The 144179-nt window shown below is 44.5% G+C and overlaps 4 protein-coding genes across 9 annotated transcripts in view; 1 reads left to right on the top strand and 3 right to left on the bottom strand.

The window, feature by feature from the left end:
- Positions 1–15288, top strand: part of TSTD2 (thiosulfate sulfurtransferase like domain containing 2) — a 17545-nt gene extending 2257 nt beyond the window's left edge. The window contains exons 4-9 of the mRNA XM_042882787.1: positions 3037–3162; positions 5456–5561; positions 7827–7945; positions 8571–8729; positions 9644–9782; positions 10678–15288. Coding sequence (XP_042738721.1) covers positions 3037–3162; positions 5456–5561; positions 7827–7945; positions 8571–8729; positions 9644–9782; positions 10678–10937 — 909 coding nt within the window. The 3' untranslated portion in view covers positions 10938–15288. The remainder of the gene's footprint in view (positions 1–3036; positions 3163–5455; positions 5562–7826; positions 7946–8570; positions 8730–9643; positions 9783–10677) is intronic.
- Positions 15289–15588: 300 nt separating this feature from the next.
- TMOD1 (tropomodulin 1) lies at positions 15589–31022 on the bottom strand. Of its 4 annotated transcripts, none has more exons than XM_042882791.1 (10): positions 31004–31022; positions 30521–30684; positions 28497–28653; positions 26377–26496; positions 24938–25027; positions 23647–23777; positions 22024–22131; positions 21388–21531; positions 20171–20315; positions 15589–17103 (listed from the first exon to the last, which is right to left on the bottom strand). In XM_042882791.1, exons 2-10 carry the CDS (start codon positions 30638–30640, stop codon positions 17039–17041), a joined length of 1080 nt encoding a protein of 359 aa, XP_042738725.1. In that variant the 5' UTR covers positions 30641–30684; positions 31004–31022; the 3' UTR covers positions 15589–17038. The 4 variants fall into 4 exon arrangements, with proteins under 4 accessions (XP_042738725.1, XP_042738724.1, XP_042738722.1 ...); XM_042882790.1 differs by having other exon boundaries at positions 30929–31008; XM_042882788.1 differs by lacking the exon at positions 31004–31022 and adding an exon at positions 30860–30949.
- Positions 31023–35846: 4824 nt separating this feature from the next.
- Positions 35847–74296, bottom strand: TDRD7 (tudor domain containing 7). 3 transcript variants are annotated; one of them, XM_042882895.1, is made up of 17 exons: positions 74160–74296; positions 71975–72196; positions 64295–64436; positions 63428–63641; positions 60148–60233; positions 58805–59022; positions 48610–49193; positions 45744–45927; positions 45120–45231; positions 44125–44327; positions 43850–43984; positions 42145–42228; positions 41883–42017; positions 40925–41035; positions 38963–39450; positions 38414–38574; positions 35847–36347 (listed from the first exon to the last, which is right to left on the bottom strand). In XM_042882895.1, the coding sequence occupies exons 2-17, from the start codon at positions 72179–72181 to the stop codon at positions 36127–36129; spliced, it is 3285 nt and encodes a 1094-aa protein (XP_042738829.1). In that variant the 5' UTR covers positions 72182–72196; positions 74160–74296; the 3' UTR covers positions 35847–36126. The 3 variants fall into 3 exon arrangements, with proteins under 3 accessions (XP_042738829.1, XP_042738830.1, XP_042738831.1); XM_042882896.1 differs by having other exon boundaries at positions 74174–74296; XM_042882897.1 differs by lacking the exons at positions 64295–64436; positions 71975–72196; positions 74160–74296 and adding an exon at positions 62302–62475 and having other exon boundaries at positions 63428–63512.
- A 5762-nt stretch (positions 74297–80058) lies between these two features.
- DGKQ (diacylglycerol kinase theta) lies at positions 80059–141745 on the bottom strand. The gene is made up of 22 exons (XM_042882881.1): positions 141671–141745; positions 133400–133499; positions 128966–129051; positions 128129–128254; positions 126541–126694; positions 123539–123607; positions 115286–115386; positions 113774–113997; positions 112845–112935; positions 110741–110795; positions 108823–108884; positions 108418–108568; positions 107531–107569; positions 105794–105909; positions 98846–98997; positions 97426–97574; positions 96232–96413; positions 94748–94848; positions 90313–90459; positions 89174–89285; positions 87979–88131; positions 80059–86847 (listed from the first exon to the last, which is right to left on the bottom strand). The coding sequence occupies exons 1-22, from the start codon at positions 141737–141739 to the stop codon at positions 86797–86799; spliced, it is 2490 nt and encodes an 829-aa protein (XP_042738815.1). The 5' UTR covers positions 141740–141745; the 3' UTR covers positions 80059–86796.
- Positions 141746–144179: the final 2434 nt, after the last annotated feature.

Here is a 144179-nt window from a genome sequence, read left to right as displayed (position 1 = left end):
AGTGTTTTACACCACAAGGTGCTAGACTGTTACAGTTTTGTTAAGAAAGGCATCCTGGCTCTGTAAAGTATCATTTAGAACACAAGTGCAGCACGGCATGCCCAGAAGGCCAAGCTGGACATGCAGCACACAGAGATTGGGGTCTGCTGGGTGTGTCACTACCAGGTGCAGTGGTTAGGGTCATGGCACCAAGCTGTAAATCGGACTTGTTGAGAATGAGAGCAACTACTGGCAGCTTTGGTCACACCACCCCATAGCAGTGCTTGTTCTTGCATGGTATCTTTGTTTACTTTGAATCATGAGAACAACTTTTCCGTGTTGTGAGAACAGCCTTTCGCATAATGTGAGCGGATACGAGCTGAAGGGCAGGAGGCTTGCATAAATGTAAGCTCAAGTACAAAATGTGGAGGCTGTGAAACTTGTGGTCAAGTGAAGATAAGGAAGTAGAATAGAGGTGTCCTGTTGTTGAAGGTAAGATGGCAAAACAGATGCCTCAGCTCAGTGTAACATCATTCACAACCTGTGTGGTCTACCTTCCCTTAAAAAATGTACAGCAAGAATGACTATTTGGCTTCATCTCACGGCCACCAGAGGTGTTAATTACTTATTGGAATTTTGTAGAATCATAGAATGGCCTGGATTGAAAAGGCCTAGCTGTAAGCAGGGTCACCAACCAGCAGCCCAGGCTGCCCAGAGCCACATCCAGCCTGGCCTTGAATGCCTGCAGGGATGGGGCATCCACAGCCTCCTTGGGCAACCTGTGCCAGTGCCTCACCACCGTCTGGGTGAAAAACTTCCTCCTCATATCCAACCTAAACCTCCCCCGTCTCAGTTAAAAACCATTCCCCCTTGTCCTGTCACCATCCACCCTCACCAGCAGCCATTCCCCCTGCCGTTTATACACTCCCTTCAAGGACTAATTCTGGGCTCAAAAGCTGGTGTTCCCAAGGGAGGTAGACTTTTTCCGAGAGGGTAACTCAGAGCAGGCCACTACTTTGATATTTGACTTGTCTTCCTGAAGACTTTTCTTTCTATGCCAATAGTAGGAGACCAGCCTCTGCGCCCTAAGATATGCCATATTAGGTTCAAGTGCATTACTGCTGCTGGCAGTAAAAGAGATATCTTTTTAATTTGTTTGGATGTCTACAGTGAATATCTGCCCCATTTACTCATCTTTAGATATTATTTTTTCTTCTTTTTTTCTGTCTAATGTCTCCTGTGTTATTTGTTTGTTTTCTTATTTTTAGTCCTTTACTTCCTGGTATGGATTTTTTTTTTTTTTAATTGTGAATGTTCATGTCAGTTCTTTGTGTCTTAGCTGCATAGAAATTATTGTGTGAACAGTGTGTGTGCTGTTGTGCAGGATGGACTGTAACATCAAAGCATTGGGTTTTTAATCTTACCAAAGATCCTATTTTTCTTCTTTCTGTGCTTCTTATTTTTTTCTATTTCTGGGAACAGGAATTTCTCAGGGTATTCTAACTGAGCTAACAGATTTGCATCCTGTCTAGTGTTTTTCTCAGAGCTGGTGCTGTTTAAAGCAGGATGGACTCAGCACTCTACATTCTACAGACCCAACCTTCCTTGCTCAGAAGGAATGAAAAGAGGGCATCTTCCTTATTCTACATCTGCAGAGTCTAGGGGTGAAATGTCCTGATGTACTGACTTCTTTTCTTTGGCTCAGTATCTTGTCTGGTGGTTGGATAGGGGAGGAGGAAGGTGCCCCCTTTTTTTCCCCTTTCCAAATTGGTTCAGCAGTTGCCTTTTCAAATGCTTTTTTTCCCTCTCTTGTATTCAGTCTTTTTTTTTTTAACTCCACCTCAGAAGTTTTCGTTTGTGTCAGTGGTGTAGGTAAAATGACTCACGCTGACATTTAGTGTTGCCTGCTGTATTGTACATTCTCACATTTTTCTTTCAGCTATCTGAGTTGTTGAGCACAATCCCACTGCTCTTCCTGAAGCAGAATTTCAGTAGGAATTTGAATGCTGACTGCAGTATTTGCTTGTTAATCACAGAATCACTCAGGTTGGAAAAGACCTTAAAGATCATCGAGTTCAGCCACAACCCAACCATGCTACCCAAACTCTGACAGCCCTCTGCTAAATCCTGTCCCTGAGCACCACATGCAAACGGTTTTTAAACACAGCCAGGGATGGTGACTCAACCACCTCCCTGGGCAGCCCATTGCAGTGCTCAACAACCCTTGCTGTAAAGAACTTTCTCCTGATATCCAACCTAAACTTACCCTGGTGCAACTTGAGGCCGTTTCCCCTCGTCCTGTCAGCTGTCAGCAGTGAGCAGAGACCAGCCCTGCTCTGCTGTGAGCACCTTTCAGGTTTTGGAAGAGAGCAATGAGGTCTCCCCTCAGCCTCCTTTTCCCCAGACCAAACAGCCCCAGTTCCTTCAGTCTCTCCTCACAGGCCACATTCTCCAAGCCCTTCACAGCCTTGTTGCCCTTCTCTGGACCTGCTGCAGCACCTCAGTGTCCTTTCTGTGCTGAGGTGCCCAAAACTGAACCCAGCACTCGAGGTGAAGCCACACCAATGTCAAGTACAGGGCAGGATGAGTTCCCCAGTCCTGCTCACCGCTCCATTCCTGATCCAAGGCAGAATGCCACTGGCCTTCTTGGCCACCTGGGCTCACTGCTGGCTCATATGCAGCCCATCAGCACACCAAGGTCCCTTTCCATCGGGCAGCTTTCCAGCCACTCCTCCTCAAACCCGTAGGGTTGCCTGGGAGAACCCTACCAGTTAACCAGTTGTCATTTCTCTGTTTATTGCTCAAACTCACCTCTGTCAGTTTTTTGAAACAGCTTGAAAGCAGTTACTATTTTTTTCATTCCAGTTTTTGTTTTACTGTGTTTTATTTTCCCGCTCAACTTCACTGTAATCATCTTTGTCTCCTTCCCTGCCTCATTAATCTCTTTTCCAAGCCTACTTCTGTGCTTTTCATCACCGAATCTTATTTTGCTCATTTTCACCACAGTCTGTTTCTGCTGGTACTAAGCTATAGGCCTGTTCTTCTCTTGCCTTCTAGGTACGAGTTGCTTCAGAAGGAATTAATGGAACAGTTGGTGGAAGCAAAGTAGCTACCAATCTCTACATTGAAGTTATGCTTGCTCAGCCTCTCTTCAAAGACATTTTGTGTCGAGATGATTTCAAGGTATGAAAAACTTACTTTCTGCATAGGCATTGTTAATGCAGGACATATTTAAGAAATGGGCACACTGGTTCTTAATAGTATAGTTGATGGGAAAAATTCTGCTCAAACAGGCTTGCTCAATTATCTTTATTTCCCCAGAAAATAGACAGAGGAGAGTCTTTGGCTTTCTTCATTCAAATAAAGGGAGAGTCTGCTAGGGGCATTTCCCCTTAGGTCTCAAATTGTCAACAGCCTCCTTTATATTCCTATCTCCTGACTGTATGATCCCTCTTCCTTTCCTTTGTCTGAAGTCCTTGGAGGTTTTAGATTTCCCTGTCTGCCAAATATGTGTTTCCCCTGATATATAATCCCTCCCCCTTTGTATCATGCATCACAAGTGTAATGAACTCCAACTTAATGCTGCTCAGGGTGGAGAATTTAGTATTAATTAGCCTATTAAGCCTGCGCAGTAAGTCCAAAGTTCATAAGTTCAAGTTGTTGATCAACCTTTGTAACTTAAGCTGTGTTTGGTGAGAGTTTACAAATAAGTACAGACATGAAGCAGAGAGGAATGTGCAAGCTTCCATGCAACTTGCATGCGAGAACAGCTGGTCCACAAGACTCTTTTCTCTCAATACTTCAATGGCTCAGTAGCAGTTCTGCTCTCTCTGTGCTGACCTAAGATAGGTGTTCCTAAACTTTGTTTAGAAATCTGCTGGTGCAAACAGCAGTAGCAGTTACTGTAAGCAGTGATGGCATCAGTTGCAAAGTCTTGTGGGCTGTACACAAGTGAAGGAGGGAATATGGTTGTGTTCTTCTGCAAGCATTTACTCTCATTTGAATGTCAAAACCTGGGCATCACAATCCATGCAAAGAATTCTCATGGTCCTTACCCGCTGCTTCAGGTGTTGTGCAGGCTTTGCTGTCCTTACAGGTGCTGTGTCAATTCTGTGAATTGGATGTTTTGTAGGGAAAAAAGGCAATATATCTATACATGTATGGGCAGAGTCAAGTTTTTCATCCTTACTGCACTTAGTGCATAACTCTACTTAAGCCTGAACATATATGCTGATTACTGTCTTCAGATGATAGTGGCAGCTGTGTGCACCATATGGCTTTTTGGTGGGCTTTTGCTAACCCTTCACTGCATGTTTTTTTTTCTGAGGGCGAGAAAAGCTGCTTTTGTTTTTACTACTGTTTTCTTTTTCACACAATTTTACTTGCAGGGAGTACCATTTTGTTCCTCGTAAATAACTATTGAAAAGTGTTAGTGAGACTTGTGACTCAGATCCCACATAGAACTACAGTGCTGATTCAGTCTTAGCACTTTGTGTATTGAGTTTGTATGAAACACAGAGGTAAACCTGACCTGTTACTGTGCAGTTGCAAAAACAAAATATAGGTGGAATTTTACATTGGAAAAGTTTGCAGTCCTGCATGACCTTTCCAGGCACCAGCACTCATGCATTAGCCCACAGTGGTCTTTTCTGTGCCCTAGTTGCTCTGCATGTCAAGTGAGTGAGTGTTTCAAGTTCCTGTGCCAAGAAGATGGGAACGAATGAGTGAGTGTTGGGCTTGTGGCTGTGAAAATACTCAGTGGCCACTGTAGTTGCTGCAAACTGATTTCTGTGAGAACTGGCAAAGTGCTGCACTTTCATCAGTGTGTTTGTATGTTTCTAAACCATATTTGAGGCTTGTTCCTACATTTTGATCCTGTCCTCTGCAGAGGGTTGCCTACCAGAAAGCGTTTGCCATGACCTCCAAAGGTTGAGTATGGCAGGGGGAACAGTCTGTAATTTTGAAGACTTGCACCTGGCTTACCTTCCACATGTCTTTTTCAGTACTGAACCACTGCAGTTCCCTTTGCATATGACAGGAGGCATGCCCATGCTTGCTGTGGGGGTCAGAGGATCAGAAGAGATCTGCAGGCCCAGATGCATCAAAATGGTCTGTCACAATAAGAGATTATTTATTTACCATGTCTGCCAGGGTCAGTAAGCTGGGTCATGGCCTTGACCTTCTCATCATAGATGTTAGCAATGCTGTTTCTAATTAAGAAAGAACAGCTTTCTCAGCCTTACCACTGCTTGCTGACACCTGCCAGATGGGGCCTGACACACATGCTGGGTGGTCACTGGGACTTGACTGCTGGTGGTGGAACTGATCCCTAGCCCTCCGGATTTTGGCATGTTCTTTCTCTCAGCCACTGAGACATTTTCAAGTTCTAGTGCGATGTACAAACTAAAATGAGTGGATATTTTTGATCTTCACACCTGGAAACTGTAATGCATTATTCCTGTGTTTTATTTCCTAGAGTAGTGCAGGAGGAGCTCACTGTTTCCCGGATCTTCGAGTTGGAGTATTCAAAGAAATTGTACCACTGGGCATTGATCCTAAAGAAGTCTCTTACAAAGAAACTGGTAAGTCGATTTTGTGAAAAATAAGAGGATCTCACCCAGGTGAGAGGTAAATGAGAATAAGGTATCTGCATAAAGAATCACTTCTTTTTGCCTAGTGGCCAGGATGCATGAAAAAAAAAAAATACAGAAATTGATTTCTTACTAGTAGTCAAAATTCATGGTATAGGGAATTTGCTGGCCCAGATTTTGGTTTCCTGAGTGTTTGGCTGCTTCAAAGAGCCTAGAATTAACAGCTTTTTTTTTTGTAGCAAACTCTAACAGTTCAAAGGACATCAAGCAGTTACCTTGTTTTGGGAAGGTAAGAACTTCATTCTTTCGTCAGGGAGTGTCACTGAACGCCTGCTAAAGTCAGTGTAGACTGAGATTAGGGGTAGGACATAGGAAGGATGCTCAATTCCTGAGTACATTTATTCAGAATATTTTGTAGGTGCTTGTGACTGCTTAGAATTGATAGGTGTGAAGAGCTCCAGTGCTTTTATTGTCATTAGCACGTAGTCCTTTGGATCCAGTGGATTCTCTTGCTGTGGATGCAAAGACCTGCATTTAACTTTTTTTTTTTCTAGAAAGTGCTAGAATCCTGCAGGAGCTCACTCTTGAGTGTATGTATCTTTCCTCATTCGGTACTGTTGATCTGCCCTTCTTTGTGTTGAAGTTAGCAGCCACACTCCTGTCTGTTCACAGCACAGCAGAAAGAGCTTCTGAATCAGATCCATGACAGCTCCTGACACAAACAGCATTTGTTTTCTGCTTCCTGTAAATGTTTAGCATGGATTAAGACTGGTAAGAGGTAACTTGCTGGGTGTCTACTCTAAGGAGGCTTATGTAGATGGTAATGTGTTGGTAAAATGATTTATATTTAAGATTAAAAGGTCTGGCTAAGAAGTTACTCAACAAGAAGAGCATTCCCTTGAACCAAAAGCTAACAGTCGGTGATTGCTGCATTTCTCCATTTCTGAGCTTCAATAACACTGGATACTTCACCCTGTGGGCTGTGTCAAGAGCCATCTCTCTCTTATTCACCGCTTGATTACTTGCAATTGTGGCAGTTTAACAAGCTACTGAGGGAGCCTTTCTTGGGAGCCCTTATTAACAGTTATTTGTTTGGAAAGCATCCCTCCCAGGCATGGATACCTGGCTTTGTTAGCACTGGAGTGATTGTTTTTCCTCACCCCGTACTTTTTTTTTCTGAAATGGTGCATTGTTTCAGTTTCTGCACTCACATCACAGACAACAAGGGAGCAGAGGGGGCAGCTGCTGGCCAAACTTCCTCTCATTTGATAAAGCTCCTCTGATCAGTCCTAAATTGTGTTACTATGCATGTAACAGTGTGCAGAGCACTAAAAATACCAATTAGCAGAGCAAGTTTGGACTTGTTTTTCCACCAGTATTTCTTGTTGGTGGCAAATTTCTGCAGCATCTTCCTGTGACTTCCCCTCTTTCCAGTGTTTTTCTGCCGTTTTGGCAGGGTTTTTTTGTGTGTTTGTTCGTTTTTTCCCCGTTTCTAGACAGTTTACAGGGTGGGTAGGAGGCTTTTCATGTTCTGACACCATGTTTGTACTTCTCTTTTTTTAATTTTTTTTTTTTTTTTTAACTTCTATTTAACAGTATTTTGTGAAAATGGTTTCCATCACCTTAATGATTTGCTTGTAGGGTTATTTTTCTATATATCTTTTTTTAAATATATTTTTTTAATTTTTTTTATATAAGGGGTTTTAGTGAATGAGGCTTTTTGTATTCCAGTAAATTGAGAGTTCTGAGTTCTGAGAAACCTGAAAGCAAAGGAACTGTAAATCCAGGTTACGCTTACATTAGTTTTCAATTTTGATCAACAGAGGTGAATTTCAGGTAAAATGTTGCTTCTCTGTAAGGTTCAGCACATCTAAATGCAATGAAAGATGAGCCAAGTGAAAGGAAACATATTTTCTTATTTCTTTAGAGTTCTAAGAGTTGCTAGGGGGATGTAACAAACGCCGTACAGACAGGAAAGTATCTGCTGCTTTTTCTCTCATGTGGAACAGAAATAACTGGTTTCTTTGGAAAGTACTGCAATTGGAAACTGAGCATGGATGAGCTTGTCTGGATGAGTTGAAATGATAACTTTTTAAATTGTCACAGAAAAATTTCTGTTTCAGCTTTTAGTTGGAAATCCAAGGAGACTCTGAATCAGGGAGATCATATATAATATTATATAATATTATATTGTGGTTCTGATTCTCAAAACTTTGTGTTTTGTTTTTTTTTTTTTTCTTCCTCTTTACTCTGAAGGAATCCATTTAACCCCTCAGGAATTTCACAGAGAAGTAGAACATTATCTGTCTCAGTCCAGTCAAGGACAAAGTGATACCATCTTGCTGGATTGTAGGAACTTCTATGAAAGTAAAATAGTAAGTGTTTGCTTGCTTCTTGCAGTGTGTTACAGATGCTGCAGGGAAGCAGTCCACATCTGGGGGATGTAACTTTGCTGGGGAGGACTGATCACATGTGACAAGCTCAGCTTCGCAGTGATGGTTAGGTACAGGCAGTGGAACTCCTAGAATGGAGCCTGCCTGGCAGGGTGCTTAAACATCTTGGAGTGTGGAAAAGACAAAGTGGTTCGTAGAACATGAGTACAGAATATTGGACAGTGTGAACTAAAATTGGTATAATTTGTAAGGATGTTTTCCTTGTCCCATATCTCACAAATGGGGTTGTCCCACTTTTTGTATTCCATTTTCCTGCTCTTCTGCACTGTTACACAAGTAGTTCATCCTCTCTCTGACAGTTGCGTTCTGATTAGATTCCTCGTTTATGCTTGAATGAGAAGAAACATATACAGAGTTTTGTTAAAGATTTTAACAGCTATTTCGATGCATAAACGCAGTTGAGGAGCATCCTGGAGTAGGTGCAGTGTTGGGAGTGTGCAGTGACCTGGTTGATCTGTCCCAAAATTAGTTATTTCCTCTAGTCTGAGACACAGACCTTACCATGTAAGAGAGTTCATATTCACATACCTAGCTGATGTTGTTTCAGGGACACTTCCAGGGCTGTCTAGCTCCAGATATCAGGAAGTTCAGCTATTTTCCCAGCTACATTGATGAAAACCTGAAGCTGTTCAAAAACAAGCGTGTCCTGATGTACTGCACAGGAGGCATTCGTTGTGAAAGAGGCTCTGCTTACCTGCGGAGCAAGGTGAGATACCATTCTGAGTGTGGGAGGGTTGAGGAGTTGAGACTGCTTCAAGGGTGCCTGTCATTTATTTTGCTGGTAAATGCTTACAAATATAAACTGCTCAGTGTGGGGAAATGTTTGTCTCACATCTGCTTCATGGTGCCTGTCCAGGACACGGGCTTTACATTGCATCTCAGCACAGTGTGCTACAGTTGCAGGAGTGAAAATAGTAACCTATTTTGTGAGAAAAGGTATATACTTAGAAGTGCCTTGGCCATTTTAGTGGTCTTTTAGGGGAGTTTGAGAGCATTCTTTAGTGTTTCTGCAAGCTCTTTCTAGCTCTATCTTGTTGCAGCACAGCTTGAGTGTTTCACTGTGGTGCAAGTCAGCTTGTCAGTGATTTTTCCAGTGCAGTGGAGTTGGATCCGCACTATTCTGTTTGTGCCTTCCATCCCACTGTTGTCCTGGGTCCCATTCCTGTATAGAGCAAGAGAACAGAGCACAGGCGTGTAGTCCAGACGTGTAAACCTTGATTCTTTCTCTGCTGCACCACTGTGAACGTTGAGAAGTTCTGTTTCTGTCAACAACTCACTACACAAAACCAAAATGAGCAGTGTTTACAGAGGTTCAAGTGTTTGACATGTGGGGCAGCAAAGCTCCCTCAGCCAATATAGTTTCCAGCCTTCTTTCCTTTGTTTTTTTTTTTGAGTACACTATGAAGCATACATTTTGAATTATGTCAACAAGCCAGCATTGTGAGAGCTGCCCTGTGGCACCAACTAGATTTTTTGGGCACTTGTGGTGCTATCTGAGGGTCACTGAGAAACTGCTTATTTTCAGTGAACCCCTAATGTCTTCAGATCTGCTTTTGGAACTCTGGCATAGGCCCACTGCTACTGTCTGCTTCAGCATTTCTGCTATTGTGCTTTGAACAGGCAGTGTGCAAAGAGGTCTACCAGCTAAAAGGTGGAATTCATAAGTACTTGGAGGAATTTCCAGATGGCTTCTACAGGGGAAAGTTGTTTGTATTTGATGATCGTTATGCCATTTGTTCCAATGAAGATGTCATCTCAGGTAAGACTGGATAACAGAAGTGCAGAAGGCTGAGAAGTTATTGCAGTGGATTCCACTGAGATGTCTAGAACATGGGGAGCTGGACGTGTCTGTGTGTTCCATCTTCATTCTCTTTGATCTCTCAGTACGGCCACTTTTCATTATGATAATCAACTCTGTGGTTTTACTCTGTGATTTTATGATTCTGAACAGTTTCTTAATCTGGGCAGTAAAATGAAGCATCATGCAGAGCTGCTGTTAAGTGGAGGTGTCAAACAGAAGTGTCGTTACCTGCTTGTTTCCCACATGATCAGACTACGGTTGGCCAAGTGATGGAAGCATTAGAGTTCTGCTGGTCTCAGTTCAGCTGGTCTGTATTCCAGTGATCTCAGAGAACATCGGCATAGTCTGATGGGTGCTGGGAAAGTGGTAGCACTTAGTTGTTTCCATGCTTGGATGAAGCCTTCTGTAGCTTGCAGAATTTCAGTGATTTCCACTTGATGAAGTTACTAAGAATTTCACTTAGTCTTCTGGCTGTGGTCACTCTTCAGCTATTTCAAATGAAATACCTGTTGCTGTCTTCTCAGTTGCCAGGTACTCGTTTGCCAAGAAAACAGAGGAAACCTGGCTTTAGCTTTCCTTTAGGAAGCAGTGCTGCAGTCATATGTCTGATCACGTCTGATCTGAACTAGAGGAAGCAACAGCTTTTTCCTTGTCGTAGGGTGACTCTTTTTACATTAAAATCAGAAGTTTAAAAATGAAGTATGTTTTTAGAAAATAAAACAAAGGTGGGGAGACAGTACATAGCCACTTAAATGGGATTTCAGCCTCCCGATGCCACAGAAAACTTTCTGCATAAGGGTCAGATGGAGCAATGTGGGTCATAATGTGTTTGGTTTTTTTTTCCTCCTTGCAGCATGCAGATACTGTGGGACGCTGTGGGACCAGTATAAACTCTGTTCCAGCCAGCACTGCCGGCAGCTTGTCCTGACGTGTCTGAGTTGTCGCAAGAAAGGTCTCACAGCTTGCTGTCCTCTTTGTCAAGAGAAAGAGCTTCAGGCGACCTCAGGGGCTCCAGGACAGGCACTAAAGGAGGAATGTGAATGCACAAAGAGGCGGCCAAGGGTACCCATTGAACATATCTCACAAGGGACACGGGGCACAGGAGAAGATTAAGCTGTTTCATTAGCCGATCTGACACTCACGCTTATTTGAAGGGCTTCTAAAACCAAATCTCTATCTGTTACTCAACTGGATTACTAAGAAATCACAAGTCTTTTAGCTTGGAAAGTCTTGTTTATAACTCACTTTGATATCCTGAAAAAAAGTGCTTTACCTGAACATGTACACCGGAGTGTACAATCTATTACTAGTGCTACTGGATTCCTCTCCCTGCCTAGTCTTGTAGCCAGGCCTCTACCATGGGGATTTTGCAGCAGAGGTTGTGTGATGGGACACAGCTGCTCACAATTTGAAACAAACTGAAGGGACAAAAAAAAAAAAATCCACTCTTCTTCTTCCATGATGGTGGATCTTTCTGACCTCTCCATTAATTATGTATTTGCTGTAATAGACAGTGCAAGCATTATGAAGACTGCAGATTTATGAGTATCTGGCTAAATCGCCAGATTAGAGTTGAAGGTATTTTCCACATACATACCCATCTGCACCTACCTCTTGCTTTACAGTAGTGAGAAGCAAAGGGTAGTGACATGAAGTCACAGATTTAATCCAGCATAAAAGCTTGAAGGCAGAGTAAGGATCCCTGTCACAACTGCAGCAAAGGCAGAGGACATGCATTGCTCATAGGTACTGTCTGCCCAGCTGTACTTGCTTATGAAGTGTGGTATGGCCAGCAGAAGTGATTCTCATTTTGATCCTTTTGTCTGCTGTTTAATCCCTTTGCTTGTGAGTAAGTGAAATATCCACGACTCAGCTCTGCTTGCACTAGAAAGAAATGACAGCTTGAAGCATGTTGCTACTGAGGCACAAAGAGAGGGGAGGACAGAGACTGTCATAATACCAGTTATGGCAGTGGAAGTGGTGGTGATGTGTGTGTGTGTAAATGTCTGAAAAAGCAATAAGATTGTTACCCACGTTAAACAACTCAAGATGTTGGGAGCATTTGTGCTTTGCAAATACAGGTGGAGACAGAACAAGGTTTTGTGTTGAAGTCCCTTCAACCTTTCCTTGTCTTTCTTGTGCTGGTGACCACGGGCCTGGATGCATTACTCCAGATGGGGCCTCGTGAGGGCAGAAGGGAACAGTAACCTCCCTTGCTCTACTGGCCACCTCAATTTTGATGCAGCCAAGGAAACAGTTGGTTTCCTGTGCTGGGTTGGAATTAGATCATCTTTGAGGTCCCTTCCAACCCAGGCTGTTCTATGATCCCCATGGCCCTCTCTGCCTCCAGGTTTAGCCTCTTTAATGAGCTCTCCTGCATCAGTGAGGACCAGATCCAGAAATACTTCACCCACTGCTGGTCTGTGTAATATCTGGACCAGGAAGTTATGCTGAGTACGCTCTAGGAGTCTTGTGGATTGCTTACAACCTGCTGCCTTGTTTTCCCAGCAGACATCCAGGCGGCAGTTGAGGTGCCCCAACTGGATGAGATACTTCGAACACAATGCTTCTTGTAGACGATGTGAGAAGGCCTCATCAAGAGGCTTCCCTTCATCAGAAGCCTGTAGAAGACACCAACCACCAGATGCCCTTTATTGTTCTGGTCTTAAATTTTAACCCCACAAGCTCTCAACTTGTCCATGGTTGTTTTTCAGAGGCAGCTCTTTGCCATCTATCCATTTCTTAACATAGACGGCAACTCCTTCACCCCTCCTTCCCTGCTTACCTCTTCCAAAAAGCTTGTAGCCCTCAATTTTAGTGTTGCACTTGGGTGATTCGTCTCACCACGTGTCTGTGATAGCTATTAAGCCATGGTTTTCTAATTGCACCGTAACTTCCATCCTACTTATTTCCCGTGCCGTGAGCATTGGAGTGGACTTCAGCTTCTTCTCAGATTCCTCTGAGACAAATCTGAGGGGCTGATTACTAGCTCTCCCATGTCACAGGTTGGACATGCCTGATCTATACTTTCTTGCTTTTGATCCTTTTATGCAAGGTCTGCGTGTGGAAATAACCTCTGCTTGTAGAATTCTGTCTAGTGTTTCTGAGAAGTGGCTTAATAACGGGTAATGGTACTTGTGCAGGGGAAGCCACTGCACTTGTGATGCTGGAACGGTTTTCTGCATAGCCCTAAGAAAATCTTCTATTTTAATACATGACTTTAATACTCTCTCTGAGATGAGTGTCAGTGAAGGGCACACAGGCGTATCAGCACCACAGGGTCCAACAGGTACTTCAGCTAGCTCATCAAGAAGAGTGCTCAACCGTGGATGTGAATCTTGAAAATTTCCTTCTAGCCTCTTCACCTGGCGAAAGTACAGCTCTGATCAAAGTATTCAGGTCGTCATAAAGTACAAGCTCTGGAATCCAGTCTGCTGATGCCTTTGTTTACTGCAATCTCCCTTCTGCTGTATCCGCCATACATAAGTGCCAGAAATGTTAGTAAAACTGAGCTATGAATTTGATCTTGCTTACTGGACTGGACAGAGCAAGATCATCTGTCTTGTCAAAGAAAATAATTGAAGGTCTCATCCAAGAGGCCTATAAACAAAGCTGTTGTTTGGATTCTCCTACCCATTTACTCGGGTGGTTGGCATCTTTTCTCCTAAAAAAGGCTATTTTCTTGTCACCTTGGCTATACCTGTTAGTGCCAGCAAAAATCTTCAGCAGAAGCTGGAGCAAGACTCTTGGTTCCCCCTATCTTACCCCCCAAAGCTTAGCTGGCCAGTTCACTTCTGGTGAAGATTGGAATATTAATGGAAAAATATGCAAGTTGTACTTGCAGGACTGATCTAGAGCACTGGTGGAAGTGCTCAACTTGCATACAATACTGGAGATCCTACCTACCTCAGAGTCACCTGTTCTGGTTCTTGCTGCACTAAGGCAGTGGTGGAGAAGGGTTTGAAATGTGCAGACAGAGGTTCCCTCTGCTGCATATAGGTGAGGGGAAGGGTAAAATGCGTGCTTAGTCCCGTGAGCAGGCTTTTTATCCTGTTTTCTGCATTGCTTTTCTGAGATTAATACAGGTAAGGACTTGCTGTGTGCTGGTGGTAACGCCTTAAAGAAGACATGTCAGTTCCAGGGTAGGTCAGTGAGGCAGGATTGGCTGCAGTCACCCAGTGGCTTTCTTCCTTTCTTGCTGGAGAGCTGCTAAGATGAAACAGTGATCCACTTGATCCTAAACGTCTGTGTTTTGTAACTCCACTGCTGCACAACTTGATGCCTTTCCTCGCAAAGCCTGGTGCTTCTCAACACAGCCACATCTCTGCTTCGCAGTGGTTGGCTCACTGATGTTCTCTGACATGCCTCTTCAGCAAAGCAGCTCTGTGACAAAGACCAGCTGAGTTACCAGGGCTGGGCCCATCAGCCTGTGTTTGGACTACATGGGTAATGTGGATGCTAACTCCAGCAGAACAGGAAAGGATGTTTCTTAAAAGGCTTTTGTTGCTGAAGACTAAATGCTGCTGTCACGTCCATGACAGTGCTACCTGCATCTCCTTGCATGTCTGGGTCGCTGGGTACCATAAGGATTTCCCAGGGTAAGGTGTTCATGCAGTTCTGAAGTCACTGGGGCTGATGAGCCTATTCTATGTGTATCTGACTGTATAGCGGAAAGTATTTTCACTGTTGCTGTTGTCATGTGGTTGCTTTGGATCAATTGCTCTTGATAACAGTAGGAGACTTTAATCTCCTAGAGTCCTTTGCAGTCCATATTTGTTGTTCATAAATGCTTTGAGGCACCGGATAAGTCTACGTTGATTCTTCTAATTGATATTTTCCTGCTGTTTCTTGTCCAGAAGCCTTTCCAAGGCATCCAGCAGAAATGCAAGGCCTTCATGTCCAAAACTGTCAGCCTAGCTGGTTAAAGACACACTCAGAGACTCGGGACAGTTAAGAAGCTTTTCTTCAGCTGTTCCAGATTGCAGTTAATGAATGTACTCTTGCTGAGGACAGGGTACACTCATGTTTACTGTTTTTCAGTCCATCAGATTTGGCAGGTGCAGAAAGGTACTTGTCAGCCATCTCACGTTTTGTGGACAAATCCTTGTCTCTTAAAGGAGCTTTGGAGAGATTCATGTCTTCCATCATTTTCTCAAAAAGATCTGTAGCTTCTTTTTCTGATAACGTCATGCAACGTTCGACAACAAGTGCCTGGCAAGTGGAATTTCACTTACGGTACGTTGAGTGTCCATAGGATGCTGAATTAGAGGTTCCTTTTCTCTCACTGCTGATTTCCTGAAGCATGTAATTCTGTCATGCAGCTTAGGTCTGGTCTGGAAGTCATCTTCCAAGGAACACCCACTCCATTTTGTGTTCATCCTGCTAGGGCCCAGAGAGGCTGTGGATGCTCCATCCCTGGAGATCTTCAAGGCCAGGTTGGATGGGGCAGCATGGTCTAGTATTAGATATGGAGGTTGGTGGCTCTGCGTGTGTTGGGGGGGTTGGAGCTTGGTGATCCTTGGGGTCCCTTCCACCCCAAGCCATGCCATCATTCTGTGATCTGAGTAGATGGCTCAGCTGAAACTGTGACTCTGGTTTGATGAATTAGTTGAACTTTTTGCAGCACATATGGTAGAAAGATGTTTTCTGCCAGTTTCTTTTTTATTGTTTAATATCTTCAAGCCATTTTCTTATGTATTATTTTAATTTTATGAAATGGGACTTGCAGGCCTGGGGGGAGGGAGGAAGAAGCTATAGGAACGCATTTTATTTGGCATTGCTGGCACATTTATTAAGCTTTGAAGAACAACAAATTTTCCCACACTGATGGAAGCACAGTGTTTCTCTGCTCTGTTGGCCAGAGCCAAAGTGCATGATGTTTGTGCACAAGCTCTGTAGAAATCTGTGGGGCTTTTGCTGGAGTTATGTGTAGGAGGCTGCAGAACTACTTTTAACAGATCTGTGCAGGTAGGTTACTGTAGGCGAGAACTCTTGCTAGGATGTGTTGTTGTCAGACCAAGAATAAGGCTTTTGCACAGCAATGCTTTTGCCTGGCAAGTCTTCCTATCGGTCGGGATCCTAGCAGGGATGTCGGATGGGATTGTCCTGGGTCCTCTGCTCTGCGTGCCTTGGAGGTGCGTATCCCCAGGGGGAATTACTCCTCTAGGAACAACAGAGAGGCTTCAGGCTGTGCGCAGTCTAAGTTTAGAGTCAGGATATTGATGTTTGTTAGCAGCTTTGTGAGGACACGGTGTTTAGCCTTGCATTTATGCCCATCATATGTTAGGGGTGGCATTAAGCAAAACAATCTGCAGCATAACAAAATTTGATGGACGGGGTCATCTTGATAAAGCAGCAAAGAAAGGGGATTTGACTTGTTTCCAGTGAGAATCTGGACGTGCACTTTTAAAGTCATGAAAATGTGGGGATTAGAAGAGAGGACTCTCATTTACTGATTAGTTTGGCTATTTCAGGCCAAACTCAGGATTTGCATCAGATCCCTAAAAGTGATGTTTTTATTCAAATACACATATGGGGTAGAATGATGCTAAACCATTCTCCAGTGCTCAGTTTTTGAGACTCTTATTTCACAATTGGTGGCCTTAAGTTCTACTTAACTGCATGGCGATGGGGGGGGATCAGTCTTTTCTAAGAAACATGGGGATTCATTTGAGAAGCAGCACCTCTAAGTAACTGACTCGGCAGATGTTGGTTAAAAAAAATACACTTTGCATTTATCTAATTTAGCCATGTTTCTGAATAGTAGAAGTTCTTGTTAAACTAGTTGCTCCTCTACAGCTACTTGAGATCATTTTGGGAAAAAAAATAAAGTATTTTTCTAATACTTCTGTAATTTGTGTGGAAGAGTTGTATCTCTCACTCATCGTACCACATGCTGCCTCCGTGAAACACTGTGCAGAAGGTTTATAGAAAAATGAGGTCCCAGGTCACTGCAGTTACTTTTACACCGGGGTGTACGCTCAGCTGAGGTTGCACAACATCGGCAGGTTACTGGCTTGAATAGTTTCCAGCTCTACAGAAAACATCAACAGTGCTACTGGATAAAACTCTTCAACTACAGCCACTAGTTACTTTAAACTGTTAGTGCATGAAACAGAACCGAGGCACCACAAATAACTCTCTCGAGGCACTTCTTTGCCTTTAGGTTGTCACAGTAGCACAGACCCGCTGGGAATGACCTCCGTGGCTGGCAGCTACACTCCAGTTCTGCACTTGGGAAAAATAGGCCCGTTCAGCTCGGCCAGTCTTCTCTTCCTCACTGAAAAAGAAGAGGAAGAGGAGTCAGCCGTGGCAATGGGGAGATGTGAGTGGCTTCGTCACTGTAAGAAGGACGCTTTCTGTCAGGAAAGATCAATTATAGCATGAGCTTACACATTCCTGCTTTGAGCAGCAGGTATGGCCCTCCTTACAGAGGTTAAGGATAAGGAGAGCAGGCTGAGGTTGCCGTCATGTTCTTACAGTCAGAAACCACTTTCAGCCTTTCTTCCCTTACTCTTCAATTGCAGCTCATGCAGCTGACTTTGTAATCTGACTCTTACGGAAGGCGTGTGATAATGGCTGTTGGGAAGACAACAGATGGAAGTCATAGTTCCTTTTTCTTCTAGTTTCTCCCCATCAAATTGAATATACATACATATATATATATATATATTTTTTTTTTTAAACTAACAACTTGAGTTTTCAGGCCTTTGATCACAATTAAGTTAGTCAAAGCAGCTTCATATCTGCATTTATAGTTGTTTTACTCTGACAGCACCATCCCTGACTTTTCAAGAAATGCATGTGAGGGAAAAACAAACCGAATGAAATAGTATAGAGAGGATGCAGAAGTTAGCTCGTGAGCATGGAACACCTTCACAGCTGGGTCAGATAGGGCATCTTAGAGAGAGAAAATACAGAACCAAGAGTGGGCACCAGTAGCATCAGGTGATGGTAGGCAAGAGCGCTGGAGTGGAGCAGAAACAGCTTTTGCTGACAGGGAGGAAAATAAAATTTTTTCTATACTTATACATCATCCAGGTGTAGGGGTGAGAAGCTATTGCCAGAGACCATCACACCGCTGAATGTGAGCTGCAAACAAGAACCAAGTCAGACACAAATACAGATCTTAATGGTCGGAGGCAAAACGTACAACTGCTACGTGGAAGGCAAAACTGCACATTCCTTCCCTTCAAAGCAGGAACAATTAAAATATTAGATCCGGATCTTCCAGCTGAATATTGCGCATTCAGGCTCGTTAAAAGCCTTGCTCTTGAAGACAGGAAATGGCAAGCCTTTTCTGGAGCAGCTCTCTAGTGAACAGAAATCCAGCAGAAGGCAGAATAAATACACAATGAGCTGTAATAAGTAAGTATTCTGTGTGGTCAGGGAGGAATTGACATGGGTCTACGCTTGGCCATGTTTCCTAAGAGCATGGTACTGCCTGAAGCAAGACTGCTTTGTTATTTAAAGCAAAATGAAAGCCAACAAAACACACTGCATTTATATCTGACAACCACTTAGCATTTGTTGTGCTTTCCAAGCTGAAGTTGACTCAAAAGGATCAGAAGACCCCATGCACGGTAAATCACATGCAGATAAAAATGCAGGGTTCTAGGTTTTCACCATTCCTTCACGACTGCTGTATTTACATCAGGTCTGTCCTCAGGTGCCCCACCTCCTAGCAGGAATCTCCCTAGCTCTAGAGCAGGGCAGACGCTGGCTTTGTCCCTGAGCACTGCACAAACTTCCAAGGAAGGATTTCTCCCATAATGCAAGCCAAACAACAGAATCACAGAATGACAGAATTGTAGGGGTTGGAAGGGACCTCCAGAGATCATCGTGTCCAACCCCCTGCCAAAGCAGTTCCCTACAGCAGGTCGCACAGGTCGGCATCCAGGCAGGTCTTGAACATCTCCAGAGCAGGAGACTCCCCCCCCTCCCTGGCAGCCTGTTCCAGTGCTCCTCACCTCACTGTACAGCAGTTCCTTCGCACATTGGTGCAGAACTTCCTATGCTGCAGTTTCCAGCCGTTTCCCCTTGTCCTGTCTCCACTCACCACTGAAAAGAGTCCGGCCTCGCCATTCTGCCCCCCACACCTCAGATATTTATAGACCTGGATCAGGTCCCCTCTCAGCCTTCTTTTCTCAAGGCTGAACAGACCCAGTTCACTCAGCCTTTCCTCATAGCAGAGATGCTCCAGGCCCTTCACCATCTTGGTGGCCTCCACTGGACTCTTCCCAAGAGCTCCCTGTCTGTTTTGTGCTGGGGAGCCCAGAACTGGACTCAGTGCTCCAGATGAGGCCTCAGCAGGGCAGAGTAGAGGGGGAGGATCACCTCCCTCGACCTGCTGGCCACGCTCTTTGCAATGCACCCCAGGATGCCATTGGCCCTCTTGGCCACAAGGGCACACTGCTGGCTCATGGCCGACCTGTCATCCACCAGGACACCCAGGTCCCTCTCCGCAGAGCTCCCCTCCAGCAGCTCATCCCCCAACCTGTAGTGGTGCACGCAATTATTCCTCCCCAGATGCAAGACTCTACACTTGCTTCTGTTAAACCTCATCCAGTTGATGTTAAACCTCAACCGGCCTGCAAACTTCTGCTTGTCACACCCTGTCACATTCATCACCGCTCGGAAGGGTTTGGTGGTTATGTCTTTAATCACCTCATCTACCCACCTGGGCTGGCAGTTCCAATCTTTATCTGCTGCACAGATATCCAGTGCTCTATGGCAGCCAGTTGCCAGGCAATGGCAACCCTCTGTCACACACATTAGCTTAAAGAGCACTTTTCAGACTTACCCCTGTTTTGCTTCACAAGCAGTTCTGATCACTTCATTGAGGATATTAATAGAACTGAAAGCCACCTCTCCCTAGAAATACTTCCAGTTTGCTTTATGGAGGAGAATGGGCCAAAATCCACCGTGTTCCAAATGCAACTCTATTAATATTTTTCATTTAGTCAAAGTGAAAATGAAACTGGAGGAAGACGAGCAGTTGGCAGCAATCACAAGCACTGCTATATCACGGACATCATTACCAAGGCACATTTACAGCTCTCACTCCTTCCCAACAACATCCACTGTTACGTCCAGAAGCACTCTTATCCATGATTTCAGGCTGCACAGCATCTCCAGGTTAAGAGCACATTCCACTGCCACGCCAAGAGCAACCATCACAGGTCCTGTGGCATTTGGGAACTGGCAGGTGGAGGCTGTTCCTCCTTGAGGATCAAGGAATCGTCGGGCCCCGGGGGAGGTGGTACCTGACCTTCGAGTGAGTGGCCGTCCTCCTCCCACAAGGGATTGCCCACAGCAGCAGCAGGGCTCGCAGCCAGCCCACTCACCTAGGTCATTGTTATTCATCATGGCATTGGATGCGCGGAGCCGGGGACCTTGCTGAGTGAAATGGTACCCAAACTTCAGCAGGGTGGTGTTTTTTTCCAGCATGTTCGCAATTTCCATTTCTACGTTGTTGCCCAAAGGCTGGCTCTTTTGAAAACAGAGAACAGAAAAGAAAGTGAGGACAGGCGTGCTTCCATTCCTGCTGCACAGTGCTGCCGAGTTCCTCTTCTCCACGGCCTTCAGCTGCCACCAGCTGGCCAGGCGATGGACCAGATAGTTCTGCTTCTCCCCTGCTATTGCTACCACCCCTATTAGAGTTCATGTATTTTATTGTCACCGGAAACTTTGTGGACAGCCCATCCATAGGCCAGGTTGGATGGGGCCCTGGGCAGCCTGGTCTGATATGAAATGTGGAGGTTGGTGGCCCTGCATGTGGCAGGGGGTTGGAGATTCATGATCCTTGAGGTCCCTTCCAACCCTGGCCGTTCTGTGAGAAACTTGCACACATTTTTGCCCCCTCTGCCTGGATGCTCCCAGTCACTGTCACACTGCTTAGGCTCAGGTTACATCTGCTGTCTTACTCCTTCCCTTTTGTGGATCTGTTGGTTCATTTGGCTTTTCTGACTTGGAGCTGCTGGGCACCTGCTGGCCTGGTCTGCTACAACCAACTGGTCCAGCTCTTCCAGCAGACACCTTCATGTTCTGCCCAAAGACTGTTTGTTGAACAGACCTGCAGCTAAGAGGTACTTAGGGACCCCTTAATTTTGATCTCATGGTCACCCAACCCAGAGCTCCTCATGGCTCAGTAGCTTTATTTCCACCCCCTACATTTCTGCAGAAGACAAATTTGCTAAGACATCAATACCACTGCGCACTCCACAGCCCTCTTGATCTGTACCTGCTCTTTTCCTGCACCGCAGTAAATATTTCAGTTTTTTCTGATCAACCATTATTAATTAGGCTTCCAGCTGAACTAAATGCTCAGAGCCCAGCATGATGTCGGGCAGGTGCATCACTGCACTCCCAGGGCAGCACTGGGAATGCAGAAACCTGCTTTGTTAAATGCTGAAGGCAGTAGCAGCACAAATGAGGAGCTAAAACCTCCCCAAAATTAAGTGGCAGCAGCAGAAGGCAGTCACCCTCCCCTCTGAGCAGCAGCTTGACTTCCTGCTAGCAGGATGCTGTCATTGACCAGAGCTTCTGCTCGTTTCTGCTTTACCTGGTTGTCGATTCGGAGCTCTATGAGGGATGTGTTACTCTGGAGTGCTTCAACAAGAGCCAGGATGCCAGACCCAGAGATAAAGTTTGACTCCACATTCAGGCTCTTCAGCGTGTTATTGACCTTCAGCATTTCTGCCAGAGCCTGCAGGCAGAAGCAGTTGGCAGGAGCTGGCATGACACGGGCAGGGTCAGAGCGCTCTGGAGCAGCTGGGGTTGGCTCCCCTCTTCCCTGGAGGATACCTGGAAGAGCTGGTATGCTCTATGGTGTCACTGCCACCACAAGGGAGAGTTCTGTGAAGGACGAAGGGAATTCCCTCCGATTCTGAGGGACTCCTTGAACCTGAGGGTGCTGGAGGCCACAGCAATGCCTTGTATGCAGAAATGTTCAGACCCACCCCAAAAAAGGACAGCCCCCGCCTGTGATAACCCTTCTTCTTGTCCATCCCTCTTCCAAAGTCAGCATGGTGGCTTTGGAAAACCTTCCACCTGCCCAAGGTTTCCTCCATGTGACACTACAACCAGACTGCCGCTGGCTGCAAGTGTTGCCCACCTCACTCTGAAAACACCTTGTCCAAGAACAAGCCCTGCTGCAGCTCTACCACGAGTAGCCAACACAGCATGGCACCATACTTACAAAAGCAACAGGATCGTTGCTCCTCGTCCCAACTATGCTGAACTTCTTCACATAAGTGTTAGTCTTCAGTGCTTCAGCACAGGCCTTTAAAGTTGGTATGGGAATATTCTGCGAAAAGGAATGCAGAGGACCAGTGTTAGGTCACAAAAGATATGCAGTACATTTAAACTATATTCCAAAATTCTCACTGAGATCAACTCACTGGGCACCCTGAAGCAATTTAGGAAGGGATTGATAAGTGCTCTTATATATATGCTTGCTATAACTGCATGGCCTAAGGAGTGTGGTAATGTCTCTATCCTGTTTCCCGCCCTGCCTTAGTTTGAAGATGCAGTTTCTTCACTGTTTAATTTAACTCTCCAGCAACTTAGATACACGTGAACTGAGACTCATGGAGACATACATAGCTAGGATGCATAAGCCCACACAGCACCACTCCTATGATTTCCAGATGAATGACACACTGAGCAACATCCAGACTACGTTCCAGAAACTTTCCACCTGTGAGGGCCTGATCCACAAAGATCTGAACTGATTTCCCTCTGGTGCAAACTACAGTCACTTCTGACTGCTACAAAGCAATATAAATGTTGCCATAAAACATTCTTCAGACTAACATTTGCCATGGTAGGTCCCAGAACAGAAAGGAAATCCATGCTGCTTATTCTCAATTCATCCACAGTCAGTAATTTTTGCTTTATGAGTATTTTAGGTACCCCGTTGAGAATTTCCACTGGTTTAACATTTTGAGCTGTAGCATCACGCCGTTGGATCCCTCCATTTGGTGTCATCCATAGTCAAAGCCATTTGCAGTCAGCAGCTTTACCATCACCACCTAGTTTTATAAACTGTCCCCAAACCACACATCTAACACCAGTATCCTTTGTCTTCCTACCAGAACCCAAGGCTGGTGTTCTCCCAGACATTCACGGTCATTAGCCTGAACTGAATATGCAAAAATAAAAACCTTTTCATTACAGAAAGGTGCATACTGCACACACAAGTGCTCATGGCATGCACATTCCTGCCACTTGATCCCATCACGATTTCAGCATGGGCTGGGGGTAGTCAAGTCGAGAAACAGGTAGAATGTACACATAGAATGTACATATACGTTCTATCTGTGTACGTATGTGCCCAGGAGCCACACCAGGAGTGGTGCTGTGCCCTGGCCTGCTTTCTGCAAGAAGTAGAGTCCCAAAGAAGGGACAGGTGGGAGATGGACTGTGTAACACAGTTCTTATTTCCATGGCAAGCATCAAGATTACAAAGCCATTTTCTTCTCACCACTTTGCCTTACAGAAAATTGTCTCTACCTTACCTCTACCAGATGCAGCTGCCTGAACTACTAAAAGAACCCGGGACACTTTAAACCAGATAGGCTGGAGGCAGCTTTCTGCACCTGCCCCCAGTGCAGCTCAGCTCCTTCAGGCACCAGCTCCACATCATTATCCCCACAGCAGGCAGCGATTCCCCTTGACCATAAGGGAAGCACTGGGGTTTCTCATCTGGCCAAGTGCAGGATTATGGTATTGTCCCATGCAGCAAAGCAGGCTTGGTCTTTGCCCTCTGCATAGCAAACGTGTGGTGTCGTTAGAGAGGAGAGCAGGCAGGTGCACATACCATAATATTGTTCAGGTTGACCTCCTCAAGATCAGGGTCGTTGTTCTGTATTCGTTTCAGAGTTTCTTCCACGTCCGTTGAGTTTGGCTCCTCATCAGGAACTGGTTTGTACTTTGTGGGCTTTATCACGCCTGCAAGTGAAAAGCAAGAGAGGGAAAATGTAAACACCCAGAGTAGTGGCATGTCCTCTTTAGGTGCGTTTCTTTTCTCTGAAGAGCAGCACTGGAAGAGAGAAGTATGACCTGAGCAGCAGACATGAGATGAAAGACTGCACAATCACTTACTAGCCTTGCAGACACTCATGTGCATCCAGGGACGCTGCCTGGCACTGGAGACAACCAGTATGGGACGTTTGGTGTCTGCTGCCTTGTGCTCCTGGGGACCAGAGCCAGGTGACAGCAGGCATGCCACCCGCATGGGCTGTGCACTCTTCTGGATGAGGCCAGGGCAGAGGAGTGCTGGTGGGAACAGAGCAACGATGCAGCGGAGGCTGCACCAGCAATCAGATTGCTCTGTCAGTCTCAGCTGGCAGAGGACAGCCCTGTGCATGGCAGGGGGTGGCAAGTGCATGGGCTTTAAGGTCCTTTCCAACCAAAGCCATTCTAGCATACTTGATCCTGCACACTCTTCAAACACCCATCTGAGAGCAGACCCATGTTAAGATGCACAAGGTGAAGGTAAAGAAGAGAGAGCCAGATCAATGCAAGGTGTTCTGTCAGCTAACGCAGCAGCCTCTTCCCAGCAGTTTGCTCTGTGATACCACCACCACCATTCCTCTGAGCAGTTCCTGCCCTCCCCTACTGGTCATGATTTGGAAGGAAAGACTTAGCACAAAGAAATTTTGTTGCCTCCTCTTGCAAGTGATGTGCTTTATTTCTGACATGAAGAAACCATTCTGGCTGGAACGCCTTCCCAGGAGATATCTTTTCTGCTCAGCTTGGACTGGCCTTCCAGCTGACCTCTTCCAAAGAAACTCTGGGAGGAAGCACTTCCACTTATGCATCTCCCCTGGTTGGGGGCAACCACTCCACCCCAAAAGAGCCACATCTCTGGCAAACTGAAGGAGATGGCAGACTGCAAAGGAAACATCACCAACCCAGGGCTGGATAGCTGTAGCAACTGTGCTCCAGCCAAAGAGAGGGCCTTTGCTCACACATGAGCCTGGCACGGGTGGCAGGAGTCCACCGAAAATAAAAACCCAACCCTCAGCCTAAAAATAATTCCCACTTCACCTCTGCATCCAAGCTGGCAGGCAAATGCTGCAGCCTGCAAGGCATGCTGGATCACTTACTGTTAAGTCCTTCTTTGTTCACAATGGTGCTGCTACCCAGTGCCTCGTAGTACTGCTGGTTACTCATCAAGGTGTGCATGCCAAGGATGGCTAGAGATAAAACAAAAGGAGAACAAAATCTGTTGCAGGCTCCAGAGCCAGATGGCTGACATGCTTGTGCAGCCCAAAACAGAGTCAGCAGCACACTCAATTCTCTGTCCAGGCACAGAACAACATATGGAGGTGGGACCGAGCCCCCAGCTGTCACAGACACACAGCAGGGCTCAAATGCCCTCTTGTTCATGGCAGTGCAGCTTGACTCACAGATGGCAGTTCAGCTGAGAATGGCAACTTGGAGTGTTTGTTTTCCCTGCCAGGCACCCAAATGACTAGGAAAAGCCATTTATTTGCAGGCTCAGCACTTGTTGGTCTGAAAACGCAGCCCCTCTACTCACCAGCACCATGAGTATCGAGGCTGCAGGCAGGGAGAGGGTTGGCTATCACAGCCATGCACAGGCATTCAGGCCTGGAGTTTACACCAGCAGGTGACATGGAACTGTCGTGTGGCATTTAGTGTGTCCTGCTCAAAGGCACTCAAACCAAAAGACATCCTCCCACTTCTGCCTTCTCAAACCACCAAAGGCACAGGAACTCCGTCCAAGGCTCGTCAGGAGCCACCCACAGGGACTATCCCACTGGGCTTGCCAAGGACAAGAGCCAATGTATCCTGGCTGACAATGAGCCCTGCAAGATAGGCAGGAGCTTTTTTACAGTCTTAGCAAACTTGGAAAAGCAGCACTGCCAATATTGAGCCTTCAGCACAGCTTGCATCATACCAGTCCTGCTGCAGCTTCAAGCATCTTCTCCCCAGAAGCGCAGAGCTAGGTGCCACAGGCAGTATTTCCCTGTGAAAATAACTGCCTTGGAGATCTGACACTCAGAAAGACAGAGCAGGGCTTTACGCTAGGAGCACCGTGGAAAAGCAAAACAAAGAGAAGCAGGGCTCAGTCAGGGAATGATTATTGAAAGCCCCAGTGCAGAAGTGCATTTCTGAACCAGAGCACGTTGTTACTGCATGGAAGATGTCTCGTTGGTGGGGTTATCCCACCTGCCCCACAGCAAGGAGGACACTGCTGGGTCTGGCTCCAAGGAAGCCGTGCTCGAGAAGAAAGCATGCAGAATTTTGTGAGGCTTGGTGGAGGGAAAGGAGAAACCAACAGGTCACGGATAAGCTCTGCTTCTCCCTGCTCAGAGTTGGTCTGTGCTCCTCATGAATCACATCGGGACGTGGGACTGAAAGTAACTCTAAATATATGTTTCCTTTTTAATAAAGAACAAAATCCTGTCAAAACTGGTGACATTTACACAATCAGCAATGAGCTCAATAGCTGAGCTCCCATGAAAAGAGAGAAAATAGCAGCTAAATAACTCAACCCCCAATTCACATGTAACTGTTTTACCAGCAATGTCACAGAGCTCTGCATCAGAGGCGTTAGCAAGGGCTTCCTCCAGCTCCGGCTCCAGGGTCACACTTTCCAGAACAGGATCCATTGGCTTCTGCTTGGGGATCCAAGCTTTTCCTATAAATGCAAAGTGAGGTCACACTCGGCATAGCTGCAGCACCTGTCCCACAGCTGCAGGGCTGTGTTTTGCTGCTCCTGACAGCGTGCTTCTGTGGGGTAGGAATTGCATGGTGTCAAAGGCAATGGGGACAGGCAGACCTAGGAGAGAGTGACTGTGGAGGAGCAGCAGAGGGGAAGCGTTAGGCTCTGACTGAAGCCCTCATGCTGCCTGGGGGAAGAGGAAAATGGGGACGGGTGGTGGGTGGTGATTTTAGTTTGCTTTTGGATCTCGCTGCTCTTGTCTCTCAGCAGTAGGCAATAAATCACATTGATCTCTGCGCTGCGTCTGTTTGACCCATGGCCGTAATGGGTGAGTGATCTCCCTGCTCTTATCTCAGTCCTTGAGCCTTTTTCCATCACATTTCCCTCCTCCCCCTTGCCCTGCTGAGGAGGGGGAGTAAGAGAGCTTCCCATCAGGTTGCAGCCAGCACAGTCCTAGCTCAGCGTGCCAGAACACCTCCCTGCTGGAGCTGATGTTCTTAGCAGCTGTATCTGCAGCAGCTGAGTGGCGCTTTGTACAGGACCATGGCTCCGACGCACAGCACTCAGAAAGCACAGCCTGACCTGGAAACTTCTTTCAAGGCCGTGTCACCCATCAAACTGCCCTTCTGCTGCCCCAAGGAAAAAAGAGGGCACTCTCCCTTTGCAGCCTTTGGGCTTTGCGCTAGCAGTGGCCATGTGAGACCCTTCCTGTGGTCAGAAGGCTCTGGGAGGGCAGGAGCAGTGGGGCAGGGCCTTAACAGCCCTCCCTTCAAAGCCCAGCGTTGCTGCACAGATAGCAAGTGCAAGGCCTGGCATGCCAGGCAGGGCTATTTTCATCTCCTCTCTGAAACCAGAGCCAGAGACCGGAGGGGAGAAACAAAGATCCTGCTTGCAGGGGTGTACAGGCACAGAGGAGCTAAATTTAGCCCCAGGGAAGGAGCAGCTGCACGGAGGGCTCTCCCGTGGCGAGATGGAGGTTGCAAGAAGCAGGGAAATGGCTCATCTCCTCCCCTGCATCCTTGTCCTCACACGGGGCAAAGCTGCAGGCTGTGTGCACCCCAGGGTGGCAGCAAGGGCCGGGAGCAGCCTGGCAGCTCGCAGACTGCACGTGCTATCAGGTCAGCTGGGCAAGAAATAGTAAACACCAGGCAAGTTCAGCTCTGCCGGCTCCCTTCACTGTAACCACCAGGGTTTAGTTTCAGGAAGCTTGCTCTCTGGGCCCTGCTGTACCACGCCGGTGCTGTGTCTGGCAATGAAGCAGCTCTGTGCTCTGCAGCACAACTAGTGGGGGTAGTAATTAGTGGGCAGCTTCAGGGGAGGCTCACCACGTGTTCATAGAATCATAGAAAGGCCTGCGTTGAAAAGCACCTCAAAGATCACCTGTTTTCAACCCCCCCGCTATGTGCAGGGTCACCAACCACTGGACCAGGCTGCCCGTGTTCACACAGTTGTGTTTTGGTTCCAGCAGAGAACAGCATGCCAACAACTCTTCTGCTGGGGGCAGGACTGTGTGCAGCAAAAGATGGCTGCTGTGAAGCTCCTGGAGCGCAGAGATGAGGACAGACCAGACCACATCCCGTGTCAGGTCACGTTCACAATGCCAGTGGGAGCAGGGAAGTCATTTGGGTAATCAGATGATGGATGGAGGAGAGGAAAGAGGTGAGGCAGAGCAGCACCCTGAGCCAAGGGGATGGTGCTGCTGCAGGGATGGTGCGGGAAGCACAGGCATGCAAGTTGTGGGAGACCAGAAAAGAAGGCTGAGACTGTTATGACATGAAGAAGATCAGAAGGAAACCGTGAGGATCATTACATCTGAGCAGAGCCGTGCTGCTCCTCTGCACCAAGAGGAACTCAAGGTGCAAGGATGGAGCACAAGCGGCAGTGCTGGAAGGCAGGGCAGCAGGAAGAGGGGATAGTCCTGCTGTGCATGCTCTGCAGGCTTCCCACCCGTCCTGCTTCACCATGGATGACCATACCTCTCTTTTCACCAGTGAAAGGCACCAAGTCCTCTCTGTCCTTAATGTCTTTTGCCTGCTGCTCTAGGTGGGCCATGAGTTCTTCCCTTTTGAACGGGCCAGTTGGTGGCTTTTGCGTCTGATCCCTCTGTCGGAGCCCTGCCGGCAGCAATGCATTCTGTGCACAGAAGGGAGGAACACGGATTATCCCTGCAGGCCATGTCCATCATACTCCTGCCCTTCACCTCCCTCCTTGTGCCACATTTCTTCTGCACCATTGCACACTTTGCTTCTCCTCGCACACCAGGCTTCTCTCCATCCTGCCCTGCTGACTCCCATCCCACCGAAGACTTCAGCACGGCATTTCAAACTCCAGCTCCACTGCAAGTTCTCCATGCTGACAAGTGGATGCTTCTCTACAACAGCAACTACCACTTTTTCTCCAGGAGCTCTCAGCCACTCCTCCTGCCCTCTTCCCACACGTTTACTGCCTGCTGCCTTCTAAGCTCAGTGTGTCCTCTCTGTGCCTGCCAGCACGGACATGGAGGTGCAGGCTGTGCATGCCCATGTGGATCATGTCCTCATGTCCCATGAGGATCAGCTCAGGCAAACCCCCCACATCCGTCACGCGGAGGAACAGAGCTGCAGCGCTGTCTTTAGCCACTTGTGACCCTTCACACAACTACAGGCAAGACCTGGCACAGAAGGTCACACCAGAAAGGCTGTGCATGCAGTCCCACTGCAGAATAAAGCCCTGAGAGCCTCAGCCCTCTTTCCAGGCTGCCTTCTCATTATTCAGCTGCATGGGCCACCATGGGAAGTTGCTTTGTGCCTGACACATAAGGAACGTAAGCACCTGCTTATATTTAAATATAGAACAGCCTTAATGCAATAAGTAAGACTGTTCCCAGATTTGGCACTAAGCATGTTCTTTAAAGCTTTGCCGGAGAGAAGTCGCCACTTATTTTTTAAGACATCCAAGGTGATTTTCAACAGGATGCTCATTTTTCTGTGCCCACCTACGTAACTGACTTTAATTTAAACCTATTGCAGTGAAAACCCTGCAAAGAACTAATAGGAAACAATTAGATACATCCAAACCTGGTGCTGATCAGGCACAGCTTCTCAAGCTTTGTGCTTGCCAGGTGAGCCTACCAGCACACATGCATAATCCTGTAAGACAGCCTGACACCCCTTAATTATTCTTCTGTGTTGACACTTGCAATTAAAAATACTGATGATGCAATCAGCACTACCCCTCGCTTCCCCCAGAAACACTGACTGCACATCACAGCAGCAATTTCTCACTCGGCAGTGCCCAGACTGGTGCTGCCATAAGCCAGCAGCCCGCCAGCTGGCTCTGCACCTTGCCTGCCATGGGCACAGGGCAGCTCTGCATCCAGAAGGCTTCGGCTGCTTGGCATTATGATGTCCAGTGCGTGTATTTGTGCAGCTCTTGCCAAAGTCAGGAAGAGATAAAGCAAATGGCCCATCCTGCAGAACTTCAGGGTTTGCTTTTCTGCCTATGTGCAGGGACATATCAACCACCTGTAGTCTGCTCTAAAAACAAAGCCCAGCCCATGAAACCCAAATGTCCCCTCCAAGGTGACTGTGCAGCTTCTGCAGGTTTCCCATGTATCAAGGCAGATCTTCCCAACATACAAGGGTATCAGAACGGTGCGAGAAGCCCAAGCAGCCAATGCCATGCTGCGAAAAGTGGTGCAAAGCAACAACCGTGCAACAACAGGCAAGTTTTCCATCAGTCTGGCCACTAATTGCTGAGCCAGAAATCAATACAGCGCCGTCACACTGAAGTGTGCATGCTGGGAACAGGCAGGGGAACAGCTCAAAACAGAGCCCCATACACAGCCAGTGCTGGCAATGGCACAGCTGCTTCTGCTTCTCTAGGGCCAGCCTCCTCCATCCTTGCACCAAGTGCAGGCTCTGCAAAGGATTCGGTGGCAGAACAGGTCACTAGCACAGCTCATCTGCCCACAGCTACATGGGATTTACCACTGAACAGGTCTCATTTAAAAGCAACTTACATCAGGGTCCAGCTCTTCCAGTTCATTCTCCAACTTCCTGAGCTCCTCCTCTGTGAGGGTTCCGAGGATCTTGTCCTCATCCAGGTCCCGGTATTTCTCTAGCTCCTTTCTGTAAGACATCTTAGAGCAGTCTGGCAAATCTCACTCCTGTGCTGAAGCAGAACCTGAAATGCAAACACAGAGCATAGCACTGCCTGCATGAAACATGACCCGGCAGCCCTGCTGGCGGGGGAGTGCTGGCTATCACAGAGTTGCACAAGATTTATGCTCTAAGCGTGGCTATCTCCAGAGCACAGATTGCTCGGGGCCCCCCTCCCATTTCCACGGTGCTGGACGCACCTTGTCCTGCGGACTCACAGTCTGAGCCAGCTCTGTGGGAACGCTGCACAGCTGCACCCCAGCACCCACCCTTTGGGCAGTGGCAGTGCTCCCTATGGAGCCCCCTGGCCACTTTCTGACTCAGACCTGAAGAAGATACTGAACTTATTTAAAGCAAGTTTTCCTTAGCAGGGCGGTTTCTCTACACAACTCGTAGGGCAGCTGTTGTTCCAGATAGGAGAATTATCTTTAGCTTGGCCACAAAAGGGCACATTAACATGTACGCAGCTCGACGGCAAGCCCTTAAATTTAGAGCTGTCATCTGCTCGGATGCTCGGCCTCCCCTGGCACGGCTGCAGTCCCCACATTCCTGACACTCAGCACCTGGGGCTGGGCAATGATGCCTCACTCCTGGCTGTGCCAGCAGGCAGCTCATCTCCCACCCAGGGCTGCTCTCCCTGGCCCACACCGGGGAGTTATCATTACTGCTTAAGAAACACAAACCGGAGTCAACCAACACCTCTGCCGCTGCTCTTGTGAAGGACTGCAGCCACCCATAAAGCAGGTCTTCCCTGGTTCTGGAACCCACGGACAGCTGCTAACTGCTGCTCACGAGGGACACAAGTGCAGGTGTGCTGTCATGGGGATGCAATGCAGTGTACAAGCATCACACCTGGAGCCAGCATCCCTTCTTGGGCAGACCCGAGGGTGCCTGCTGGTCCTGCAGGGAACCATGCCCGCTCTGGCTGTCTGTACTGCTGCACAGCCAGGAGGCCCACAGAGGTTATTCCCCTCCAGTGAGCACCAGCAGAGCTGCATCTGTATTCTGCGTCCAGTGTGATGCCCGCAGCATAACAGAGGTCTTGGTGAGCTGAAGGGGTACAGAGCAGGGCCGTCAGGATGAGCACGGAGAAGAGCAGAGTGTATGAGGAGAAGATGAGAGACCCAGACATCTTCATCCTGGAGAGGGAAGGTGTTGTGGTTGGTCCTCCAGCTCAGTCCTCCCCCTCCTTGTGCCCTCCAGCCCCTTCACTGTCAGGACAGCACCAGAAGCTGAAACAGCCTTGGCTCTGTGTAGCACTGGTGTGTTGCCAACGCTGCTTTTCTCCCAGAGCTAAAACACAGCATCACATCAGACACTGCAAAGCAAATCAGTGCTGCCTCAGCTGAAATCAGGACAGAAAACAGTGGAGGACTCTCATGCAGTCATCTGCTGTCCAAAAGGAAAGAACTTGCAGGAAAGACAAAACCAGGCTTCTCTGGGAGGTGCCTGGGAGAAGCACAGGGGGCAGCAGGGATGAACAAGAGGAACTCTAAGCGGGGATCTGTGAAAAATTCCTTGCTACAAAGTGATGCAGAACTTAGGCAGGTACCAGAACTGGTGGGACCACCACTCGGGTTTGCAGGGCTCAGCTGGAGAAGGCCCTGGGCAGCCTGACTGAGCATTGGGTCTGCTCAGAGGAGCAAGTTCCAGAGTTGCCTTCCCATCTAACATTTCCATAATTTGGTCTTAGAAGAATTCACAGGACCGTACAGCTGCACAGGTTCCTCCTCCAAAAGCCAGGATGGGAACTGGGCTGCAAGATGTTTCCCTCTTTTGACAAGAATAAAACAACTGTCTTCTACATTCACTTCATCTACCCAGCTGGAGCAAAGTTCTTCCTGCTGTGATTCACATCTGAACTCAGATTCTGGTTCAGTGCAAGCTGGTTTAGCTGCCCTACCCAGCAATACGCTGTTGAGCCACCAAGAGCTCAGTCATGGTTGAAGGTCACCTTGGCTAAGCCACTTGCTTCTGCAGCAGTGTGTAACCCAGCCTCCAGGAGGCTGTCATCCTATCTTGCTTTGCAGCTTTCTTATGTCGAGAAGCATGCGTGCAGCTTGCAGTGTAGCCACGCGTCACAGAACTGTTTAGGTTTGGAAACAACCTTGAAGATCATCAAGTTCAATCATCCCAGTTCTCAACAAAGCAGAGCACACAGTGTTGCGGATGCCACTGCTCAATGAACAGTGTCCATCTTCATCCTGCTGATGGCAGAAACTCAGGTTTCTCCATAAAGATCTGCATTTCCTCTGGGCTGACAAAACCTCTATGGCCAGCAGCTGTTAACATAAGGCACAACATGAAAACTCAAGCTCTCCTTGGTAAGATGTTTGAAAAGCAACATCTGGAAGACATCATTTTGGATCTGCCAAAGCACACCTGTGCCTCCCAGCCCTTCTCTCCCCAGCACGCCCACTGCCTGCAAGCCACGCAGCTCTGCGTCGGCTCTCATTATGCAGCCTTCATTATCAGCACACCGTTAATGCAACACAGCGCAGTGGAGACCAGGCAACACGTGGTGGGGTCAAACTGCCGAATTCCCCTCGCAGCCGCTGTGTGCATGAAAACACAGCGCAGGTAAACACGGACTCCTTTAGGCTCAAGCTGTCACGCATCCGCTGCCTGCTTCTTAATTGCTCGGGTTCTAACGCCCACGAAAAGCGCCGCCTCACACCTGGGTCACAAACAGCACCATCCGCTCAGCTCCCGCTCTGGGACTCCAAGCTTTCCTCGGGAAACTCAGCATCCCGGAGCCGCACGCTCAGCTCCGTCCCCCGCTCCCGCTAACCCCGACGCCGCACTGCACGCAGGACGGAGCGCGGCTTCTGCCCCGCTCCCCGCCCGGGCGGCGCTCCGTGCGGAGCATCGCCGCACGCCGCGCCTCACCGCCCGCATTGCGGGCTCAGCCCGCACACCGCCGCCGCCCCAGGGAGACGCGGAGCAGCGCCGGTTCCCGCAGGCTGTCCGTCTCCGGGGATTCCGGATTTATCCACGCACGGCAACGCCGTTCCTGGCCCCTCGAGGGATGGAGACCGCGCCGCTCCGCGGGGCAGCGGAGCCCGCGGGTCGGGCTGCGAAAGGAACGGGACCCTCCGAGCCCTCCGGAGCGCACGTACCGCGGCACAGCCTGCGGAACCGCCTTCGCCTCCCGCTCCTCCCCGCTCATCTCCCACCTCCCGTCCGACGGCCCGGCCGTCACCCAGCTGCGGTGCTGGGAGCTCCTCCTGCCTCGCCGGGCTCCGGCTCCGCGCACAGCGGACGGTCCATGAGGGCAGCGCGGAGTGCCGGAGCGCGGAGAGCACCATTCAGCGCCGTAAGGCGGGGATTTCTCGCACCCACCTCCAGTCCGGAGGAGAGGACAGCCCCCGCTTCCGCGGATACATCCTACCCATTTTTAGAACCTGCAATGAAACTTGAATTCCAATGAATTTCTAGGCTCCAGGGGGATTCTCTACCGTCTCACCTAAATTCACCTCTCTGCGGCTTAAGGCCTTCTGTGCCTGATTCTCTCTACCTATAAAAGATTTTTCATCCCCAAATCCTTTTATAAGTGTTCTTTCCTCAGCCTTCTCTTCTGCAGGCTAACTCCAAGACCCTCCTTTCAAGCCAGGCCCCCCAGGCTCTTGCCTTCAGGACTCTTTGTAAATTACCCTTACAGAGGCTTTTTGCTCACAGGTGAAATCCCAAAATCATCAGAAGTAACAGCTGCCACAGTTGCTCCTATCCTCCCACACACCTGGCTGCCCACAACCACCATCCTGCCTCAGGGCGCATCTCTGAGCAACATCCTAAAATACCCTTGCACTTAAAAACCCACGTTTTGGAGAAAGCAGTAGGAACATGCTGGTTGGAGCATCCCTAGAGCGTTCAAGGTGCCCTGGAGTAACTGTGCTTGGCCAGAAGGAAAGGGGAAGGTGTCATTCCTCATCTCCACCACAGATTGGTTCCCATAGGAGAAAAAGTAAGAAGTGTAACAATTGAAGTCTCCAAGAGCAGGTTCCCAAAGCACAAGGATGACAGCAAGATTGAATGCAAATGACAGATCAGGCTCCAGGCCAGTGCTCTTATCACAACTGAGTGTTAAGTGCCAAGGAAAGGAGCAGCATCCCTTACCCAGCCTGAGGTGAGAGGCAGTGCAAGAGAGCAAAAAGTGGAGTGACACAAAATGACTTTGAGATCAATACCGTCAACAGCAACTACTGAACAAACAGAAAAAAATTAAGGCATTTTGTTCTCCCTGTCGTGCTCTGGTCAGACCTATTGTTATCAGAACCCTTCAAGCCCAGTTTTTGGGTGCAAAGATGATCGTGGTTCAACCCGGCAGGCAGAGCTGCAGAATTCATCTGTGCAAAAGCAATGAGGCTAAATGAGTACCGTCCTCCCTTCTGAAGGCTGTTTAGATTCCAGAGCAGCCACCAGCCACAAGTGAGAGTGGGGACAAGAAAAGAAGCTCAAAAAGCATCTTCATTCTCCTGAATATCTCCCAGGCTCTTTCCTTTTCTACAAATGCAGCACTGCACATTTCTGAGCCACAGTTCCCTTTCTGCCCATTCTCCCTTACCCACACAGGCAGCATGCTGGCAGCATCTAGGCAACAGGCTGTGAAACACAGTGATGGAAGTACTTGGGGGTGGTACAGACAAGGCCATTCAAGTTTAAAAGTAGACAAATATATATATATGTATATATATATATATATATACACACATACTGTGTTCAGAGGATTAGTAAGCAGTGATCCGTGTGCTGGCAGGACATTCCTTGCTCCAGTTTCCTGGGAGCAGCAGCTGCTCAAAACTTCTCAGAATCATTTCCCATTAAAAGTGAACCATCAAAAAGGAGGAGAAGAAATGCATTGAACTGAAGGGAGCAGGATTCAGAAAACTCCTAACAAACAAGTACTCCAGTTGGGCAGTCCATGACTTCCTGTGAAACTTCCTTGCCCCTAGACTGGCATTTTCAACTATTCATCATCTGAGAAGTTAAGGAAGGGGGAAATCTCACCCATAAAGGCTGTCTTAGGCTTTGAATCACAAGATTCAGAAATACAGAAGGTTGCTTCCTTGTTTCCCACGCGATAAAAATTCTACTAAAAAAAGAGCGAGTACCCAGTAATGGCAAGAATTACATATTAACAGCTATGAGATGAGAAGCCCACCAAAATTAAGGAACAAAATCTCTAGATCAGTTCAGCACTGTTTTATTGATAAATAACTTTTTATTTAGTATTTCCACCCAAACATTCTAGTATTGCAGTAGCAAACAAAGTGCAAAACTTCATAAAGTCAACTGAAGTCAACAGAAAGCAAACTTGTTAAGCAAATCTTTTTCACAGAACACATGTTTTTGAAGTTTATCCCCTTATTCTCTTCAAGGCAATGCAAGAACAGTTAAATTCCTCTTTGAAATCCATTACTTGTTTTATTGCTACAGCAACCGAGCTGCTACATTTCAGAAGTGGCAATTATTCTGCTCCTGAAAGTTCTGCAAGACTCTGAGACACAAAGTCATGAATCCATATGTCGGTGTCTGGAAGAGACGTGTCCACTAAGTAAGTGACTATTCTCCGGTCCCAGGAATTAGTGCTCTCATTAATTGCCTGTATCTGTGCCACCAAGGGCTTCTTCTCCACACGATTCCGAAATATTATCGATGCCTCTTCCGACCACTGCTGGCTTTTCACTCCTAGAACAAAGCAAGACAGGACCTCATTTGTAGGCTATGCCAGTGTGAGCGATGAAGTTTATGAAGAGATGGCGGGGCTTAAAGACTTGAGGAAATTGATATGCAAGTCGTGAAGGCAGCTTCAATCTAAAGCACAAGCACAAGCTTACTCATCTCCCACGCAATTATTAGAGACTAACATTTTCTCTCCTCAGAGCCGAAAGCTGTGGACAGCTTTGCAGAAGTGAAAGGCAAACGCACTAACTCGCTGAGCATTCCAAGAACAGCAGCTGCCACAGATGATCACGGCTTGTTACCTAGACAAAAAGGAAACTAAAAATCCTAACAAAAGAAAGCACTAATTGGTATTCTGACTGAGTCTGCTCAAGCAACAGCCTTCACTTAGACTTTCTCCATCTTAAAGCAGCAACATCTTCTAACAAACCTTCAAATCCCAAACTAGTCCTGCAGACAGAACTGAAGGGAAATGCAAGCTAAATGCCTCACAACTCCTGCTATATATTTTTTTTTAAGGAGGGAATCTGCATCTCACAAAGGCTGCTCTGCTTAGGGGAACTGTAATCCAAGCAGGTTTTTGCATATAGTTGTGATTCACCAAGAGGTGACTCCTGCAGAGCAGGAATTCAGCCTCCTCACATCACTGCTGCTGCACAGCATCTAGACACAACGGGCTGCAAACTCTCTGCATGAATTCCCAAGCAGCAAGTTATGGTATGAGAAACAAAACAGCAAAGTGACAACACACTGCTTTTGCTTTATCAGCAGCTAACAGGACAGAACATCACAAGCACATGAACGCCTTACAAGTACAGTAAAAATGGAAAAAAAGAAAAGAATAGGGCAGCTCAGCTAGCTGCCTGGGATGCTGTGAGGCAAGAACATCCCATGACTTAGAGGCTCTCTTGGCAGGAACCTATACAACCCCAGCACAAAGACACAGCTAGAAGTTAGCTTCACTGCCACACTGACCTCCTACAACCCCAGCCTAGTGGGAACACGTCCAACCTCTTGGCTAGTTCAAAGCAAGGTCACGCTGCAGATCCACAGAAGGCAGCAGCAGAGCACGAACTTCGTGATGCCCAGTCAGTTTGCAACCCTGTGAGCAACCCTGCCAGGTTCTTGGAGCAACCTGGTGTAGTGGGAGGTGTTCCAGCCCATAGCAGGGGGCTGCAAATAGGTCATCTTGATCTTGAACTTCCCTTCCAACCCAAAACATTCTGAGATTCTATGATTTTCAGCAAGCAGATTCTGTAATCCAAGCTTTGTTTAAATCGTAGTGAGCAAACATGGAAATCATCAAGTAAGAAGAGAGATGTCTGAATGCAAAAATGACATAAAATTGGAGAAATAAGGAAGAGAGTGACCAAGTTTTAATTTTTATTTTATTTGTACTTTCTCTATGCCCAACTCTATCAATTACATTACTGTAAGTTTGATGGATGAACATCAATTTCAGGCAACTTCTGCTTCCAGATATGCACTGGGAAACAGTACATATGGCCAAGATGTGGAAGAAATCTTATCCAGAAACTCTGCATGTATTCCCTCACTTTTGTAGACCAGAATAAACTGAACATGAGTTTTTCCCCAACAGATACAGCATAACTTTCACGCTTCATGACCCGTGGTGTTTAAAGACCCCCACAGCACTTGGCCTTTATTTCCCTGTGTACTCTGCCTAAGAGCCACCATAAATATCAAATGACAACCATTTGTGACATTGAAAAGTAGCTGCTGTGAAGGTTTAAACAATGCTTGATTTTATGCATGCTAATTAAGAACACTGAATTAAATGAGTAGTAAAACTGAACCATCTTCTTTACTTATGTAAAGAAGAAAAACAGAGGCTTTTGTTAATGCCACGTTGATGGTAAAGACAAGCTTGTTTGAGCAGGTTTTTGCAAGTATGCATATGCTTACTTTAACAAAAAATAATGCCTCTAGCATTCAGCTTTATTCCTTTTACAGTTCTACATACCTGGTACCCCCACTGATGTAAGACATAACCACACTTCCATCCCCCAGCTCATCCCCCCCCAAAAAAAGAGAAGATGCTGAATACATACCTGCAAGTTGAGCTTTTATAGCCTGGAAAGGAAGCTTCCTGAATTTATCCAGGAGTGGCTGTATTTTATCTATGCTGATAACCTCATGTTTACCATAGTCCAGCACATACACTGACAAAAAGCCTTTTCTAAGAATCCCTTTCACTATCACTCTGTACCACCTAAAAAAGAGGAAAAGAATAAACACAGTTTGTACTGACACGCTGTCAAGGTGCCAAAAACTAACAGGTAACCACAGGATGTTAACACATCTCAAGCTTCCCAGATCTGGTATTACCTGAATACAGAGTCCTTCCAAACACTGTCTGGAAACACGAAGCAATCTCATTTACTGCCCTAATCTCTCAGCTACCATCAGACATCTGCCACCTCATTAACAGCGCAGGACATGAGGCATTTCCCAAAGGAACAGCATTCAGGCCAAGAGTTAAAGAGGAATTCGTGATCCCGCCACTAACTCCAAAACAGCCAGGCATGTTGACTTACCAACATTTAAGGCACAGATAAAAGCCTCCCTTCACAGACTTTGCTTTTAATCGAAGCGCTTACCGATTTTCAATTTTGGCTGCATATAACTTGTTTGTTCCAATGTTCACCGGTCTCTCCTCTGCCATGCTATAGTGCAGGATCATTTCCTCCATCAGGACCTCCAGATTGTGTATCTCTTTCCAAGGCTGGACAATGAAGTGACCTGGGTGGCAGGCTACTGACACATAGACATCCATGAACCCTCCCACCTCTGACAAGGGCAGAGGCGGTGGCATCTCAGTGGCAGACTCTGCACCTCTGGGCTCCGCTGCAGGCTCCAGAGAATCCCTCCTCTCCAGCCTCCCCTGATTTAACTGCAGAGCTGTGTCACCTGTCACTTTGGTGGAGCCGGCCCCCGTGGGGGTGACGCTCAGGAAAACATCTTTCTGATGCTTCCACAAGTCTGCGTTTATAATCCGACGATTGATGCTATGATCCATGTTTGGGAAATCCTCCGGAGCAAACAAGTAGATGTGTGCGATTCCCTTTGAACCATCCTGCTTAACCACCTTTAAAAAGAAGGCGCAGTTTAACTTGCAATTCACAACCACTGAATTCACATCTGAAGACAACATCTTCACACAGAAAAGAAACGGTTCATCGCTTTCTACATGCACAGGAGTATTTTCAGGGTTCTCTCAAATGCACCGATGAAATTTATGGATATTAAGCCACCCACAGCTGCTAAAAGCTGTTATCCTGCTAATGTAAAGCAGACAAAACTGGAGTTGGGTTTTGCTCTGCCCGAGAGGTTCAATCTCAGTGCTGTCTGACACAAATGCACATGACTGCAGTTTTCTGGAAAACATTAGCCACTGCACATAGAGCCAAACAACCAAGTAATGCTAGTAACACTCAGTCCTTCAGAAACCCCTTCCTGTCCCTCTGCTAGATGAAACCTAGTAAATTAAGTACGGAACGAAATGAAGACAGAAAAAGCTTCCACGTTTGGATTGTGTACAGTTTTCAAGCACTAGCATAAAAATATCGTCCTACTTAGCAACGGACATTACTGACAGCAGCTAGCATCACTGACAATAACCACTGAAACTGCAACTTGAGAAAGCTGTAACATTTGTTTACAGATTCTTCTGACGATTTTTCTAGCCTTCTCTACTAACCAGAGCCAGTTAACTGCTACTTACAGGCAGCACACAGGAGACAGGAACAAAAGCTTTCCAAAATTTAAGCACACACCTCTTTTACACTATTGAAACAAGCAAAAAAATATTACCACACTCAAACTATCTTTGAAGAAGATATTTAGAGGAGCCAGCTGCAACACTCACCAGTCCCAGACCATGTGAGTTACGTTTCAATCGTGAGTCCTTGTGTTAAAGGAAGCAAAAATGGACAGGGAAGCTACAAAACATGTTCTCAAACTGTTGCAACAATATATGGACTCAGATTTTTAGGAGGACATCAGCTCTGTTTAGTTTCTAGATAGGAAAAATATTTCCTTCAGAAGGATGTTCTTAGCTAACTGAATGCTGCCAATGGAAAAATACCATCTCAAGTATAACACAAGCTCATAAACAAAATAGTATATGATAATGAAATCACACTGGATTACAAAAACAAACAGACAAAGCAAAAGTGCTTTCCAGGGCCAATACGAAAACATTATCCTCTCTTAAGAGGCATAGAAAGGATTTAAGATTGACAGAACACGTATGTATTTTCTTACCATGAAACAAAGACTGTGTTTATCATCAGTTGATAAGATCACTAACTGCATATCACTGGACTGGCACAGGAAAACTAGAAAAGCCATCAGCTGCTACATTCTTGGGAGGAAAAAGACTTCTAACAAGCCAACTATTCTTATTCTGACTGTGACAGGAACAGGACTTCACACAGCAAATGTAACCAAGAGCTGGCCACAAACTATTAGACATCACAACAGATAAATTCTGATGAATGTTTAAGTTTCAGAGTTACTCACTCTGGATTTCAGGCCACACAGGCATTTCGACTATTTACCTGCATGCTGAATTCAGGATAATCCATTACATTGTCTCTCAGCCACAGCACAGCCTCAGGAGTCCACATGCCAGCGTCAGGAGGCAGATCTGCTAAGCAGCATTTTACAGCCTGAGAAGAGAATTAAGTACACAACAACAGGGAAACTAGTTCATGCATTTCTATTTACAGAGCACTACTTAATACAATTAATACAATACAATACAGATTCAGCAATACGTAGGTTGCTCCAAAAGTAATGCCTCCTATTTATTTCCTTGGAAACTGCAACAGACACGAAGAGCACAATATCACCATTTTACAGAGTAAACTCTCAGCTACAAAACCCTGTTTTTCAACATGGTCACCATCAGTCATGGACAAGAGCGCTCACGCTGCACTCCTAACAGCCTGCAGAGGTGACACACCACCATTGCATCTCTGTGCTCATGTTCACTGTTTGGTCTCCTTAAACATTCACCAAGTGCTGATGAATGTTAATGGGTTCCACTCCTTTACCCCCGCGTGGAGGAATTCAGGTTCCCATCTTTGCACTGTCCACACTTCCACGCCAGGCACCATTCTGTCAGGCTGCCCCTTTGCTGCCATCTGTCACGTGGCAACAACATGGAATGGGATATCAGTGAGGAGGTTCAACCTCAACTGTTGTACCACCAACATTCACCTCTGACAACATGGGCCAAGGTAATGAAACAGGATGTGTTACTTTGCGAGCAGACCTCAGGTGTGACACACAGAAACGTGCAAAACCAGTATCATAACTCACACAAACTAACAGAGCATCCTGCCAGTACGCAGGACTACATCATGACCTATTTTGGGGAGAAGATGCACAATGAAACACACTCCAATGCTGAACACTAGTAACAAAGAAAATTCCTTACATAAGCCTGTAAGAAGCAGCACTAAGACACGGTCAAGAAATCTAGGGCAGGTTAGCTTTAACACATCTTTATACCTGGGGAGGGATTTTGATTACTTCTCTCAGGAACTGTGATGGGATTTCTCTAAGGTCTGATACTTTCACATAAGCAACTGTTCCAGTATCCATGAAGCGAACTCCAAGCGCCCGTCTACTTTGAATTATTGTTATCTGAAATAAGATAGGAAGATGAAATACTGTGAGCAGATTCAAGGAAAGTAAGAAGACAGATTTAGGGGAACAGCAAAAAGTCTTTCCTGTGTAGGAAAACTTCTGCCTTTCTTTGAATACCTCTTACCTCTACTCGTGTCCATTTTCCTTTGCAATGAAACAAGCAGATTTTCCCACAGAAAGGTTGTGACACATTAAACTCAGATGCCTCCTGCAAATTCAAAACCAAAAGTTAAAATGCACAGAACCATCACTAGCACTTAACTAGCTGCTCCAAAAGCCACTCACAGAACAAACAGTTATGGAAAGCAACCACTTAATCTCAAATTGTAAAGCTTTTTTCTAGCCTCAGAAGTATTTCCTATCATGTCAGTAAAGCTTTAATTCTGTATACAGCCCAGGGAAGTGATAGAATTACTACCCCTGGAGAAGTGGCCCTCATGGACACGGCTTAGCAGGCATGGTGGGAATGGCTGATGGCAGGACTTGGTGATCTTAGTGGTCTTTTCCAACCATAATGATTCTATGAATTGCCAGCAAAAATGTGTTTGGAAGCGAAGAATATAAAAACCAGCAACCATTACCTTAATGTTTTGAAAAGCTGCGGAACTGTAACAGCTAAATGAAGAAGTTCCTAACTTTATATATGTATAAAATGTCAAGATGTTTAACGAAACAGATTTACTATTTACTGAAATAAAGCCTCATGGGGCTGATACTTGTTGTGATGACCCTAAGTAAGACATCAAGTCAAATGCTACATTATGAAAAGCAAGAAGAGAACTCCCACTGGACAATCACACACATCTCAGTGTCATTAAGTTCTCAAGACAAGTTGTGGAGTCAAAATGGCTTCTGTCCCTTACAGCAGTGAAAGGCTCTGTACACTCTGTCTAGAAAATCTGACCAGTTGCCTGCCTTTATGTTGCTAAAACTGTCAGTGTACACTCTATACTGCTTCCTGCATTGTTCAGTTTGCTTTAAACTGACTCCTGGTAACTGAAACATATTAAAGTGTTTCCAAATGGAGCGTGCACCACAACAGGAACATTCCTAAAAACATTTTGAAAAGGTGGATTTACAAGAAGTGGTTCTAACTGTGCCTGACTTTTCAAGGATCTGCATTGTATGATTTCAGCTAGATATCAAAAAATTAGATTCTCTTCAGATTTCTTCACTTTGCATAAACCCTCAGATCTAGCAAGGTTTGCTGCATGTCTGCTAAGGGCAGGTAGGATATCAGACTTCTCTGTCATATGTCTGCTTTAAAGCAACTTCATTATTTCAAAGACACCTCCTATACATCAGTTCTGTTTGAAAGGATCCACGTTTAAAAGCTAAGTGTACAGACACGTAGCACACGAGACCAAAGTCAAGCTGAAAAGCACAGACCTTGGTTCTGTTTCAGACAATCCTTCCACTGTCACTTCAAAGCGTGCTGTGAGCTGTTTATACACCTGAACACCAGCATGTAGGTAAAACTTGAGGAAACTTGAGGAAAAAAAGTACAGCAGATCCTCCACAGAATTTTTTTTTGCCCTAATCAAACCAAAGCAGTTTCTACAGGAAGCTTCTCATTATGGGTCACTTCTGTTACTGCTGTAACTACTCAAAGAAATTTAGTAGTAGTTACCGAAGCCACAGGGAGAGAATTTCCAAGAGCATCAACAGACACTCTCACATCTGCAACCCAGAAAATGGCACAGAATTTTTAGCTTTTTTAAACAGACAACACAGATGCCTCAGATACTTGAGCTTTTATAGAAGAAAAGGACTGATAACACCAGAAAAAGGCCACATGATGTGACATATCTCCTCCACTGCACACCTACCTTGTGAAGTAAATAGTCTTCTATCTTCTGCAGGACTTCAGAAAGCTTAGACAAGCCTTCAGATGGCAGCTGACAATACAGGTTTCCATCGGAGAGAATACTGGTTACTCTGACATTCGTATATAGTGTATCTACCTAAGATTTTAATAAGTAAAAAGAAAAAAACAAAACATACACAGTTTGTGAATTTGTGAGTGCTGGTTTTTTTTTGCCCATTAAAAATCTTTGTGGTCAGTGATTTTCAATGAATTAAATAGGAAGCAGGCAGACAGTACCTGCAGGTTCAGTTCAAAAGACTTGTCATACAAAGCCTTCAGACAAGTTGCATTGATGTTGATATCATCTTCTCCAGAAGTGTCATACAGAACAAAGAGAGGAATATCACTCCTTTCCAGTATTTCCACAGCAAATATTTTGCAGTATGTCTGCAATTCTACAGCCTTTACTAGGAGAGGATCATCACAAAATACTTCCAGCCCTGTAAGGCAGAGCACAATTTTTGAATCATTTTATTGAAGGGAAATACAATAATGAGGACTGTTTGAAAGAGGAATCCTTCTAAGAATCAGGAGGCAGTTGGAATGTCCTACTGGACTTCTACTTGCATTCTACTGCCTGCCTCCCTTCTTAGGGCAAAAGCTGTCTTCAAGGGGGAAAAGAAGATCTTCTTCAGAGACAATCAAAGAATCAAGGCAAATGTGTAGACAAAAATGAAGAAATGCATCCGAGTAAAAAAATACACTAAGGGTCATTCTTGTCAATTTCATATATTGAAAACAAAATAAAGCATTCTTAAAAAGTTAGAAATGCCCACTAGTCTTAGGCAGTTAAGTAATTTCCAGCAGGGTCAAGGAAATCTGCCAGTGCTGAGTGGAGAAGGATCACTTTAAAATAAATGAATGAGATCACAGATCATGTTAATTTGCATTTGTGGTAGGAGCAGTTAAGCTTGTACACTATTTCATACAACAGCGGGTGCTCTCTTTAGGCTTGCAGATCCTGAAGGTAATACATCCAAGATAAGTGCAGAAACAACTAAGCTTCATTAGAGAGACACTGGGGTCTTCTGACAAAAAGGTTTCTTTATAGAACCTTTCTTGTCTTTCTGTGCCTACCTGTATCTGCTTGGATTGTTATTTATAGCTATTTACAGACTATTTTATAGCTATTTTGGATGGGTTCTAGTACTCAGAGTAACTACATATTAGCATCAAAACTCCCAGGCATTTCAATCCGTAGGTCTGTAGAATCAACACTGGTTTTCTCTTACCTGCCAGTTTACACTTTGCAACTTGAAATGGAAGTGAGCAGAACTGTTTGTGGAGTTTGTACGTCCTGTTGCTTTCAATAATCTCACTGAAGCCATGGTCAACATAGTACACCTGACAGTGGAAAAAGAAATAAACAATATGCTTTTAAATATATGTTATTGAGTTTATGGAAAATGTATTAAGCTACTGTGTTCTGGGCATCCACTGAACAGGCACATCAATTTTCACTGTGTTACTGCTGTATAACACCACGACTCTCATGTTCATTTCCTTATTTAGACGTTCAGTGTCTTCCAGAAAAGCTTCCCAAAGTTTCTGTAAAGCTATCATCTCCGACAGAATCTCTCCACAGGAGCAGTGCTGGAAGGATTCAGCACACGACCTCAAACTGCATGAACAAAGGTGGTAATTTTAACTTGCAGATGGCCATTTAATTTTGACAATCACACAACTTAAAAGAAACTTTTAAAATGCCCTTAGTTTTTCATTTAATCGAGAACAGAAGCACTTCAGGTTGGAAAAGGAAAGAATGAAGTAACACAGAATGCTTGAAAACTGACTGCATATGGGAGAAACAATTGTTTCAAGCCTTACTATAAATGTCAAAACAAAGAATCACTTGCCTTTAATCTTTTGTCCTCCACAGAAACTATCTGAGCACGGAGCCAGGCTTCTTCAGTGTGCACAGCTACAAGTTGCCCAACGCTTGGACAAGTAATCTGTGATGCACTGGAATTCTTACTATAGTACGCTTTCATTTTATCTTCCATTTGTTCCTGAGCGCCAGAATAATCTTTGCCCACATATCTACAATCATTTCAGTATAAAAGCACCAAACAAACAAACAAAAACAACAAACGAGAGTTAGCATGAAATGTCAAAAAGCTGAATAAAAACCCAAGATCCTCTAAATTAATAGATTAATAAATCATGGATATATCCAAACATATTCTACGCGCATCTGTATCCAAATACAGGGCAACAGGAAAATACTGGCTGACAAAATAGAGCTATTGTTCAGTGCTAAATGCTGCCCAGTGACACAGAATCTAACACGCATCTTTAGAAACAAATCTTACTTGATTATTACAACCACACAGAAGAATTTGACAGTAAGAGCAGGTTATGCGGGATGAAGCACAAAAGAACTGTAGGAGCACCTGAGTTACTCTGTCACTAGCAAATACTACCTTCAGCATGTTTTCACTGTAGACTGTGAGCACAAGGCATCTAAAATACAGCTTTACAGATCCCTGCCAAGCCCCATGCTGTTTACTCTCAGCCATCAGAACAATTCCGAGATCAGGCAGCTGATCTCCAGTTCACACTGAAGCAGTCTGCCACATGAATCCCCCTTAATAACATTCTGAACACACCAGAAACAGATCAGATGCAGCAGCCAGAAGGAAAACTTATTCCTGTATTTGATATGCAACACAAGCAGGTATACAATACTCAAAAGTTTACTTCCTGACATTGGTTCCAGCAGGACATGTAGCTACAGGAGAAGCATTACAGCAGAAAGTTTAATAACGTGCAGAACCTCCTGCCCTGCTACTTTCCAGTAGCAGCTAAGCAGCCTACTGACAAAGATTTTGGCTGCTAAAGACAACTGAAAAAAATATTTTTCATGATTTATAGGAAAGAATATTGGGAAAAAACCTCCAAAAAAAGTGTTACACACAGGTGGCCAGACAAGTCTGCATTCAGCATCACTCTTAGTCTGAACTGGGACTAGTAACATGCCAAGGAAAGCCTGGTCCTTCACTGTGAAAGGAACTGGGGGCGTTATGTTTCCACAGTGAAGCAAACCATGACATTTTCCATTCAAAAACATGAGAGAAACGTATTGATTTTTTCTTGGCATGGCAAAAAATTTTTTCCCTTAAAGTCTACTTGTGACCTGGCCCACAAAGTATGCAGATCTCCCAGCACTCCGCCCTGCACTGAGGACGACGCTGATCAGCAGCAGCTAATGCCCACGTAAAGGTGACAAGTCCAGAAATTTTAATATTTAATACTGTACAAAAACTCTGCTACAAAATTCGGGAATTGCTGCTTCAGAGGAAGTTCAACACAAGCAGATCAGCTCATCAGTGTCACAGCTCAGCCCACGGGACGCAGACTATTCCATTTTATCCCCTACAGCAACGCTCATTCAATGACAGGATTGAGGCAGCTGTCCAGAGCCAGGGTGCAGCTGCAACCAGAGATTCATTACATTTCTCATTCCTGAGACAGACAGAACTAATGCCTCCCAGCCTGAACCGAGTTACTTTCCCTCACCTGGGACAAAAAAACGGAGAGCACTGGAAGGCTGCAAGGTTTCTTATTTCAAGACTGTGTTCTGAAGCAGAACCTTTGAAAAAGGTCACGGGGAAGACCCCCAAAACCAGAGAAATAATACAATCTGGAGAACACTCATCTGCTCACAAAAAACAGAGAGGAAGCGCACTACAGGAACTAGGCCAGCAGCTGAAACAAAGAGGCCAACATTCTCCAACAGGAACTTAAGTCTCCAGTATGGGGATTTCCACAGAACCATCAGCCTTTATGGCTATTACCTCAGAGAACTACACTGACATGAAGAAAGTTCAGTGCTGAGCATGCCAATAAAGTAATGACAGCTAGAGAAGAAGGATGACTAAATTTCAGCCTTAAGGCTAGTGTGCTATTTACAGCCAGAAATGAGGAAATGGATGGCATATGATTAACAAGAGGATCCGTAAGTAAATCACAAGTGCTCCTACTTAGCTCAGCTGTGCTCAAAGGTCCTGGCTAGGATCCACCTCATGAAAGCCAAAACTGTAGAAACTAATGGCAAAAGACAGAGCTACCAATGCACTGTGTTACTTGGCAGCTATGCAATTCAAGTTCTGAAGTGACAAATAAACCTGTTTAATATGAAGCTGAATTTGAAATAAGTTTCAGAATTAATAAACCCCCCAGAAAAAGTTGATCTTTTAAGTTCTAGGAAGATATAAAAAAAGTTTGTTATCCTGATAACGAAGTAAGGAAAGCTTACCATAGCATTTTGTTAAATACTGACACAGAAACTACAATCCACTTCTTACACCATGCTCTGAGGCTATGCTAGTAACCACCAAATCAGGAACCAGAATAGTTTGATGGAAGCTCCTCCATCCCCAAAAGATAAAACTGCAGTATAATCTGAACAAACCCAACTCATAACTAGTTAGAAGCAAGTTAGTTATAAGTGTAAAAAAAAATGCTTTGATAGGTGTTAGAGTAATATCTGAACGCTGCCACATGTCACAGTCAGATTATTTCAAAAAAGCCCTCCAATAGCAAGTCCTACCTGCTTTGACTCTCAGTCAAGCCAATGACAAAATCCATCAGCTCACCAGCATTAAAAAAACCCCGTTTAAACACAACACAACAAACAGTTTAGGTTTAATTGTTAGCATGCATAAATAACAAAGTCCTGCAGACCTGTGCACTATATGGACAAAAAACCCCCAAACTTGCCTAATGATAAGTTCATTAGTGTTGTTTGCTTCTATCACCAAGATGGACACAGGTCCTTCTGATGGTATAATCAAAGGAGGAACAGATGATACACTTTCTGGATAATGGTCCTTGGACTCCTCATGCTGTTGTTCAGCTGCGGCCTTCACACCATCAGGGATCTGGACTTTCTCAGCGACATTCAGATTCTCATCAGTGCAGCTTTGGGTTTTCACATAGAGGATGGCCTTTTGAGGGGCATTAGATACAAAGTCCACTACACATATATCTGAGAGCAACTGCAGATTATTTAGAATGCCTTCTGGAAATTTTCGTTGGTAAGTGTCTTGGTACAATTTGGGAAGTGCATCAGCCCAGAGACCACTGGGATATTTCACCAAGATATTAACAACATCTTGCTTGAAGTCACTACTACATGAAGCAGACTCAGCCTCCACGCTTGTCTTCAACAGTGGGCCTACTTTTGAAGCCGTAACATTCTGAGGTGCCTTGTCTTGCTCTGTATTGCTTTTCACTGCTGGTGGTATTCTTTTAGTAGGATAAAGAATTCCGTATGTCTGATCACCTGTGCATACTTTCTCCACCTTGGGAAACAAAAAGAAGAGTTAATGATGAGCTGCATCTTTAAGCCTAGAGCATTTTGACAATTACGTTTATATGACATGCATTTTATACAGACTTGGAAGTGAGCATCTGCAAGGAGCTAAGCTTAAGGCAATTAGTACAGTCAAATAATTTCTTGCAATGCTTCCTTCTCCAGTTTGGGGGGAATATCAAGTATACATCGCTATAGTAGAGAAGAAATACGAGATCTACTTAGGTGGAAATAAGTCCTGACTGTGCATAGATTTCCTTTTTTCCCCAAGGAGCAGATGATGATGGCACACTCCACAAACTTAAGTGTTTTGCACATTAACCTCCCTTCCTGATCTCTTCCACACAGATAAGCATATTACAACCAAAATTTCCATTTCAGTCCACTAAGGGAAAGAAGATTTGATCGTGTATTTCAGATACTGTCCTGTAGCACCGTAAAAGCAGTCTTGTATTGCATTCAGGGAAAAGCATTTTCTTTAATGAGTTACAAAATTAAGGAGAAAATTTCTGGATTGTAATAAGTTTCATATTAAATTTGATTAAGCCACTTTGCACCATGCCCTCAACCTCCCTTCAGATCCAGATGTTTCACAAGTCCACGTCTCCACTCTGTTTCAGTAATGAGTATCTCACACAGTCCAAGCCACAACCTTGAAAACACCATTTGAAAACTGCAGAAACAAACTCACAATAGCTACACAGCTTCAACCAAGACAACCTAACTTGGAATGTAAAAATGAGGCGATAAAAAGCTATCAGTTGTTTTCATGTTGGTCCTGAAACAAAAGGAACTCCTACAATAAACAACTTGAGCAGCTAGATTATCTGCTACTCTTCAGGCCTAATATTTGCCTTTATTGTGGTATCAACACCAACAGAACTTCATAAGCCTCGCAAAAATAACTTTTTGCTGTTTTGTCTTGGAAACACACGACTGTGAGCATAACAGAGCGACTGAGAAGCTTTAGCTTACACAACAAGAACTGATTGTCTCTCTTTATCAACAGAGACAAGAATTCAGCTCCAATACACCGGGAAAAATGACAAAGATGATGATTACTGTGAAAAGAACCATGCACCTTATCTAAACCCAAGAATTGCATTCTTAGTATTCTTCCTCCCACCCCTCCCCAGCCCCTCAGTTCTGCCCCCTTTACCTCCATACAGCAAGGGGTGAGCAAATGGCTCTGCTGTGCTCAGCTGCCTGATGTGTTAAACCATAACTGTACAAGAGCACTTCATATACTTTCTGTGCACTGCATCTTCCAGACTAGTGCAAAAGCAAGCTGTCACACAGATCTTAGAGACAGGTCTTCTATACACAAGAACAAATCGTATCCAAAAGTGGCAGAAGATTTTACTCACACAAAAAAAAAATTAAGCATGACACTGTGAATGTTTTAGCAGTCTTGTGCACTCAAGGCAGCACATCTCTACCCTTCTTTATCAGTGAAAACCAGAGCAGTAATACTTCCAGCAAGAACCTCAGCAAGAAGACAACGTAAGAAGGCAAATGAACATATCCATGAATCCTCAGCTTCAGGAATCCGTGCTGAATCCACGAACTTTTGGGCCTGAATCTTTTCAAGAACGCTCACTAAGCCAAGGAGACATGCAAGATTACTCTTAGTAGGACAGAGGTAAAAGGTAGTGTCCTCCAGATATCCATATACTGAAAAGTCTGCTATAAGGTAAGAGTGTACAAAAATTATATCAAGTACTTCAAACCTGTGGAACTTGCATCAAGTCCTTAAGCATCTCTGCTATTTGCCTTGACAAAAGCAGAAAACAAAACACAGACATATAACAGAAAGGACAAAAGAAGTGAAACCAACTCCACATTTCATCATTCCCTAATAACATGAGAAAATTGCACAGAATTTTGGACATCTACAAAAGCTGGGGTGACACCAAATGCAAATCAAATTGCTCCTGTCCTTGTTCAATGAAATTCAGAAGGTTTCCAAAGATAGAGACCATCAACTCTTCACACGCTGAAGAATTTCTCACCACAGACAAACAGAACTTTCCTCACAGCAATCTGTGCTGGTTGATTTTTTGACATTTCATTCTGCATTTGATTTCATTTTCTCCATATAACCCCTTTATGCTTTGGAAAGCTGACAGCATACTTTCTCTTCGCCTTCTCTAAATACTTTAACTAAAGTAACTTTAGTGTAACTAAGCATTTCCTTTTCTTTTGGCTCCATGCTAAACTTCATGAGATCATCGGCCCTGCAAGAGATCTTAAACTTAATTTGTTTATTCTAGAACATAGTAATACTGAGGAGCCTGTCCTCTGCTCTGGATTTAAAACTGATTTTTATATATTTTTTTTTAATTTAAAAAACTATGGAAGTGAAAAAATTTACATCACTGCATTTTAAGCCAAAGTGGAATCTTCTGAGAGGGAGGGAGAGAGAGATGGAGAGAGAAAAGGTCCCAGCAAGACAATCAAAGGCTTCCATGCCTACAACATGTTGCTACAAGTTAAATTGCTATTCCCAGTTTAAGTTAGAGGGTAAACTCCAGGAGATGCTTATCTGACTATTACTTCTTAAATTACTATTAAAACTGTTGGTTTTATAGTGAGGAAAAAAATAAAACGGATAGAATACCATAATCTAGAAAGTTCTAGTTATCTGACCAACAGACATCAAAGGAAAAGAAAGTTCAGATTATAAATACAGACTATTTAAAAATAAAATCTTAGGTCTAGCCTTTGATCTAGCTACGGTAAAGACACTCACCCCCATATGAATCAAAACAGATTAAGGCCTGAAGATGCAACAGAGCAAGATCTAAGTGGAATCTTGTATTAAGGGGAGACTCCGAAAGTCCTTTTTTAAAAAAAAAAAAAACAAAAAAACAAAACAAAAGAACAACCCAATGAAATTAGGCTAGAAAGGGCTGCAGGCAGTGCATCAGTATTTTCAAATCACTTTAAACTCCCTCAGCAATTACAAAATCCTCTCAACAAGCATAGCATTTTATCCATGCACAAATCAAGCTTTTTCCTCCACGAAGAGTTACTCCAGAACAGAGCACAGCTACACAGACAAGCAATATCACTGCTGAGAAGTAGCAGTGGGAGCAGTGCAAAGTATGGCTCGCAAAATGCAGGAGACCGGCAGCGACTAAGAAGGCAACTTTAGAGCAAAAGGGACCCCTGGTGGCCATACAATACAACTGCTTGCTCAAAGCAGGGCCAGTAGCTTCGATCACCCAGAGCCTCCTGCATTTTAGCTGAGAAGGTCTTGGAGGGTAGGGAGCGCAGAATTTCATTAGGCTTACATTTCTGAAAAAAGGGTTCTTCCAAACTCTTGTGAATGTTCTGAGCTGCAGCATTTCTGCTCCTTGTCCTGTCACTGCGCCTCACCAAGGAAAGTCTAGCTCTGTTTTCTCTCCCCTTTGCTTTCTCTTCCTTAGTTTGACGAAAAGCTTTTCTCATCACCTCTTTGAGACGTGTTTTCACGACGGCGGGCAGCTAAACTCCTCTACACCATTCTCACTCTTCTTCTTCAAAGGGAAGGTGGGAGAGAACACGACAGAAAAGGGATCAAGAGTAAAGATAAGCATAGGGAGACTTCTCACCAATCGCCATTGTGGAAAAAACAGACTCAGCACAGGGAGACTCAGCCACAGTGCTTTGTCTCTCCTGCTCCCCCATGGTCACCCGCTGTCCCTGCTCCACATGGATGCCATCCTTCCCCAGCTGATGCCACGTAGGCTTCCCAGAGGCTGCAGCTCCCCAAGCACCACTCCAGCATGGTCACCCCCTCCCCCAGCTGCCACAGCACAGCAGTTTCCCCTTTCCTCATCCAGAGCGCAGCCAGCACTTCTCACCGCCCAGCTCTGGCAGCAGCGGGTCCCTTCTGGAGCTGCTCAGCCCTGACACAGGGCAGTGCTGGGCTCTGCTTATAGAGGGCAGCCCTGCCTGCAGCCTCCACACACCAAAACAACAGTCTGTACACGAGAGATGTGTTGCAACATGCTGCAGATCATCCCGAATGAAATTGGAAGCACAAAGCTACCTTTACGCACTGTGTCTCCTGGCTAGCTCTGCTTAGCTGGTGTTCCACAGAGGCAGAATGATACCTGACAGACTATTAAACCTCACAAGCTAAAGACTGGCAGCAGACCAAAAAGAGAAGATCCCGAGAGACCTTTAAGCCTCTTAACTCCAACAATAGCTCTGAGGTTCCCGGTTTAGAAGGCAGCACAGATGCTGACTGAGACAATGTTTATAGGCAGGAAAATGTCCCTGTTTCAATAAGATGTTTCACTTTAATTCAGTGCAATTTAGTTTAAGTGGACAGCGTTAGTCAGTGATTTCTTGCACAGAAGATAGAATAGAATCATAGAATCACTAAGGTTGGAAAAGACCTAAAAGATCACCCAGTCCAACCGTTCACCTATTCCCAATAGCTCCCACTAAACCATGTCCCTCAACACAACATCCAGCCTTTCCTTGAACACCCCCAGGGTCGGTGATTCCACCACCTCCCTGGGCATCCATTCCAGTGCCTGACCACCCTTTCTGAAAAGTAATACTTCCTCATGTCCAGCCTGAATCTCCCCTGCCGTAGCTTGAAACCATTCCCCCTGGTCCTATCACCAATGACACGAGAGAAGAGGCCGACCCCCAGCTCACTACAACCTCCCTTCAGGAAGTTATAGAGAGCAATAAGGATAATAATAAGATGATATTCAAGAAGCAACAGATTCCTCCACTCATAACTACAAGCTGCTGCAGTGCTTGGCATCCATAGTAACAAGCAAAAAGGTTAACGAGAGCAAATTCCAATCAGCCACTTTATGACCAATATCTCAATGTTATATCCAGAAAAGTCTATAGACACACCTATAAGGTCCCTCCCATACGGCTAGCAAGCCTGCTTAGCAAGCACACTGTGCTTGCTGCTGCTTCTCAATTAGAGCTATTACAAGACACCATCAACAGATGCCAGAACATTACCAAGAGCAAAAGTTTGAATCATGCTGCAAAGAAGAATGTGTTTGTACTAGGCCCAAGGGAACTCCCAAAAAGGAAAATCTGGAGTCTGAAATAATGTAACAAAATTTGAAAGCCCCCAAATGAAATACTGACACTGCAACTGAGTAAAACAAGTAGAACAGAGAAGAAAAATGAAGCCTGTTCTTTTTCATATACACATACAGAGAGATGAAGAAAAACTTGTGTGTTGCTAGGACAAAGGCTTTGTGAAGTGTGCAGCTAAACCACTACATGTATATACACACATCAAAAGAATCAGAATGACTTGAGTTTTACTTACTGTGCACACTGAGGATGAAAGACCAGGCACACTAGCAGCCTCCCTAGAGCATGAAGACACTTTCCACCAAGGAAATGGAGAAAACACCTTGAAATGAGTCTGTGACTTTTTTTTTTTTGAAGACTCCACTCACAGCTGGCATATACAGCCATATTCTGTTATTTTTCCGCAAGACAGGGAAATGAAACGCACAGCAGAGGCCAGTTAAAAAACAATTTTGTGACAAACACGAAAATCTGGTTCTGTTATCCTTGCTGTAACAGGTTTTCAAAGACTGCTCTAAAATATACTGATCAGAACCATCACAGCGTTTAGATAAAATAACTCATCACAGTTCCAGAATAGCTGAGGCTGGGACACCTGGATGTCTCCTAGTCCAGCCCCTGCTCAACTACGGGTCACCCAGAGCAGGTTTCTTCAATAAGCAGAGCAAGAGAAAGTTAGCTATCATGATGTGAGAACACATCTTCAGGAGACAGTTTGCAGGGCTAGTGTGAACCGTGCCAGCTTTCAGACATACACACACATTACCAGCCATTACCAATAGGTCTGTCCCCTTCATCTGCAAAGCACTTTCCAGTTCTTAAGCATACACTATGTCATGTGTGTACACATGTATTAAACAAGTAAGTAATCAGACATGATTTTTTTTTTTTTTCTAACTCAAGTCCATAGCTCTGTGTAGAATGATTTTTGCATCACAACTGAACTGTGCTGTGAAGAACACTTCAAGACTGAAAACCTTACACAAGCAAAGCTGCTCAAAGAGTACAACTGGCTACTATGGCAATACTCATCTTCTCTGACGTGACACAACTCATTCTGAACTGTATCGAAAAAACTCATCTGCCAGATGCAGTGGGATCTGGTTAACAAAGAGGGAGGATGCTGACCAGAAACAGATTTAGGCAAAAAAAGCAGTTCTATTCTGGTTTGTGGGACTGTTTACCAGCTGATCCTGTCATCTTCCTGAGTCTTCAGTTTTGCTTTCTGTGAACTGTCACAACTTCTTCAAAGTGCTGAAGTAGTAAGAATAGTTACAAGAAAAAAAAAAAAAGAGGCAAAAACCAATGAAGTATCCTCCCTGGGAACATATGCCATCTACCAATGGAGTCACAGCATCAGTGGATAAAGGAAGAGCAACCAATGTCATCTACCAGGACTTGTGCAAAGCACGTGACACTGTCCCACGTGACATGCTGGTCACCAAATTGGAGAAAAATGGATTTGATGGATGGACCACTTGCTAGGTAAGGAATTGGCTGGACAGCTGCACTCAGAGAGTTGCAATCAATGGCTCAATGCCCAAGTGGAGACTGGTGATGAGTAGCTTTTGCCAGGAATCAGTGCTGGGACAGATGCTATTTAACGTCTCTGTAGGCAACACGAACAGTGGGATCAAATGCACCTTCAGCACGTTTAGACAATGCCAAGCTGAGTGATGCAGTGACATGCTGGAGGGAAGGGATGCCATCCAGAGAGACCTGGACAGACTTGAGAGGTGGACCCATGCCATCCTCGTGCAGTTCAACAAGCACAAGAGCAAGGTCCTGCATCTGGGTCAAGGCAATCTCAAGCACAGATACAGGGTGGGCAGAGAATGGCTTGAAAGCAGCCCTAATAAGGATTTGGGGTGTCAGTTGATGAGAGATTCAACACGAGCCAGAAAGGTGTGCTTGCTGCCCAGAAGGCCAACCATATCTTGAGTTGCAAAAAGAGTGATGCAACCAGCAGTCCACGAAGGTGATTCTGCCCTCCTACTTTGTTCTTGTGACATCCCATCTGGAGGTGTCCAGTTCTGGGGTCCTCAACACAAGAGAAGGACACGGAGCTGTTGGAGCAGGTCCAGAGGAGGGCCACAAAGATGATCAGAGGACTGGAGCATCTCCCTTACAGGGACAGGCTGAGAGAACTGGGCTTCTTCAGCCTGGAGAAGAGAAGGGACCTTACAGCAGCCTTCCAGTACCTGAAGAGGAAAGCTGGGGAGAGACTTTTAATAAGGGCAGGTAGTGACAGGACAAGGAGAAATTGATTCAAGCTGGGAGAGGGTCAGTTCAGTCTCAACACTAGGAAGAAATTCTTTACTGCGAGAGTGGCGAGACACTGGAACAGGATGCCCAGAGAAGACGCATATATCCCCACACTGGAGATGTTCAAAGCCAGGCTGGATGGAGCTGTGAGCAACTTGGTCTGGTGGGAGGTGCCCCTGCCTACAGCAGAGGCGTTGGAACTAGGTGATCTTAAAGGTCCCTTCCAACCCAGATCATTCTACAATTCTACTTCCTGTTTGCAATGATAAACAACTTGTAATGAAAACTGCTTCAAAACAAACAAAACCCCATGAGTCCATTTTTCCTCATGCATCTCTGACAAGTCAGCCTTTGGAACATGACCAGCACCAGAGATAAGGTTTTGCACTCAGGGGAGCAGACAGTTCAGCAAAACTGAAGATCCTACTAACAGAACTATTGAAACAGACCTTTTTCTTCCTGATGTAGGTCGGCCTGATCAGCAAAGACTGCTTGAGGATGCTTTGCCCAGTCTAATTGCTCATTAAAGCTTGGCTATTATCTGTAAGTGATAGACAGTAAACAAATACTTTGTACTTTTCAGTTTAGTTGTGCAAACTGTGATACTACAAGCAAGATGCTCAAGTAAACTGACCTAAAGAGGGTAAGAAAAATGCCAATGGAGAACACAGACAATCTAATCTTCGGCTGTTGGTCCCCCTGAGTGAAAGGAGAACACTGAAAGCAAGGCTATTAAACAGCCTCTAATGTACAGTGATTTCTACAGACTTCAGTTCACTTGATGCAAAGTTCTTCCACTGTTCCTGACTGAAACCTAGAGACAGAAATGACTGTTTCTCTGAAAGGAAAAACAAAATGAAATTACTTCCTCGTAGAGAAAAATTTAGAGATGTGAATTACTAAGAAATGACACTGTCCAGGGCAGAAACCTCAAATCTTCAGTTTGATGACACTGAAACCACACTACAGAGTTCATTGCTTCATGGTTTGTAACTAAGCTACTACTGATCAGTATACATTCAATAAGAGTATGTGTGCTGTCTCTTTAACAGGGTGCTGAGAGATACACCAGGGATTTCCCTGTTCCGAAGCAGGCAGAAACTCGCAATGTAAAGTATCAAAAGAGGCAGAAGTAATTCAGAAATTAGTAATGGCATCTTCTTTAACAACACCATTCCGTGTCCTTTCAGAGGATCTACGCTGCTCTACGCAGAGGACTTGTTTGAACCTGCAATTAACACTGCTTGAAGAGATTTGCAGTAGCCTTCTATCTGATTAATCTTCTCCGTGCCAGGGCCACAGGTATACTTTTTACATAAGTCAACTGAGGCAGACTCCACAGGTTCATTAACTTACTGCCTCCTACAATAAGACTGTGTCAAGGCAACTTCATAGTTAAGAATTCTGTTGGACTGAGCATGCTGTATTAGAGCATTTTCACAGACTTAATGACTGCTTACTTACATTAAAACGAATGTATCTGTTTGCTAGGAAAAAAAAAGAAGAGAGAAACTCAGCAGATAACAAGCAAATGGAAAGCATACAAAAAAGAGAAGATCCCGGGCAAACAGTAACATTCTGTCTGGAATGTTATCTTGGTAAGATTAAAATTTGCTGCATGAATTAAGCAACTCACAGCAGTCTGCTCTACAGGTAACACTGGAAGTGTTATCAACCATCAAAACAAACCACTGCTGTTTACAATAAGTTACTGATGTCTGTAATAAGACATGACAAATTTTGTGTGTATCAGAATGCCCTAATAGCATGCAAATACTGTTACTCCTGAAAAGCAAGTATTCAGGATCAGCAGAACCCTTACTTTGCATTTCATATAAAATACTTTGCAGTACAGAATGAAAAGTCACCTCAAGCAGACAAGATTCTCATTAATATCCTCCCCGTGTCTTGGTTTGATGCTGAAGTTGGAAGCATTTACTGATAGGACTGACATGTTAAAGTAAAGCTTTTCAAGAAAGAAAGCCTTGATGCAAAGTAGCATTCTACCCTAAAGGGAACCATCAGTGCGGAGGAAAAGACAAAAGCACAGTGACAGAAGAATCTTTAGTTGTGGTGAGACAACCTGTAAGTGGCGGCTCAGCCTGATACCAGTGCCTCATAGCGATTTTTTTAAGTGTTGTTTCTAAGACATTGTTTGTTTGTTTGTTTTTAACTGCTACATATTAAAAATAACACTTGGCAAATGAGCACTCAAATCTGAAGGGTGTGGGCATCCTTCAAAAAAAAAAAAAAAAGATACTCAGTACTTACTGTGCACACATGAGGCCAGTGCTCAAGCTGATGGAGCACTGTTGTACCAAGCTCTTCCCTGTATGTTTCCTCATAAATCTGTGCTATCTTCGACATCCAAACACCATTTCTGTACTTGCTCAAAATCTCCTTAATGCGGTTTTGAATTTCACTGACATCAGGAACAGAACGGCCAGAGGCAACAGTATGTGTCTCCACACCAGATGTACTCACGTTATCTGTTAAACAAAAATAGAGCCTTCAAATAAACAATCTTCTCAGTAGAGACAGATTTTAACCTGCCTACTTAAAAATTAGTCATGGGAATTGCCAGTGTAACACCAATTCTGGCACACTACTCTCTTGTACAACTGCTTCAAGTCACTTTCCATTGGAAAGACACGTGAAAGCCTCACACAATCAGACACAGTTGAAATAAAATTTTCAATTCTTGCAGTTCTTTTCATAGGCAGGTAATGAACCTTTTCTCAGAAAGGATTCTGAAAGGGGATGCAAAAATCTCTGGCAATAGTGCAGCCTCTCAACAACAACGAGGCTATCTCCCAAGACAGACACAGTTTTTTTTTCCTCAAGTACACAGGCAAAGACAAAACAAAACACCTAAGTACATTCATCCAAACAAAGAGATGTACAAAATAGACCCAAGATTCACTTTTCATTCTAAGATACGTCCTAAGTAAAAGTCTGAATCCACATACTCCTGATGATCGCTGGACATCCCTTCCATCCCCTACAATTCTGAGAGTCTGTGAATGTCCAGCTACTTTGTGTGGCTTCGTGCACCATCTATTGGAGAAGGGAAGTCATTACGTCCTGCCGGAGGCTCACATTACCAGCTTTCTTGCTCCCTCACTCCCTGCACCCCTTCTCTTGGGGAGGAAGGCACTTGCTACTAGACCTGTAGCTTCACAAATCAACCTGGTGAGTCTCAAAGAAAGCAATTATCATTTGACAAGCAGATCAACAACACAAATGCTGGGATTCAGGCAGGCAGAAGCTGTTCTGAACAGCTAGGGTAATGTGCTGGCCTTCATGTGGCTGTTCACTCCCAAAAGCCAGGATTTCGCTCTCCACTATTACATCCATACCCTGGCACTCCTATGTGACCGGCTTTGACATTTACTACACAGTGATCTTCCCCAGAAACAAAAAGGCAGACAAATAAGGACACCTATTTTCCCAGCACCATGAAATCAAAGTGAGAGGTTTACTCATGGAATTTGGTATTTTACCCAAATCTATCTTCATTCAAAACAAGTAACAAGACAGGCTTTTCTTAGGAATACACCCATTCTAATGCCAGCAATGTGAACAAGAAAACATCTCTTAATGGGGAAACTTACCATTTGAATCAACAGAAGACCTTCTGGACAGGTGAACATGCAGCTCCTTCTGAAACCATGGTGAGACAGTTGGTCTCTTCTCAGACCTAAAATTGAAAAGAAAATTCCTTTAAATTACTGTCCTGGCTCTCAAGAGCACTCTACTTGCTTATGAATCACACATATGAAATAGTATGTATTCCACAAACTTCTAACTGATTCTCTACGTAAGAGCAAACTCCTGTTGTCCTGACAAGGAAGACACCTTGTCTAGCAACAGCAAGGCAGATCGACGGATGGTTTCTAGTATGACTTAACTATCATGATCACTGAGAGAAACAAAACACTCAGTAGGAAGACATTCACAAAAACAGATCACATAGGCCCAATAGCACAGATTAAGCTCAGTCATAATGTTGATATATTCAGCCTCACGACTTGGTCTTTCTTTTGGCCAGTGTCTCAGTCTTGCTGGTGAATATGAACATGTCCAACTTCTTGACTGCCATGTCTCCTCAAAGCCCTGACACCAGAGAGATCACAACAGCGTGTACTGTGTCACTTAAGTTGCAAGAGCTTCAGAAAAGAGTTCAAAGACCAAAACCAAGCACCTTCCAAAGGCATTTATGCAAGGAAGAACTGCAGTGGAGCAATCGTAGCAGAAGATGCATTAAAACAGCTCTCCACAGAAGCATGGCAAATTGCTCCAAATCCCAGGAAGCTTCAGGCAAGAGCGTCCGCCGTACATGCACTAAGCAGGCTCTGCAGATGGTCCCTTTCTAGAGGGCACATGAGGACAACAGCCACCTGCAGAGTCCACTCTGGAGGAAATCACCAGCCACAGAAACATTAAAGGATTCTGAGCTCCATCTGGGATCTTTGAAGACAGTACAGGTACCAAGTACTGTGCTGAAGTTAGCAACAACAGCAAGATGATGCCAGTGCTAGCATGGAATTCTTAGGTGATCTCGCGTGTCTTCAAGCTGAACTTTACTCAGCACAATCACAAAGCAGAAGGTCTCTCACATTCACACCCTTCTAATCATATAATCACTCAGGTTGGAAAAGACCACTGGGATCATCTAGCCGAACCACCAACACACTATCAATACTGCCTCTTCAAGATCTAACTAAATCTGGTACCTTTCACTTTCTTTCTGTCCTCACGAAATAACAAACCTGCTCCTCCACGATGTAAAGGATGTCACTTTAACCAAAAATAACACTTCTGTTCAGGGTCAAGTCCTACAGTATTCGTAGTCGGGACAGCCACTGTCAAGTGCAGCATTTTCCATAGCAGAAGAGGACAGACCACCAGCTCAAAGAAGAGCATATTTGTGAAAAAAAAGTGGGATAAGACTTAAAAATACTAAAGTAGAAATCACCCACATAAAACCCAGACAGACAGTCATACATAACTCTTCTTATCTGAAGAGTGCCCTCAATTGAAGAGTGTCTTCAATTTTGTCTGCAACATAAGAACAAAAAATAGGAGACATCCTCTTGTGTGCCACAGCCCACACCCTCACACAGACTAGCAGCAGTGTCTCCTTCCAAGGTGTCTGTGCCTGGTCCAAAAGAAAGCCAGGATCCCTCCCTCCTTCAACCACCTCTCCATACATTTATTCACCAGCAATGACAACTCCAAACTGGACAGACGCCTGAGAGAACAGTCCCATGAGCTAGTCACACAAGCAACAGAGACTTTGGGTAAGTGAGACTGCTGCCTCGCAACAGAAATCAGTTGCGTTCCAGTCCTAGTATCACACCACTGCTACACTTCAGGTGACGTGGATGACCAAGCGCAGGGATAACTATCGGGCACTGCAGCTAAGGATTCAGTTCTCTGTGCAAAGAAATGCAGGACAGTCCAGAACCAAGTCTGCCTGGCACAGAGCTAGACAGTCACAAGGCCAACATGCTACTTTCCAGCATGCAGATACAGAAAATTCAACCGTTTGCAAGACCTCATGCACTCTAGTTGTTGAAAAGTACTCCCAGCAAGAGGCCTCCCAGCCATGCTACCAGTAAGAGAAGACAGCAGCCCAATACAAACATGTGATTAGACATGCTGCCCTGCCAAGCACCCATGCATAGTTGAAAGGCAGGCTTCTTCAGAGGCACATTTCTTCAGAGAGGAGGGAATGCATGCTTTTCCATGCCTAAGCCCCTTACCTTGATAAGGCCCACGCCGTCCTACTCCGCACTGTCCAAGGGCCAAAGACCAATCCCAGGAGTGGGGCTGGTTGGCAGCCACCAGCAAACACTGACTGCTGATTGAGGCAAGGGGGACACCAAGTACCTCCATCTGCTTTCATTTGTGCCACTGTTTTCCAACTTCAGTGTCTCCTACAGTATGATTTACAAGCGAAGTCCTGCTCATTCTGTGGACTTGCAGGTCCACAGCAGCCCAGTGGCATGGACTTAGACTGATAAGTGATTGCTGTTATATATACCCCACCACAGCACTTGCAAGGTGGCCTGGAAGGGTAGCAGGAAGCAACCTGCCAGAATCACAGCTACCCTTAGCATCTCTCCCACATGATAGAGTAGGAAGGAGAAACAGTCAGTTCCCTTTCACCCACGACCAAGCAGCAGCAAATGCCTGAAGCCCTGGTCACAAAAATCACTACAGCACTGCTCTGAGGAGAGGTGGGGTGCTGTCACATACATTTGCCCCACAGCAACAGGCCTGCATCCCCCTCCCAAGGAACAAGGAGGGTATGGGGGCACTGCTCTGTACTACACTACTCATAGCCTTGAGTGTTCAAGCGGTCCATCGCAGCTGCACTTGGCCAGTGCTTAGTTGATGCCGACAGCCCCGTGCCCCACACGGCATTGCAGCAGTGTGGCTGAGGCTGAGCAGAGCCACTGTGAGTGGTAACACACACTCACCCTGCACTGTCAGCTGACAGCCCGGGGCAGAGGTAAACACCCCGCAAAGAGAAATGATGGCCCAGCAGCTCCATAAGCCGCCTGGATTAGAGATGCTCAAACACAAGGGCTGAAAAGCAGCAGAATGCTAACCCAGCAAAACGGCACCTCCAGTCTCATCCCAGCTTGGCCCAACACATCCGGGCAGCTGCTGGCTTCATGTGCACCACAAAAAGCACAGAAGTGCTAACGCTGCAAGGGCTGAGGTAGGCAGAGGGCAGAGAAACAATCATGAGCACTCAGCATCAGCATCCCCTGCACACAAACCCTCTCTGATTCCCATATTCCCACAGCCCAGAAAATCCTTGGACAAAAAAGCATCCAAGCACCATCTCGCTTCCCCACATCTCCCACTGCATGCACTGACCTGTTGACAAGTGTGACATGTCTTTGCATGGGGATCTCTCTGGGCAACCCACTCCCAGTGGCTGCAGCTGGGGCAGACCAGGCACTCTCCGTGGTAGGATTTGTTGTGATGCATAGTGTACCTCTGCCTCTTGGCACACGAGGGGTGGGCTTCTTGCTGCCTTCTTCCAGTGTGCTCAGTGACCTGGGCTGCCGCAAAGTTCCTTCCGGCTTTCCTAAAGAGTTTCCAGACGTGGCCATCAGTAATGCTCTCCTCTGCCCTACGCAAGCTCTCCTTGCAGGCAACAGCTAGGGCATACAAACAGGTTGCACCGCAGGGCAAGCAGAACCAGAGTTCCTGAACTCACCAACTTTGGGTCAGCTGTCCAAAGCTGAACACTGGAGCTGGATTTCTTCAGCTCATCACCAGGCAAACCTGTGCAGCAGCTACTTTGGGGGTACCAGGGCACTTGCAGCAGGAACTGCAGAGACATTTGCAGCTGATGCTGCCCGGGCTGCTCCTCACCCTCACCTCTGCCACCCCACCAAGGGCTAGCTTACCCTTTACAATCAAGCAGGCTCACCACCACTCTACTCACACATATCTTCAACATTTCTCCCACAAAAGCACAGCCAACTGGAAACAAAGGCAAGTGTCTTTCCAGAGCATTTTTGTTTCAAGAGTGTGCTAAAGAAAGCCTCTCTCACGGACAGTGGCTTGCAAGCACTGATACCCTGTTGTCAGCATCACATCCCATTACTTGGAACCTTCCAGTGAAAACACACATCTCACTGCCTTCAGTGGGAAAACTTAAGGCAAAGACTTTTGCTTTTAAATATGCACGAGTCTTTAGTAAAAGCAGGTCTTTTGCAGCTGCCTGAGGCTTACCTACTGGTGTGACTGGAGATGTATTCTTCAGCCTCATCCGGCAGTTCACCTGCTTTCCTGTTTTCTTCTTCAAACTGCTCTGTCGGGCTACAAGTTGAGCAATTTGCATGGTCTCAGGGCAAGCAACAGCATGGCAAGTCACCTGTTTGGGACAGGAAAGGGACAGGAGTAGAAACAGTCACTGAGGTCCAAGTCCACCCACAATCATAAAAAGACTGACAGCAATTTCCACTTCCTGTAATCAACAGCTCACAGAGGCCAGCAAGCAATTCAATAGAAGTTTCAGAAACAGACGAAGGCCTTTGAAGACCTCCTTCCATAATGCACTTCAGAAAACTGTAGAGGAAATAGCCGAATCCACCCAAGGCTCTCCATCCCCTTTTGCTTTAGCTTGGAGCCCACCTGGCAGTAGCCCAGCTTCTCTCTTGCATCCTGCAAGTCCAAGATCCCACTTTACAACACCACCCTGCACTTCCCAAGGATCTCCTCACACCTTCCAGGCAGCACACACTGACTTTGCAGGAGCTTCCAGCAGCCACTTAATACCCAGAGCAAACAGACAGGCAGCCCAGCCCTGCAAGCCACCACTCAAGGGACTTCCAGCCCCTCAGCCTCTCTTCACCCCAAGTTCTGCCTCTTCTCCTTGACCAGAGCCTTCCCACTGCTCTTACTCCTCATTAACTCCTGCCCACACGTGCTCAGGCACTACTGTGGCCCCACACTGCTAGGTTGCCCTTTTCCTGCCTGACCCAGGAATAGCACAGCCATCCCACTGGCACAGATTCCCCGCAAGCACTGTGTTGGCACTCAACAGTGTGGCTTGGCCTTGAGCAAGCATATAGACTGTGTTCTTTGCCTCCGCTATGACCTCTTGCCTTGGCCTCTCCTTGATCCATCTTCGTAACACAGACAGAAGTAGTCCTTTAAAAGCAAACAGACAGTGCTTCAGCAAGCCCCCAAGGCATACATCTCACATGAGCTTGGCCTCATGGACAAAACGCCAGCTCAAACTTTGGAGTCATCCAAGTGCCAAAAGTAAAGTAAAGCAGATGAAGGAGTATTCTTCCAACACTCTGAGGATGCCAAGTTTGGAGCAATCCAAAAAAGCACGGTGAAAGGCTGGAAAAGGGACCCTCTCACACAGTGCTGTCGTCCTACTAGATTCCCAGATAGCCTGCTGCTTAGAAGTCACACTGCACAACTGTTGTGCAGTCATCATCCATACAAGAAACACACCAAGGGTGTCAGAGCTTGGCCTGGCAGCATCTCAATACACAGCCTAACCATGCAATGATGAAATGCAAGGAAGCACAGTGAGGCTGAAGTTGGTAGAGATCTCTATAGACCACCTCATTCACTATCCCTACTCAGAATGGCATTAACTGTACCTACTTGCCCAAGAGAATGTCTGGTTGAGAGTGGGATATCTCCAAGGATGGAGACTTTTCAACCACTCTGGATAACTTGTTCCAAGGTTTGACCACCATTATGGCAAAAAAGAAAAGAAAAAGAAAAAAAAAAAAGACATTTCTTATGTTCAAATTAAATCATCTGTAATTCACTTTGCACCTCTTGCCTGTTCACTGAATACCACTGAGTACTGGAGACACAGATGGGCTCAAATATTTTTCCACTCTCCCCAGAACAGTCCCCTGTTAGTACACATGGATTGGACTCTCCCATGCTTTCTCTTCTCCAGAGCAAACAAACCCAGCTATCTTAGTCTGCCAACACAGTCCCTTTACCACCTTCAAGTCTACTCACCAAATCTGATGTGGAATGTCCACATCTCTGTCATTCAGTAGACACAGCACTCTGCATGTGGTCTCACCTGGGTTGAGTACAGAGGAACAGACCTCCATTAACCAGCTGACAACAGACTTCCTAATGCAACCCAGCACATCAAACTCCTGGCTGCAACAGCACGCTGCTGCTCACGCTGAATGTGAATCTTATCTGATAAGCTGCCTCCTGGTTGGTCACCCACAAGACTCTAATGGTGCATAACACTTCCCCTGCTTGCAGCGCTTGTCACATCACGAGACTTCTGTCATGTCATTTATCCAGCTAGCTGAGGTCCATCTGGAGGGGAACACAGCCACCTGCTCTGCAAACAGTCATCAGTCTCTCCAGCCATTTGCAGACTTCCTAAAGGTGGGCTCTACCCCATCACGTCGGTCATTTGCACTAAACAGCTCTGCCACACTATCATCCTACAGGGCACATCACTGCTGAACTGCCCCCACTTTGAGTTTTGTGCATCTACTATGGAAGGCAATATCAAAAGCCTTATTAAAACAGAGAAAGGCAGCATCCCCTACTCTCCCTTTATTCACTCAACTTATCTCATTATGGAAGGCTACGAGGTTAGCCAGATAACATTTTCTTTCTTAGATCTATAGTGAATCCCACCACTTCCTTGTCTTTCACCTGCCTGGAAGAAGTTTCCAGGATTAGCTTACCCCATGAGCTTCCAATCTTTTGGTTTGCCCGGCTGCTCTGAGCGAACAGGAATTGTCTTGGGCTGCATGCACAAAGATTGCTCCAAAAGTAATGCTTCCTATTTATTTTTATAAAAACTACAACCCCCACAAAGAGCACAGTAACACTGTTTGAGAGAGCAAAATCTCAGCCACAAAACACTTTTTCAACATAAGCAACACCATCACCTATGCATTTCTGCCAACAATGAACAAGAGTTTCCATGTTGTGCTTGTAAAAACCTACACCAGTGGAGTTGACCCAACGTCACCACTGCTAAAATGCACCTCCTCTCTGTGCTGACATCCACTGTTTGGTGTCCATAAACATCCAGCAAGCTGTGATGAATGTCAGTGGGTGCCATTTTTTCCGCATGGAGGAGTTCAGTGACACACTTTTGCTCCATATGCTCTGCCATCCCAGACAGCATTTAGCCAGACTGCCCCTCTGCTGCCATCTGTTGCACAGCAACACGGAATGGAATGCTGAGAGGAAAGTTCAACCTCTATTGCTGTCCTATCAACACTTGCCTCTGACACTGTGGTCAGATATAACAAAACAGCAGGCATTACTTTTGGAGCATCTCTCACAATATATTATGTTGTTCATGTGTATAAGTAACAACACGTTAATATTTTTATTAAAACAATCAAGAAAGAGTAATAAAAACCGGAACTAGTGGGATACTTGAGCTTGTTTTTGTGACACTAATGCGTCAGGCTGACTTGGTGGCAGTGGCTGCAATTCTCAGTGAGGTCTTTAAGATCCTCAAAGATCCTCTAAGATCTTTGTCATAAAAATTCCTCCTCCTGTGCTTCATCCTTGATAACAGTTGCTCACAAATGTACCTACTGCCAAAAAGCAGTAACACAAATAAGGTGCAGTTGAGAAGTGAGGAATCCAGAATGGCTTTGCAACAACAGCCAGCTCTCAGCACGTAGCAGTGCACTGCATCAGGCCCACAAACAAGTGCATGGCCAGTCTGTTAAGGTGTTCCTTAACCTAGTTCCTCCTTGCTGAGACTAAGGCTTCCTTGCTACAGACCTTGTCAATCTCAGGAGCCTTGGGGTGGCTGATGGCCAGTCTTACCAGTGAATAACAAGGCAGAGAAGGTCTCTTCCATGTCCATTAAGATTAGGTGCCAATTCCAAATCCTCTGCAGGCTCAAATTTTCCCTCGTCATCATTTTCCTGACACACCAGTAGAAACATTTCCTCTTGTCCCTCATGACCCTCACCAGATTCAACCCAACATGGGCTGCAGCTTTTCTAACCACACCCCTGCATGGACAGCATCTCTATACTCCTTCCAGCTCACACAGCTCTGCTCCTGACTCTTAGATTCTGTTAGCATCAGAATTAAGATCCAGACCTTCCAGTTCACTCATGCATTTTATTTGCTGCAGTCTTTACTAAGAGGCCCTCACCACAGCACAGAGAAACACAACAGTGGATTTCTGCCCAGGATTCTTGCTTGCTTCTTCCAGCCACCACCTAGCAATGAGCTGTTGTTATTTTGTTTAACTTGCTCCTCCAGCTCTCCTTTTTCACCATTAAACATAGTTCAACAGTGTAGCTCTTCACACCTGCATGCCAGTACTAATTCAGAACATGAGGTTTTCAGGACCATGAAACATCCTAGGCTGAAAGCGAAAGATGAAGCTGCACTCCACGTCAGGTACAACTCCATCACAGCGCGCATTAACAGGCTGCACGACGAACCAGCCGTGTGGCTTTGTGTCCAGCCTCTGAGCGTTTCAGATCTGCAAGTCATCAGCTCCTACCAGCTGTACTGCTTTATGGTGAGCGCAGTGCAGCTCCATGACGAGATCAGCTCTGTCACGCTACTGCACACAGAGGGACTTCTGTCACCAGCTCTGCTGTGAACTCTCAGGCTCGCTCGCTTTCCGAGCTGCTCAGGAGCTGCCTGTTCTCTTACAACTTGACCACGCTTTACTGCTGCTTCCAAAAGACTCGCAGAAATAAGACAAAAATTTGGTGCTACGGTGGACTTTGGCAGAGCAGGGCCTACCTCAGCTTTGTGGGAAGATCAGTCTGCACCCCTTAATGCTTCACCCCTTCAGAGGCATCTGCTGACAGCCTGCGCCCTGTGCTCTGAGCAGGGCCTTCGTAAGGCTGCCGTGACACGCAGCACGGCCAAGTGCTCTAGTGCTCCAGTTGCTTCAGCTTTCTTCTCATTTTCGTGCCGTTCCTCTGCTTTCTCATGTCACCTGGACCAGCTATTTCAGTCTTCCTTCAGAGGGATGCTGTCTGACATGGCAGTGCTGTGGGAGCTGTTTGGAAGTGATGGTATTCTTCCTTGGCTTTTACCTTGTTGAAGTAGTCATTAAGAAATGCAGTCTTGCCTATCCCCATGCCCACATGCTTGGATATTCAATTCTCCCTGTATACCTCATGTATACTTCCTTTTTAAGTTTAGTGAGCAACAGCTGGCTCATTCACGTGAGTCTCCTACAACCTTTGCTTATTTTTCCTCCCTACTGGAATGGAAAACTCTTAAGTCAGAGGAGGTGGTACATGAAAATGAGCTGCTTCTCCTGAAATGCTCTTCTCTACAGTATTGCATCCTATGGGACTCTTCCAGAAAATTCTGCTCTTTTCAGGTTCTTTATCATGATGCTGCCTTTTACCTCATTCCCCTCCTTTCACAATCCTGAATACCATCATCCTGTGGTCACTGCAGGCAAGGCTGTCCACAGGCTTTACTTCCCTAAGCACTTCCTCCTTGTTTGTAAGAACTGAGTCCAGCTGAGCACTTCCCCTCACAAGCTCAACGTTTGTTTCAGGAAGGTGTTTTTACCCAGTAGTTCTAGTCCTCCGTGAGAATCAGTGCCTACAAAGTGGCAGATGTCTTGCAGATGTCTGAGGAAGGCATTATCTGCTTCATCTACTACATCTTCCCGATCTCTGAGTCTACAACAGAACCCATACACAGGTCTGTGCACAGCTCCCAACAAAGAAGGTCTTGCTAGCTCATCATCTGTCCTACAGCAAGCTCTGTTCACCTCCATTGCTTTCAAACAGGAGAGGCTTATGCTAGCCATCCTTTATTCCATCCCAGCCTGTCCTTCCTAACAGCCCGTGCCCACCCACGGCAGCAGCCAGTTGCATAAGCCACCACAGCAGGTCTCTGGGACCCAATGAGATCACAGGCTTGCTATTGTGCACAGAACTCACATTGTACCTCACCCTGTCTGCAGGAGTGTACAAGCCCTTAAGAAAGGTGCTCAGCTGTGCTTATTTCTGAGAGAAGGTACAAGAGCTCTTGTCTCAAGTTCTGTATAGCACAAATTTTCTTCTTCACGTGGATTTACTCACAATGAACACGTTCAGCCCTGATCCACAGATTAGTGTGCCTACCATTTGAGTCACCTCACACTTGTCTTGCAGCCTCGTCCTTCATTCCCTCATGTGACTGCTGGTTGTCCTCACCCTCTCCCTGCCATTCCTGATTTTAAAAGGCATACAATGTACTCAGCATGATCTGAGGGCAAAGAATGCCTCTACTTCTGCCTCCACTCACTCTTTGTAAGAAATGCTCAAAATCAGGTAGGGCACACCTGCACACATCACCTGCTGCTCAGTGTCTTCCCAGGTCACATTCTGGACAGCTGTCACAAGAGAGTCACACAACAACAACATGAGCTCTGTCTTCGTGAGTCTCCTCTGTCCCAGATCTTTGCTTCCCTTTAGCTGCTTCAGTCATGCAAAGCATAGACAGCATGAACAAAAGGAAATTGATTCCTATGCTGAACTACCTCCAGCCCTGTTTAGTAGCTCTCCCTCTTTCTACCTCCTATAGCTACATTTCAATCTTTCCTTACAGTTGCTTCAGGGAAGTGTATGCCTCCAGCACTACTCAATGTTCACAAGGCTTTCAGCACTCACTGCATTAGAGGATAAGCAAGGGAAAGGGAGGATAACAGATTATACCTTGCAAGGCCCAAGTTAGAAACAGATGGCTATCTGCCGAAGCCACCACAAGGAAGCTTTAAGTTGCAACATCACAATCCCAGAGGCACATGAATTCATGTTTACTGATGCAGCTGTAGTCAGTACAGCCTGGGAGCAAGCAAAAGAGAACCTCACTCTTAATTACCTGCTGTAAAAGGGTGAACTCTGACAGTTGAAAAAAGGCAGCAAAGGAACCCTTTGCTTAAAAAAAAAAAAAAAAAAAAAAAAGCCACATTTCCAGGAATCAGCACAAAATTGAAAGAATTCCACGACACTTCTCACTACACTTCACATATAACCATCAAGACCTACTTCTGAGCTCCTGGACGTTACCTCAACCCAGGTAAGTCAGGAAGACCATAATCACCACCTCTTCAGATCTGGTATGACAGCCACAGTTTCTGCCAAACATCTGTGTTTACCTGGGGAGAGGAGCAAACCAGCAGATTTGCAACCAGGAGCCCCACACTGTCATGTAAGATCCGTGGTTTCAGCAAGCTGCTTCCAAGCCAGCAAACCAACAGGAGACACAGGCTATAGGAGCAAGGCCAAGGAATAAGGGAAAAACTCTTCCGTTACACTGAACTCTTCTGCTGAGCTGGGATCCACCTCCTCCACAACAAAAAACAATGACCACTGGAACCATGACATCTGCACTGAGTGCCTGTTCCCCTGTAAACTTACTAAGCTGAGGTGCATCACCTCACCTTGGCACTGCAACAACAAAAAGAGTGCTAAGCCTTCAGAAACTGATGTCAGGTTTGTACACAACAGACCTACAACAGTTTTGCTGTTGAAAACAAGGTGGCTTCAGAATCCCAGCCTGAAAATACATTCAAGACACACGCACAAGACAACGTTCTGTGAGGTCTCAGGACAATCCACTAATACAGCCCCAAAGGAATAAAGTTTGAGATGAGAATCACAGCTCTCCTGTCAAAGTGCCTTTCCAGTCAGAACTCCTCCGTAAGGGGGAAATCTCCATAATCCTCCACGTTTTGTAAACACTACTTTCTGAGCTGCAAACAAGAACAGGAAAGTAAGAGACATCTGCTCTGTGTCACAGCTTCCACCTCTGATAGCATTAGTGCAGCACACACATTGCAGTACTTTTCTCAACTAACCCATGACAAGCACAGGGGCACAATTATGAGCTTCCACACTTTACAAGCATGAAAGCCATTTCCAGCCTGCTACAATTTGCTTGATTATCACAGATTCTTACCTCTCCTGTTTTATTTCTCTCGATCCTGACCACTCCAGGGATGCTTGCCACATAGGCTTCCAGTGTGGCATGCCCTAGGTGTCTGAAGGGAATCCATTCACCAGTTAATGATCTGTATTCACCCTGAAGCTCTGACAGGGGTATGCCATGTTTACTGGAATGAAGAACAGATCGCAGTGCTTTCGCAACCAGGTCAGGCTCCTGCATCTTCACCTGTAAGGCCTATACCACAAAAGAAAAAAAGCAATTTTACATTCACAGACTAACACCAGCAGCTTTTGTTACTCAGCCTCCCCCCTATATGAACAAGGATTTAACAGCTCTGGGGCCCAGTCTGGACCTCAGGGCTGTACGAGCACCATGGTGGTCACAGTGCAGCATGGCCAAACTGAGCAAAATGGCAGCTACCTCCCATAACATGGCAGTTGCACCAAGGCCAGGTGTCCTGCCACACCAAGGCTTGCTGCCACAAGTCCCCAGGCACTGCTGCTCGCCCACCCAGCCCAGCAGCACAGAGGAAGAAAGGTGCTAGGTACAAACCTGAGGGTAGCACACATGCTTCAAGTTTGGTGTGCATGGACAGTGAAGAGGAGAACTAACTTCACCTCCCTTGCTCCAGGCAACAAGTTCCTCAGCTGCTTCACAAAACTGTATCCAAGAGAAAGCAACCTAGCAAATCAAACCCCATTCCATTCCTTATGGACAGTACTGCATGTAGGGAAGCAATTTAGGCTCTCACTACAAGAGAGACAGAGGCCCTGGACTGTGTACAGAGAAGGGCAATGAAGCTGGTGAGAGGATAGGGCACAAGTCCCATAGGGACAGGTTGAGAGAACTGGGATTGTTCAGTCTGGAGAAGAGGAGGCTCAAGGGAGACCTTATGTCCCTACAACTGCCTGAAAGGAGGCTGTGGTGAGGTGGGGGGGTTGGCCTCTTCTCCCATGGAACTAGCAATAGGTGGTGGCCTCAAATTGGATCAGGGGAGGTTCAGGTTGGATATGAGGAAAAATATCACCTTAGAAGGAGTGGTAAGGCACTGAAACAGGCAGCACAGAGAGGTGGGGAGTCACCGTCCCTGGAAGCGGTCAGTGAACAGAGACAATACTAAGGAACATGGTTTAGTGGGAAAATATTGGTGGTAAGCAGATGATTGGACTGAATGATATTGGATCTATTCCAATGTCGGGAATTTTGATTCTATCCTATGCCAGAATAGTGAAGATGCATTTTGGGGGAGGCCCGTTCTCCTTTTTTGGGGGAGAAATCACCCTGGGCACCACACCAAGCCGAAACAGAATGTCAATCTTCAGCATTTTCCAGTCTGCACAGATGCACTAACAGCAGCCTGCCTTGGTGCACCCCAAGCAGGTGATGGCCCAGCCCAGCTGCTTAGTAAGGAGGAGCACAGAGCCTGACACTTCCTTGGCTCCTTGAGCCTCTTTACTTAATGCACATCCAGTATCTTACTGACCTCAGCTGGCCACTGCTCACATGTGCTTGTATTTACACACCCGTACGCCCACACAGGCACACGGCACTGCGTGTTCATGTACTTAAAAAGGTACAAACGCTTACCCAGTGAAGCTAAACGTATCGTACACAAACAATAGGTCAGCAGAAAGGGACAGAGAAGTTCCAGCTGGTCGGTTTCGGCTCGAAAGGCAGATCTCCCCTAGCCCCGGGCTGCAGTCACACACACCAGTGACACGGAGCCCTCCCGACGGCCCAGGGCACGGCCACGCGCAGCCTGGGAGGACTGCAGCACGCCTCCCGGAGGCAGCCGCAGCACGGGGGGCTCCTGCTTTACAATTCGAACAATTTTAAACGATTCCGATTCATTTAAACAATCCTCATTCCACCTCCGGGGAGCCTTCCTTCTTGCACCGAACCCACCGCACCAAAGGAAAAGTTACACCTCGGGCAAAGGTGAGAAGGAAGAACACCCAGAGACTCGGCACGGCGGGCTGACTCAAAGAGAGGAAAGTCCAACAAGGAGCGGCGCGGGGCAGGACGTCTGCAGGCTGCGGTCACTCGGCGGAGCCGAACCGCAGACAGCAGCGCACGCACGGCGAGGAGCAGCCGCGGAGCTCCCGGCCACCGCACAAACTTCCAACGGCGCACGGGGAAGCGCCGCGCCCACCCACAACCGACGCACCGGGGCCGAACGTTACCCGAAGGCACGCACCTGTAGCTACTCACAGAACTGTTTTCGCCGCTGAGCTCCCCGCTGCCGGCCGCGGCCTCTCCGTCCAGCCCGGGAGGGCCGGAGCCCCGCGGGGCTCCGTTGGTTTTTCACCTCCGCCGCGCTCCGCGCTTCCCTGCCCCTCCGCCGGGACGAGGTGCAAACTCTGCACGAGGCGCATGCGCGGCGCTCCTCCCGTCCAGCCGCGGTGGACGGGGTGGGCGGCACGCGGCGGGCGGGGCGGGGCGGCCATCTTGGGGCTGTGGCGGAGGCGGGGCGCTTGGCGCGGTTGGGCTCGAAGCTTTGCTTCGGTTTGCTCTCACTTCCCCGTAGGGTGGGCTTCGTTACTCGGTTGGCTCCGAAACACTTTACAACAGCTTGAGAACTTCTGTCCCCCGTCTAAGTGGCCCATGTCCTTTCCGTAGCTCCGTGTGTGGAGCTCTCCAATGGCACGTTCAAAATCTGGGGACGTTTACCCTTTTACCTACGGATAGCTCTGAGGCTCCAGTTAGAGCCATATTTCTGGTTTTAGAGCAGCAGTGCTTTTGCTTCAGCCCCATTTTGTCGAGTTACCCGGCATGCTCAGAGCAGCTCTCATTAATTCACTTTTAATGGAATCAAATCCTTTCCGACGTTCTGGTGTCCGCCTCAGTGTTCTCCCAGGCCCCTTGACAGCAGCATCTAACAGCATGGCAAGCAGGCTGCAATTTGGTGCCCAGCTCTGTGCCATCCAGCCATCCCTGCAAACATTTGTGGCTTTGCTTAGACAGGCGAGAAGCTGCTCAGCAAATAGCTTGTTTCCTTTCTTCTCCTAATTCTCTTTGACACATGTCAAATCCTGCCAAAATACAGTGCTTTGTACTGCTTGTGGCTTTTTTTTTTTTTTTTTCCTGAGAAGCTAGTACCCAGCTGGTCCCAACAAATTCAGTAAATCTGCGCTTGCCACTTGTTCAGGTTTTGCCAATTAGGATGTCCTTTGCACGTCACGAGAGTGATGAAAGGATTCTTTCTTTGCCAGTCTCCCAGGTTTTTGGCAAGTAAGTTACCAAAGAACACGGCCCAGCATGGCTGCACTTCCCTCTGGGGGGCAGAACTCACCCATGTGAGAGTGACCACCTTCTGACTTCCTCCATCCAAAGGAATGCAAAAGAAGGCGTCTTTTATAAAGCACTCGCCCTCTTCAAGTATTGCTGACAACGAAGGTATACGGGGTTTTGTACCACTGTATGAATCTCCACTATGATTTTATTAATTTCTTTCAAGTCTTGCACAAAGTCCTGAGTGCAAGGATTCTTGGATGGCAAAATGTGAGTGTGATACTCTGACATTTTCATAGCAGTGCTTACTGCATAAAAGTATTCAGCAATGGTTCCAAGCCCTTTCTGGCTTCTAATTTCAAAGGATATTGTTTTTTTTTTTTTCTTACTGGTTTTAGCTTGACTTCTACTGTGGTAGCATTCTTGGCTCTCCTAGGTTTTTTGGAAGTCCACACTAGGACTATTACAGCATCTAAAATTTCCTCTGGAATTCTGGTCCCTTGCAGTTCCTTTTCAGTCTGCAAATACAGTTGAACTTCCCATACTGTGTCCGCAGGTATGTGCAACTGAACAGACTTAACAGAAAGTGCTAGTTGAGCTCTCAAGCTGTGAAACAGATCACATCCCAGCAAAAGCAGGAGGGAATTCTGGCATGTATAGAAATTCATGAGGGATCTAGACAGGCTGATTGCTAGGCTAAGGCCAATGGGATGAGGTTCAACAAGACTAAGCACTGGGTCCTGCACTTTGGCCGCAGCAATCCCCAGGCAGCACACGGGCTTGGAGAAGAGCTCCAGTGAGCTGCACAGATGAAAAAGATCTGGGTTTTTCGTGGAGAGCAGGCTGAATGTGAGCCAGCAGTGTGCCCAGGCAGCCAAGAAGGCCAATGGCATCATGGCTTTTACCAGAAGTAGTGCAGCCAGCAGGAGCAGGGAGCTGAGTATCCCTCTGTACCTGGTGCTGGTTAGGCTGCTGTGAGTGCTGCACCTGTGGAATTGTTGCTGCAGGGAGTGAAAGAGTATCCTGAGGAGATCTCTGGTTGCAGCCGGTAACATTGCATGTAGCGACCTTCTGGTGGTTCTGTTTCTCTGCAGCAGGCTCCTCTTTGCTCTCTGCCTACCTCAGCCCTTGCAGCGTTAGCACTTCTGTGCTTTTTGTGGTACACATGAAGCCAGCAGCTGCCCGGATGTGTTGGGCCAAGCTGGGATGAGACTGGAGGTGCCGTTTTGCTGGGTTAGCATTCTGCTGCTTTTCAGCCCTTGTGTTTGAGCATCTCTAATCCAGGCGGCTTATGGAGCTGCTGGGCCGTCATTTCTCTTTGCGGGGTGTTTACCTCTGCCCCGGGCTGTCAGCTGACAGTGCAGGGTGAGTGTGTGTTACCACTCACAGTGGCTCTGCTCAGCCTCAGCCACACTGCTGCAATGCCATGTGGGGTGCAGGGCCATCAGCATGAGCTAGGGAGGAGAAAAGAATATGGCAGGAGTGTGAAAGACTCGGAGGGAGCTGAGAGGGTCTGGGTGAGGAGGTGCAAGTATAGAGGCAGTGCATGAGGTTTGATGCTGTGGTCCAAGTAGAAGCAGGGGAATTGAATTTGGCCAATCTGCACCACAGCTTCTACTCACACTGGTGCTGGTGGAGCTCCCCGCAAGCATCCTGGTGCAGCTGCTGGGGACAGGCAGGGGACAAGACATCCCTCAGCTTGTGGTGCTGCACACTGCTCTGGGAGCTGCCCTGTGAGACCCTCAAAATCCTGCCAGTGACATGCATTTCAGCAGCAATGGGTCCTTTGGAACACTGTGGTGGGAAAAGGCTCCACTCTCTCTCCTCTTAGGCACTACACCAACACTTGGATTCTCCTCTGTGCGCTCAAAACCTGCCAGCCAGTGCTCTCTGTGCTGCGTGTGAGTGGCTGCAGCTCTATGCTCAGCATTGGTTCTGAGTTTTCAGATTCAGTGACAAGTCCTGGTGGGAAGACCTGGAGTGTGAGGGTCCACTAAGCAAAGCTGTGGAGTCACCCAGGAGAATGGCTCCGCAAACTTGCACACTTAACACCCCAACTGCCCATTTTCCCCTTTTATGGTTTGGAATGAGGATGTCTTTAGGAAAAAACAGAACCAGTTATATATCTGCAGACCAAATAGCTACAGCACAGGCATTTTTGTCTAACTATAATGCTCTGTCACTCTTACAGTGTTTCATCCGTTGGGCCCTTCAGGGTCCCCTGACAGCTTTTTCTAATTCACCAGTGTTTTGCTATCTTCACTTGGAAAGCAAGAGGGCAGCAATCTCCAATGTAACAGTGACTGCAGTTACCGAAATGGTAAAGCTGTTCCTAGCAGCAAGTGGATTTGCTTATACACAAACAGAATCACCACAATTTAGGTTTGTGCAGTGACACTCCTTAGTTGTGTGCCAGCACTAAGCAGAAAACTTCGTAGACAGGTGGCACATGTCGATGATGAACAGAAACCCACTTCAGCAGGCAGGTGTAACTGGGGCTTTGGGCAGGGTTGCAGACAGCCTGTAACCAGAGATGCTGATGCACCATCACCACAAATTTAAAGATACAGAAAAAAAATCTGCATTCTGCTCACTTAAAACCCAAGGAAGCCTGAAAGAGGAGAGGAAAGGAGAAGAAGAGGGAGTGGCAAAGTGTCTCCAGCTGCCCTCCAGCTTAGTTTTCTACTGAATTACTTGTCTGACACTTTTTCTCCTCCCCGCCCCCTCCCCCCCCCCTTGCTTAGCTGTGTTTCAAACCTTCTGTTTGAAACACTAACTAACTAAATCCACTCAGAAGAAAAACACAGTTGATCACGACCAAACCATGTTTCTCATTCTCAGACACCAGTTTGTCTTGACAGGGCTCGTTCACTAACAGAGTGAAAGCACAACCCCATGCAAGTTAAAAGCAGAGAGACTGCTGGAAGTCAGGCACTTTGCCTGCAAACCAGATCCTTCCTGCTCTCCCTGTTCAGTGAAGGGCAGGGGTGCATATAGGCAGAAAATGGTGGCATTCTGGAAGCTCCTGTGTTAACTGTATACATTAGTCTTCTACTTATGACCTGGTAACACTTATTATTTTTTTTCCACAGGGCACGTCAGGTGTGCATCATGCTCTTAAACAAGGGGTGCAGTCCTCTGGATATTCAAATACTCACTTGTTTCCTGACCTGACAGTGAATTTCAGGGCTGGCTGGAGTCTCATTAGGAAGCTCCTCCACTCATACTTCTTTCCTGCATTTCCTCATGCCCTTTACCAGTCAAAGTACTATTGTTTAAGCTGTGGATGTAAAGAAATGTATGTAAAGGGCTGATTTTTACTGTGTCTCCTGAAGAGTGAAGTTCACCTAGCTCAGTGTCTGCTGTAGTCTAGCAAAGCTGTACCACAGCATTTGGCAGCACTTCCCTGCACAGAGCACCCACAGAAATGCCCTTGGTCCTTTAAGGTACGTGTGTTGTACCCACTGGGCAGCTCATCTGGCTCCCATTATTGCATATTTGAAATATCAGAGAATCATAGAATCACAGAATCCCAAGGTTGGAAAGGGGCTGCAAGAGCATCCAGTCCAACCGCCCTCCCATCGCCACTGCCGCCACCAGCACTGAACCAGATCTCACAGCTCCTCATCCAGACGCCTCCTGAACACTGCCAGGGACGGCGACTCCACCACCTCCTGGGCAGCCACTGCAGTGCCTGACCACTGAGAGAAAAAGTTCTTCCTTATGTCTAACCTGAACCTTCTCTGGCTCAACTTGCGGCCATTTCCTCAGGTCCTGTTTGTTGCCTGGGAGCAGAGGCCAAACCCCTCCTCATCACAGGGAAGTTCAGGAAGTTGCAGAGTGCAGTGAGGTCTGCCCTGAGCCTCCTCCACACTGAACAATCCCAGTGCCCTCAGCTGCTCCTCATAAGATCTGTGCTCCAGATCCCTCACCAGTTTTGTTGCCCTTCTCTGGACACATTCCAGGGCCTCAATGTCTTTTTTGTAGTGAGGAGCCCAAAACTGAACACAGCACTCAAAGTGCAGCCTCACCAGTGCTGAGTACTGGTGATCAGCTGGGGGCTGCTCACCTCCCTGCTCCTGCTGACTGCACCATTTCTAATGCAGGCCAGGAAGCCGTTGGCCCTAACAGCCACCTGGGCACACTGCAGGCTCATGTTCAGCTGACCACCAGCCAACACCCCCAGGTCCCTTTCCTCTTCACACTCATCCCCAAGCCTGTAGTGCTGCATGGGGTTGTTGTGCCCAAAGCGCAAGACCTGACACTTGGCCTTGTTGAACCTCATCCCATTCACCTCAGCCCAGCAGTCCAGGCTGTCTAAATCCCTCTGACAGGCCTCCCTGCCCTCAGGCAGATCGGCAGTACCTCCCAAATATATGTCAGGCTGCAACTGTAAAGATATGTGCAAAAGCTAAAGTGCATATAATTTGAAGAGCAGTATGTTTTAGTGTGCCACAACCTGAATAAATGGAAAATGCTACTTTTCTAGTAGCAGAGAAAGGGACATCTTCCTTCCATTGTAAAAGCAAGACATTTGGCATGCAGCTTGGTTAAATCACAGAAATTTAAGGTTACTTTTTTTTCCCATGTGCAGTCTGATACTTTGTTTGCTTACCTCTTTTCCCAAGGACAGTCACTGAAGTAACTCTCAACACAACACTGACTCAGGTCAGGTCTCAGCAGTTGGATTAAGTGTGACCCACAGAAGTAATGGCTCCAGAAGCGCCTGACCGCTACTGAGCACTGCACACCACAGCTGTGTGTAGCTGTTAATGGCAGCAACCAACAGCAAAGACAAGAACAACTCTGCTACAACACAGCCACCCTCCTGCAGCATGTCAGAACACTGCAGAAGAGCCCACATGAAAGCTCATTTATTGATGAGTAAGTGTACTTTGCTGTTTTTAGAGAAGCACCACTACTCCACAAGTGACCAGGGCAGAACAGAGGTTGTATTTTTCACAGACAAATTCTAGTTATAGATCTCTGGAACTTGTAAATAACACGTAGAATACACAGTTTCAAATCAGTGCAAAATGTACAATCAAATTAAACACAGACATATTGCAAAATATATACAGAATTATTCTATGAATATAACCCAAAGAGACAAAGAGATGTTTAAATATATGAGGAAAGCCCATCTTCTATAAATAACTCTCTTTTCAACCAATTAGTACATTAGGTATGTTATTTGTAGACAAGTTAGCACAGCATAGTGATTTGCAAGGCAGACACTGAGAAACAAGTTACACTGTTTCTGAGACCAGTGCACAAGTAAAGGTATGGTAATACATTACTAGTTTGAGGCACGCAACGTGAAAACAGTTTTTGAGCACTTGAAAGCTAACACTTAGACTTTATTTATTTATTTCCAGAACTATTAAGTGCACAAAGAGTAAGCACTAGACGATAGCTCATCTGTTTGGGGGTCAGCTTAACTCATCTTGTTGGGCCAACCTGATTCGTTGCCAATGTATTCGAACGTTCAGCAGAGATGTTATTAGACACGTAAAGCTATCTTGATATTAAAATGGCATTTGTTAGAAATCCGCTTGAAGTTGGCCGACTTAAATGACAAGAGGTGAAATGCAGTTATTTAAGCAATAACCAAGCTAGAGTCTGAGAAGAGTTAACGTGTCATGGGAGGGACACTGAAACCTCTAGCAAATGACAAACTCTGTGACACTTTACATTCAAAGCAGAGATGCTCCTATTAATTAGAACTTGCAGCTTTTTCAAGGTATTGGTTGCTACTATCTACGACATTGCTAATTCAACCACTCAAGGACTACTTTTTGGCATGTTCAGAAAGCTAAAGTTATACAGCTATTGCTATGATACAGATCCCCACAGTTTTCTTTTAAAGTAGCAGTGAAGGCATCATAAAGCACCTAAAAGTAACACAATAAATAGTAATTCTTCAAGCACCTCTTGCTACCCACTTTGGCAAGATCAGCAGCACAAAGAAAGAGATGCCATGGCTCGGCAAGCTGCAAGCATTTGACACAGGGAAGGATCTGGTTTGAGCCTTGTTTCCTCTGGAAAGCGAAGAGACCAATGTGTGGCACATCCTTTGGACAGGGACAGACAACCGTAAGGGCCAGACGTCACCAGACCTGCTGCACCCCTGCTGTCAGGCACCAGGGCAAGCTCCTTAGCTGTGTGATTTGTACTGGGGAAAAGTTCAGGCCGCTACAGCTGGTGTTTACATTTGAAACTGCTGCCAGAAGGGGATATGCACAATGTAAATGAAGCCAGATCTTCTGAAATCAAGTCTGCTCCTAAGCAGCACACTTGAGCCAGGGTGACTTGTTAAATGAGAGTGTTGCTAGGAGAGCTGAGAAGGGTAGCTACACCAACACCACTGTCTTACTAAAAATATTTTGCTCTGTGATACATCTTTAATACATTTACTTCAGGGCTTTGGACCAACCTCTTTAACACTGAACTGCTTATAAACACGGTGATAAATTATCTTCACAAAAAATAAAGTCAATCTTTTGGAAAACAAGTTCAATACAACACTTGTGGATTCATAAGACAGACTCTGTACTGTACATCAGTAAAGTCGTAACCACACGTAAATCTCTTTAAAGGGACATAGCAAAGAGTCTAAACCAAAAGGCAACTATTTTGTTAACTGTCATGGGAAGCAGAAACAGTGCTTCCAAGATGCAAAAAGGGGGCACGGCATCAACTGATGTGTGTGGGTTTACAATCAGTAGTCACTGTCCTGTAAACATTGAAGCTGCTGGACCGGCTGCAGGTTAAAATCAGTAAATTGCATGTATTTTACTGCATTCTATACACAAAATGTCCACACTGTTCAACAAAACAGCCAGCAGCAAAGGAACAAGGGCTCTGAGCTGGACCTCTCCTACAAGCCAAGGAAGTGTCAAGTCAGAAAATGCTGACATTATAAATAAACCTTAACATCACTTTCAAAAGCATTATAAAGTCAGACTAACAACCCTAAACCTTAGACTAGCAGCCAATTTGTAAGTTTAAAAATATACATGAATCTTCAGTCAGTCAGTTGTAAATACACACTGTGACATGGGGAAGGGGCCATCTCTCATTCCCAAGCAGAGCTCTTGAGAACAGAATCAGAGATGGGGACCAAGGAGCACTGTGGTCAGAGAAGCTCCTGAAGTTTAAAGAGTTGCATTCTACCAACTTGCGTTCACCATTACCTGAAAGTGCATCTTTAGATCTGCAGAATCATCCCCATATTTACATAAGAGTACAAAACACTGCCATTCTGCTACACCCTAAGCGTATCTAACTTACCTACCTAACCCAAAGACTATCTAACCTTTTCTGCTAAGTGCAAAAAGCACGTGAAGTGATATGTGCACTGAAGAACACGAGGTCACGGGCTGAAAATGAGGCGGTGCTGCCCCGTGAATCCCAACTGCTGCTGAATCTTTGCTGCACAGCTGTGAAATGGTTGGAGCAGAAGCTAACACAGAAGTGGAACAACAGCATGAGCCTATTCCCACACCCTCTGCACACATACGACACCCGGCACTCGTGCTTCTGTCACCAGTTTCAGCATAAAGTAGAGTCCAAAGGGCAGGACAGCAGCTTACCAGGAGGGGAAGATGCACACTTAGTGCCATGGTGGTACAGGAAAGGTATGGGGTGCAGACTGAAGGACTCCTGACTGCTCTCTTGGTATGAGTGCCAGGGTGTGGGCTGGTGGCCATACAACATATGGCATATCTGTACAACACCCATGCAGCAACATCTGTTCTGTCTCCAACACGAGTCCATTTTTGGTGTCACCACAGTTCATTTTATGTTATCCTCTCACAAAATGAGGTTTCACTTGGTACACAGACAGTTACATGCCAACGGGCTGTGCTACAAGGTAACATGCACACCTGAGCCTGCAGTGACATCACAGAGCTGATACAAGAGCACTATTTGCACTTTGAAAGAGACAATCTGTGCAGTACTTTGAGGAGGGTAACTATGCAGATTAATGAGCAACAGCCTGCAGCAGTTCTTTTAGTTTTGTTTCTTATTCGTATCGACCATACTACAGCTTCTGGCTTTTAAAACACTACAGTAGCCATTTCCATTGAAGTTAAACACATTAAAACAACTGACATGTAGACGAAACATGAGGAGCTCCGATAGAACACGCGCAGAACACGTACTCTGAACACAGCTGTGCTTTGGCTCTATTGTTGTCATATCGTATTGGGAAGCACACCTCCATCACATGCTGGCAGCCCAGGAGGGTGCAACAAGAAAGCTGCCCTGCCTCCTGACCACAAGGGTGAGAGAAAGGTGCCCAAGTGAGCGCTATCACAGTGCTGCAATGCAGCAAAAGCTGCAAAGCCACACTGCTACAGGACATTAATAAAGACTGCATTAAGAATGTGTGTGTATGTATACACGTATATGTAAACATTCACACACATAAACAAAGTGTTTTTGACTACAATGGAAGCATCAGAATTTAAACTACAAAAAACAAGTCTAAAATTCATGGGAGAAAATAATATCAAATTTTCTGATGCAGTACCAACATCTCAGGGATAACCTTCCAAATTTTGTTCTCCTAATCCAGGACAGAGGCAATGTATTTAAAAGCAGATGTTACCCAACTGACCACCACCCTATTTGTTTGCTGCACCAGGACACTTGAAATGCACCACGGCTTCTAGGACCTCTCTCTCCGTGCAAGGAAAGCCCAGTAGGACACCAAGTGAGGGATCAGTACTGTGTGTGCTGAACACAGTTGTGGGTGAGAAGACAGGGGATACAGAGAGGATGAAGGAGTGTGCCTGAACGGCGCAGCCTGTGCCACTTCTCTGTCTACAGCTGTGGTTTCTGACTGATCAGCACCTGTCTGGGCACCATGAGCCTCTTCCTTCCCAGTGCTTTCCTTACTGCCTTGCCTAAAGCTAGGTACTCAGGAAGCACTCATACAGCACTCCTCTTTGCACTGAGTTGTCAGAACCATACATCTGCCCACTGTGATATTAATTGTACTGCCTCATTATGTTCAATGCAAAGGCTAAGTCAAGATGTTTCATACTAAGTGTAAAGAGTTAGCACCTCTCTTCAAGGAAGTTTTACAGGCTACGGAAGAAAATATTAGGCCTTCTGAGACACCCAGAGTGATAAAAATGTAAAAAAAAGAAAAAAAAAAAAAAAAAGAAAATTAAGAAAAACAAATGTATGATCCCTTTGATGTGCTGGCCTTACAGTACCTGAAGCTGGTACAGCTTAGCAGAGAGCACAACAGAGTTTCTTCTCTTAAAAATTTTACAAGAGTTTTTCTTTCGCAACTGCTCAGGAATCTATTTTGCCTTCAAAACATACTAAGAATCATTTTATGATGCAGGGAGACCATAAATGCCAAGTGTGTTTTCCTTAAGATACATTTTCATTCCAGCGTGGCACTCATCTACTTAATCTATTCAAACAACATGTGAGAATCAGTTTATGGAAAAAAGAGAAAAGAGAAGAAGAAAACTAAAAGCCTTTGTATGCATCAGCAGGATCCACTTGGGCAGCTGCAAGAACAAGGCTGTATTTGTGCCACTTTGCTACCACAATGCTGCCCTGAGTCAGCCTTGTAACAGAGATGGAAAATCCCCACGGAATGATATGTCACAGCATGGGGCCCTCTGATTAAAATACTCTGGCCCACGAGTTCCATGTTATTTCAGATAACAGATACTAAGCAACAGGGAGACACAGCCAGGCCCTTAACAAGCCAAGAACACAAAGCACTGTCAGTTGCATGCTGCAGGATGATGTGCGTCTAGAAGAACAGCCAGACTCTTTTATTTATTTGGGCTGTAGAAGACGGTCAGTACCACAAGCTTAAAAGCTCATGTGTGTTTTCTGTAACAAAAAGTGAAGCTTTCCTCTCCATGTCTGAGTCAGCAATTAGACTATGCAGTCTTTCAGCTACCCCAAGGACAAAAAGCAGTTTCTCTGGCTTTCTGGACAACTACAACTAGCAACAACGTGTTTAAGATTTCTAACTTATAAGCCTGAAAGCACAGCCTGAAGTACAATATGTTCCTGCTGCTTGGAACGCTGGTACCAGGATGCCACAGGAACTCCAGTGGATCCTTCCTGTCCAGGTCCTGAAGCAGAGACAATCCCACGCCTAGTGATCAGGAGATGAAGATCCACACACTCTCCTCCTGCACAGTGCACAATGCACGACAGGAAAGGTTTGGCTGCTGCAGACCAACATGACTGTGGACATGGACAGCAGATACATGTAGTGCAGTACAGGACTAAGCATCTGCTCTAGTTCCAGCCTCCAGCAGGAAGCTATGAAGGAGCCGCTGGATCCTTGCAGGAGCAGCAGGCAGGTAGGCAAAGAGAGGTGATGTCAATGTCACAGAGATGAGAGAGGGCTGAACTCAGAAGCGCACACATTCATCCCAGGGGGAAGGTAAAGTCAGAGTCGCTGGGCCCACAACTGCTAACAACACCCACAGAGTACTTGAAAAAGCTGACAGGGTGAGTTTTCATGACAGGTATCATATTCCCACTCTCCTGAACCCTACAGAATGTTACATGCACTCTACAGGCTTCAGTACCTCCTAAAACTCCTGAGTGAAACTACTCCATATTCACTTCAGAGAACACTATATGGTACTTGCTTTACACTAATTAGTTACAGTCTTGGAGCTGGCTTTTAAATAGCAGCCCAACAAATAAGCAAACATGAGATAATACAAGAAAAGACAGGAAGAAAAGCCTGCTGTTAAAGATAATGCTCTCAGTGATAGAAAATAGCCACTGCAACAGTGTACTGCAATAGTGAACCAGGTATTCTTGTTCCTTTTCTACTTTGGAGTGGTGGCTGCTGAAATTCAAACGCCTTTCAAACAGGCTTTGTTACCAACTTTAACTGATAATTTACTTAAAAGCTGTTTGCCCTTCATCCATTCTGTCCACCTGCTGTTGAAATAAACTCTCTGAAATAGCTGGACTCAACTGGACTCAACTTCCTAGCACAACAGGCTTTTAGAGAAATCATCTCTCCTGTGTTCTGTATTTTCTCTCTTCTAAGGCAGTGCTGTTCCAGCTGTGTTATTCTGACTGATCCAAGGAGTTCTCTGCAGCTCATGTCTTTGCCTTTTGTACAGAGGTTACTGTAGGTATTAACTTAAAACAACACAGTTTAATTTATGGAAGGATGCACCAAGTTTTTCTATGGAATAATTTTCTAAAAGAAAAAGCAGGGAGGACGGGAAGAGTCTTTGTGAGAGCAGAAGCAGGAAGCTTGGCATCTCATAATCTTTCTTCGGCCCTGGTGGCCAAAGACACAAAAAAAAAGGGCAACAGTTTATGGAAGAGCAACCCAAAGAAAACATCTCAAATGAGGCAAGTGGTACATAACAGTTACTTGTAACAACGAGGCACTATCTCTGAAAGACTAAGTAGAACCCAGTACTATCAAAATGTAATGAAGGCACACTCATAAACAACGCTTCTTCACCAGTTGTCAGCTCGCTTTTACCGAGCTATCTTCAGTTGTGCTGCATCCATTCTGAGCACAGGTCTCTGTTCAGGTCCTCCTCTGCATGCTCACATGCTATCCACTCTCATCTCTCTCAGGCTTCCAGTTTTTTTTTTTTCTGCTTGGATTTTTTCAACATACGAACCTAAAACGCAAAGTTTTTAAAGAAAATGAAGGAGTGTTCAAATATCTGGAGTTGAAATATGTGTTCATATCTAAGTGTTCAAATATCTCAGACCTGCTAGCAGGTCTAAGACAACTAATACACGAGTAAAGAGTTGAACTGCAAAAAAAAAATAAAATTAAAATACATAGCTGAGTGAAACACCCACCCTTAGTGCTAGGATTTAATGCTTTTTACATAAATAAATAGGCCCATGTAGGTATATGTACATAGTGTGTACAGAAGTGTGTACGTGCATATCTGTCAATGGACAAGCATAGAAATACACATGCATACAGGTAACTTTGACAGTCACCAGCCTTAAGGACAGAAATATTTCTCACTGGAAAGCCAATTTAAGCTTGCATCTCTCCCTCCCCAGTCCCAGCCCTCAGGCTTAACATATTCCCAAACACTGAAGTTATGATCCTCTTTTTAACCCATTTCTTGCCTACAAGCGCCATTTTTTTGGCAGCTTTCCTAATGGGGCAATGTGGTCTCTCAGACTGCCCATGGCAACAAATTTCTGTGAATTAAAAAGGCTTCCTTAAGGTTACACACAAAATGTTGATTTCACAATTTCAATACGAAAATGAAAGTTAATGCTTAGGTAGTCGATGCTCTTTTTCTTCTGTATATACACACTGAGACACTAGGAATAAGCAGACACTAATGAACTCAAAAGCCTCTTTTTCTCAAGACTCTCCTCCCCCACTGTTCAGTTTTCTCCTTTGTTGCTTTCGGACATATCTTTCCCCCACCAGCACAGCCAGCAGACTCTTCTGTCCTCACTCACTGGAGTCCTACCACGGCCCTCATAACTACCATCAGCTTCAGGGCAAGCAACACCACCTGCACATCTCAGTAAGGGAAATAAATGGAGTCATTTGGCTGGAGCTCAGTTTCTACCTTCTTGAACACAATCCTCATCTGAGCCACTGGAGAAGGCTGTCAAACAACTCTCTGTAGAAATGGCTGTTCACTCACCCAACAATGACCACACGGTGTTGACTAGCTCTTCTGAAGTTAAGAACACAACTGATGAGCAACATAACAGACCAACATCACTGAAGGAACAAGGTCAGTTTTTTGAGACAAACTTAGAGCCATTACCTTTGGTCCTGCAGCAGAAATAATAATCTGTCCTGGGGCTTGAATCCAGGGCTCTCCATCAACTTGAACTGGAATTGGCTTTAGGAGCGTTACACGAAAATATGAGCCCTGGGCTATGCGGATGCCTGAACGAAAACCACTCTGGACTTGACCCTGTTAAGAAGTAAAAGCCAAGGTTATCAACCACCCCGATAAACAAGAAGCACAAGTATTAGCTGCACATGAACTGGGTGAATACAATTTTATTCTTACTGATATTTTAAGTTTCAAGTACAAGAACTGCTTAAGCAAAGTAGGCATAGGATGCCTTTAAGGATGCAAAATTAATTATTTAAGTTACTTTATGGACAAGAACTCAGTGCCTGCCTGCTGCCAGAGGCCAAATAACTTTACACAGTTACTTTGAACTTTCCTGTTGGCAAAGGAGCACACACTCAGAAAAGTCCTGTTTGCTTTTACTTCCCTCCTCCATAAAGTAGTAAATTAATTTAAAACACCTAACTAAGCACAGACTGTGGTGCAGAATTCCAAAATCTGAAGGTACGTTATCATAAAACACAGAGGAGCTTTGCCATACTCAACTCCATATTCGTCTTCAACTACTGGATCAGCGTTAACCACAGAAGTCAACTTTGCTTCCAAAATTTGTCCTGGTGAATGTGTACAGATACCAAACACGAAGGCCAAAACCTTAACACAAAAGTAATGCATTCCATAACATCCATGTGTGTTTGTGTCCCATGCCTACATACGCATGTAGCCTCTGAACCACACTCTTTTAACATGCTCTTCACAATTCTCACTCTTTTCATGCAGCCATGAGTTTCTTCACTTTCCATTCTGTCTGCTGTCGTCTTATATCTAAATACGGGTCTTCCAAGGAGGCTAACACACAGGCTACCAGGCCCTGCAGCCAGGAATGGGCACAGCAATTACAGCTAACTCCTGAACATCTCTTTGCAGACAGCTGATGCTGCCGTGAGCTCTGTTTATGGTCTATAACCATTTCTGTACTACATAACAAGAACCTGAACAAATAATTCTATAATAATTCCAGCACTGATGCATACCTGCTAGGACTGTTCACCTTTCAGATGCAGTTCATTATGAAAATAAATCAATCTGAGAAGAGTATATTTACCAGAGAGGCTCACTGAAATGTATTTCCTCTATTTGCAGCAGAGCGACAACCTACCATGTGAACAACGCCAGTGACACCAACAACTTCCAGCAGGCCATCATCAATGCGTGGTTTCTCAAAGCGCTCATCACTGTCAGTGCCCCAGAGATCAGCTCCAGACCCCCAGCTGCACAGAGAACACACACAGTGACCAGCCCACCTGGGACCTCTTCTCTGTCAGGCTTCAAAACCTCAGCACTCTGCTCATCTCCAGAGGGAGGGAGAAGTCGAGCTTTCCTGCACTAAGAGCAAGAAATGCTCTCCTAGAATTTGGAAGCATTCTGTCGAGGTCGTTGGGGAACGAAAGAAACTTCTGCATTTTGTGCAGTATTGACCTTCTTCATTCTTATAACTTGCTTATTCTTTAGGTGCACTGCCTGCCCAGTGCTAACCCTGATCTTCTCCACAGCTCTCGTATGCAACATATGCATGAGTGTGCACATTTCTGTATGTGTATATAAATACAAGTGAACCACAGAATTATCCCACACTGGATGGGACCCACAGGAATCACCATATCCAACTCCTGGCATATGAATGAAAAGATGAAACACATTCAAAGCAGACTGAAATCACATACAGAGAGGTTTAAGGCTAGAGCATATTTGAAAAAAAAACAGTATAGCTGCACTAATGCATTGCTGTTATTACACAAATTAAAAAACATCACTCTTATCACCAGCAAATTTAAGGAAGTCACATTTCCTACAGCTTTCCCTCCAGCTCCCTGCTGGTGTCTGTGCAGTGTCTGCAACAATGCCAGCATTTTCAGAGGTGTGGGCATTCCACAGCTATCCAGAAAACAGCATCACCAACTCCATACACATCTGTCTCCAGTGATGATACAGTTACTAATTACTGTTAGGACACAGGAGAAGGAGCAGCTGTACTGGGTTTTGCACTGGGAAAACAAGGTAATAACACCTTTTATTGGAGCACGATTGTGAGTTTTAAAGGGTCAGAAAAAAACACTGTTAGAATGGTGTTGAGAGACTCCACAGGCATCACTGCAAGCCCAGAGCTTGGCAATAACCAAAATTACACTTTAACAATGACCTGCCAGTCCACACTGTGGAGATGCTCAAAGAGAACGCACCACTGCCACATGTATAGGCAGGTACGTCTCCACAAAGGTTACTTTCTCTCCTTTTTACCTGGGTATGTTAATAAAAATGAGTCCTTCTATGTTTGGTAGCTCCACCTCTCGCTGGTCAACCTGAAGCTTTATGTCCTTATGAAGGTTTCTGGTATGGCTTATCTTCTGCAGCCCAACTTTCACATAAACTCCTTTGTTGTGAAACCTAGGAGCAGACAAGCATCATGTCAGCACACACTAGCACTGTTCTCAGCAGGTATGCTTGAAGAGTTCTTTGACTAAAAACCTCTATGAACTCTTACAGCTTTATTACAGAAAGAAAGCTAAGCCACAAAGTGCTACCTAATACATCTTTTATTTAAGAGAGGAACTGTGCTGTGAAGGCCCGTGGAGATACAGAGATGCAGAAAGGCAATGCCTCTTTGACAAGTAAACTTTTGGGCTGAAAAACTGTAATGCTGGTTAGGACCTCGGAGTCCTCATGGAACATTCTGAACTGCTTCATCATGCGCTGACAAAATAATCAAAGCACAAAGTCAAGGCACAAACACTTCTGAGTTTGGACTTTATGTATTGCTCGTTCAGTTAAGCCAGGCTCAGCTGTGGAAACTGAAAATATGCTTTGTAGTGTTAATCAGTGACAGAGCTCTATGGTATCTAATTTTGGAGTAAAAAAAGATGAGGAAGATTTTACGGCATCCCTAGAGACGTCAAAATATTTTAAGTTATGTAAACAAACACTGGTATTTTCTTCTATAATGGAAACACTGAGATATGCAGCAACCTTAAAGAGCCCTGAAATAAAAAGCATCAATTTCCATTATTTGACCCTGCGAGCACAGCGCTGTCGCTGGAATCCAACCCACAGAACATCCCTAACATCATGTCTGAGTTATGTTCATGTGGTGACGACAGCCAGTTCAGCACGTGGCTCCAAGTCCACTCACCAGGCAGAGACTGTTCAGTTCTTTCAAACTATTACACTGGGAATGATTCACTGTACATGTTAACAGTTTTAAAAAGTTGAGATAAAGATATCTGATGTAAGACCATTGGGCATCTGCCTCCACTCCAGACAAGGCCAAGAGATGCGTCTGTGCTAAAACAGGCTTTGTCTAATTTGAATGTATTAACTACAATTGAAAAATAATACAGCTAAGAAACAAAACACTTTAAGTACCACCAAGAAATCAGAACTTCAGTTACATCAAGAGAGAACCTGAGGAAACAAAAAGAATACGACAGAGAGCTGTAACTGCAGACACAGTTTTCAACTGCGTGACTGCAAAGAAAGCACTATAGACCTCAGAGTCCACGGGACACGCTGGCACACAGCAAAGAGCAAAAACTGCCAAAGACAAAAGCCTATCACTACATTCTTCTATATGCATTCCATTTCAGCTAGGAACTGTGTCAAGACACAGAGGGAAAAAAAAAAAAAAGAGAAAATTAGACTTCTGTATCATTACCATGCCAAAATCTACCTTGTGGCTTTGAAGGGGGCAGACTTTATGATTAAAAGTTAGCCAGGCTTGGGAGAGTGAACCTTGCACACCCAAATAGACAGAGATACTGCTCTTTTTTGAGTATCCTCATGTAGGGCATGATTTGGTGGAAGGAGTGCCAACCAAAGTCATCAGTCTGTTGCTAACTCTGCTGAACAACAAACTAACTCGCCCATTTGGCAGAAAGAAGCATCATCTTCTAAAGTAAACCCAAATATAGCGTTCAGATAGTAGCTGAACCACATTTAATTGGCAATATAGGGAAGACTAGTCATCTTCGAAGCACTTTATTTGTGCTCACTGGCTTCAAGGTCTGTACTGCAACGTAAGGCTCACACTGCAGCCACTGCTGTGAATTGCACTGTGGATGAGGGGGAGAGCAGGGCCTCCTGTGCAGGGTTGTCCCCATGGAGCCACGACTCTCTGCATAAGCTCGGCTGCAACACTGCACCATTATGTCACCCCAGAATTATTTGGAACGTTCTGGAGTACAGATACTGAGGTAACATCCCACTGCTCTGATTAGTGTGGAGACTTGGCCTATTCAGCCCAGGAATGGCCCTTTGGTTTGTTTTTCTGCAAGCACTGCACTACAGAAACAGCCAGCATTCAAATATGAATACTAAGAATGAAGGCAGATGCCCTGATCCTCAGTTTTACACCATGGGAACACTCTCATAAAACCTGACACCCAACACACAGAAATCACCACTGCCAAAACACCGTGCTGTGTTTGCAACTGATCACCGCTGCACTGTGAGCTACCAGACCCAGGAATGGAGTCTGGAGTCTGCAAAGACACCGCACAGCATGGCGCCAGGGTGCTCAGAGTTCTCACAACACTGACCAACCTAAGGTATCGAATCAGAGAGAGCACACATGCGCATTTTCTTCCATGCAGACTCTGACTGCACCGTCCAACATCCCCATCTTGCATGCAGCACTGCTTGTGTGACAGCTACTGCTGCATTTGGTGTTCAATCACCATGCTTTTCAGTTAATTCACTGAAAAAAAGAAGGGTGAGCTCATCTGGCTGGCAAGAGAGTGTGCATTTGCATATGCTGGGAAAGGGGAAAGCAGCAGTTTTAACAGTTATCATTACAGACGCTGAAAGGCAGCAATTGTGCCAGCAGCATTAGTCTGCAGAAGCTGCTCGTCCCTGTGAAACAATACTTCAGCATCAATTGGTAATTCATACTTCTTTCTCAGACCCTGAATCACAGAACCATACAGTCTTTTAGATTTGCAAAAAAAAAACCCCAAACCACCAAAGCGCTGTTTTTCCCACACGCTCTCCAAGATATTCTTGCACCATGTCCAAATAGGCATGTTGAAGGTCTGCAAGAGGGATATCAAGTCACTGCTCACTGCACTGCAGATGCTGCACACCACGTGATGCTAAAGATGAGACAGATTAAAAGCGCACAGGGAAATAAAGATCAAAGGATAACTCCTAAATATTGTGTCAGTAAGGAGAACATCAGTATCTTACTCAACACTTTAGGAGATATATGAGCAACATCTGCATTGATAAAACATGCAAGAACGGTGAGATCAGAGAAGATTCTTAATAGATGAGACTGGAACACTATGCAGCTGTAATAGCTTGTTCTGGCAACTGAGAGGATATTAGCTTGCGAACATACGGAGTAAAGAGCAGTCAAGAACAACTCCTATGAAGAGTTACTGATTAATTACACAAATGTGATTTTTTTCTCTCATCGGGTTCAATAATTACAGGAACAAAACCAAGTGCTGTTATTGATTCACCTGCATGCTTTTTATCAAAGAAGGGCTTGGGCTGGAAGGAATCCCAAGTATCACCAAGTTCCAAGTTTCACTAGCCAACCCTCAGATCAAGTGCTGGATCAGGTTGCCCAGAGCCCCATCCAACCTGGCCTTGAACACCTCCAGGGATGGGGCATCCACAACCTCTCAGAGCAACCTGCCCCAGCACCTCACACCCTATCAGAAAAAAACCTCCCCCCTGACATCTAAATGCCCCCTCCTTTAGTTTAAAACTCCTTTGGTTTTAAAACTATCTTGTCCTATCAAAATCTACCCATGTAGAAATTTGATTTCCCTCCTGTTTATAATCTACCTTTAAATACTGGAAGGCTGCAGTGAGGTTCCTCCTTCTTCAGACTGAACAAGCCCAGTTCCCTAAACTTTTCCTCATAGGAGAGGTGCTGCAGCCCCTGATCATCTTTGTGGCTCCTCTGGACCCTCTCCAACAGCTCTGTCCTTGTACTGGGGGCTCCAGCCCTGGACGCAGTGCTGCAGGGGCCTCACAAGAGCAGAGCAGAGGGGGACGATCACCTCCCTGTCCCTGCTGGCTGCCCCTCTGCTGGTGGAGCCCAGGACACCATTTGCCTTCCGAGCTGCAAGGGCACACTGCTGGCTCATGGTTAGTTTTCATTCCTAAGCCCTTCTCATCAGGGCACCTCCCAGGGACTTCTTCTCCCAGTTTGCATGCATAACTGGGATTGCTCTGACCCAAAGTACAAAACCTTACTGCACTGCCTCGCTTGTGACTCAGAGATATTTTAAAAATTGTAATGACCAGCATGCATGCAGATACTGCCACAGCACTGCATGAGGGTGGCAAACACACAGCGTGCAGCAGCATTGCCTTCTCTCCTGCTAAAGGCTTTCAGTGGGATATTTCCACTAACTTGAAATTTTACTGAATTTGACATTGAAGTCATTGGCAAGTAAGTACAGTGAATAATAATAACAGGGCTTCCAAAAAACTTATCTTATGTTCTCTCTTGGAACACAAAGGAAAAAAAAAGGAAAAACAAAAAGCCAAACAAATTGTACGCCTAAGAAGTTCATGGCTTTTTTAACTCCTGCCTGTTCCAGTTTTGCCTCAAGCAACATTATTTGTGAACACTTGTAGCAAGATTATCAGCCACAGCATAAATTGGAAGCTCTGGGATACTACATAACTTCCACCTCCCCTTTTCTGTTTTCCCCAGGATTACCTGCTATTAAATTTCCCTGGTTCTTCTTCTCTAGCATGATGAAAGTCCAAGCTCAACTCTGCATCAATGCCAAGACCGCAGTAATTGTTCATCTGTACAATCTGTCAAAAAAAAAATAAATAAATAAAAAGGGGAAGAATTATTTGTATTATTTCCTCAAGGCTTACATTCCTAAATGCAGAGGTTCCAAAACTCTTCAACAAAAGGAAGACCCGTAGATTATTCTTCCAAGTTATTTGCATCTTGACAAATTCAGGAACGTTTTCCAGAAAAACAGCACTAAAAATAAAGCAGTTGTTTATACGTACTGTCATTATTCCCAAGTTATTACGAATTTCAACACTTAATCTTATTTCAAGAAATGAGTATGATAAGGCAGACATAAAAATAAATGCAGAAATAAAGCCAACCCAGCTTCTCAAAGCGAAGAAGTTCTATGCAACAGCTACATATAAATTACTAAACACTAACACCACTATTATTTTTGGCAGCAACCCCATGCCACGAGTTCAGAACTTGACTTCACCTACTCAGCTGCATTTTAAATAGCTCCCTATATAACAACCTCAAGGTTCTGCAGATCCCTACTGTTTTTCCTATTGATCCTTCCTTTGTATGCCAGCTCACTCCACAGCTTTTCTATGCCAGCTCTTGATTCCCACACCTTCAGTCTCTAAGAAGCAGATCAGGAACACTCAGGGCAGACCTAAATAAAAATACCCAGAACATCAGCAGCTTAAGTTCTCTGACCCACACAATGCCTGTGACTTTCCAGCAACTACACAAAAAATGTTAGACAAGGACTACCATTATTACAGCTTTCTTTTTTCTTTTCGCTCCCCCTTCTTCTACCCAGTTTCTTGATTCTGTCAGAAAATAAACAGAACCAGTATCCACAAAAGCTCTGAAATCACCATTCACAATCAACGCCTTTATTTTCCTCAACAGAGACAAGAAATGCAAACCAAAGTTCAGGGCCTTTTCCTCCAAGAATATAAAACAGACGCTGCATTTACAGCAGCACGAAGGCAGTGTGATGACAGGAGGATTTACCTCCTCTGTATTTCTGTAACTTACAGTTATTTTTTGAGCTGTAACAAGAAAGACCACACTAGTCTAATACGCATTTTTTTGCTCAAGTTTCACTAGTCTTATGGGAAGTGTTTGGCCTCCCTTACTTGAGAAATGCATTTCTCAAATGTAAATGCAAAACAAATAGGCATGCCATTGACAGGTAAATCTTCACATTAATGTGCTATCAGATACTTTTTGCCGAGCAATAAAGAAAGGTGTTCTGCTACCAACCATCCCACCAGAACTGAAGAGCTGGATCCAGGCACAGCACTATCTTCACTAAGAAATACTAAGGCCCAAGCACAGGTAAGTGAGCAGCAGGAGATCAACCATGCCAATAACTGCATTTCTTCTGACTTCAAGAGAACGAGTGTTTCTGCGAGTCAAACCCAAGCCAAACCTCATCTCACCTTGGGGGGCTCAGGTTCTGCCATGCCATTCTCTGCACCTTCAGCGGGCTCTTCAGCATCCAACAGAATAGTCCAGCGGTCCATCAGAACGTCGTCTGCTTCATCCACAGAAACCAAGATGGAGTAGGGGTCCTCCCCACTGTAGCCAGCTCCCCAGCGCAAAACTCGTCCTAAGTCATTACCTGGGCACCAACAAAAAGCCCCAAAATGTGACGGCATTTTTAAGTTAGCTGTAAAGCACCAACAACTCCGTCAGCTCTGCTCTTTAAATAACTGTAAAGTGCTCAAAGTAAGTCATGAAAGCAGCACAACTAGACTGAAAAGTCAGTCAACCATAAAACATATCCCAGCATTACGGCTGCCTTTGTGTCACACACAGATATTCTGCTTCATTTGAAAAATTCTGAAAAACGCAAAGGAAGAAACTGTTACCAAGTCAGCACACAGCTGAATTCACAGCCCCGCAGTGCAGCACTGGTTGTCAAGGGGAGAATATTTTGGCCTCTCCAAGTGCTATCCACTCAGACATGGCCACAGCAATACCGTAGCTCCTTCTCACTCAGGAAGCACAACCAGCTGGCAAGCAGATCCCTGTGCATGCTATCCACAGCTGGCTACCGAGTCCTGGCATCCTCAGCAGTGGTTTGTCAGGTGGATACATGAAGGCAAACCTTCTGGAGGATAAGCAGGCACAAGGCCTCAGGCAGGGATCCATCTGGATTTCCAGCTGCTGGACCAGTGCAGAAGCTGCACGCAGACCAGTCAGCAGCGACGTGCTGGGCCATTGAATGCCTCTCTCTAAGCCACATCCCAGCTGGATAACTTCTCCAGGGACAAAACAAAGGGAATATTTACTGAAGACTACATGCATTTAACTTTGCGGCAGGCACACCTTCAGACTGGGTAGGAGAGATCAGATCCACACTATACTAGAAAACAAGCTTTAAAAGAATGTGGGTCAATACCTGCTGAACACAAGCTAATAGAACCCTGAGCCACGTGGGAAGATGGTTCCTGCTGTCTGCCTCCAAGCCCATGTTCCCATGTTCATTACTTAGGGCTTATGCCCATGACAGTCCCTCCTCCCAGCAATTAGCGCTCCCAAACACAACACAGAAAGTCCACGGAGAATGAAGGCAAGGTCTTCAGCACGCACTGAGCAGTCCTCAACCTAGCGCTTGTCCCAGTTCTCACCTGTTCCCAGAGGCAGGATGGCAACAGAAGGCTCTGAGCACACCAGCTTGTGCCTGATCTCCTCCAGTGCACCAAGAACCCAACCCACGGTGCCATCACCTCCGCACACCAGCACTCGGAAGGAGGGGACTTTGGAGAACGTATGAAACCTCCATTTAGAAACAAAGCCAAGGGGAAAAGAAGCGTTACAACGCAGTACAAAAAAAGCAGCCCCTACTTATGTTATTTAACATAACACATTATAGCTGAATTCTTAAAAAAGAGTGAAAACCACACTCTCCTACGACTTTTTGCAGCTGGAGACCAATTGTTAATCACTTGTTTCCTCACCAAATAGGTCAAATTGTTCAGAGTTTCCAAATGAACATCTTAAATCTTTGCAGAGGTTTTGAATTTTTTTTTACTTAGTCATTCCTGAGCTGCCAAGTGTGGAATGTTGATAGGACTTTTTGTTCATAGTACTATTTTGTTTGTTCTCACTCTTTTTGGCCTTTCATCCTACACAACAGGACTGCAAAATAATTTCTACTCACATCTCACGACAAGCAGTAAGCAAGGAGAAGCATTCTGCTGTACATCTACAGAAATACTTCATGGGGAAAGCAAAATGAACTAACTACCACAGCTGCAGTCTCAACTACGTTAGAAACATAACAAAATTACAAAACTCAGACCAAAAAGTTTGTGCAACTTGTTTAACTTGCTTCCTGCATAGGCTACATTTCTCTCTTGAAAGCATTTGTTTCGAAGGTTGAGTCACAAGAGTTCTTTGTTAAAACGCAGTGCATAACGAGGCTACTCCAAGTAGGCTGCAATCACTGCCTTCAGTTTTATGAAGTGTTAACAAAATGGTGCTGATTAAATCTAGTAATCACTTAGTGCCTCCCTGCAATCACACTACGTTCTGTATCTCAGGGTGAGAAACGCTGCAGCTGTGACTGGGCAGGCCCCGTTAATTCTGCAACTGTGGCCAACTTTCAAGAGTCAAAATAGAAAACTTTATTATACTTCCCTGTTCGTTTTCCACGGCATGTTAGAAGAAATGAAAGCAAAAATGAGCACTTTTGTAAGGCAACATGACATTTTTCTTTTGGTATCCATTTATTTACAAAAGACTACTGTTTTCAGTCATAAGTGTATTTGCATTAATTGTAGAGGACACGTGAGTTTCCTAGGCGTGGGATCTGTTAGACTTGATAAACATACATACATCGGGAACTAATCTGTTCTCTGCACAGAAAAGGAAAGTCTGTTTAAATACCAGTAAGAACCAGTCTGATTCTCTACTCTGCTGTCCAAGCAAAGAACAGACACAATTAATATCCTTACAAGAACAGAATCTGATCTTGCCTGAAGAAAAGCCATCACAAAACACCTAACAAAGTCACCATCAATAACCAGAAAAAACATTACAACATACCCAGGCAAAGGACCACCATTGGTAAGCTCAAAGACCTGATGTGGATTCAGCAGCTTTCTGAAGCAGTACAGCAGATCCCGGCCTTTCAGACCACCGCTTTTTGGATTCACAAATACGAGCAGTGGCCAGCAGTTCTGCGGGATCTTGGAAGCCTGGATGAAGGAAAGAAAGCATTAGCCAAAACCACAAGCAGGAAGGAAGATTACTACTGCATCTCAAAAGTCTTTACTGATAATTCCTTGATGCTTATGGAAAAAAAAAAAATCCAGATTCAATTAAAAAAAAAAAAGACTCAACACCCAGACAATTAACAAGGCTAGCTACTGATTTTATCTTTCTGGAAAAGCTTTCATTGATCCACTCCAACTATGCTCAAACTATTAGTTTGGCCTAACGTTAAAATGAAGGTATCACCAATGCCTTTCTTCCATATCTTCAGTAAAAAGTACATGAGAAAGAATAGTGTGAAGGATAAGGTCATTTCTAGCGGTGCTTATTGACAGGCCAAGGCACAAAGCAGAACACAAGCAGTTCCATGTGAACACGAGGGAAAACTTCTTTATTACTACGAAGATAACAGAGCACTGGAACAGGCTGCCTAGAGAGACTGGGCAGTCTTCTTCTCCAAAGATATCCAAAAACCCACCTGAATGCTTTCCTGTGCAAACTACTGTAGGAAACCTGCTTCAGCAGTGGGTTGGACTAGATGATCTCAGGAGGTCCATAGCATTCTGTGGTGCCATCCTTACACCACTGTGGCTGTCTGCTGGAGGGCTCTGCAAGTACAGAAGTGCTGTGGGCATCCTGATGCCCTTCCAGGAGCCCCACTGAGCTCAGTGCCTGCAAGCAGCAGGTGGGGACCTGATGAGACAGCCAATCCACTGCATGGGGATGATGGGGAGAAATATCCCCTCTCGACTGGTCTTCAAACATCCCATCATCCATGACTTACAAATGACTCTAGAAAGACCAGGAAGCATGAAGGCATCTTTTATTCAACCTGTCAGAGTGGTGGGTATAAACGATGAGGTGGGTATACATTAAAAGTCCATCAGGCGTTTCAGCAAGTGTGCTCTGAAACAGAAATGTCTGCCACAGTCCCTGAGCGGTGGTAATTTGTATTTACAAACTGGACAGCATTCAGGGAACACTAATTTGGCACACAGCTGACATGACGGTTCCGGGAAAAAACAACAACGGTAAAGAGAACTCAATTTAGACATGAATGATTCAAGGGGCAATGAAGAAGCAGCATGATGACAGCTTGCAGACATGTGAAGAGATCTGAACTGCAACAGAGGGAGGAGAAAGCACATAGACAGTGTGCTAACTGTCCATGCTAACTACCAGGACTGTGAACTGAACCTCAAGCTGCAGAAATGAGTCCACTTTACCAAGTAAAGGTGGGGAAGGAAACTGGCATCCACTGCTGAAATAGCCATGTTACTGCTGCATGTGAGCCAGCTCAGACACTGGAAAGCAAACAGTATTCTGGGGTTTGAATATTGACTTAAGAAATTTCCTCAAATGGTGCTTTTGTGGAGGAGCCAGGCACTAACCCTCTGCCAGATGCGTTAAGATACTGAAGCTGCATAAAAATCTGTCTCCTCTGCATCCTTGCTTGCATGAGAAGCATCCTCTGCCATCAACTGTGACTGCTAGGCACAAAGAGAAAACACAGCAGAAGTGTAATGCCAAGCAAGTGAGAAGGCTGACAGAGGTGAAACACCTTTCTTCTCTTCCCCCCCTCCTTCCTCTTGCTTTATTTTTGGCCAAAAAGAGACATTCTTGGTCTCAGACATAACTGTTCTGTGGGAGCAGAGAGTCAGGAGAGCCCAGAACATTTTTGAGCTGCTGGTGGAACAAGAGTGGTGAGACAACCACCCTCACCCGTACTGTGAAGAACAATGAGTCCAAATGGGCCTCACCTGCATGTTCAGGCTCCACTGGAAAGGAAAGGCACTCACCAAAGCCCAGTGAACAAAAACTGTAATACATTTACGCCTGCTAAGTATACGGAAGGGACCCTTGTAGCCAGTAAAGGAAATCTAAACAAAACACTGTGTGCCACTGCTGCAAAAAGGAAGCACTTCTTGCATGGCAAGGTCAGCAGCTCAAGGATGCTCACATCCAAGAAGAGGAGTGGATTTCCTCCCCTCAAGCCACCACAGGTATTATACAAACAGTAAGCAGAGGTTGGCTTTTCAGTCAAGCCCTTTTCGTGGCTCTATCAGCCACGTTCCACTGTGAAGACTCCCCTGAATTCTGCCAGCAAGGAAAGGCAGAGTGCTGCTGAATGGAAAAGTTGTTTTCCTCTCTTCAAACCTTTTTTACTTCCTAAATTTGAAAATTTCACCTCCAGTCTTTTCAGCTTGCTGAACAGGCTGTCTGGACCCTCTGCTGTGGTCCACGATCCAGACACTCGTGGTGTGTAACAAATGGATGGGTGGGAGGAATAAGGAGGAAAAAATGAAATAATACTCAGCTGCAAAGTAAACAAAAACTTTTACAGTGAAAGAATCAGAGAACAGAAACCAGCCCAAAACTTACACCCAACACCTTGCTAGAAGATGGATAAGAGCACTTGATTACCTTCTCTTTCTCAAGAAAGTAATTTTTAAAAATCCTGGTTGTGGATTAGAAGAGATACCGTAAGCACATGTCTTGTACTGCTTGCTTTTACAGACAGAATCCACACACTGGGTCTAAAAGCAAGCAGCTACAACCACTCACAAAGAACCTTGGGGAACTGTGCTGATTTCTGAGACGTGGTGAATCCCAACACATTCAAAAGCACAGCTGTGTTTTGGAAAGTCATACGAGACCTTACTCAAGCCCCATAACATTGCAAATACGTATTTACAGTTTCCACAAACCTGCCATCTAAATTCCATAGTTTCCAAGTGTCAGTACTGTACAAGAAAAAACAAAGGGCAACATCTATGCCGACTGCTGCTGAAAGTCACAAGCAGCAGCAAAGAGCGCCTGGAGCAAACAGGGTGCCTGCATGCAGCATACACTGAAGAGCCCTGCCACACAAACACAGCCTCCTTCCAGTATCTTCCAGCGTAAATCCCCAGTTACAACCATTCTGGGCTGAAAGCGGCGATGCAGACTGAACAAAGTATCCTAGGAAGGGCAGAAGCCTTCTCAAGCGTCACCCTTATGTTTAACTTGCTTCTCACCACTGCTTGTGGTTGAAGGGCTAAGAGGAGCTGCTAAATCCCTCTGAAGGACCAACCTGTAAGAAAACAGCTTTTCTGTAGGTTAAGAGCCCCAGAACAAATTCCAGGCTTGCACAGAAGATCAGAGCCGCCGCAGCAACGCCTGAAAGGCACAGGTCCCATGGAGAGCTGCGCTCCGCTCCGCGCAAAGCGGTGCGGGATGCTCCGAGCTGGGACGTGTGACTGATGCTGAGGAGCCCCTTCCTCGCTGTGCTGGAGGCGCAGCGCCTGCAGAGGAGCTGTGTGCGGGCAGGCACTCAACAGGGAATTCACCGCGTGTTTCTCAGAGGCCGCCAGCAGACGGCGTGTGACTGAGGCACTCTGCAAGGCACTGCACACTGCTCGACTTGCCAGGATCTGCACCGCGCAGCTCCGGGCTCAGCAAGATACCTACTAGTCGTGCTAATCCCCTCTGTGCTGCACATACCGTGCAGTCCTATCAACCACAGCAGGGAACAAGGCGTTCTGCACCCCAGGCCAGTCAGATCAAGGCCTATCTTCCAAGCTGCTTCCAGGAGCTACAGAGGTCACTCAGCAATGCAAAAACCAAACTTCTGCAATAAGACTGCCCGCAGCACCCCCCACATGCAAGGACTCCTGCTTCCATTCCTCCAGGAAGGAGGGCTTGAATCTACAGCCCTAAGCAAGGTGTCGGTGCCATCGGGGCAGCAGCTGTGCCGCACTGCAGCACCTCCACCAGCTGCTCCTTATCTTGGAGGAAACCAGAATGTGGGAAGTAACTCCTTGCAGGACTGTGGCCAGTTGTGATCAACAGCTGCTGGCAGATGTGACAATACCATGGAAGATCTGGGCTGGCTCTTTAGTAGGTGCACCAAAACCAGTGCGAGTACAGCGTGCACTGGGGATATCACAGACCAGCAAAGCACAGAGCAGATGCTCAAATGCTCCTTTACTTTTGTGTTTTCGTTGCATTTTAAGATGGCTTCTTCTGTTTCCTTCATCTGAAGTTGTAATTTGGAAAAATCACTGAGTAACGAAAACACTGTGGCCTTTCATTTACTACCAATTCTCCTTCTAAGACTACAGATCAGAACTTCATCCCCAGTTTCTTGGTACCTCATTCACAAGATGAACGACAGAGCATACATCCTATTACCCAATTCTCGTGAAGGTATTTCCTGTTGCTGCATTTAAATGATTGCATACATACAATACAAACAGGGCCTGGCAGTGTTACAGAATAGTAAGCTGGAAAGGACCTCAGCTGCTCATCCAGTCCAACTGCTATCACAGCAGGATCGACAACCACTCTTCAGTTTGCCCCGGCTAATTAGCAAACAGCAACAGCTGCGTGGCCTAAGCACAAACGGATGGCACTTGAAATGTTAATCATCTTTACTCTTGGCTCATTTTTAGTGAGATGACAAAGCATGAGTGCTCCAAAAGTAATGCTTCCGATTTTATTACTTTGGCCCACGACAGAGGCAGATGTTAGTGGTATGGCAGCAGAGGTTACACATTCCCTCTAAATTTTGTTATCGTGACAGATATCAGCAGAAGGGAACGGTGATGTGGAAAACAAGCCATATTCTGGACAGCTATGCACAACTCATCCCATGAAATGAATAGCAACTCAATTAGCTCATCCAAGCAAACTGGTGGTTTACGACCATGGAACTGTGCAAAAAGCTGAGCAGCAGTGTGGCAGCATGAGTAGTATCCCAGAGTTTTTGGCAGGTGAGTCCCACAGTGCTCACAGAGGAACAGAAGGAACATCGTATGCAAGTCTGTCACAACCCATTGAATGAATGCAAGTTGAAAGTGACATTTTCCTAGATCACTCCTTTATCAGTGACAACAACTGGTGTCACCTACAAGAGCCAGAGCCAAAACAGCAGTCCACAGAGTGGTGACACATGAATGCCCCATCAGAGAGAAAGCTTCAGCTGGAGCCCTCAGCAGGTAAAGTGATGTGTGATGTGTTTGGGATAGCAAAGGGCTGATCTGACTGAGATGAAGGGTTGAACTTCCAGAGTCAAGCTGCAGAAAAATACAGTTTTTCTCTTGCAACAGTCTAATACCAGGCCCCACAGCAGTGTGAGGTACATTGCCAACCATGGTGGGACTGTCCTGCTACCCACTGCATCGTCTGGATTTGGCAACTTCTGACTTCCATCTGTTTGGGCTGATGCAAATATGGTTTGTATGGGCAACATCCTCCTAGCAAGAACACTGTCACAGCAGCTATGGAATTGAAGAAGGGAGGGTCAGCTCCACTGGTGCAGATTTTTATGAGCACAGCATTCAGGCTCCGGTTCATCACTGGCAAAAATGAACAGCTAATGATGGTGACTATGATGAAAAACAGTGTTTTGTGTCTGAGAATTTTCTCTATCAAATAGTGTTGATGTGCTCTTTGTATCTAGTTGTAGAAGCCATGAAAATAAATAGCAGGCATTACTTTAGGAGTGAGGTATGCATAAAAAGGATGTGCTCAAATAGAAAGAAATTGTACGTGTACACATACAGCCCTTCTCTCCTTCCATATCAGAAATTCATCCACTCAGTCCCCTCAAACAGATTTTCTTAGAAATAACTTGTATCAGGTAAATGATAGCATTATCCATGTTTTCAGTTCGACATATCTGATGTCAGGAGTCCAGACACACAATCAACAGAGTAGATAAATTCAACTTCACACACTGTACACCGCATGTAGGCTCGTCTCTGTGCTTCGCTCTTTTTGTTCTGCTCCCGGTAACAAGAAGAGTTGAAACCTACTTAGAAGTAAGATTTGTTTCTAACTATCTCACAAAACATAACACCCACATAATCACCCACATTATCACTCTTCTTTTGGAGGAGGGGTAGTACGTCATATTGCCAGCTAAATGTAAGCACTGCCACTAGCATTTACTTAAATAAAAACACTAGCCACCAGAAAACTCTGACAAGCACAGGAGTCGTAATATAGTAGGCATGTAAGCATGCAGCTACCAGCCTTGCTATTGCTATTGCACTTGAGATCCTCCCACCTGAAGCTATGTCAGTTCCCACTGCTGTGAAGTTTTCATCCTTCTGTGAAGTTTTAAACAAGGCAAAATAAGACTTTCAGTTCTTTTGCCATAGTACAACTCCAGAAAGACAGAAACTGCAAGATGCTCAGCAGAAAGCAATTAGGGCTACACTGACTTCTGGACAGAACCTATGTTACCTGAGTTCAAAATGACTTTGCTCAGTGAACCATTTCCCTCTCTCTATCCTGAATCTGCTTCATTAATACAAAGCCTATTAGGAAACCACGGGACTCACAGGAAAGTGAGCCGTAAACACAGAAACATATGGAAATCAAATGTGAATCTATGGAAGGACTCTTGCACAAAGTCTAATCTCTGCATGAGGTGCAAATTTTCTTTTGGAAAGAGGGTTTTTTTTTTAAACTGCTACAGAATTAAGCTAAAACTATTCCAGCCTTTTTGATCTTAGAAATAAATACGAGAAAAACGAAAATTCTGTTTTTCTGCCCTTTACAGTTTCTGTACTTGTGCTCACAGCTCTTCACAGTTCAATAGCAGGACAAGTGACTTAAGTAACACACACATCAGATGCACAAAGTGCAAACGCTCAGTATTATTCCACATCCCACTACTTAACTCAGGTCCTCCCCTGAAAAGCAAACACTTTTGCTCACTTCCTGAGAAAGGAATTGTGAAGGCAGCATTTTTAGTTTGAGACACGAGTTGTAAGTTCTGACATCTCTTACCATAACTTCTGGAATCACCACAGCATTCAGAGGCTTGTCATTGACAGTTGTATCCTTAACTAGCATATATATTCTTTCAGCTTCAGAAAAACATGAAATTTCGAGTACAACAGCTCCTGTAAAGACATGTTTGGTTTTTTTGTATTTCTTATTATTAGACAATCAACAGTGTTGAATCACAGCAAATGTTTACCCAGGATATTTTTCAGTACAAGTTACTCTATAACATTTCTGGTTGTTATTACCATTGAGATGGGCTTTCTGTTTTGTTTTTGAAGCTTTCCTTCCTATCTCCAAACACATGCCAGATTTTTAGCAAGCAGCAGTTTGAGGACATGAAGAATTTCAACACAGAACTGATACACATTTGAAGACCTCCCCTGGGATTTAAAAGTAGCACCCATTTCCATACACTGCATTACTTAACAGCCTGCTTTCAAGCTGTGGAAGTGACAAAACCATCAGATTTCCTTTTCTGTCCTTTTTAAAAAATATGGCAGTACCATTCGCTGACAAGATATCAGCAGGAATTATCAGAAGCCAAGATCTTATCTGAGAATCATTTTAAGGCTTTAAAGTTAGAACTTCCACTGGACAAAGAGAAGCAAATGAAAATAAAATACTGGGAAGTTAGTTCAAAGTAAGATACTCAGTGAGGGGGTCGGGCTTTAAAGACATGGCAGGACAAAATCAAAGACATAATGGACTGCATATGAAATGCAAGCTAGCAACAAAATTGGCTGCTATGACAACCAAAAAATGAGAGTTAGAAAGCATCAGAAACAAAAATATTCAGAAAGTGAAAAAAACTCACCATTTTTACAGCAATAGAATACACACTGGCAGTAACATCAGAAAGAAAAACACATGCAGGCAGGTAGACTTGGCTAAATGGAGCAGTGAGATGGGCTCTATTACAGATAAAACTATTCTCTATTCACAGATATGAAGAGAAGACACAGATGAAAGCTTTATGCTCTTCCTAATGAGAAGTCAGTATTTACTAACTATGTGGAGATAGCAAAGGAAGCAGAAGCCAGCCTTCAAAACCACGCCACAGGAAGATCCAGTGAGCAGTTATGTGGAAGGTAAGCCTCCCAGAGCACACGGACACCAAGGCCTGAAAGCTCAGGAAAGAAACTGCACGCTTTTCTTTGTGAGCTGCCCCAGATGCTGACCCACAGCTGACTGCTGCAGTAATGCTGCGCAGAGGCAGCGCTTCAGCAGCTCTCAGCAGCCCTGCCACTCCTCAGCCAGGTTACATCCGTACAGCAAAAGCAAAGCAGCAGCTCAGAGAAGCCTGCTCCAAGGAAGAACTGCTGATTCTCTTCAGATTTCCAGCCACTGGATCCCAGTTCAGTATTATGCTGAGCTGTGATCTGTGTCAAACTGACCCACCCAGCTAAAGAGCAGCACCAATTTTAGTGCTGCAAAGACAGAACGGGGAGAAAGCCCTCAGAAGTGCTTTAGGAGCACTGCTCAGCTCAAGTGGGACCTCCAACCTCATTGTTATGAGAGATTATTACCGCTTTCTGGTGCAGGTGGCATGAAGCTAACCTTTTATTAATAAGGTAACACTCATCCCCTGCTCTTCATAAATATAATGTGTTAGATTTCATCTGTAGGGCTTTTTGCTTATGAAGCATGAGTGAAGTACTCGGAGCTTGAAGCCTCTACTGTAAGGCTGCAGTTTTGAAAACAGACTTTGTTTGCAATACTTAAAATCTTAATGCTTACCTTGTGCTTGATAAACATGACTCAGAGATACTACGTTTGCTGCAAAGGGCAAAAATATAAACACATAAAACCTCGGGTACATTTAGAGTAAATATTTAAAATATTTTTAAAAGTTACACAAATACAATATAAATAAATACTAAAAGTTATACAAATACGTAGGGAATCTCCAGCTAACACTTTCCCTCTGCTAAGTTTACTTTGCTACTTAGAAAAGCTAAACTGATTTTCATAAAAGATGGGTATGTATTATCCCAGGCATTTAGTTTAATTCCTCCTGAAGTTACATAAAAAATTGGGAAAAACGCTTCTTTTCCTGAAACAAGAAGCTTGATATTTTCCTGATACTGTTTACAGAATGCGTGGTTGACAGAGCAAAATTAATTGCACTGCTTTGAAAAGGGAAAACAGATTCTTTTCACTGGGTGCTCGCCTGTACGTGCACACACAGAGCTCACGTTTCTCTGTCACCAGGGACAAAGGGCATGGAGAATATGGAGGACAGCTCATGCAAAAAAATCAGTCAATACTGCTAAGGAACATTTACGCATGAAGAATTAAACTGCACTGCTATAATTTGCAAAGTGTAAGGTATATTTGGTCAACTTCTAAAAAATGGTATTTTCACTAAAAAAAAACCTGGTACAGTCACATATAACTCAAGTCATGTAGCAATCATCCTTTGAATAATGAGCTGTCAGATCTTTTGTGCAGCCATCAGCATGCTAATATAAGTAAAAAGCTCCCTTCAGGGTAGCTGGCAGACAGGTTTTTTGTAACAGAATCACAAGGTACAAAGAAAAACAGTAAGGAGCAACAGACACTACTTCACAAAAAAGCTTTGTGTATAACGGGGAGCAGATCTCAGATCACAGCTGTTTACTTACTTTTGATAGCTAATTCATCCTTGAGAATATTCATGTACTCTTCAGGGGAAAGCAGAGGTGGGAGCCCACCAACAAACATATTTACTTGTACAGCAGCTTTACTGTTCTCCACTATGTAAAACCTTGTTTGATTCATCTGGCGTACTGAAATCTGCCAAAGTAAAAAATATATACATACGAATGACATGAAATTTTGTGAGCAGGCAACAAAATTCCAGATTCTTCTGTGCTTAGTGACACAGCCTCTACGGATGGATCATAAACAGCAACAAACTTCAGTCCAAGCGTTTGGCTTCTCTACAGATGAGCCATGTGGGACAGTAACTCAGCACTATTTTTCTTCTGTAAGAAAGGGGACACCCCAGTTGCTATAAAAGAGGGATTTTTCTTCTCTTTCAGATATACCTTTCTTATGTCTTCGAGTCTGTGTAGAATCAGCTCCTGATTGTCCAACACCATGCGCTGAACTAGAGACAGAAAGAACACTGGTCATGTTAACATCAGGCTCAATTTAAACACACAAATACATCACCAAAATTTGAGGGAGCATTCAGAACATGGCGTACACCTAACATCAAGGAATATGCAGACCTGAGCCACTCTTGTCCAGAGACAAACCATGAAGGTACTGAATTTGTTCACAGCTTAGACACCTTTGTCTCTGAAGACATGCAAAAGACAAGCAATCCTCTGTTACGAAGCCAACTGCTAGACACTGGAAGACTTTAAAACTACATTTCCTGACAACTAGCCAACAATTCCTGAGAACAACCAACTTCCATACTCTACTGAAACATTAGAACAATTTCAACAACTTCCAACTGAAGCAAAGCTGTATCACCAAATCATAGGTGGTCCTCAGATAAGCTGATGATGATGATGATATGATTTAAAACAGAGCACCGGAAACTAACCAAGATTCACAAGGCTACAATAACTTTGTAGAACTGAATTAACTGAAAAAGCTAATAAAAAAAAGAAGGTGAAGCTGTAGTTCAGTACTTGAATCACAGTGATATTTATTCGGGGACAGGCAGAATATCTTTACACCACTTACAATCACAGAATCCTTAGAGTTGAAGAAGACTTTTAAAGGCCCCCCCGTCCAACTCCCCTGCAGTGTACATCCACAGCTCAATCAGGTGCTCAGAGCCCCATCCAGCCTGACTTTGAATGTCTCCAGTTATGGGCATTCACTACACCTCTGGGCAACCTGTGCCAGTGCTTCACCACCCTTACTGGAAAAAGCTTCTTCCTTACACCCAAGGTAAATCTGCTTTAGCTTGAAACCATTTCCCCCTGTCCTATCACCGCAGACCCTTCTAAAGAGTCTGTTCCCTTCTTTCCTGTAGCTCCCCTTTAGATACTGACGGGCTGCTCTCGGGTCACCTCACTGCCTTTATTTCTCCATGCTGCACAGCCCCAGCTCTCAGTCTGCCCTCAGAGAGGAGCTGTTCCATTCCGTGGGTCGTTTCTGTGGCCCTCCTCTGGACGTGCTCCAGCAGGTTTGTATCTCCCCTGTTCTGAGGACTCCCCATGCAGTGCTCCAGGTGAGCTCTCACCAATGCAAAGCAGAGGGTCAGGATCTCCTCCCTCGCCCTGCTTGCCACACTTCTTTTGATGCAGCCCAGGGTATGGCTGGCTTTCTGGGCTGTGAGGGCACACTGCTGGACTCTTCATTGGCACGCCATTGCTTTATTATTTAGTTACTTCTTTATACACTTCACTGGCTTTATATCTCTCTCCGTGACACCTTACAAATAAAGGAATGCAGCACAAACAGGTGCAAATCTGCATAATATCTGCAGGTTCACAAGCTTGTTGAGCAATGCTTATACTGCATTTCAGTATTTCACAAGGCACACAGATACTCCTTGGACTGACCAAAAGAACCTCAAAAAAAAGTGTCCTTTGAACTACTTCAGGACTTGAATTTGGTCTCATCTGAGGGCAAGCGCCAAGACAAAAGAGAAGGAAGGGAGCAAAATAAATGTTACACATAATCTTTCCTATATAACTGCAGTTAGGACATTTATGTCAGTTAAAGTTAGCTTCCCAAGACAAAGTTCAAAATATTAACATCCATCAGAAGCTAGTAATTAATCTCTGCGTGATGATGGAGAAACAGGAGGGAACTGTATGCCCACAGGACATGCATGACTGAAAATAATCACCATCACTTCCAAACAAGCATTCCAACGTGATGGTGAAATTTCATTTATGACGGCAGGTATTTAAAAAAATTAACTAACTGTGACTGTGTTAAAATAAGTGCTTCAAGATCACTTACAGATGTGCCTTTGGTCAGTGCTCCTTCACTTACCTTGCTTACTGCCCATCAGCACTTCAACCAGCTTGAAATTCTGGAGGCACCCTGTCTGCCAAAAGATGGAGCACACAAAAAATACAAAAACAGTTTCCAAACACGATACAGTTTTGCTTGGTACTTACACATTATGTTATCCACAGCGCACACAAAGAATGGAAAATTAAACATTCTAAGATCAATCTCAATTAAAACCATCCCTAAGATAGTCCTTCTGATTCAGCAGTCTCTCGTACACGCTGTCAAGCCGCTGTGTTCTTGACTACACGGGCATTCTAACAGCCCTATAGAGAAAGAACACCCACAAGGCACTGCTAACACTACTGGCTCAGCGACCAGCAGCCCTGCTAGACTATATCCACAGTGTATGTCCAGAGCAAGCGTGCAGGACAAGGAATGAACCTGCTCTTTGAGAAGATCAGCCAGGCACCAGGCTTGGCAAAAGCAGGCTCCTCAGCCTTCATCTCTTGCAGCACTCCATCGGCACTGATGGAAAGAATCTCTTCTTACGTGACACGTCTCTCCTCCAAACTGTACTGCCAGCACTGCAGGGAACACCTGACTGCCTCACAGTTAGAGAACAAAGGCCAGAAGTTCAATCATCTGCTAGGGTTACTGTGCCCTGGAAACACACGACACTCAGGACTGAGCCAATCTCCATTTTAGTATTGGAGACTCAGAGGATGAATGAACTTAGCTTGCATGCCGTGGACTAAGATATTAAAAGTCTCACCTATTACTCCTGATTTGCCTGAAATTTGATGACAGCTCTTTGGAGAGGATCTTCAGTGCATGCAAATTCTGGATATTAAAAAGTCTTTCCCTGTATGTACTTTCATATAGACAACAGAGAACCAACAGCATCAGAGAAAACTGCAAGTGCTCCAGAGAACTAAGTCTCTCACAACTGCAAACTAGCTTCCCAAATATAGAAATCTGGAGACATTTTCCAAGCCTAGCTATCACATCCATTCAAGGCCAGGCTGGATGTGGCTCTGGGAAGCCTGGTCTGCACACAGCAGAGGGGTTGAAACTGAATGATCATTGTGGTCCTTTTCAACCCAGGCCATTCTACGATTCTGATTCCATCTCGTTCAACTTATGCTTTTGTCCAGAGGTTTCAGACAAGAATTTCCAAGTTCTGTTAGAGGGTCTGCAACACCTGAAGAAAACCACTACAAACAAATCCTAGGATCATCCTGTGATGCAAAACAAGTGCTGCCACGTACTTCACAGCATGTACACAAAGACAGAGGTCTACCACTATACCACCAGCTCCCAACAGCCAGCCATGTGCATGCCTCAAAGTGCCCTGTGAGGAACTGAATGCAGAAGATGATGGTTGCCCTCTGTGAGCACGGCTGTTCCCTGCAGCAGAGGAAGCCTGCTGATGGCTGCTGAGCTCACAAACTGCTGAATGCAATGCACACACTACAGATTCGTGTCTCCACAGCTGTGTGTTTGATTCAGACTGACAGTGCTTTGGCACACTTACAAGTTCTACCAACATGTTTCACTAAAGCTGTACTGTCTCGGCACCAACCGTAAAACAGGAAGGCTGAAAAGAGATCATATTGTGTGGACAACGTGTGCTTTCAAGGGATACAAGATGCACGCAACCATTTTGCATCGAGGCTGGAAGGAACGCAGATGGCAAGCCTTGTGGCCATTCAGCCTTGAGGTGATTCTTTGCAGAGTCAGAGACAAACACAACTGTCAAACACAACAGAGTCAGAGACAAACACAAATTTCAGCAATGATTGCTGAAATTCCCCAGCAAGATAAGCAATGTATTTATATAGACCTGTATTTTAAGTATTTAAAGACATATGCAGTCAGAGAAAGTGCACTGCATACATCAAAACTTGTGTTACAGGTAGATTTGTTTGACTGGGAAAGATTGACGTTAACTTTCAGCATAGAGCAACTAGGTCCACCTCTGAAAGACTGAAGGATCCACAGAGGATTGCCTAGAAAGCACTAACAATATCAACATTAACAGCAAATGGAGCAATAAGAATCCTTCTCTGAGGAAAACATGTACAGCCCACCTGAAGGTCACCCAGGTGACACAGAGATGTGTTTATTATCTCGTATTTACCTGCCTTCCAAGTAATGGCAGAGCTTCTTTGATCACAGTCTGTGTAGTGCTATTCTTATTTACTCGAAGAGAAATGTATGCCATTCCCTCCCTGGAAAGAAAAAAGCAATACTTACACTTCTCAGGACAACAATTTCACCTAATTGCACACCCTTCTTTTAACTAAATGGCAAATTTGCTATGAATTAGTTAGAGATTTGCTTTAAATGAAAATGTTCTTTAGTCAAATTCAGGATCAGCCACATTAGACATGCACACACTTTAACCAGTCTTTAAAATTGTAGCACTGCAAATGAATCTGTTCCTATACACAGAACTAAACGAAGGTCCGAGGTGAAGTTTGGCAATGTAGTTGCAGTATTAAAATGAGCAAATGTTTACATTTTATTTCACTGCTTTTAATAAATAGGTTATCAGCTAGTCTTCGCTGCTAAAAATGCTTAAAATGCTTAAAATGTACTTGTAAATGTAAATACACTTTAAAATGCTTTAAAGTGTCAGAGGTAAATGGAACAGACATTTTGCCTTTAATTTTTCCTCCTGTTCTCACATTAGAAGTTGTACTAAATTCTTTGTAATTAACACTTCTTACACAAGAACATCAAGCTGTCAAACACTGTGTATCTGTCCTCATTTGTTTGCAGACGCACTTAAGGTAAAGTTCCATCGCCTTGGTGAAATGCACAGCAACAGAACTGAACATAACGTGTTCTGTGCATCTAAAAGAACCCACGAGCAGGTTTTCATGCACTGAAATGAATACTGTGTATACTTCTTTTTCAGAAAAGCAAGCAAGAGAATCCTTCGGTACAAAAGAAAAAACGACACTGTCTATTACACTAATGAGATCTCGATGACTGAAACTTGCTGTGCAACTACAGAGGACAAACGTAGCTAAGGAAGGCAACTTCAGAGTAATAAGCACTCACCACAGCCAGGCAGGATAAATTCTGATCACCTCCTCATCCTTTGGTTTGGCTCTAATAATCCAGGCTTCGGGAACAGATTCTCGGAATACTAAGCCCAAGTTGCTGTCTTCTGCAGCATCATTCCTGTTGATAATGTCATCAGACAGCAGTGCCTGCTGCGTAAAGGTCTGCAGCTCATACTCCTGCTGGTCATCATTTATATAGTATGCTCTCAAAGCAGCTTCCTACAGCACAGAAAGATAAATTATCATATCCATGAAATGGCACAGTAATACTCATATCGCCACTGATGTTCATGAATACCCTGCTTGCAGAATTACAACGTGTTTTAAGCACAGAACAATAGGGAAAAACAACAACAAAGTTTTGAAAACAAATTTCTGTGGGAGAAGTCAAAAGAAAAACTGAGTTACCAGAGGGAAGGAATCAGTGGAAAGCACCGACCTGAGCACAGTACTTTCCTCAAGTGGCAGTCACTTAAACTCCATGCTTAAAAGCAAAATTCAGCACCAATAAGCAGGTGCAGTGCAGGCAAAATTTACTCCACAAGGAAGATGGTAAGTTACACTGCATTTTGCACACACACTCTGCAGTGAACACAGCCCAGTAAGTCTTTTAGGAAAACTGGCAGTAATCTAATCTAGAATTATATGCAGCAGCCTGACAAAATGTGCTTAAAAGTAGCAATCCTAAATAAAAGTGCTTCCAACCTGCTGTGAAATTTTCCGAGGAGACTATTGATGTAGAATGTTAAAAGTGATTTTCAAAACTCCCACTCACTTTAAGCACACTATCAAGATAACAATTCCAATGAGCTTTAACCTTCAGCAATTCTGGGGCAATGCATTCTACAGACTCCCACGACAATTGCTTTATGACCTGGGAGTCCTCATCCTTCACCGGTGCAACTCCCCATACAACCCCTGGGCTATGCTCTGCACAGCATGGGATCTCTGCTTAGCTATAAATCAAGAATACATGGCTGAGCACAGTCATCTTTCCACCCAATAAAGAACACTGAAACAGCTGCACAGTGGTCATTATGCCATCAATAATTCACTACTTTCACCATCAAGCAACAGATGTCAGTGTTGAAAGTGCAATGGTGGTGGCTATGCAGCATCAACTTCAAACAACTAGTGACTTCCAAACTACAGAAGAGGAATGAGATCTAAGGAGCTGATTATCTCGTACACTGTACATGTATCCTGAATACATCCAGCTCACGTTAGTAAAATCAGACTTTGTAACAGGAAGGAGAAAGACTGCTTAACAAGAGATTTTCTGCTGTGTATGCTGTAGGACTCATTATGCAACAGACATCTAGACCATATCTACAGACGTTTTACAATAATTACATGAAGAAACCAAATTACGTTACAATATTCTACACCGCTTAGAGATTTTGCTGTTGAGTTACATTTGTACAATATTATGCCTTTGAATATTGCAATATATAAATTATTTGCTCCTTCATGGCACTGCAGTATAGACCTTCACTGGGTATCTTACCACAACTTCTTCATTTTTTGCAATCCTTGGAACTGAAATCAGTCGAAATTGATTGCGTTTCACTGCATCACTCCCATCAAATATCTTTAACGTTTGTTTACCTGAATGAAAACAATTATTGTATTTCAATAAGTCACCCCTCAAATCACAAAGCTACCTGCACAGGAATCATACAACGGAACTATTCAAAACCAGCTTTTAACCCAGCTAATTGCTTTTTCATCACAACTTACAAGCCTGAACTTCTTTGTTCCGTCGACGCGCGTTTAGAACAGGTGTACAATTATGGACAAAATACAGAAGAGTATTTTAAGTAACAGAAAATGTATCTGGGTTTTTGTTAAGAGACCACAGTGCTTATCTCATCGCGTTTTCATTCTTACCATTCATGACTGCCTTTGTTATTGACCAGCTCAACAGTGTGAAAAACAACACCAAACCATCACCTTCCAAACAGCTCCCACAGCACTGCCACGTCAGACAGCATCCCTCTGAAGGAAGACTGAAATAGCTGGTCCAGGTGACATGAGAAAGCAGAGGAACGGCACGAAAATGAGAAGAAAGCTGAAGCAACTGGAGCACTAGAGCACTTGGCCGTGCTGCGTGTCACGGCAGCCTTACGAAGGCCCTGCTCAGAGCACAGGGCGCAGGCTGTCAGCAGATGCCTCTGAAGGGGTGAAGCATTAAGGGGTGCAGACTGATCTTCCCACAAAGCTGAGGTAGGCCCTGCTCTGCCAAAGTCCACCGTAGCACCAAATTTTTGTCTTATTTCTGCGAGTCTTTTGGAAGCAGCAGTAAAGCGTGGTCAAGTTGTAAGAGAACAGGCAGCTCCTGAGCAGCTCGGAAAGCGAGCGAGCCTGAGAGTTCACAGCAGAGCTGGTGACAGAAGTCCCTCTGTGTGCAGTAGCGTGACAGAGCTGATCTCGTCATGGAGCTGCACTGCGCTCACCATAAAGCAGTACAGCTGGCCAGAGCTGATGACTTGCAGATCTGAAACGCTCAGAGGCTGGACAAAAGCCACACGGCTGGTTCGTCGTGCAGCCTGTTAATGCGCGCTGTGATGGAGTTGTACCTGACGTGGAGTGCAGCTTCATCTTTCACTTTCAGCCTAGGATGTTTCATGGTCCTGAAAACCTCATGTTCTGATTTAGTACTGGCATGCAGGTGTGAAGAGCTACACTGTTGAACTATGTTTAATGGTGAAAAAGGAGAGCTGGAGGAGCAAGTTAAACAAAATAACAACAGCTCATTGCTAGGTGGTGGCTGGAAGAAGCAAGCAAGAATCCTGGGCAGAAATCCACTGTTGTGTTTCTCTGTGCTGTGGTGAGGGCCTCTTAGTAAAGACTGCAGCAAATTACTGCTTTGCCAGAATGCTTCACTGATGCCCTGATAGCATTCACATACACTGTGTCTAATAGACATGTTGGAACATCCTGACTCACAGGACATCAAACAAAGGTTGCAGGATGTTTCCATGTGTACTCTGTGACTCCCATCGAAAGCAAACACTGAGAACAAAAGGTTCTTCCAACTTTATGTTTGATAACAGCATGTTTTAAACAAGATTCTCACCCTGAAAGAAAAATCCCACTGACAAAGATGGTTATCAGACTGACAGAGGTCAGTCTGCCTTTGCTTAGCCTTGTCAAAACCTCATCTGGAGGACTTCACTCCAGTCCTGTGGTCTTCAGGACAAGAAGGACATGTACTGTACCAAGAGCAGGAATGACTCATACAAATGATGAAGGGGCAGAGGAACAAAAGTATTTCTCATACGAGGAGAGGCTGTGCGTGTCCTCAGTGGAGAATGAATGCTCAGGGAGTCTTATCCACGTGTTCAAGTTTGTAACACAAGAGTGTCGGTGTGAGCAGAGAAAAGGCCATAGACAGAAACTGCAAACATTTTTTCTTAGGTTGAAATGCACTGTGAGACTGGTAGAACACTGGAACACGCTGCCTGGGGAGGCTGTGTGTCCCTGCTCTTGAGGATATTCAAAACCCAACTGGACACTGGACATCATTCTTTGTTTTCCAGTCACAGCATGGGCACATGTAAGCACTATCGACTCTCACTTCTGAACCATCCTTATAAGTCTACTGCCACTGCGCTGACATGGTAACAGATGTTCACAACTTTTTAATAGCAAAAAAAACCGACCTACTCGTTTTAAAGCTGCTGGATTAATGTCAGAAAGAGTGAGATTATTTTAGAAACAGATATCTGCCACAGTGATCTGCATGGTTACTGCAGCATGGACAGATTGTAACCAGAAGACACTGTGTCCCGGGTGACCTGATCTCGGGTTAACACGACTTGAGAAAACACAACAAACATGTTACTGAAGCACAACCAATGTTCTGAGCATGACCTTTCATAACACCATCAAGATCCCTACTGTTTTCTTTAGCAGTCCAGATGGTAGACAACCATCTGAGAATAAAAACAGACATCCAAGTTTTCGTACTTGTTTTCATTCAATCTGCCTTTGTAGTCTCCTTGTAAGATACGTCCTGACAGAATCCTCAGTAATTTTATCTGGAGGTTTTTATGAGCTTTCCACTTCGTCAGATCAGACAAACATTGCACAGGGCTGTCTTGACTCAAACTGACTTGCAAGGAAGAATTTGGATCTCAAGTGCGTTCCCCTCACTGCAGCTCTGCAGTACGCTCAACCATGCCTTCCTACAATACAGTTACTTATCATATAGAACAACTTCTATTTATGAGGACAAAAAACCCACCTCTAACTTCTTTTTCACTGTCCTCCTCACTGGGGTCACTTTTACTACAAACTGAGGAAAGCTGGCTTTCTTCTAGATGGGCTTCTGGGGACAAACAAAAAGCTGAACAGCTTCTTATTTGACCACAGTCACCTGGAAAAACATTTCTCTACTAATTCAAGTGCAAATCCACGTCGTGACTGTTACTGGGGTGTCTTCTGTGAGTCTGTATACATCAAACTAACCTTGGACAAGAAGACCAACTATAATCACTGCTATCATTAAATAACGCTCTTTCACTCTCCTGCTCCAAATGTGAAGTTAAAGAGAATGATAAAATTATGTAAGTGAGGTGCACGTCTCACCTTTTAGTACTAAAAAATTATTGCTAATGCTAATATTGCTAATAATGAACAGATGCATTGAAATGTTATAATTTCAAGGAGTTACTGCCTAACTTATTAATATTTCACTGAAAAACACTTCTGCTTTAGAACTTTCATGTTTTTCCAAATGCACTACACTAACAATACAATGTCTTTTCTCTGAAAAACATGTTATTTATTATTACCTATTATTCTTATGGACTAGCCCCAATAAGCAGCCGTGTTCCACAGGTTTGCTCACTGTGGAAAACAGAGCATCATCTTCAACTCAGCCAGAACTCTCAGCTGAAAAGAAAAGACTGCTCTTCGTGATTAGCCTTCTCAAGGGGAAGACAACTACAAGGTCAACTCCAGGCATAACTTACCAAATCATGAAACTAGTTTTATAAGGCCGAGGTACTGGAAAAAAGATAAATAGCATTTCATGACTCGTATCCCGTGACTTAAAAAAGTCCCCACAGAGGGGACAGCCTCTGAAAAGACTGACGTGTGGCTCATGGCAGAGAGCTGAAGATGGCAGAGTTTTTGCCCTTCAAGAAAAATGCAGGCTTAATATCAAATGTATTGGTGGAACTTAATCTGAAAAGAGAGAAATTCTAGCTTATCAAGATCCATCCCTCCAAACAAAGCATGTGCTGTCTGCATGCCTTCTGCTCTCATGCAACACCCATCGCATGTGAATTTTGGGCTGTTTCGTTATTTCCACTCAGAGCCTTTGAGGCAGCAGTAAAACAGGTATGAGACCTGTTTTTGTTTATTATTATTATTTTTCATTTTATTTGGCTTCACAAGACACTACAGAAGAGTCTTTCACTGATTCTTTCTTTTTCTGGATGCTTCTCCAAGAAAGCCACCAACAGGCTTGCCGCTTCCCTGAGCCAGTTTTCATGATCAGCTCAGACAGTTTCACAGCAGATCTGGATCGCAGAGCTGTGTGACAGACACTCTTTCATGTCCGCAGCCAACTGCTTACCCGTTTCCTCCAAGAAGGTCTTTAGAACTTCTCCAGTCACAGCTGTACATATCAACACTTCTGCTGGTTTCACTTGTCTTCCTCTTCCACTGCTTTAGGGCTCCCAGCCCATTTAAAGTGGATGTCAGCAGAACATGGGACAGATACTGGAAGTTGTTTTAGCAGAGCCCAATGGCCTTTTTTATGGCAGCTGCACATTTTGCTAAGCATCTTGAGAGGAAAAATCTTTGAACACCCACATGTGCTGCCCTTGGTCACTGCTGAAAACAGTGTATTCCTGCATGAGAACTACTGCAAAGGCTTTCTCTGCTCTGTCAGTAGGTTTGGGAGAAGACATTAACAAGCAGTAAGTCAGTGTCTTGGCTAAAACCAATAACAGAACATTGCATCCCACTTTGGAACACTATCAAATGACTGACACAAAAAAAAAAAAAAAGAAAAAAAGAAAGACAAAAAGAGGGAGAAATAGCACTAAGATCTTCAGACAAGCCTTGTCACAAGGTCCCTTAAGACAGGTAGTAACATCAGCTAGTATTCTCTCCATACCCTTCTGGTAATGATGACACAGGGAGATTCTACAATATTCCCCCTTGAAGATACTTGCCAGAAAACCTCTTTAAATTTTCAGGAAGTGTGTTTAGAAAAAAAATGCTTGACCTCCCTAAAAAAAGTATCGACAGTAGTAAATGTTTTGACCACCAGTCAGTAAGAGACATCAATGGTGAGAGGAAAACACATTGAGCAAGAGAGGGACAGGGTGACTGAGGGAGAACCAAACCAAACAGGCAGCAAAGCTGGGGAGCAAATGTTGTTACTGGGGAGGGAGGGGAACTGGGAGATGCTAGTGACAGACAGCTTACCAAAAGAAAATACAACACTCAGAAGTCTCAGAAAAGGCAGACAAAGAGGGAAGAAGAAGACAGAAAGATAAGCACTGTCGTGGAAAAGTGAAACAAAACAAATGTAGCACATGATTTTTCAGAAGACTTGTTTTTCTTTTCCAAGCAGTTACAGGCAATTCAGCCAAGGAAATCAACACACACAACCTTTTCCAGCATTCAAGCCAGTACTTCAGAAAATCTTCAAATGCAGATTAAGGAAAACTAACTCGAGAAAGAAAAGTTTTCACCGTGACATCACGTACAGCATTTCAACTTGTAAGTTAATACCTCCTGAAGTACCATCAAACATAGAGGAGATGGAAAAACATCATCAATCATGCAGTACCTATAGTGGCTAAGCTTTAAAGTAAATAAAAGCTGTTGAGGCCTTACTATATGGAATTCAAGTGTCCTCAGTGTTTTATTGATTACTGGGAAGCAACCACGGCAGAATCTGATGTCCTTCCACATTCCCAGATCCCTGCACATTGACACAAGCCTAAGAGCCTGTAACGACTCATTTTTCATGTCAGGAGCTTCTGAGGTGGCTTCTCTGGGTTCAATTTCTTGCACGTATACAACAAGCCACTGCTGCTTTTTATTATTATTATTATTATTATTATTATTATTATTATTATTATTACATTATTACATTATTATATTTTCCCTCACTATGTCTTCATATTACCATGAAATAAGGTGAATGAGTTTAAAGCTTGCCTCAGGCTTCTTGAGCCTGACAGGACACATATGAGGTTGAAACCTTGGTATGCTTTTGGTTTCAGTATCTAAGTTTCATGATTGACTTAAAATATTATCAATTATCCTACTACAAGAGCTAAGAAACATAGCAGATAGCAAGCCACTAATTCAAATTTTTTTCTAGTATTAATATAAAGACTTTGCACCTTTTCCCACTGGTTTCTTTTCTATGGAAAGAGCATGCCTTTGCAGGCCAGTACTATCAATACAATCTTATTTTCAGTGCTTTTGAAAAATAGCTATCTGCAGAACATGGAAAGCTGGAATTAAGAAAAGCAACCATTTGGCAGAACATAATCAGTTCAGACACTCCTGGAAGACAGCATGGTAACATTCCTAAACCTGCAAAACACACTGTGTCGACACGCAGAAACTAATGGATGGCTCACTCCAGATTCATATTGCACAGTTCTTGTTGTGTGTTGTCTAGGAACAAGCAGAGAAGGTCCAGCACACAATGACCATGGCTGTTTGGTATTTCAGCTGATTGGCTTTGACTCCCCGCATGCACAATGGCAGGCAGGCAAACCCCAACAATTTTGTCAGAGAAGTTAACAGAGAAGGCAATCCCTACACCCTGATGCAAAGGCATCAGCCCCACACCTCACCAGTTGAGATCACTGCCTATGGGTGTGGAGGTCTCCAACTGCATGCATGGGAAGAGCACTATGGGGCTGTGTGAGAAACACTCAGGGGATGGACCCCTTGAGGAGAAAAGAGGGACCGAAGTGATGTGGGGAGGAACAAGCATGGGAAACTAGAGGGATACGGAGATAAAAGGTGCTGGTCACACATCAAGAAGCTGCAGATGGGTGCTCTTCATAGCCTGCACCTGGATCAGCACGTTCTGTCCTGTCTTCTCATTAAAGGCTCTTTCTCACTTTTGGTGTTATGGAGCTAGGTGTTATGCTCTTCTGTACGCATGCGTTCATACATGTTTTTGAAAACAGCAACTGAGTGGGTCTGCAGGTCACTGTCACCCACATGTCCACAGTACCCAAAACCCGAGAATGGGTCTGCAAACCAACTCCAAGCATCAAGCAGGACCTACTGCCTGCAGAGTGAGCAGCCTGGGAGGAACGAGTGCAAGTGTCTCAGTAGATAAGGCACCTGGAGATGACAACCACTGGAGAGGGTCCAGGCCAACTACTAGAGAACTTGGGGGTGTATCTTGGGGATCCACTGAGAAACCTGGAAACATGAAGTTGCAGCAGCCTCAACTCTGTGGGGGCATCAGATTTGGAGGCCTCTAGCACAACTGAATGGAAGCTTTCAAACATTTCATCTTTTATTCCCAAATTCTTTAAGGAGATAGCTCAACAGGGATGGAATGATTCTACTTTCTAAATCCCAGCAAAGAGATTAGGATCTATGCTGGTGTCTTTATTATGAAAACACATTTAGAAGTGGTTTCCTTTAAGAGAACTATCATATTTAAACATAAGGAATGATTCTTATCATTTTCAAGGCAAATGTACCATCTGTTGCTGCATTCTCCAGTCCATAGAGGATACTTGAACCAAAAGACATAATCAAGGTTATATCCAGTTCAGCTGGACATCAGGGTTAAACCAATGCAATGCTGAAGGCCAACCATGCTCTCTTACTTATTAGTCATTAAGAGACTGCAGCTTCAGACACTGAAGTAAAAGCATACTTGAGATCACTGAGCCATAACTGAGTTAACTTAATTTTTTTAGTCCAAACAACACTTCCAAATGTAGCACATTACCTGTGAAAGAGCTTTAAACAAACAAATAAACGAAAAAAAAAAAAAGAGGATACAACCCTGTTTGTTGATTTTGAATTTCTACAGCAACCCAGGCAGCTGCACCAGGTAACAAGTATCATGCTTTTCTGTTTGCTGCTAATAATATTGGGACTGGGCTGCCCCTAAAATCACGGCTGGCTTCAGCATCTGAAAAGTAAAGTTTTGACTAATACTAAGCCCAGAAAATATCAGAATTACTACATTTACAAAATGCATTGAAAGGTGCCAGCCTGGCTCAATCCTGCTGCAGGGGAATACGTTCATTTCTAGTACACCATGCCTGATCAAAGCTATACGTTCACCTGGTATCTTCAGTAAGATTCAGATCCAGCTACCTTCAAGGAAGAAGTTTTGAAAAGTTACGATATCCGGACTTCAAATTATTTTCCTTTGTCTGGATTTTTAACACTATTCCTTCCTTAGTTGGTTACCACGTTGAGTGAGATGGCTAGCTGGGATTTATTCCTTTTCAGAAGTAACTTAGTGCTGAAGTACAGAAGAGCAGAAAGGAAATTCAGGGGAACTAAATTTTGTGGCTGATTTGACAGGGTAATGAACAGATTGTCACTTCTGGTAATCTGCCAGTGGAAAGCAGAGATGAGATGGCAGGAGCCCTGGATGTGTGCTGGACCTCGAGCTGATACCTGGCACTACAAGAATTCGCTATTAAATATTTTTCATAAAGTAAAATCAATTAAGATTAAATGAGTTAAAGACCACAATAGGTGAAAATTTACCACTTACTGTAACTGTACTTACTTGAATCGGTTGAAATTTGGACATCTTTTGCTGGCCCCTGTGTGGACCCATCAATATCATCCCCTTCATCTGTGAAAAAAGGAAGATTGTAAGGGAGGACTCCTTCTTATCTGAACCAGGTAAATAAAAGCTGCTTAAGGTTTCCACAGAAGATTAACACAAAAGAATCCAGTCAGAAGAAAGCAGCTCCTTTCCTTCTGGCTATTTCAGAATAACAATCCATACCATGCAAAGTCTTAATAAAACACGACCCATTGCATTGCTGTGTAGCTACAGTGAAAGCATACGTGAAGTCTTCCCACTGTTAGCTCTCATACTGCAGTGTTCCACCCCTTCTTCTGATGTGACATTTGCCTATTACCAAATTACATACAGCAATTCCATCAGTCAGTTTCAAATCTTGACAAATCAGTGCAGGAATTGTAGTTCTGCAGGAACAGGAACTGTAGGAACAAAAGCCAACCCAAGTGCTGATGGTATCATGTTTTTCATTCTCCTGCCTGTGCAAATTCTCAGCCTGTCTTGATTGGGCTACAAGCCAGGCAATAACTTTATAAAAAAATAGGCCTAGAGGCAGAAAGCAGGAAATTGAGGAACAAAATAATGGGGAAAAAAAAAAACACAAAACCAAACACCAAAACATGAAAAACAAAAACGCAGAAGCATTAAGCTAGAACTTCAGACCAATAAAGGTGTGAGGGAGATGAGAATCCTAATAGAGGAAATCCTTCCAAGAAGCAGAATTACAACACGTGAAAAACAGTACTCAGCAGGAGCCCTGGAGACCAAGCAACCCACAGAACACTTGGCTAATGCTTCAACAGACGCTGGGAACAGCCGACAGCAAAGCATTTGAGCTGGGTTTTTTACGTACTTTTTTCTTTAATATGAAAGTAACTGAAATACTTTCCTTGTTTTCAGTGATCTACGGATGAAGTTTCAAACTGGAATGCTTTATACAATTTCACTGCAAGCAAAATCAAACTTCAAAAAAAGTGAATGAGAAAATAAACGAAAATAATTCCTGACCGCTTCCTACTCTCTTATTTTTTCTCAGGTTAGGTGGAAAAGAACTGGTATCTTCCTTTTATGGTTTCTTTCTCAGTCCATATAGCAGGGAAATCTACACAAACAGCAACGTGAAACTGTTGTAATGAAGTTCTCTGAACACTTCTGAAATACACTAAGGCAGGAGACTTGTGGGGCAGGCACGGAATGGCACGCATGAAACTTCAGTCTCAAATGGAATCTAACATCAGATTACATGGCCTTTCCCCTCTCATCCCACGGTGAGTTACCATTATGGTATCAGGCTCTTTTCTCCTCCTTCATAAAGCCCATCATCTCCTCTGAGCTGCTGTGTGTGTGAGAAGGAACGCAGAGGCTCCAGCACGGATGCATCCAGGCTAACAGACACCAGCGATCTCACATCACTTGATTCAGCATTAGGCTTGGGATGAGAAGGGCCTCTGAGGGCATGCTGACAGCTGATCAATCCATCCACACAGCATTACTGTACAACAGCATCAGGGCACTTCTCCTTTCCCTCCACGCTGTCCCTGACCTGCGAACGGCTGATCTACGCAGCATTCTTCTGATTCAAAGTACTAGATGCACATTTTAATTTAAGGAATGCAAACAACATTATTACTACAATACCTCGAATGTGAATAATAAAACCCGTATGTTAACAAGTGTCCTCTACACTGAAGTGAAAATCTTTCCCTTTCATCACTTAAAATAATGAAGGAGAAACTAGAAAGCACAGCTCTAGCCTTGGATGCTTCCCATCATGCTGGTCTGTATTCAAGTTTCATTTAGGAGTGATTTACAAATTAAAAAAAAGAGCTGAAGTCCGACAAACTAAAAGAATACACCACTGTTTCAAAGATAAACTTGTTTATTATCACAGACACCAGACCAAAACAGGCTGTTAAAAAGGCTCTTGATTAACTTTTGTTAATAATAACAAACGTTCCTTCACTAAAGCTTTTGGGAGACTTGTCAAATACCAAACAACACACAAATCAAGATTCGTAAGGACTTTCCTAATATAAACGAGCTCATCTGGATTATTTATTTCTGGTATTAAACTGGAAGAATTAAAGACTGCATCGCTTCCAAGTACGTACCGTACTTCCCCTGGTGAGGAGGCAAATTCATTAAAAAGAACGATAATTCTCTGAGAGAAATCAGGCCCAGCAAGAAACAAGCCAAATAAGACTCCCCCTGGCCCTGCACAGTCTCACAGCTCATTTCAGTGTATGCACACTGCATAGGCTTAGCGTCGTCCTGCAGGAGCATCACTGCTGCTTTACCTTCTGAGTACAGCAGCACACGGTTCCTACAGCACATAACTGCCAACAAGCACACTAAATGCAACCCCAGAACGGAGTTCGAAGCAGAAAGCTCAAGAGCAACCTGTCAGACTGAGAAAAGAGCAGCTGCAAACATCCGACTTTCAAGACCTGTATTTTACCTACTTTGTGTATTGTATTCAGAAACAGAATCAAAATATCAATCAAAAAATACTTCAGTGGTTCAAAAGAATTCCCTTGATCCTAAAGAGCTGTTAAACAAACATACACTCTAGATGGCAGCAGAACATTACCCTGCTAAATACATGACTTTCAGCACAGAAGCACTTGAAGAGAGGCAAATAACAATATTCTTACACATGACAAGCTAAGTAAAAAGCAGGTATATTGGCAAGTGTTTATGCAAACAATAATCTGCTAAGAAAATTTCTGGAGTTTAGATTTTTACTTTCTGTATGCTCACTGCTGAAGGAGCAGCTTTCCCATTGCCCTGCGGCAGCAAACAGAAGTTTCAGCAGTTTGCACACCATGCATTTACAACCCCTACCCTGCCCATCACATCAGCAAAAAGCTATAGCACTGCCAAAGAATCAGCAAAAATCAGCCATCGTGGGCTCCGGAGGACTAAAGCACCAGGTTAACCACACACATCAATTAGCTGCACGCAGCTTCAGAAGCTTTTACCTGATTCTGTTTGCAGGTTTTCTGATATTCGAAAGCAGTGCAGCTTGCTGAAGTTGCGAGAAAATAACTGCACACAGCTCGGAGGAAGAATCATGTTCCTTAATCGTCCAAAGGTACACTCTGGTGAGACAACTACGTAGCAAGCAGCATGAGCCTGTGAACAGGAGCATCAGTTAGACATCATCTGAAACACCAAGAAAGCGAATGTGTATGTAACAAAATATGTTCTGCAATGGCAAAAACCTGGCGAGGATGTTTACAGACCTTTTGTAAGTCACTTTCTTGACATCAGCCATTGTTTCACACTAGGTTTTAATTCTGTTCCATCGAGTTGTTAAACGAGGAACGGTGGAAAGTTTCAACAAGTGAAGAAACTACAAGTATGACAAATCTGCTCTGTTGCAACCTAGTAAATTTTCAGACAGATATCTGGAAAAATTAGAATTCTGATTTCAGGCCGTGATCTTCTGTCCTACACGGATGCTTCCTGAGGTACATGACAAAGGCAGACAGCTTAAACTGAAGAACTTTTAAAGAGCAGTAACCTGATTTTAGTGTAAGCATATAGGCAACTTGCTGGCAAGTACTAGCTTGCAAAATTCTGGGGTAAGATATGTTTGAAGTTCTATTGCAAGACACATCTGGCCTGCTTCTGTCTTTTTCATTGTCCTAGGTGCTCCACTACTGTTGAGCACGCATGCCCTGTAACTGTGGCCATGCTGCGCATCACGTTGGTGAGGCTGTTTGCAGAGAGCTCCTGCCACCTCAGAAATCATGAATCAGATTCCAAATACGAAAAACGCTACTTTTAAAATAAATAGATAAATGATTCAAATGATATCTGAAATATTGCACAGCGTCAGGCTTCCATTTCAAATGATTGCCACATCGTGTGCCTCACCCTGCATTATATGACAAACTGACTTAGTTCACCAGATGCACATCTCGGTTCCCACCTGCATGTGGTGCTAATTTACACCGCAATCACCTTTCAACAAAAGGTAGTATTCAGTTGAGGGACTAATTCTGATCTGCACAGCAGCTTGGCATTCATGAAGGCTACTGAAGGACACAGTCACACTGCAGAGGAATCAAGCATCAGTGGTGTGGAAGGAAAAAAAAGACAGAAGCTGGCATTTGCTACTGAAAATGAAATTCCAGGTTAGGGCTATTCAGTACTGGCAGAGGAATATGCATATTGGAATGTAACTCTTTGACCTTTTGGAACACGTGTGAACTAAAAGAGCTTCAGATTTTTGCATCAAAATTAACTGCGTGCTTACAAGCTCAAAGCTTTAAGCATAAGTTAGCCTCCATTTAATTTTAATTCCATTGTTCATACATTAACTGTGATTTTGCAAACTGCTCATGTTAGTGCCTAAGGGGAAACAAAAAAATAAACATTTTCTTCCTATTTCATAAATAGGCTGGAAAGAACCTTAAGGATTATCTAGCCTAAGTTCCCCTGCTACGGGCAGGCATGGCACCAACTGATATAGACACGCACGCATGTAAGTATTTCACATATGCATACATTTTCCATATATAAAAATATACCTGGTTCCCACAAATATACCCAACAACGTACCAGGATGCCACACCATTCACATCTCATGCCAGACAGCACCTCAGAAGAGCCACAGGTTTTTTTGCAAACTTCACAACGAGCTCCTGAAGGAAGGTTTCCCTCCCTCCAGTGGTGATGGTAAGTGTCCTGGTAGGAAACATCACAGCTTAGCAGGATTACACCTGACAACAGCTACAGAAACACCTTCAACCTAATTTTAAATGAGTAACTCAAAAACCTCTAAGAAAGCAGATCTGGAGTGTTATTTTTTCACTAAAAGTAAGACCCTCAACAATCTTGTATTTCACAGAAAGAACGTATCAAACTACCCAAACATTTATTACACACTGCTTTGTCTCTGCACTCCACCAGAACTAAACATTCTTAAAGATTGAAAAGTAAGTCCTGGAAGAGCAGTGCTGCACGTGTGTTGGGCAGTGGGAAGTCAGGAAGTCTCATCTCTGACAGACTGCAGGAAGACAGAAATGTCATAATGTTCACCAGGGAACAGCTTACTCTACAGGAAAAACATAATTTCGTACCAACTTCTGCAATGTAAGTATTTAGAAAGATGCCACATATTGGTTTCGGCTTTTAATTAGGACACTGTATACACTGCGCAGACTTTTCAGCAAGAGTTCTGCAAACCTCAAGTTCAACTCACTATCTGCAACACATTCCATAGCCACCAGCTGCAAAACAGCTCTGTTAACTGTCAGCCTGTGCAAATTAAAAAGAAACAAACACCCAGAAAACAAAAAACAAAACGTTCAGGACTCTTGTCTCCCATGCCTCTAGCCCTTATTTTTGCAGTGGAAATGCGTGAGCACTTTCTGCAGCAGACAAACTGACACTTACGTGGTCCTGGTGCCCATCCTGGTGACACTGCCGGCAGTCACTGCAAGCAAACAGGATGCAATCTGTGTGGACATGCAGCTCACAGACTGAAATGATGAAAACAACACAATCAGAGTCTCTCGGCTCCTTCAGCTCCTCTCTTCCTTCCTCCCTCTCTCCTATATCATCTCCAGTACCTTTCTGCAACATATTTTCATCCTTTCACTCTCTCTTCTGTTCAGCAAAGTTAGGCAATAAAAGATTACCAGCACTACCCTGAGTCTGGCTCCGTTTCCTTTGTGTTACATTAATGCAGCAAATGTGAGGAAAGGCTGAGCTAACTTTGCTTGCAATTACTACTTGCCTTTTCATACAGCAAGCTGAATTTGTTGCAACTTGTTTGGCTTATTACAGCTTTGTATCACCTTCTCATGGGAAGAGCTGCCTGCTGTAGTTTTCTCTCTCCTGAAGTCTACCCTGATTTAATCAAATCCAAAAAACTCCATGTTAGAAGCAGGAACAGAAAGTTCTGCATCTGAACATCAAGTATTGAGCCTAATGTAAACTATCTTCCTGAAAGCAAGCTCCAAACCCTTTCCAAACCCAATGGATCCCCAGCAGGTGAGGGGCAGAGCGCAGCGCCCTCAATGCTTCATTTGCTCAGGAAATAAATCCTCTTCATTACTGGATGAGCACTGAATTTTAAACTCATCCAGAAGAAACAGGTACATTCATCTTGGAAATCTGTCTAAGCTATGGCAGCACATTGCAAATCACAGTTTTGTTGTCAGGAAAAGGAAAATGACACTTTTTCTCACAGCTTTCTGTTAAGTAGGCTTCACACCGCCTTCCAAAATACCTGAGATACTTTGGCCAGAAGATTTAGTCAAGCCTGAGTATGTTGGGTAGGTTTCTTTATTTCTTAAAATCTAACTTGATATATCAGATGTGAAAAAAAAGAGTGCATAGGAAGAAAAAAGTTAAAATAGCTAAAAAAAACCCAAACACAAAAAAACAGCTAAAAGACTTCAATATCTAGCTTCTATTGCAAAGAATATCTATTCTATCTATCGCAAAGGCTAGGCCAGGCTTCATTAGGCCTCTAAGGAAGACACACAGATGTATGAAAAAGAAATATTTCTAGCTGCTTTTTAAAGCAGCTTGTCTACATGAGCGCTCTGGAAAGGCATTCAACTTCTTGGTTAAGTACACAAAAGTAAGAGGAAAGAGTCAAGATTCTCCAAGTGTAACTTTTTTCACTGTAAATTGATCCACTGGTGATTGATCCAAGCATGTTGCAACAGTCTGAAGAGTGCAACCTGAAGACTGAAAGGCAGAACTGCAAATGTTATCTATGCTACCAGAAAGCACCCTGAACACAGCATTCCATCTCCTGATGTGTAATACCTCATTTTGAAAGAGCTCTGGAAAAGGTGGTTGCACCAACACTGCGTTACTCCAGCCCTGAAGAAAGCCATCATCTGCCACCACACTGCAGCACAGCCATCTCAATGTTCACGGGCTGTTCTCCTCCTGGGGACTCTCCTGAGCTCAGCAATCTTACCTGAGCTGTGACACAGCTCCTCCTCAGCTCATGCTCCCCCCTAAACCGTGCTTATAGACAGAACAGGCATATTTTACTGCTCAATAAATTCAGCCACTAGGAAAACTAGGTGCTTTGAGTCACAGCTTCGCTAATGGCAAAGGCTTCTGTCGACCAGATTATGGCTTCAAGGAATTAATGAAAACCTTTTCTGTATCATTAACTCTGCTAACACAACCACACACTGCCCTCTGCTACCGTGGGTAAGAATACAGAAGGCTTTAAAATTATTTTCTCCCCTGGTGCTACTGACACCAACCTCCACTCACAATTAGAAAGAAAATGTGTGCATGTGAAGGGCAGGAGCATCAGGGGAGTAAGCCCTTAAGGCAGCAATCCCACTGATGGGAAAGATAAGGCTGTTCACGGTAAAGAGCCATTCCAGTCTGCATGCCTACCAGTACCATCTTTAGCAGCACCTCCATAACCTACACAGCTCTCTAAGTCATAGTGGAAGGTTTTCCGTTCAGCTTTATCATGGAAGTGCTGTGAATGTATTTCAGAAATATCAACTTGATAGGACAACCTTTAAGAAACTACCCAGGCTCCTTAAAAAGATAAACAAAACACACTCACTAAGTAGAAGTTCACAACTTACTGTTCCTGAATGATGCTTGAAAAGAAACTATTACAAAGCAACCAATATTAACAAATGTTTGTGTTGGTCTCCGATTTCCTCTTTTATTTCCATTCCTTTTTGGAAAGGAAAGGAAATGGGACATCCAGCATCCTGAGTCCGGGTTGAAGTTTTTAGTGAATGCTACAGCAAGAACTGTTATTAAAGCAGTTAATAAACGTCAGCAGAGATTGGTTCATGTACTTCATAGGCAAACAAATAAAAAATAAATAAAAATTTGGTATCCAGTCTTAGCAAGAGTTAAGATGCATAGATGCTAGTTTCTGAAAACAGATGCCCTGCCACACAAACACAGTGTTTGTCTGATAACTTTCCTTTAAAAAGAACACAAAACCAAAAAAAGACATTGCAAGGCACAGAGAGCCTAAAGCATCCTTTGCCAATTGTTTTGAAAGTGCATCCAGCCATGTCAGCCTTTTGCTTAGAAAAAGTAACTTCATGTTAGCAGCACTTTCTGCTTTAGTTTCACCAAGTTTTCCAAGAATAATTCTTCACACCTCAACATCAAAGGAGAACATCATAGCCAATAGCAGACTTGTAGCATCAAGCACAGTCACCACAAATCAGCAAGAAAGGAAGCAAGTCTAACATCTACATTTGAAAGCTGATTTCTAAAACAAATTCTAGAATCACTTTTGGAGAGGAAAGAAAGGATTATTTCTTTCCCATAGATGTTATTAATCTCAATAGAGCTACATTTTTGAAAAGGCAAAGAAATAAAAGTTGTAGAGCAATTGGTATTCAGAACACGGAACAGCAAAGTCACACCATGCAAAACAAAAACAATCTGTTGAATCCACTGAACATAATTCAGAATCCTCAGCGAATGAGAAGAAAATGCCTACACATTTGTATTGCCTAACTGTAGTTTAGGTGATTTCACGTGTTTCTTGGAAGCCTCTGAAAAAAACACTCACTTGCAACAGGTACAAAAGTAATACAGTATAATTAGGATTGTAAGAAGGCGGGGGTTGATGAAGGCAAAATGTATAAAGCCTGAAGTAAGACAGATCACTACGCTAACGCTCTTTCCAAGAGTTCAGAAGACACAGCTAGAGAAAGTTTTCTTTCCAAATTCTTGGTTTATTTCATGTCATGCCAGTTTTGAAAGCCATTAACAACAGGTCACGGGAAAAGGCTCTGTGCTATCTGTAGCTCCTTGACCATCGCACCACAGCAGCCAGCTCACACGCAATCTATTCTGAGTGACAGATTCCAATTCGTCAGTAGAACAAATCTTAGATTTGTTATGCAGCTCACCAGATAAAAGCAGAAGCACAAAAAAAAACCCCACCAAAAACAACAAACACGGCATAATTTAAAGTCTACATTCTCTGATCAAAGGGAAACATTTTCCCTACACGTGCACCTAAGTGACTGCATCAAGTAAGACATTATCTGCAGCACAAGACCCATCCTGAAAGCAGCCCAAATCTACCTCAGGAGGCTTTTAAAACATAAAACAAACAACAAAACAAAGCCAGAAAAAAGAACAGTTCACAGCTAGCATTCATTTAAAACACTACATTCTATTGAACCTCAGAACATCGACCTAACGAAGATCAACAGAAGTTTGTGACAAGAGTGTCAGGGGAGAATCCCATCAAAGTCAGTGAAGTACCTGTGCAAAGGTATGTTTCAAATCAGTGAATTATGAAATCATGGTGCTTAGGTGATCTCTTAAATTACTTTTTTTAAGAGAATTTATGGCAGAACACAAAGAGTAGTTCTACTTTGATAAATAATCAGGTTTCTTCCCACAAAAGGCACTTCATTCCCCTTGAAAGCAGCAGACATCCAAGACAAGTAACACACAGTTATATTCCATTCTTCTGTAGAAAGAGGAAGGTTTCAGAAACACAAAAACCTGAAGTTCCATGCAACAAAAAAGAAATTATTTCAACAGAGGAAGTCTTTACTTAGCCATAATAATTTCTCATTCTTTGCATGCCTCTCTCACGTGGACTTACAGCACATCATCAACACCACAGATCTGAGGTGCCTTACATTTTATGCACACATTTCCATTGGCAACGAATGGATAACAGAATCTCAAAAACACAGTGAGGGCATTATGGTACACACTTACATACGTACACATGTGCATGTGGATACACGTGGATGTGCATACGCACAAGCAGGGCATGCAAAGCACTCATCCCTGGATGACATACACACTACTGGACGGCTACACAGATGGAGCATTTTAAATTACCTTCGCATCGAAAGGCGGGTGACTCCAGTGACTTCCTGCACACCGTGCAGAACTTTCTTTTGTAATGCCCCGGAGGCCCAAAACAGTGTGCAACTGGAATCTGTGGAAGAAGAACACATGGAACATCGTCAGCTGCAGCTTTCAGAACAGTATTCATGGCCGACGGAAGCTGCTCTGTCGTGCAAAGCAGGGCAGTATATATAAAGTATGCTTAAGTAAGCCTGAGAACCAATATTATACGTTTATATCTGTATCTACATAAATCTGCACTTGAATATATAAATAAATGACAATAGCTTTAGGTGCGAGTCCTGATGATTCACAGCGCCATGAATGCTAAGACTTCCTCTGTGCTCAAACTTACCTGAAACCTCAGCCGACCTCTTAAGTATTGTTAATTGAATCAAAGACCATTAAACAGTAATAGCTGCACATAGGCGCTCCCAGAGAAAATGCCTTGAAGACACATTCAAGACAGTTTACAAAAGCTCAGTACTGCCACAGTCCATATCAAAGACTGAAAGCTACAGAACCGGGTGGAGGCGGGACAGTGAAAAAAAGAAGAAAAATGAATACTATCACAGCATCCCTGCTCATGACACTGGGACTGGAACTAGATGATCTTTAAGGTCCCTTCCAATCCAAACTGAATCAAAGAACTGATGACTGAATTGTAACTGTGAAACAATTACAACTGCTTACATACATCTCCTTAGACAAAATATTCCAAAGACACATTCAAGACAGTTTGTAAAGGGTGAATGTGGCCACAAAGCATTCTATGATTCTATGAAGGAATACAGCTGAGCTTTATGCTTGTTCCAGAGATCACTATTCCTACAAGATACATACCTTTGCCATTTGCATTACAACAGAGAAGCGTAACTGCATCTCTAAGGTGTCAGAATTCAAATAACTTAGTAACTTTTCAGGTTTTCAAACTTGCATTTTGCAACCCTCAAGCCCTTCCTAACAAACATATCTGGTCTATCTTATTGCTCCTGCATCACAAAAAGAAAAAAAAAAAAAGACTCGTGAGGGCTAACAAGTGGCTTCTTTAAGCATGAATCGTCATCAGTCATTCCCAGAAAAAGCGTAAGAAATAGTGACTTAAGGTGCACATAGCCACAGACACCCTTTCCTACACGATGCACAAGCAAACAAAGTTTTGAGAAGGATTTGAGTATTTCCCTTGCGGAGTTTTCCTGTGAAAAACTAGCAATAAATCTGCCACATCCTGAAACAGAGTTTGGAGACCTAAAATGTCCCGTCCACTGATGGAGGCCTGGTTCCGTCTTCTATTTCTGCCCCTGAAAGCATAGGCACAGTTATGCTAAATAACCCTGTACTCTGAGCACCAACAGTGAAATGAGCAAGATAAAACTGCCAGATGTAACCTGAGAGGGCAAGAATATTGCTGGAAGTTTAATCAAGAGGTAAATCAAGAGAGACCTTTGTTAGCTCAATAACGTGCTTTGGACACCCGGCATGTACTTGCAATCCTTTCAACAACCAGCGTTTGAAATCTAAATCTTCGCTTTCCCAGCCTTGAGTCTGGCTATTTTATCTTACAGTTGGCACAGAAAGGCAGACTTTTAATTCCTGCCACAGTGTTTAATAAGGAAGAAAAGTTATCTGAAGAAGGACACTCCATACATCAAAACAGTTTTGTGCAAAGCAGCGTTTATTTTGGAAAAGACTGCAAGATTGTACTTTGACAAGGGACAAACTTCTCCAGGGCCTGGGCACTCTTACCTAGAAGGCTAAAAGGAAGAAGACAAGCCTAAATTCTGCAGTCTAAGTTCTATTCCAGCCCTGGTGATGACCTTCTAAAGACTCGCGTCAGTGCCCAAAAAGAAAAGAAACACTGATTGGAACGTGGGGTGGGAAAAAGAAAAAAAGAATTGTTTCCTTCAACTTCTTGCTTTCAGAAACAAGAGAAACAAGCTTTTTTTATTATTAGCACTGCTCCTTCTAACTTGCTCTAGAAACTGTATGTACAAAGAAGACTGTAGAGCCTGCAGAAGGAGAGGGATGATGAAAAAACCACCATGGAAAGCAGCCAGTACAACACAAGGAGCCAGCTGATCAATCACACGCTGCTTTTCCTAGCAGCTCACTACATTATTTTTACTGTTGAAGAAGTTCCAAGCATCCGATACCTAAACAATACCAAACTCTTAAGACATGGAAAGCCAGCGAGGCTCCATGTCAGCACATGAAATGTTGTCTATGATTCACTGATTTACATTCACCTGTACGAGTGCAGCAAACTACAGACACAGACAGAGGCTCACAGAAGGGAAGTGAATAATTGATGAGAATCAAAACTTCTTTTTCAATTCAGCTCCTCCAATTACTTTATGCAAACCACTAAGATCAATTTCCTGGGATAGATACAGAAAATTTTGACTAGTGAAGTCACTAAGTGACATCTAGGTGCCCTCACGCTATTGATCAGAAATCCATCAAGAGAAAATATAATACCAACACTCCAGCATAATCTCCAAAATGACCTTGTACTGACGCACAGGATCTTCCTAGGCCTGATTTTGTTTGCTGCCTCCTGGTAAGAAATCCAGAGCATTTCTGCTATGCATTTCTATAGCAGTTTGTATCAGCCAGCAATGAAATTTGATTCTACAGAAATCTAAAGCTTGATTCCTATCCCTTCAGCGCAATTTGTGCAAGAGCAGAGCACAAAACCATGCAACTGCATCATACATAAAGAACAGCAACAAATGCATCTCCAGCAACAAGCTACTGCAAACTTTAGAATAAAAGCACAGGAATTTTTTTTTTAATCTGCTCCTCATCTTGAAATGCATGGGGCAACACCAAGTTGTCAGCTTAACACCTTCTTCCACTGAAATGCAATCCCTGCATAGAGAGCAGCCCAGCTGCCATCTACAACGTATGGCTCACGGACAGAGTCAAAGACACAAACACTTTCACGAGTGCCTCCAAAGGCTGGGGAAAGAGAATTTAACTTGAAGTCATCGGTTTTCAGCTCATTTTTACGATAGGCAAAACTAGCTTGGAAGCAAATTACTTCAAAATTTGCTCTCAAGGCTAGTTTCAGAGGACTGTCCTACAGAGTCAAAACACTGGACTGCTACAGAATGCCAAAAACACTGTCAGTAACAAGCCAGACGTGGAGGTGTTTCTGAAACAACACAACTACACATGCTGACGTTTCCCTATCCAAAGCTCTCAGGGCTCATGCTGATACCCACACCTTTGCTCCACGGCGGTGATCAGATCCGACTGGAACCCATGTCCTCCTCCAGTAGCCACATAAGACCACGCTCTCTCTGAGAGAAGCTAACTTTGCGACTCAGCTTTCTCCAGCGCTAGAATCTTTTCAGCTAATTACTTATTGCTCAGTATCCACAGACAGCTATTTCACTCGCTTGAAGTCTCCCTGCATTAGCAGTGAAATATCTTTATTTCTACAACACTCAGCACTCTGCACTGTATTTCTGCTTCTTCCTTTTAGATACAAAGAACATAAATTACTCTTTGTGTTCAAAATGAGGTTCTTCCTTTGTACTCAACTGCATCAGCTGCTGCTACAAAGCTCCTTCAAGTGCAAATTCCATATGGAAGTTTTGAAAGTGAGTAAGAATACCAACTGAAACAATAACTTACTGTAGATCAGGAGAGAAAAGTAATTTAAACACCGAAACATTAATTGCTGCTAATGAAGCACACATCCACATGTAACCTCAGTATATCCAGAAACCATTTCTTCACGCTACAGATGTCCGTGACAGAACATTAGACCTCAGCTACTCATCTGCAAAGTAGCTCTGAAGGACTCTCAAGGATGGGAACTGCACAGCAAACTAAATACCATTTCTAATCAGGAATCTGTTGTGCTTCTGTTGTACTTCTATGGAAGGAAGATCTGTGTAAGACCTTTGCACTGTAATTAAGAGTTGCTTCCGTTAGCTCTTCTCATGCTGGAAAGAGAAGCTGATGTGCAAAGCACCATCACTCCTCGCTTTTATTGCTACAGTGGAAACTAACTTTTATCAAGATCAGCACTGGGAATTAGCAGAAACAAACTCAGGGACGTTCCATATCCCTTCTGAATCTGAAGGGTCATTGGTGCAGCCATGGGGCTATTCTGGAAGTGTTTAAGCTACCAGGCAGCTTGCACCAGCACTGCACACTGCAGCGAGCGGACCTGGAGTTCATGAACTACAGTGCCAGCCCTCCCCTTTTACCCCAGTGTCTGGCTATCACTTGGGGAAGAGAAAGCAGAAAACTTAGGGCAAGGTAAGGATTACCAATAAACCGTTTTACACCTGCTGCTGAACTGTGGCATGTGGCTGGCATGCTCCAGGCAATTGCATTTGAATCACAATGCAGCTATGGGCCAAGTGTTGAAGAGCTGGGGGTCAGACCTGTTTGCAGAAGGTAGCTGGGCCGTTCAAGAAGCTCCCCGGCAAAATCAGATCAGTCTGGAGTCCAACCATTACTATGGCAGACACAGATACCCAGAGCCACAGACCAACAGTAGAGATCACTGAGTCCCATCCACCTGCTAAATAAAGCAGCTCTCCTACAACAGACCACACAGGTGAAAAAGCACACACATAACTAACAAAGCCTTTCCACTACAGCGAAACAAAAGGGGAAGAATAAAGAGAGAAACAAAATTCCCCCATGCAACTATTTTTCATAAAATGTAAGAAAAATATTAAGCATTCTTTTTTTTTTGCCTTTAATTTCCCGTTGCAGATCTAACTCCTTCCCTCCTTCTTCCAAAAGCACTTACGTACAACAAGATGAATGGGGCAAAAACTCTATTCCAAAAAGGAGACAAAGAAACCGGAGAAAGAGAGGCTGCATCCCAGAATGAAAGCCCCTGAGCTGCAGAAGAAATGGATGCTGCTGTTGTGTGACTACTAAGCACAAAGTGCCCGATTCAGAACAGCTTACACTGTTGGCTGTCGTTACCCTAACCTGAACAATCTTTATTCTCTGCGATTTTCAACTTTCCTAGCAGATTATGAGAAACAAAGGAACTGACCCACACAGCCAATTGCAGGACACAGCACCCAGAGGGAAAGGCTCAGGTCAGCAAGCCTGCTCTTCCAGCACAAACCTCTGTGAGCTCCAAAATCTTCTCGTTCAGAACCACAACTTGAGAATGCAGCTGCTACCCAAGCTCTGAACCACAAGCCACATCTCATTTTTAGCATTACGATCTCCACAAGAAGCTGATGACCCAAATCAGAATGTTTCCACTCCAGGCAACCTGGCCGTAAGAAGAAAAGCACTGAAGGAAGTTTCCTGAAGTCTACCTGCCCTTCCTGAAGTGGAAGTGTTTAGAAACAACTACAGCAATGCATCAATGCAGCCAGGACTGCAGGAAAAACAATCATCACAAATGCCTCATTTCACTACAGCTACTTTTATTATACTATCATTTCCATTTAATTTTAAAGTATAGTTATATAAAAAACACCCCACACATTTATATGGTAAATTTAAGAGGCAACAAACTTGTAACTCATTCCAACCTAACGAAGGAAACTTGACATTTGACACCCACTCAGCTTTTGTTTTCATTTTGTCATTTTGTCCTTTGTTCAGATTTTTCTTTTCCAATGCCTCAAAGTAGGCAAATACCTGCGAGGACATGAGGAGAAGAGTCTGAACTTGGAGGAGTTGCAGAGATCTCAGAGAGTGGAGCAAACCACATCCCTCAGAAATCATAAAAACACAGGTGGGTTCAGAAGCCTGTGATCCGTGACGTTCCATTTCAAAACATCACGATCTGGATCCAATCTGGAACAGCATGTGCAGGTGAGAAAGATCAACAACGGCACAGAAAAAGAACAGCCTCAGGGCCGCCTGGAGAGTGAACTCATCAAGAATGATCTGCGGCTGGATGCAGCCCTGACGCGTTTCTGTCTCTGAGGGCACTCACCCGACCCCAGGAAGGAAGCCCTGGTCTCAGGAATTAAAAGTTTCCATGGCCTGCCTTCTGAAAAACTATTCTCTCATAGTTTGGCATTAATGAATGACACGCAGCACAGTGAGCTTCAACAGTTGCCCCTTTCTCTGGATGAAATCTGAGATTAAAAACAATGCATCTTCGTCTTGGGGTACACAGAATAACAACATGCTAGAGGAAAGCATCAGGGAAAAAAATCCCATCCGTGCTTCCTTCTACATCAGACGCTTCCATAAAAAGACAGATTTGAGTTATCCGATGGAAGAAAACAAACTCCCCAGACATTCGATAAACAATCATCGTTTGTTTTTTGCTTCGTTACATTTTTGAAGCAAGTGCAGAGCTAAAATTCGCTTCAGCAGAGCCCACGTGTGTAACAGCACCTGCCACGGGGCAGGCTTCACTCACACAAGAGACCAGGACCAATGCAACCTGGATGAGTACCTCGAGGAGGACAAGTCTGTGCTATTCTGTCTGGACAGTCTGGTGCTTTTCAGGCATAATCAGTACAACTCAACACAGATTTCAGCACAAGACTTTTCACAGCTAAATACAGCAGTGATAAACTGCCAGCAGCTCCCAGGACAGACACCAGCACTCAGATGTTCTACTCCTGCAGCAAGAACGCCTGGATTTTACCTGTAAAATACAAACAACTAAATACAATCTATGTTAGGACAGGTAGAAAGCGGGGATTGGCAAGGGAAAAAATCATAAGCTGATGTCCATGACTGACGCAGTGTTTAAATGTAGGATTTTCACCATGCGAAAGCAAAGCAAGAAATATTATTTTGAACAACTAAAATCTACAGTAATTCACAAAAGAAACAATCACAACAAGGTGGTTTAAACGCCTATGAAAAAAGATGAATGCTTCTCAGCTGGCTATGTACCACTCCTCCAAAGATCCCTGCACAGTCTGAGTCATCACTCCTTTTCCCATGCTACAATGACTGACTGCCAGCATTCTGAAACAGCAAGGGATGCTCATTCTTAGTAATAGCATTTCCACAGCATTTGCTGTGGATTCTAAGACTAACAGCAATATTTCTCATTATTCCACTGGCAATGTTGTGGGTCAGACTTCTTTTTTTTTTTTTTTGCCAATCTAAATTACATTTCCCAAGACAAAAGCGTGTGGGGAAGATGAAGTGTGCAGCAAAGGCTGAACTGCATTAACATCTAGGGCAAAGCACATTAAATAACAATGACTGGCTAACTTCCTGTAACTCTAGTGATGTGCTGTTTTAAACCTCCCATCCCCTAACCAGGTTTCCACAATGCAAAGAAACCTGTAATGCTTTTTTTTTGTGTACGAAGAAGGGAATGCAGCTTCCCTTGACAAGTTCACAGATCTGCGTAGTAGTGAATATCTCACAACTCTGTTTCCAGTCAGGGAGGTCTGTAACGTCCACAGTTTCTGCATTCTGATTTTACAACACTGCAACTGACATCTGCTCCTTATAATACTTTGTAATGTTTTTCCCCTTGTATAAGCAGGTTCTCGCCTGCTTCCTCCCTTCTACCCTTTCTGTCACCCCTTCCCAAGTGGAGAAAACACTATTTTCTCCTCATTTTAGACTCTTAATACTACAGTTGCATAATATTATCATCTTCAAAATTAGTCTATCTTTCAAACCGTTTTTCAAGACCAATTATTACAAAGTTGTGTGGGAGAAAAACTCACAGGGCATCTAAAAAGCCAAGATTTTATTATTAGCCAAAATAAACCCATGTGAATTTTTACCATTTAGTGAAGCCCTGATTTGACTTTAAAATGTTGTGCTTTTAATGCAAGGACTTTATTCTCTAGGCACAGTAAGCAAGCAAGTTCTTAACATTGGTAATCAACAGAAGCCAAACACAGCCCCTTCACTAGGCAGGGAAACTTAGCATTTTCCCAGTGAGATGTAATTACTGTTAAAAAAAAAGTGAGTTATACAGAGTTCTTTAAGTTTGATACGCCATGGTTTCCTGAGAGCACTGATATCCATCAGGCACCCCCATCCATTGCTGTGAGATTTCCAGGTAATGACACAATTTAAAATGTCTAGTAATAGTTAAAGAATGCAAATAATTGCTCTTCAAAGACAGACTGTCTACAGCCTCCTGCAGCAGGGAAGTTTTCAAGGAAATGTCAGACTTTGCCTCTGAACAGCAGCGAAAGCTTCAGTGATGACTAACACAATTGATTTAAGCATTACAACATCAGCAAGCCACAGCCATACTACACAGATTACTTAGTGATAAATTTGTGCCATTATGACAACAAAGAGACATAAAAGTGTGTGCTTACTCACCCTTACAAGGCTGGGAGCAATACATGAACAAGGTATGTTGACATTCTTGAGGCACTTCTCGTGGGACATGAAGTTGCAAACTGTGGAGATCAAAGAACAGCGGGTGAGTCTCCCACGAGGAAGGGACATTCGTGGTGAGACACAAACAAACAGGAAATCAAACAAAAAAAATCACGTGTGGTGAAACACAACTGGGATCATTTCCATCGCATTTGCTCTCCTCCAGCTACGAGTACTTACACAACTGTCGTATCTCTTGCAGCACATGAACTTCAACCAGTTTTGTTACCAAAAATGCTGGTGATAGAAAGCAAGAGAGCTCATACAAATTCATTACATGCCAGCAGCAGCCCCTTCTCACCCACCCTCTCCTCTCCATAACCACCAAAATTATTTCTTAAATTTCAGGTGAGATTTTAAGCAGCTGACAGTCCAAAACGGCTCTTTGAAGTAGCCAAAGTAGATGGACATGCTTGAAAGCAAACTCCACTGAAATTAAGTGCATGTGTCAGGAATAAATGGAAGGAAACACAGCACTGGCACACACAGAATGCAATGGATGAAAGAGACAAAAGTCACCAGGTTTTTGTACAGCTTTGAAAGTCGAGAGTTTCTTCTTATTAATTATTACTGCTACCACTACTATTACTACTTGTGCATCAACAGGTCTAGAATTTCATTGGAGCTTTACTAAATGTCTTGTCAAGCAGTGATGGCTTTAGAGCCCTCCACCTCTCAGACTGGCTCTTCCAATCCAAGCAGAAATATATGCAGCTCAGGAGGAAGCACCTTCCCATGACTTCTGAAAGAAGATCACTTCTGAGCAGCAAAAGCCACCATCCACAGGAAGTTTTCTCATGTCCCTGCTTTTCAGAAGCATGCCACACCACTTCATGTTCCATGAGTTACTGCAAAAGACCAACTCTTCTGCAGCACCATGTGTTGCACTTACACTGCTGTTCCTTGCAGCATGTGCTCTTGCCATCAAAAGCAGACCACTTCCTTCTCCTCTCCCTTCTGCAGCTCATTTCCTTCTGATTTCACTTTTTCTCACATGCCAAGATAGTAATCTTAATGCAGGTTCACTTATTTATGTGGCTTACTGCCAGTCCATGCAAATAACCTTTCCTTTTGATGGCACAAAAACCTGAACGACCCCTTTCATGTTCCAATGTGCTCAGCAGGCTGACATTTGCTTTTCACTTGTCTGCAAGTCAGGGAAAAAAAAAAAGGGCTCTGCAAGGCACTGCTGCGCTGAGACATTCACTATTGGTGGCTCAAGACTGTGACCTATGCAGCAATGAAAAGGGAGTGGAAAGAGAGGAGATAAAACCTGCTGTTGGCTGCTATGAAGCATCACATCTACCTTTACGGTTGATGGTACTCCTGACTCAGTGGTACAGATAAGGAGCAGAAAGAATCAGCAAAGAAGTGATCTTAGGGAAGCTGAAAAATGAAAGGCTAGTAAGGGAAATCAGCTAGAAGACACAAAACTTTGAGGGAAAAACAAAAAAACCAACAACCATTTAAAAGGAAAGGAAGAAGTAGTCTGTTCTATAGGAAGAGGATTCCTTTGTGTGTTAGCTCTGGGCACCTAACTACACCCAGGCGTACAGCAGCTATTTGACAGCTTGTCCTTGTTGCTTTACTCTCTTCTGCCCAGAAATTGGCGACTTCAACCACATGAGAAATTGCATGTTTGCAACACACAGCAAGAAGCCAGGTGGCCAGTGGGCACCATGGAAAAGGGCAGCGTATGGCAATGAGCTGGGACGTGCAGCTTTGCAGCAAACACTTGCAAGGAAACAAAACATTTCTTCCCTGCCTTGCACAGCAGGAGACAGGAGCTGAGCACTGCAGTTTAGCAAAGGCGGCTGAAACCTCTAACATGCTGCACTTTGTCACACAGCCTTTTTTCCCCTCCCTGTCCTTCAGTCAGAATTCAGAGCAGGTTTCAAAACTGGGATGAGGAAAGAGGTCTATTTTGTCCTGCACAGACTCCAGCAATGTATCAGTGTGCCATATGCAAGTGAAGGCCAGGTGAGAATCATACAAAATGCCAAATTCCACAACCTACCTTCTCCCACTTGTGAACAGAACACAGTCTGGAGCAGAATCCCAGAAGGTTTTGAAAAGTACTTTTGTTTCTTCTTTGAGGAGATGTTTAACATAACTCAAAGTCCTGTGATCTTTTTAAAATCGAATGTATAAATTATGAACTTAATAGTCTTTCACTTCTTAACTTTAACAGTATTATTTATAAGTATCTGGTTTTGCATTTGCTAAATGTGAAAATGTTTAGCACTTACAGCTCTAAAAGTAAGGATTCCAAATTGCTCCCCCAAAGAGGATCAAGGAAAGTCAATATAAAGGCTCAAGTGGACTGGCTCCTCTCCTGGAAGTGTTATAAATCTAACTCAAGGCTCCCTGGACCTGCTCACACGTGTGTTTGTACCCAAGAGCATTCCTCTCATTTCAGCAGGCACACACTTAATAAAAGCACAACCAA

The sequence above is a fragment of the Lagopus leucura genome, unplaced genomic scaffold (genome assembly GCF_019238085.1).
Source record: "Lagopus leucura isolate 7727_CA_CO unplaced genomic scaffold, USGS_WTPT01 Super-Scaffold_100036, whole genome shotgun sequence".
NCBI lineage: Eukaryota > Metazoa > Chordata > Aves > Galliformes > Phasianidae > Lagopus > Lagopus leucura.
The sequence above is the reverse complement of the archived record's forward strand: the minus strand, read 5'-3'. Positions and strand labels throughout refer to the sequence as shown.

What these genes read in the sequence shown, in the direction of transcription:
- TMOD1 (XM_042882791.1), bottom strand. Translation starts at nt 30,640, where the DNA reads ATGTCTTACAGAAAGGAGCTAGAGAAATACCGGGACCTGGATGAGGAC. An exon ending in AGAGCTCTGTGACATTGCTG is followed by an intron (nt 25,028 to 26,376) that starts GTAAAACAGTTA and finishes TTTTATCTCTAG; the next exon opens with CCATCCTTGGCATGCACACC. An exon ending in GATGAATAACAATGACCTAG is followed by an intron (nt 17,104 to 20,170) that starts GTGAGTGGGCTG and finishes CTTCTTTTTCAG; the next exon opens with TGAGGAAGAGAAGACTGGCC.
- TDRD7 (XM_042882895.1), bottom strand. Translation starts at nt 72,181, where the DNA reads ATGCAGGAGCCTGACCTGGTTGCGAAAGCACTGCGATCTGTTCTTCAT. An exon ending in TGCAAAGTGTAAACTGGCAG is followed by an intron (nt 44,328 to 45,119) that starts GTAAGAGAAAAC and finishes TCTGCCTTACAG; the next exon opens with GGCTGGAAGTATTTTGTGAT. An exon ending in GCAGCCAAAATTGAAAATCG is followed by an intron (nt 38,575 to 38,962) that starts GTAAGCGCTTCG and finishes CCTCTTTTTTAG; the next exon opens with GTGGTACAGAGTGATAGTGA.
- DGKQ (XM_042882881.1), bottom strand. Translation starts at nt 141,739, where the DNA reads ATGTCCCACGAGAAGTGCCTCAAGAATGTCAACATACCTTGTTCATGT. An exon ending in GACTCGAAGACATAAGAAAG is followed by an intron (nt 108,569 to 108,822) that starts GTATATCTGAAA and finishes TTACTTTGGCAG; the next exon opens with ATTTCAGTACGCCAGATGAA. An exon ending in CCAGGGAAATTTAATAGCAG is followed by an intron (nt 90,460 to 94,747) that starts GTAATCCTGGGG and finishes GTCTGCTCCTAG; the next exon opens with GTTTCACAACAAAGGAGTTT.